General features: G+C 42.8%; 3 protein-coding genes and 1 long non-coding RNA gene across 20 annotated transcripts; 2 read left to right on the top strand and 2 right to left on the bottom strand.

Annotated features, from left to right (window-relative positions):
* Positions 1-1,113: 1,113 nt before the first annotated feature.
* Positions 1,114-13,102, bottom strand: TUBGCP4 (tubulin gamma complex component 4). 2 transcript variants are annotated; one of them, XM_005140610.4, is made up of 18 exons: positions 13,002-13,102; positions 12,794-12,922; positions 12,122-12,244; positions 11,560-11,613; positions 11,057-11,113; positions 10,414-10,493; positions 9,548-9,749; positions 8,634-8,799; positions 7,294-7,418; positions 6,573-6,623; positions 6,255-6,360; positions 5,860-5,967; positions 5,481-5,619; positions 4,841-5,018; positions 3,750-3,884; positions 2,464-2,580; positions 1,914-2,053; positions 1,114-1,595 (listed from the first exon to the last, which is right to left on the bottom strand). In XM_005140610.4, exons 1-18 carry the CDS (start codon positions 13,077-13,079, stop codon positions 1,583-1,585), a joined length of 2,001 nt encoding a protein of 666 aa, XP_005140667.1. In that variant the 5' UTR covers positions 13,080-13,102; the 3' UTR covers positions 1,114-1,582. The 2 variants fall into 2 exon arrangements, with proteins under 2 accessions (XP_005140667.1, XP_030909754.1); XM_031053894.2 differs by lacking the exon at positions 2,464-2,580.
* A 4,924-nt stretch (positions 13,103-18,026) lies between these two features.
* On the top strand, positions 18,027-78,266 carry LOC101881109 (ras GTPase-activating-like protein IQGAP1). Its single transcript, XM_005140611.3, has 38 exons — positions 18,027-18,128; positions 19,690-19,789; positions 34,154-34,310; positions 34,680-34,757; positions 37,587-37,663; positions 39,991-40,058; positions 41,016-41,129; positions 42,129-42,307; positions 42,953-43,043; positions 43,510-43,673; positions 44,012-44,096; positions 45,208-45,371; positions 45,740-45,900; positions 46,429-46,553; positions 49,971-50,134; positions 53,793-53,883; positions 56,182-56,349; positions 56,700-56,842; positions 57,254-57,424; positions 58,321-58,404; positions 58,503-58,574; positions 58,669-58,738; positions 59,148-59,356; positions 60,375-60,530; positions 60,690-60,853; positions 62,025-62,249; positions 63,542-63,682; positions 63,783-63,867; positions 66,120-66,352; positions 67,095-67,227; positions 67,577-67,679; positions 69,148-69,283; positions 71,031-71,118; positions 71,543-71,755; positions 72,801-72,967; positions 73,778-73,900; positions 74,829-74,937; positions 76,821-78,266. Exons 1-38 carry the CDS (start codon positions 18,071-18,073, stop codon positions 76,932-76,934), a joined length of 4,983 nt encoding a protein of 1,660 aa, XP_005140668.1. The 5' UTR covers positions 18,027-18,070; the 3' UTR covers positions 76,935-78,266.
* Positions 78,267-85,339: 7,073 nt separating this feature from the next.
* LOC117436683 (translation initiation factor IF-2-like) lies at positions 85,340-96,493 on the bottom strand. Of its 15 annotated transcripts, none has more exons than XR_004550018.1 (5): positions 96,429-96,490; positions 91,320-91,625; positions 88,355-88,502; positions 86,239-86,353; positions 85,340-85,401 (listed from the first exon to the last, which is right to left on the bottom strand). XR_004550018.1 is itself a non-coding variant. In XM_034066272.1 (4 exons), the coding sequence occupies exons 1-4, from the start codon at positions 90,005-90,007 to the stop codon at positions 87,186-87,188; spliced, it is 753 nt and encodes a 250-aa protein (XP_033922163.1). In that variant the 5' UTR covers positions 90,008-90,488; the 3' UTR covers positions 87,150-87,185. The 15 variants fall into 15 exon arrangements, 5 of the variants coding, with proteins under 5 accessions (XP_033922163.1, XP_033922162.1, XP_033922166.1 ...); XR_004550019.1 differs by having other exon boundaries at positions 88,355-88,497; XR_004550013.1 differs by lacking the exons at positions 91,320-91,625; positions 96,429-96,490 and adding exons at positions 89,521-89,611; positions 89,692-90,488.
* A 2,591-nt stretch (positions 96,494-99,084) lies between these two features.
* On the top strand, positions 99,085-105,509 carry LOC117436670 (uncharacterized). 2 transcript variants are annotated; one of them, XR_004549998.1, is made up of 5 exons: positions 99,085-100,301; positions 103,273-103,349; positions 104,524-104,639; positions 105,288-105,348; positions 105,474-105,509. It is a non-coding gene; the product is annotated as an uncharacterized lncRNA (long non-coding RNA). The 2 variants fall into 2 exon arrangements; XR_004549997.1 differs by lacking the exon at positions 105,474-105,509 and having other exon boundaries at positions 99,087-100,301; positions 105,288-105,398.
* The last annotated feature ends 1,497 nt before the right edge of the window (positions 105,510-107,006 follow it).

Here is a 107,006-nt window from a genome sequence, read left to right as displayed (position 1 = left end):
CCTAGGACAACAGAACTGCTGAGAGATTGAGGTGTAAAGAGTAAGTGTCGGGTAGCTTTGTTTATATGGTAATGGAGTAAGTCTACTTCTAAGCTGCTGCATTCACAGCCAGGCACTTTATCTTAATGATCAACCTGCATAAAGATAAAAGCAAGAGTTCAACAGTTCTTCACTCTTTACAACCTTTTATGTTTACCCAGGCCTCCATCCAGCCTCCTTCAGTCTTCAATCTCCTGCTTCAAAAATGTAAGTTTTTCTTGAGGTGTTTTTTTACTCTATCGGTTCCTAGCTCAGTCACTTTCTGACTGTTGGTCTGTAAATCCCACATCCAGACTTAACCCTTCCTTAGTTTTCTAATTTTTTTTCCACAGCCACAGGCTTCTAAACTCTGCATCAGGCACAGTCCAGCCACAAGTAGCTGTAATGTACTGAAAATGACAGGCATTCTATTTGGCTGGCTGTTGTTACTGTATCTGAGAGTGCATAAAGCATCCTTTTTCCCCCTCAGGCACACATAACTCTCTCAAGAGCTGCAGCTTTAGATAGTGTGAAAGTACCAGCACCTTGAGGACAAGGGTGGTTTCCTGATAGCCTCTGTGTTCAAACTGATACTACAGTGACAGAGTAGAGGGCTCTCTTCTGCCATTCATCCAACTGGACTTTTACTGCAAGATAGTCTGTTTTAGCAAGACTAGGAAATCTTGGTAACGTGCAAGAAGTTCCTGCCAAACACTGCTTTTCATGGACCAGAATGCTGTTCCACTCTAAGCCCTCTGCACTTGCATGCAGACACAATATTCTTCATAATTGCGTGACAAGATAGTTTTATTTTGGTTCAGTAGGACAGTCACTAGTAGCATTTAGAGCTGGCATCCTGAGTGTTTCTCCCAGTTTTAGTTCTAGCTCTTACACCAGCAGAGGGAGGTTTGTGTTTTGAACAGGGCAAAGCTCCTACTTCGGTCTTGATGGGCATAACATTAGCACACAAAAACATGTGACACCACTAGTGGCTCCTTTACCTATACAGATATGCTAGAACAATGCACTGTATGAGAAGAGATTCCTAAAAATCCTTCTTTCCTCCCCTTTTCCCTCAGGCTTTTATTGCAATTGTTTCATTTACCTGCAAGTCTGTATTTTATTAGCAGACATTGTGTACTATAAAGCAGTGGCACTATGAATGAAGCTATGGCTCTATTCAGAAGTCAAGAACAGTAGACCACTTCCTCCATACTCCAGCTTGCAAAAGATCATAGTCCAGCTGAAGAGTCAAGGCATTGTAATTCTTGTTGCTTTTTCACTTTCTGAAGAGGTACAGACTGCCTCCCTAAAAACATTTATACATACATGCAGGGCTGTAGAAAGCATGTTCTTAGTAGCTTCGAAAACATGGAGTGGCTTTCTGCAGTCACAGGGCAGCCTCACAGTAAGTGGCAATTCCTTGCCAATTCCTTCTGAAACAGGGCTTCACCAGCAAGAGCCAGCCACAAATTAACACTCAGTTCAGGGCAAGCTCTCCAAGGGCACAGTGTCCACTGCTTAACATGGCATTGGTCATGGCCTGAAGAAAAGGTCTTAGTGCTTAAACCCCAAAACTGCAAGAGAAGGGTAAATATTAAAAATACATGCTGAAAGGCACTCTCTTTATCAACCCACATTAGCATTTTTCAACCTGTATGAACTAGCAACTAGTTCAACGTCATGCTAAAACAAACTTGATGGGGAGAAAGCATAAAAAACCCAAAAGTTAACTCATGCTGGTTTGTTACTTTTCTGTCATAGTGTTTATCAAAACTTTGCTCTTAATTATTTTGGCTTCTGCAATTAATAAAAATTACTTACGATCATTTAGATCACTTTGTACTTCAAGTACCTCAGGACAATGCCCCAGACAACAATGAAGATATTTGTACCTGCCCAAGGTTCCTCCAGCCTGGGTGTAATATTTGTTATAATCCAAGCGTAGCAGCAGTTGAGCTAAGTCAGAGTTTATCTGATGGTTCCGAACACTAGAGAGAATCTTGAAGAGAAGCGATGACTGACGACTGAATCCCTACAGATGAGAAGAAGTGAGTTCTCACGAAAGAAAACAAGCTTTTCTTTTCTGTTCCTGCTTAAAAAACCCTTTAACATCCTGAAGAGAGGTATCAGTGTAAGAGAATTGATGTTTGTGTTCCAGTATAAGGTAAGCTGTCAGCCACTATAATTATTAGTGGATAGGTATCCAAAAGGAGGAGCAGAATCACCAACTTACAACCACCTCCTTTTCTATTCCAGTAGGTTAATTTCTGTGTATTTTTTTCTGTGTATAATTAAGTGATGATTAATTAAAATCATTGCAAGTACTCATACAGAAGGTTTCAGCTTAAACTCGGTCCTGTTCTACAGCTGTTAAAGCCAATATGACTACTTAGGCAAATGTTTGCATGGGAGAAGAACAGGTCCAGATAACTGCAGATTCACCTTCACCAAAATACTGAGTTGTGCAGCTCCCCGTTCATCCAGTGGGCCCAGATTCTGACTGACCAGAGAACAAAAACTATGACAAAGATCCAGAATTTCATTTAAGCAGTGGAAAACCTGCATGGGATAAAAGTACAACAGAAGCTGTAATGTAAGTTTAAATAGAGGTCAAACCCAGAAAAAGCTGTTCTTAGTATCTGAAAAGTCACAGCATTCATAGTTAAATTATTGCTGATACCATGTTTTCCAATCAGTAAGGAAGATGTTAGAGCAGCTGTAACATTTTTGGAAGGTTTTCTATAGAGAAGGACTTATATATGATGCTGCGTCTTCCTCTCCTACCCCCAACCTTTTGCAGACATTACCAGGATAACAGTGGCATAAGCACTAAGATTATAATAAGATTTAATGTCTATATAAGATACAGACACAGAAGTTGAACACTGGCTTCCCTATCCAGCCAGCAGGCCTTCACTGCAGCTTCAGGACTGAGAAGGAAGAATAAAGCATAGCCAGAGCTGTGGGTCAAGGCTTTGGTTTCACTTTCACAAAACTTTCTTTTTTTTATCACTTGATCCAGCTAACTTACATTCAAGAGTGTAAGAAAGCCCAAATGGCTCACAGATCTAACTACTGAAACACTTCAAAGTTTCAGACTCGTTAATGAGTATTCTGCCACCTTCATGCCACAGCCTGAGAGCAAAATAAATGAACCAGACAAGATCTCTGGTGTTGTTGTGTTTCACTGATAACCTTCTCTGGGAATATGTTTGTGAGGCTACATGTTTAATAGAAGTACTAGCACCACTGTAACATATTTTTACTAAAAGAACAATAAAGAAATACCCTTAAAGTCCACTCAGGAACATCTCAACTATTTTATTCTCTAATGTGTAAGAGCATATTTTTCCTAATCTAATGCATTTCAGAATGAGTCCCTCGGGAATACAGTTCTCAGCTTTATGCTTGGAACTTCTTCAATGAAATTGCTTGTAAGAAAAACAGAGCAACAGAAGTTCAAGTTATTAAGGTTAACTGAATACTGGGAAATCTTGATTTAAAATGCCTAGGAATGCATCCACATTCAGCAACTGTAAATTAAAGTATTGCAATTCAATTATCTGTTCTAGCTTATACCTGCTTTATTTCTAAATGCTTTATTTCTCTGCAGGAGGCTATCAACGATCTGTTCGGAAAAAAGATGGTTTGTTATTCCTGTTCAAAAGGCATGTTTCTTATGGCAGTTGGAAAATTTGCAGAAAAAGGTGGAATCAAGACCTACTTACAGGTTTTAGGAGGATGAAAGACTGAGCCAACAGGTTACTTAAGAAATGATCATGAGCCAATCGTATACTCTCAAAATCTCGTGTGGCATTTATCTGCTGCAACAGCTGTGAGAACTGAGATTCCAGTACATCCACCTGGTATGTAAAAAAATCTCATTAGTATCTTGAGGAATGGGAGTACTTCAGATCAGATAGTAGTTTTGTGTAAGAAACTTGGGTTTCCTTATTGGAAATTTCTTTATTGCTGCTCTTACGCTAGAGGCTGAGGATCACCTTCTCTCTGTGTCCTGAATGGGGTATTATATACAACAGTAGTACATTAAAGGGGGGCCCAAACAATTTTTGATGCCTAAGTATTATCTAAGTAGAAAGAGGTCACATTCTTTAAGATAAAGTATTGAAAAAATATGTAGCTACCATGTAAACAAAGGTACTTGATGGTAGTAATCTCTGAATTTTACACTGAGAGATACCATCTGGAATCTCTGGACAAAGGCTGCAGTGCAATAGCTCAGTGGGATTGCTCTGCATAATATAGCAAGCTGGGCCCCTCAATTCAGCTGTTATGGCTGTTAACAAAATGATACCTAATTCTCACAAAATCATGCTACTATTAATAGCTGTTTACATTTGAAAAGTCTTATTTTTTCTTTTACTTCAAATAGTCAGAATGTGGCTTTTTAATTCTTAAAACCAAACAACCAAAAAACCCCCACAACATTTGTTAGTTAACTCAAACTGGAGTTCACTTAATGGGGCAAGGAAAGAAGCCAGGATGGTATCTTAATTGGTATCGTAATGATGTTACTTCAGAGATGACTGGCTTTTCACAAATGTTTAGTAGCAGCAGTAGAGGACCCAAAACTCCCACACTTCCAGTAGAACTCAGTGATTCACAAATCCGAAGACTATAATTGCAGCACTAAATCTGGGAACTCAGAGAAAGTTCTCGAGTTGTTCCAAGGGAAATCTCGATTTCTTTAAGGTACAAAGAATCTGAAATCTGAAAGACAGGGCTTTAATGCTCACTCCATGCATTTCTGACTGTTCCTGATTAATTGATACAGTTTTCCTTTCTCTATAATCCTGACCTGCAGATAATACTGAAGATTGTCCACAAGGAAAGCCATGTGATCCCTCAGACGCCATTTGATGGCATCAGTTCTGTTAGATTTCAGGTGTTTGCGCTGCATCTGGAGAGCCCAGCAATGCTGTAGCTCAGCCTGGACTCGTCGCACACTCAGCAGGTATTTGAATACAACGTTGTACCTACAGCCAAAAAATACAAAGTTGTTTAAGATTAAAATCTTCCTTGGGTGCAGATACTGGAGCAGGTAACAATGCAAGACTAGAAAAAGAAACAAGGTGGCTGCCAGCCAACAGGCAGGATATATCAGGTCATGGCCCATCTCAGAGTAACAGATTTCTATTGATTACTGACCCCAAAACCACGAAGTTAATTTCACCATGAGGAGGGAAGAGCTGACACTGTTTTGTCAAAGCAGCACTGTTCACAAAATCTGTTAGCATCTTGGAGGTCTCTCTGTCATTACAAGTACTCTTGATATGTATAAGTAGAAAGAATCATCTTAAAGTTTCAAAGAGCAAGATAAAAGTACTGTTGCTCTACCTTTCTCTCCATAGACAGGAAGAAAACCCGCAACACATTATTAAGTGCCTGAGATCAGGAAACCTGTAGCTGAAAATATAAAGACCATACCTAGTACTTACTTCTCTAGAACAGCAGGAGTAAAGAGAATGTGCAGTGGCCATTGAACTTTGTAAGAAAGGCCCAGAGCTGCCCATCCGGATGGAGGGGCTTCACGTGGAGATAACTCCCGGGAAGGCCCTTCGCGAGTCTGAGAAGTATCTGAAAACAAATGAGGTGCTCAATTAAGTCATCTTCTTAGTCAAGACAACCATAGCAAAGAAGAAAAGGAGAAAGAACAAAATTTCTTCTGAAGAGCCAAAGCAAGCTAGGCCATCACGTGTAACTGCAAAAAGAACAAAATTAATATTTCTTTAACTTCAGAGAAAGATAAGTAATAGGACTTGAAAACAAGGTCATCATCTCCCCACTTAAATCACCACTAAAAAAGCAAGCAGATACCTTTATGTTCCTTTCCATGATACTCAATGGTTAAGTGAAGCAGAGGAAGAAGGTTGTCATCATCTAACAGCACTTTATGAGCAGACTGCTGAAATGCAACGTTGACATCTAACAAAGAAAGAGCAGATACCACACAAGATGATGCAGCTAGTGCTAATTTTGCATAGATTATTTATGCTCAACTATAAAAGGCAACACTGACATACTATTTTCACTATTTTCAAGTATGGAGAGAAACCTGACATCTGGAAGTTTCTGAGATGTTTACAGGTGCTCTCTTCTTTCAAAACTAATGACAACATCTAGAGGATAAGATAGAGCTTTTCTGTACTAATGGCTAACCATTTTCCTGCTATACCACAGCAAAGACAGCTCAGTAAACAAGTAACACTCACCATGTTCAGTTACAGCTGTAGGTGGTGTTTTTAACATGTGCTGTGCAGTGTCAATGAATGCCTGAAATAGCTCGCCTCTTCCCAAAAGGTAAAAATCTTTTATAATCTGTGGAGATAATTTTTTGTATATAAGCATATAAAAAAAACCTGAACAGAAATATTAAGCACCCTAGCTGATAGCATCTATTTTCACTATTGCTTGGACAACTCCTGTCATTTCAAAGCACAGCTGGAGAGCTCTGAATTTCATCCAGTACTCAAAAAGAAAGAAAGAAAGGATAAGCTGCTTTAGCAAAAACAAGCTAGCAGTTACATTACCTTTAGCTGTCCTAGTAGATCTGATTCTTCCACCATCAGTTTCCAAAGATGCTAATGAAGAAACAAAAAACAAACAGAACAAAAGAAACCTCACCTCAGATTTATCTAAACCCATTCAGTGAGAGCAGTAGCTGTCTTAAAATACTTGAGATGCATACAAAACAGCAGCTATGTAATGCACAAGAGAACACACTAAGAATCCTGTGCATAAGCAGTCCATACTAGCAGTTAGAATACTCTTGATGTATTCCAGCAAGAAACCCTGCCTAAGAAACATGAAGGCCTGTGACAAAAGAAAATAACCAAATTCTGATGAAATCAGTTTCACCCCAGCTTTGTTCCCACTTCTCTTGCCTCCGTACCTTCTCAGGCTCCTATCCCAAATGAAAAAAAGACTAAAAATTGCCAAAGCAAAGAATTTGACCAGTGAGATAGCATCTATCATGCTGAAAGCATGATGAAAAGTTCTGAAGTCATTTCACTTCTTTACCCCATAAAAGCACACAGTGTTTGTTAATGTCCTTTAGTCATTAGAAGTTGGGGAAACACGAAGCTCTAAGCCTGATAAGAATATGAGATCTACCTGCAGCTTTCACACGCTTGTTCAGTCACTCTTTCTAAAGACCCCCCCCCCCCCCCCCCCCGATCATTCACAAATCTGAACTGCTTCTCAGCTTGTGTAGTACTTATCTTCCTACTACTGTAGCAGTGGGAACCTCACCTCAGCAACAGTGCTCCGTATCCAGTCAACCACTGATTCAAAGTCCACCAAACTGAAGAGCGGTTGCTGCTTGAGTCGATGTAGCTCTGCTGCAAAAGTGTCTTCCTGGTTTTTTAGGATGGAGCCTGTGCAGCAATGAGAAAAGTGTTTTGAACAATGAAAAGGAATACCATTTGGAGAAGTGCAGACCCCTTCTACCACTGTGGTCAGAAAGACTGTTCAGGCAGCATCATCTCAGGTCTGGTGGGAAATGTGAAGTTGAGGAGGCTTCAAAGTACAAGTATCAAGCTACAAGGTTACTACTGCAAGTACAGTTACAGTATAGACATTTGCCATGGTAGTGCTGTGGCATTGGTAAAAACCCAAATATTATCTATGTAAATGATTTCCACTTTTTTTCTGGAACTGAGCTAGTTCTTTGAACCACAACTTTTTTGCCACATTAAGCACTTATTTTGGTTCTGAACCTACCCCCACACCTCTGAAATCTATCTACTGCTTGAACTTAGGGATTTATTAATTTTTTTAAACCAGCTAATTTAGAAGATTCTTTTCAACTCACTTCTTTGCAAGAAAACCTTTCGTAAGGTTTTCTATGGAGGACTTATATGTGATGCTGCATCTTTCTCTCCCACCCCCAACCTTTTGCAGACATTACTAGGAAATCAGTGATCGGCATAGGCACTAAGATTATAATAAGGCTTTTATGTCTATACAAGATACAGATACAGGCAAAGAAAGGGCTTAACAGTCTAACTTAATTGGTCCATTGTTCTCTGCAATGTCACTCAACTCCCCACAGCAGTACTCCCCAAATGGTATAGGAATATATTTGAAGACCATCTCCAATGTAAACTTCACAGGCATCAGCTGGAACTGCCTCTCTCTTTCTGTCTTAAAGAAGAATCTTACTCATTTGTTTTCCACAGCAACCTCTGGAACCACCTTGCAATGAATCTCATACGTTTGTGGATACATTTTAATCCTATGACACCATTTTGCAACTTACACACTCAGAGCAAGATGTGCCCTTTTGTCTGTCTGCACCCATCAGGGATGAGGATGCAAGCTGAAAAGAAAACATGACTTTATTTATCCAAAGCAAATCACACTGTGACTCACTGCTGTGAACTTATTTACTCATCCTGTTCTTATACTGCTCCCTTGGAATCAGTCAGAATACTGGGACTGCTGCCTGTCCAGGCACAACGATCTGTATGTTCCAAAGAGTATCAGCCAATAGTCAGTGACTGTTGAGAAATTTGCTAATACAGCATTTTGGAATGTACTTGCCAGTCACTCATAACTGAGCAAAGGACACAAAAATAGATGTTCCTTACCTTTTCTGGTCAGGTTAACATTTTGGTTCTCAAACATCTGTACAGATTCTCCCACAAAAAGGATTTTCTCAGCAACCCGCACAGGAATGTATGAGGGCAGCATTTCTACTCGCAGAGAAAACTGTTTTAGAGATGGAGCTAACATGTTCTCCTCCTCAATCAAGCGCTGTCAGAGACCCCAGGGAAAAAAAACAAACAACCAAAACCAAATAAACAAAAACCCAAGCAAACAAAACAACAACAAAACAACACCACAAACCAAGAAACAAAAAGGTTACTCAATCAAGCTGCTTTGCACAAGGACATTTTAATGATATGCCATTTATGTGAGGAGCTACTGCATTTCCCCACTAGTTGCAGGTTGCTCCCTAAATTCACACTGTGGACATATTCTTAGCAGCCTCTCAACTCTCACAAAGCACATTTTTTCTCAGTAGCGTCATGACCGTGTTAGGCAACATACGCACAACAAACGCTTGTGCAAGAAAGGTACCTGACCCAGCTGCCAGTAGGGTGCAAAACAAGTCAACACCCAAACTCTCCACAACCTTTCCCTTGCAATTGCTCACACTACCACCTCTGCCTGTTTTGAGCAGATCAGAGTATTTGCTGTAAGGAATCAGAAAAGTCAGTCAAGAGCAGGGTGAATACAGCAGTTCCAGTTAATAGATAGCAGTATCACAGATTCCACCCATAGGGCTTCCTGTCCAAGATTATGCAATGGTGCCAAATGGTATGTCTCTGTCCTATATGCCTAAATGTGACTTGTTACAATATTCTGTTGATTTCTCACCCTACCAGCTCTCAATATATGTCCAGTCCACCATAGCTCACACTGAAGCAGAAGGCAATGTATTTTTCTTCTTTTGTGCCCTAGGAACCAAAGGATGCCAAGATACAACTTGCGGTCTTACCAAGTCCTGCAGTTCTCGTAGCTGTTTTCCTGTAAGGCCCCCAATTCCTAGGTCATCATCATCTTCTTCAGGTTGGCTAGGGACATTCCCAGAAGAGGGGCCCTGTTTGATAAAAAACTCTTCATGCTGATCTAGTAGCAATCCATGCAGCATCCAGGCAGAGAGCTGCTTATACATGACTCCATGACACACAGCCAGAATCCTGAAGTCAAAAGCAGCACAAGTGAGATTTTTCCACACAGAAATAAATCATTGTACATCATTGTGGAAAGTCCAGTCAGGCATTATGGCAAGTGCTAAATGGCTAATATGGATTTTTTTTTTTTGGAGGAATGTGGACCAATCACTTGCAAAACTAAACTAACATATGCTCTGAATATGTGGCTTTTCCACAGAGGTCTGCTAGTACAACAGATGACTAAGCTTGCAGTGGCTTTCCAGTCCTGCAGTTTCTATTCAATTACCATTTCAGCATGAAAACAGATTACCTTTTAAGTAGTCCAGCTTTCTCCCCAAAGACATACAAACCTAGCAAAACTCAGTTTTTTGAAGGATCAAAACACAGTAACAAGTCTACCATATGCAAAACAGTTCATGTAGACCTCCAAAGAAGAAAAAAACATAGGGTCCTAACCTTCCTCAGCTCTATGTCCAAAGTACGGAGAAAGCCTTAATTCCTGTCAGGAGTCTGCTTTAGATAAAAAATAGGGACTATGACAGTTTTCACTGCATGTTACTCCTACTTTTATATCGGGCAAGCCTGTTTGCATGTATCTTACTGTATCTTAAATTATCTTACTATTTTTACAAGATAAAACACTGTTACTACAGAAGAATGAAGTAAGAGCTTTATTGTATCTACATACTTTTCAAGAGCACTGCGAACAGGAGGCAGCCCCCCACAGCTGTGTTTGTGGACTGTCTCCAATATCTGACATCCATGAATCTGCAGAAAGAAAACATGGTTAGACTAGGTCTGTTATTTCAATTTGTACTGACCTTTTCAGACATTTAAACACTATGCTTTCTGCTAACAGCAAAATGCCATAACAAGCTGCACAAGCCTTACAGAAAGAAAAAGGTCACACACTCCATGTAGTGAAGAATGAGGCTTTCTATGTGTCGTTCTACGCCCAAGCTTTTCTCAAGAATTTCCTTTTAACAAAAACTGATTATCTGTGGATTGGAAACATCACCTCTGCCTTTTTTTTTCCCCAAATGACAATGGGAGAAAACACTCGGAGAAGAAATTGTATCCAGCAGCATCTTGTGCTATGAACTGTACTGTGATTCAAGTCATCAAAGACCATGCTGATAATAAAGTCAAATCCAGGACAAATGGATTTGCGAAATAGTTATTCAGTACTTTTACAACAGTACTGGGAATGTGGCATCCATTACTGAAACCACATTCTTTCCTAGTATTAAAGGTCTGTAGTGGGGGCAGAAAGAACTTTATCCACTAAAGAAGAAACTCATCAAGAGAAACTAGCTACAGTTTTACTGTACCTTCTGAGTCTTGATCTGTTCCACCATGACCATCACAGAGGGGAAGAGTAACTGAAACTGCAGAACACAGAACAAAATACTGAATTAGGTTGCTATGCAAGGGAGAGAGAAAAACTACACTTGAGTAAGTGTGGACAGCAGCTAATTACAATGATTTAATGAAACTATTATCTGTCTTTCTCCACAAATTAGAAACATGGCATGAGAATCTTTAGGAAGTAAATTCTCCCTTCACTGGACTGAGATTCATGAAGTTACTACATTTCAGCTGAGGTTCAGGGTAAACACAGGCTGTGAGAAATACGTGAGGGTCAAGGTGGAAGACCTAAGCTTTGTATCGAAGTGCAGGTGATCCTCTGAGCACTATTAAGGGACTACAAATGTAGATATGTTAAAAATAAATAGCACAGCATGACAGACTAACCTTTATTCTACCCACTTATTAGACTCCAGGAGTGATAAGAGTAACTGGAGAGCACTATCTGTTTGTTAATATGACGTACCTGGTCCAAGGAGTAATTAACATGTGAGACAGAAAGATGAGGGTCTGCAAGAAACTGCAAGAACAACAAAGCTATCAATGAAAATCAAATCAGGTATGGATAAGTAAAAAAAGCATGTTTGCCTCTATTCCAAATCTTCCATTCCCACAGCTCCCTGCTCTTCCCTCCCTCCCCCCCCCCCAAATTCTGGGCTATGTCCTATTTTAGTGTATAACAACCACCGCGTGGTAACTGTACCCAAGATACTACAGCTACTAATCTAGTGGAAATTAATCTAAACCTTTACAACAGACAACAGAAGTCACAGTAGTCTGAGGCAGCACTGGGCTCTGAGGCGGATGGGGCACTTACTGAATTGAAGCTAGAGGGAGCTTAACATTCATTACAGTGAAGAATCATTTATAATAGCATCACACAGGAATAATTTGGAAGACATTCCTGATTAGGAAAGGAAAAGACTGTCTCTTTAGCTGCTACTAATTAGCATGTTAATTGCAGAAATGACAACTTCCCACAACCTGTCAGCAGCAGGGCAGCATTTTGTTCCAAATCTCTCCTTTACCTCTTGTTCTAGGTCAAGTAGTGCCTGTCGATAAGGCTGCAGCACTGAATCAAGACCTGTGCAGAAGGCTCGCAAATAAATGCCATGTAACCCACTCTGGTTTTGCTGAGATGGATGATGGTCCTGAAACCAAACAATAACATCTACATCAGCTCCCCAATGCAGGTTTAAAGAGTAATGGTGTTGCTGTACAACAGCAGCAGCCAGTGGTCTAAATACACTGGAATGCACCCTAGCCCACCAGAAAGTGCCCAGAAAAACAAAACAGAAGTTTGCCAGAAAGACAGCTTGAGCAGAATTATTTTGGGTTCTTCTACGGGCAGATGCAAGTGCTGGGAACCACTGGTAACTTCTTTGTACCCAAGCATGCTTCTTGGATCTCAAACCTCCGCACAAACCATGAAGAGGCCTCACTACAACACAGGGATGAGCATTCTGTGCAGTTCACAAACACCTGTGACTACAGTTTATGCACTGGTCACTGCAGATTTCTGCACTGACCAGAAACCGCTAAGAGTTTGCGTCCCTAAGGACGAAATCTTGCATCTGGGACGCTCTCCGCCGCTCTGCGGCCCCCCCTTAGTCACACCGCGGGACACCCGAGTGCCGGGGGCAGCCCGGCCGGACCGGCGGCTGCCCGGGCAACACAGCTGAGCGCTGCGGCCGTCCCACCTGCTGTTGTACGTGCCCCGTGTACTGCTCCACGAACTCGGCGAAGCGGATGTAGTCGGTGCCGAGGCGGCAGAGTCGGTTCAGGACGCTGGTCTCGCTGGGGTGCAGGAATGGCAGCTCCTGGGACACCTGAGCAGGGAAACATCGATGAGGGCAGGGGAACGGAGAGGTGGGGTCAGGGTCCGGCTGTCGGCTGCTGTGCCCATACCTGCAGGCCACTGCGCTTGCTCCAGGTGAAGGCCGCACCCGGGTACCCGCTCAGCGCCAGTAGCAGCTCGTGGATCATCCTGCCGCGCCGCGCAGACCGCTGGGAAATGCGCAAGGGCCGTCGGGAAAGGCAGAGCCAGGGAAGCAGATCCTGACCTTCCGGGGGCAGCCGCACTGCGGGGCGCGCTCCGCTCCGGGGGCTGCGGCTTCACCTTCGCTGCTCCTGGGGTGTGTTGGTGTTTGCTCGCTGTGGGAGGACGGTTTGGTAACGTGTGTGGTCATGACGGTAAGTGCTGGGCTGGAAGGTCCCTTCCAAAAGCAGCGAGTCCGTAGCTGTCTTGGGGGCGATTTTAGCACTGGTATTCCTGAGAGGGTTTCTTTATCAGTTTCATATTATTTGTCAGTGTTGTAGGGGGAAGGTCCCTTCCAACTGAAACTATTCTATGATTTATCCGTGCCAGTCTTGCCTTTTGCCATTTATGTTGCTTTCCTTCATTTTTTTCTCAGTATTCTTTTAGTCAAAACTGTCTGCTTTCAAAATTGTTATCTAATAAGCCAGCTTAAAAAAAAAAGTTGTCTAATAAACCGGCTTTTAGCAATCTCGTGTTAGTTTTCCTAATTTTGGCAGTGTTTTTCTTCATGTGCATATTTACTCTTCTTCAATTGGAAGAAATTAGTGTTAAGTGTCGTAAAGTGTCAACTCTTCATTTTAAATGTGTATTTGGCAGCTGCACTTGAGGTTTAGCACTGTTGGCTTCAGTCTTGTAGCACTGAATTTCATGGCAGTCCTTGCCTTGTTTGTAAAAGGCTTTGGTTCAATCCCATGCTGCTGGCCAAAAGTTTTGTGCTAACAGATGGGCTTTGATTAATGCTGAATTTAAATAGCCTTTCAGATGAAGCTAAGCATGCTACAGGTATCTTATAGGTAGTTAAATATTTAGTAATGGCTCAATAATTAAAAAAACGTTTACTCTGTAAACACTATGCATAATTTAATGGTGTCTGTACAGTACTGTTAATGTAATGCTTTTATTAGCATAAATACATACTACATACTAAACTGTTAGAGAAATCTTGAATCTAAACACATTTGTCTTCTACAGCTAGAAACTAAGTTTACAGCAGCATTCCTTCATGAAAAGTGGAAAATCCCAAGAGTCTTCTCTGAGAACAGGGCAAGAGTAAGCAGTGTGTAAAATTTATTAGAGCAGAAGGAACTTCCCTTTATCAAAGGTGGGGGTTATGGGGGAGCTAGTTTTTTTTGGAAGGTAGTAAATTGTGGGAAGTGAATCCTACTAGGAATAAGATTAAAATTAACCATGAAAGCAATTTAAATAAAGATACAACAGCCTTTTCATCATTGAAGCCCTGCTTTAGTGGTGAAAGTTATGGGTTTTATGTAGAGTATTTGGTATGTGGCTGCTATTGCAAAATTGGTCAGATGTGTCTTTGCTGTACAGTCTGTAAATCTGGCTCATCCCCACTTGCTTGCTTCCAGCTAAATACTGTAGTCTGCTCAGGACTTAAATCACTTTACTGGTTCTGCAAGTGCCTCTTTAGGTAGCCTACAAGGAAACAAATGGAGAAAACAAAACAGCATTACAAAGTGGGTGAAATGACAGGGAGTAAGTGTCAGAGACAGAATGAATCTTCAATTGCACATTCTTTTTTTTGTTTTGTTCTGTTTTTCTAGGTGGCTGTGGGGCTTCCTTGGACCTTACAGATCCTTCAGGAGAAATTGTATCTGGTGTGTGGTGAAGCCTTTTGGACAGTACAGAGCTTGCCTATGTCATGAGGCAGGAAGAAGAGGATTTTATCATGGGCACACTGCATGTGGAGATGCGAAGTGACCTTCAGAGAGTAAGTTAATTTGAACAGGCTGTTCCAACAGCCTGTTTCTGTGCCCTAGGATCATGTCATGACTATCAGCAGAACCAGGTAGGACTGGGATCAGGGCTGTGGGAGTACTCTGGGCTAGCTCTGAGAGTGCAGTCGTGCTCTGGCACCAAGGCAGTTGTGACTGTGTTTGTGTGCATACCTCTGTGCGTTTCTTGTAAGATCACATCAGTAACTTATCTCATTTGACCACTATGATTTTGATCTAATACTTGTAGCCGAAAGGCAACTTTTGTTGTTGGCAGTCCATTGCCTAATGTGCAACCAATACACAAAACAGTATAGTCTAGTATATGAAGGATTAGACTATTTTTTTATATATGCACACATATATTTTCAATATATTTAATGTATTTTTCAATCTGGATTACTACAGGATGTTCTCACTCTTTAGGCACAGAACATGTAATTAAACCAGGTAATTGGAGAATTAGAGAAGATTGAAAATTAATAGGGGTCTAAAATTTATTACAGACACAGAGGATAAGAGTTAAACTTATCTGGGATAAATGGGGTATAAAGGGAAAGGTCATAACTGACTGTACATGATTTAGGTTCAAAAAACAGTATTAGGGAAAAAATTATTAATAAGAATGAGGTAGATCATCAGAATGAAAGATGCTCAGACGTAGAGTTGCAATGGACATGTTATTACAGCTCCCCAAGAGTTTCATTTGTGCTACAGAGAGAATAAGTGACAGCTTGGAATTCTTAGTGTTAAAGGGGACGTAGAGAAGATCCTACTCCATCTTCAGGCTTTGTTTTCCAGAAATGAGGACTCATATAAACAATTATTCAGTGAAATGTTATTTGAATATGCTTTTATTTCCCAATCTTTTTTGAACTGCAAGACTTATACTCTGGAAAGGCACTTGTGAAGCTGCATATATTACCCTGCTTGGAGGGGGATTTAAAGAGGTTACATTTCAGTGGTAGCTTGCAGCTAGGTTATCTGCAAGTTACTATAGAATCACAGCCTCGGAGTCTTCAGGTGTTCTAAAAATTTATTTTTTTCAGCATATTGACAGAAAGGATCTTTCTCATAAAGGAAGTGGCCTGCAAAAGAATAGATAAAAGTAGTTTAAATAAAAGACTGAATTTTGGAGCTCTTGTTTCCCCTAGGAAGCCTAGTGGTTAAGTATTAAGGCCAAGTACTCAATTTATTTTTTTTTTGACAGAATTAATTGCTCAAATTTTGAAATTAAGAGGAAAAATAGGTACCTCTGTAATGCTCTTTGTAAGGCTGACTAGTGCCTGTTTAACAGTAAAAAGAAAAAAGACAAGAAACGAGCAATAAATTAAGCACACAGATACACAAACAACAGTTAGCAGAGACAGTAACAGAGATCAGACATCTTAAATTAGGGGAGCTGTTACAGGAACCACTGAAATATAACCTTGAAGAGGTTCAGACAGGTTCTTTGATGTGTGATAATCGTGTTTTACATTTCTTACCAGAATTAGCATGTAGGAAGAAGTAAGTTTATGAGAGGTTTGTTGCTGCTGTTTGGTTTTGGTTTTGTTTTTGTGTTTTTAGGGTGATTGTGGGATTGGGCAAAAAATCTTACGGGATTTTTTTGGGGAACAAAGTTTTGCACTCCACAGTCAACATATAAACATTACTGTAAACGTCTTCTGTTTATATAACTGCAAAGTGGCCACACATGAAGTAATGCAAATAAATATTAATAATTAGAAAAATAAATGACTGTTAAAAACTCTTTTGTTTTGTAATTTATGTCTGGCATTCACCTCTGTATTTTCTGTCACTCTCCCTTTCATACAGACCCTTTACAAAAATTCTGTAAATGTACTTTTCCAGGGACTCATATAATCACTGAGGTTGGAAGGAACCTTTGGAAGCATCTAGTCTAGCCTCACTTCCTTAATGCAGGGTCAACTAGAGTGGGTTGTCCAGGACTATGTCTAATTAGGTTTGAAGTACCTTCAAGGATGGAGACTCTACAACTTCTCTGTGCAACTTGTTCCAGTGTTTTATCATGTTCAGAGTAAAAATGTTTCTTCTTATGTTTAAGTGGGCTTCCCTTAATTTCAGTCTGCTGCCCTGTGCTTCTTGTCCTGTCCTCTCTGAGCCTCTGCTCATATGTTCGACGCTCCAAGCCCTTAAACAGTTGCTCAGTGCTTCCCTGAACTTGTTCCATTATCTCAGTGTCTTCCTTGTACTAGGTAACTGAAGCCAGTACTCTAGATGGTTTCACCAGCACTGGGAAGAGTGGAAGGATCATTCCCCCCCCCCTCGTGAGTGATGTTTTTCCTAATAGAGGCTGTTGGTCTACCTAATTGCTTACATTTGTGCTTAAGTAGTAAACTTAAGCCATGGCAGTGAAATTCATGGGACACCTGGTGACATCTTCAGTACTCTCTGACTCTTGAATAAGAGTTAGATGAAGCAACACTGACACTTTAAGCACTGAGGGAAAGGGAACTTTTACAGCACAATTATTTCCTGTGGCAGTGCTGCTGAATGTTGCTGTTATTGCATGTTGATGTTTTGAGGCACCCTGCTTCAAGCAGTGGCTAGCATTTCAGGTGAGTTACTATGCTGTGGTCAGCAGAGCTGTTTAGGTGGAAGGGCACAGCTGTGTCCAGCAAGGCTGGGTTTTGCTACTGGGGAGGGTTGGTGCAGCTGGAAGCCTGGCAAGAGAAGGGGGCACCCCAGGCCCAGCCCAGCAGGCTGTGGGCCAGGGACAAGCTGCTGAGGCTGAGTTGACGTGTCTGTGTTGTGCACTATGGCTGTGCTGCTGGGGCTGTGTGTGTCAGGAGCCTGGAAGGGTTGAGAGAGTGGATGTAGGGTCATGACGGGGTTGACCTGGGCTGTATCCTATGTAGCAGGGCTGGTAGAGCTGAGGTCAGAGCTTAGCTAGGTGTTATGAATGGGTCTGACAGGAAACGTCGGAGCTAAGGGTGGCCAGGGCCTTGGGGCCAGAGAAGGTACATCGGGATGTAGTGTGAGGCACGGCGGGGCTAAGGCCTGTGGGACGGAGCCGAACTAGGCCTGGGGCTGAGACCGGCCCGCACCGGCCGCGGACAGAGGCGGCTGGGGCGGGGAGAGGGAGAGAGCGTGAGCGGCGACTCCTCCCCCGCCACACCCGGTGCGGCAGGAAGAGGAACAGCCGCGCCCAGTTCCCGTCCACCCGGGCTCAAAGTAGCACCATGGCGGCTGCGGCGGAGGAGGTGGATGGGCTGGCCATGGCCCGGCCTCATTATGGCTGTGAGTATTAGGGCGCGTGGGGTCTGCCGAGCAGCCACTTGTCTGGCCCGCGCTGTCAGTCCCTTCCAGGAGCCGGTGCTGGGAACTGAGCCCAGGGCGCGGCAGGCGCCGGGGGCAGCCGCGGGGCCTCGGCTCTGGGGTGCGGGCCGCGGGGCCTCCCGCGGGGTGGGCTCCCCTCCCGCGTGTTGGAGACGGGCGATGGAAGAAGGCGGAGGGGGGAGAGGAGAGGAGAGGAGAGCAGGGCAGTGAGGGGCGTCCTCTTGCGGTCCCGCCGTCGCTTCCCGCGGGCGGGCCCCGAGCCTCGCCCAAGATGTCCGCCGCGGGCGGTGGCTCCGCGGGGCCGCCGCGGTCCGTGCCTGCCGCGGCGCCTGATGCCCGTTGTGAGCGGAGCCCTCCGCTCCCTCGTGTGCTCTGTGCGGAGGGGGATGCCTCAGAGCGAGCTGTGCCAGAGGGATGCTCGCTTGTGTTGCGACATCATGTCAGCAATGAGCGAAGGCGGGGAAGCCGTGGCGCTGCTGGTGAGACGTGAGCGCCGGTCGGCCTGGCCGGGCTGGGCTGCGCCAGGGGCCCTCGTCTTAACGTTAGAAGGGAGATTGAGCTGGGAGGGATTTTTTTCCTTCATGGTAGGCGGTTTGAGTCCGTTTTCAGCTCTTAGAGCTTTGGGGGCGGGCTGGAATAATCGGAAAAATACTTTGTGGTACTTCAGTCTGGTTTGTAAGAGACCCTTTACAGTTTGAAGCAAAATCTTGTTTGATCCTAAATGCTGTAGTTGATGCCTCATCTCTTGCATGTATTTGTTGAAGGCATTTTAAGCTAAGCTTTGATTAATAATGGCATGGGACACTTCCTGTTTGGCAAGCTGATCCATAAAATGTAAAAAAGTTGGTTTGGCCTTTTCTTTTTTTCTTTTTTTTTTTTTCTATGAGAAAATGCATGAGGTATTTAGCTGTAAGAGTGGGGAGAGCAGACTATCAGTGAGGCCTTAAACACAGCACCTGCAGGTTTAGGCACATACACCTAGGTGAATCCTTAGCTTGATCTGAAGATGACACAGGTTGTGGATCTGAGTGAGGCTGTCCCAGATGAGGATTGTGAGTAGCATTTACACATTTTCTAGAAATGGACTATAAAGATATAGAAGGGGTTATATGATGTGAATATACAGTCAACCTTCCTTAATCTTTGACTGCCAAATTTGGAGGACAGATGGAGGAATATGAGGTCACTGATGCGCTTTTGGGGAAGAGAAAGGCAAAGCTAGAAGAAAATAAAAAAATAAAGGACTGTTTCTAAGCAGTTGGAAGATGGAAGAAATTGCATCACAGTCAAATTGAGAAATCAGAAAGAGGGAAGATAGCAAGTTTATGTGACAAGGAAGGATAGGGAAACTGGGGCTTTCCTGCTGCTTCTAAAGAACAGATACATTTGGTCCTTAATTTCCCTGAAAAGAAATAGAACTTGCGCTGAATTTCTGTGGGAAAGGTTGTATCTGATTTTTGGTGTGCCTGTTCAGTTATGTTCAGTCTTCAACCACTTGAGGATGTCTTTTGGCTATTTGCAGCTGTCTTGGATAATGAGAGATTGACAGCAGAGGAAATGGATGAAAGGCGACGCCAGAATGTAGCCTATGAGTACCTTTGTCACCTGGAGGAAGCAAAGAGGTAAGAATAAGTGGCTTGGAACTGCTCATGCTTTAAAAGAAATTGTGGTATTTGGTAAGGGGAATAATTTGGATACAGTTTACCTCTTGTCTGTGTTTCTTAGTGGCTGTATAGGTTCATTTTAACAAATGAGCAAACTCCAAAACAACCAACCCCCAATATACTTATTTCACATGTGCTTTGTGACAAGGACTCCATAGCTTTAGTGCTCCAGTGTTCCTAGCACTGGATGGGTTCTCCCTGTGTCTGACTTCTGTAAGTCTTGGTGCAGTATTACCTCACCTACTTATCAGTGGACATGGAGAAAAGGTTATTCTCCTCCTCTTAACTGCAGCTTTTTACAAATTGAAATTGTAACAGTGTCTTTCCTTTACACTTATCTTTCAGACTTAAAACACAATTCTTGTGTATTTGTCTGTGGGTCCTATTCAATGGGTCTGTAGTACTTTTCCCTGGATTGTTCTGACTTTACTCAGTCAGTGTCTTTCTGGAAGTGCATTGCTGAAATGGAGTTTTCCATCAAGAATATTAATATGCATACTTATAAGAGTACAAGGATTTGTACCCTGAGAGATATGTTACTACTGTACATTATGGCATGGTATCTACATTTTCATAATGGTATGATGTTGCTGCTTTGTTACCTGTTACCCTTTTACTTGAAGGTGCCTTACTTGAAATGTGTTCCTCATCTTGTGTTTATACCATCTATCATCTTTTTCTAGGTTCTTTTATGTGATCCAGTGAAATTTTGTTTTTCTTGATCTTTGCTTTAGATGTTGAAGTAATTTTGATCTTATTCCTGTCCTGCAGCATGTGTGCAACTTTTGTGTTATCTCTATGTATAATAAGAGTGTAAGCACGCTGTATTTCTTCATTCAGACAGTTAAGGAAAGTATGATCAGAACACAGCTATTAAAGGAAAAAGAGCTAATATTAAAAATGAATGCATGAAATCTTACTGTTGGTATTTTTTAAATCTTTCTGCAAACATTCAATCCTTTAAGCTGTACCTGAATAATAAGCATGAGACAGATCAGTTTGTTGGCTGCTTTTCTTCATGACAGTTGGGTCTTTTCAGGCCTTTGTATTTTTTTCAATTTAAATTTAATAAGACTTATTTTTCTTTTTTTTTCTTAAGCTGCGATTGAGACGAAAGTCAGGTTTTCAAGAATGAGATTAAAGAGAAGGAGATGAGGTAATGCTTGTACTGGTGACTGCCCCTGCCCCCTCCATTTTTGGAAGTAAGGCTGGTGTTGGCAAACTAGCCAGTGTGTATGCCACAGAAAATAAGTTCTGGATCAGCAGGAAAGTAGAGCATGCATAAAACCATGTTCTGAACAGTTGACAGCATGTTTCGTCATGGGTCACTGAATAATTCAGTCTGCCTCTTTCCTTCAGATGATGATAGGAAGAGCCAGAAAACTTCCTCTTCCACTGGCTGGGTGGTGAACTTTGCATAAATATGTATAAGTTTTCCCCAGGAAGACGGATGTGTTACACTGTAGTGATTTTGTTGGGGAGGAAGTTCTGGGTTTCTGCAAGTTTACTACTGGCAGAGTATAATGAAAGACTTCATTCCAAGGTTTGAATAGTTTATGCTGCCTTACCAAAAGTGTTCATTATATTTTTGAAGGGGCAGGGAGCACTTGGTTTATGTTGTAGTATTTTTAGGTGCTTCATAACAATTGTCACTACTTTAGGTTCACAGAGACTGTGTAGTTACTAGCAGATAATAATTTTCTGTCTGTGAGGATTTGGATGAAGATTGGCGTAGTGAGAGAGGTTTGACTATATGTTAAAATAGCTCCTTCCGTTTGAATCAGAGATTTTCAGGAGCAAATGCTGCATGACAGGGAGAGATGAGTTTTGCTGCAGTCACTGACAATGCTTGAAGAAACCCCAGATCCATCAAATGTGGACTCTTTGAATCGTTGGCCTCACAGAAAATATTTTCCAAGGTGCTTGTTATCTATTCAATTTCATGTCCAGATTTGGAAAAAAATCAGGCAAAAGCCACTTAATGCAGTGACAGCTTTAATACTTTCATTAAGCTCTTGTTTAATCATGAGGACTTAGTCTTTAGATAAATTGTTTTTGACTCTAAAGTTTCTTAGCCATCTTGTCTCTGCTTCTGAGTATTGCCTTGGTATTATTGAGGCTGAGCAGCTGTGCATTTGATTTTGCTGCACCTTGTCAGAAACAAGATGTTTTTACTATTTTGTCTGAGGACAAGCCTTCAGATGCTTCAAATAATGCCTAGGAGTTGCCGGTATGTTTTGTGAAGAACAAAGTAACAGCTGTGTCACTCAAAATGCAAACAGTGGTGTTACAGCCTTCCTCCAATCCACCTTGGTAGTCAGAGAACTTGTTAACCTTTGGAGAGCTTCAAGTACCCATTTTTCAACCCTCAACCCATGGTGGGGGTTGCTTAGGGGCCTATAGGATGCTTATACCTATGTGATTGGGAATTCCCGACTCTGTAGCTGAAGCCAAGGCACTTCACGTAAGAGTTAAAGATTAAATGGCCAGAAGAAGGGGAGCAGAATCTGTAGTTTAGCAATTAAGAAATACAAGTGAGAGCATAAAGACTTGGGTTCATGGTCTTGAGTTCATGGTCTACTCCCAATGATTTGTTTTTTTTTCCACTGACCTGTCTTTTTGTAAAATGTCCTTTGATTCTTCCCCACCCCCATTATGATTATTATTACTAATGCATTCTAAAAGAGGGCTCAGCTGCGTTCTTGCAAAGGAGCTTATTTAACAAAAACGACTTAGCCGGAACTGCAGGAGATCATTATATTTGCAATTTATGTCCTTTGTCTGACATTTTCTGTACTTGATTTCCCTGCCAGCAACGTGAGCCATAATGTGTGAGTTAGTTAAGTTTGCTTGTGTTATTAATTACAGTGCCTCAGAGGTATGGGTATGGATAAAGAGAGTTTATAATCTTTCTTCACAGTGAGAGATTTTCAGATTGGAAGATGTGTTTGTAAGGAGAAGACCTAACATAGAATCATAGAATATAATAATGTGAATAATAAAATGCTGATTTGCATTGTATCAGCATTATCAGAGGCATGCTGTTGCTTCAATCAAGAAACAGATAAAGGATCTAGAAGCAGAATTTTGTTGATATTTTATATATTTTTATTTTTTTATAAATGTTAAAAGAAGGCAGCAAGATGAACATTGGCTACCACTTTGTTTTGTACTGAAATGAAAAATCCAGAAGAGTCTGGATTTCTGAACTGGAACAGCACATGGGTATTTCATGAAGTTATTTGGAGTATGTGTCTGCTAAGGAGCATACATCAAAGGGGTAACAATAACTTATTTAATGGCATTCCAGCTTGTCTTCTATGCTTTTATTTTTTTTTCCTTTGGCTGACACTGCTGTACTGTTGTTATTTAGCGGTGTTTGACTTTGGTGACCAATGTGCAACAGTCTTGTGAAACAGGGTTTTCTTGCTTAGTTGGAGAAAGGGAGGCAGAGTGCAACTAAGTTGCTCAAGATTATGAATGACATTGACCTGAATATTTGAGCTAAATTGAAAATTGGTAATAAGAGGATTCCTGTACTATGCTTGAACCAGATGCGTCTTTCTTGAATAGAAATGGCTTTATGAGTTGATGTTTTTTAATACTTCAAGTTTGGTGTTTTGTGTTTGGTTGTTTGATTTTGGTGGGTTTTGTTTGTTTGGGTTTTTTTTTCCTGTCTCCAAATCACAGTAGTCTATACAGAAAAGATATGGCAGCTCAGATAAAACTGTAAGAACTACTTAGCTGTTATCTATAGCTTGGGCTGATACTCTTCATCTGTGTTTTGTGATGGCTTTTTTCCTATGTGGGAAATGCCCCTTGTTGTGGCATTGTGGCATTTTTTGTGATGAAATTAGCACCAGTTTGGCAAAGGCTTTTTTAAAGCTTTGTTTTTCACTATGGAGTATTTTAGGTTCCTCCATTTTGGAAACTAAAATATTATTGGCTCTCGTTTCCTTATCTGGCTTGCTGGGTGATGATACCGTGCTTTTCCCCTGGGATAGTAGAAAAAAATTTCATTCTAGGTTATTCCTGAGCATGGTTTAAGCATTTTAGTGCCCAGATTATGTGGCTTCCAATAACTAACTTCCATTGTGCCTGAGCAATGTGTCATTTCCTGTATGCATCAGGATGGAATGTTTTTGTTTTCTCCTTTTTGGGGTTTCTTGTAGAAGATATTAACCTGATGAGCAAGAAAAGGATGATGCTTGCTCTTTATTGCTGTTTTAATATGTTCAGGATTGAAGTGTACTGCCTGTGGTTTAGTGGTAATCCCTTTCTGGCAGATCGGAAGATGGCTTAGTGTAAACTGATACCACTAAGCGGAATTAATACTTTTTGCCTCTGCGGTAAAGCCTGAAGGGTCTTTCTCATTCATTGCTTTTCTGTAAGAATTATATTCCCCTCTCCCTCATGCATGCTTCTCTCTTTAAAGTGGGGAGCAATTTTTTTTTTTTACTGGGGTGATTTGTGTGTTTCTCAGTTAAACTTTGTTTTCTTGAAGAGTTCTAATGTTTAAAGAAAAAAATCTGGTCTTCATCTTTTTGGGTTTCCCATTTTTAGTTTGAAAGTGTTTGGGTATTATTGTCTCTTGGAATCTGACATAGTCACCCAAGATCTGCTTAAACAGGTTTCTTTATCTTCAGAAGTGTAGGGTACCCAGAAGAATGAAGAGGAAGAATTATAAAGGACACCACTTTTTGGACAGATGAGCACATCTAAAGTTAGAGCTAGATGGGAAGCTCTATAAAGCTTATTATGTGAGTAACTTTGTAATGCTGGTTCCCTGCTGTTTTTGTAAAGGTATAGGTATCAGTTGCTGAAGGAGCTGTAATTTGAAGATTAAGTATTTTAAATAGTACACTACAGCTTAAATATGTTTATGAAGGAAACATAACTGTTACTCTTTCACTCAGATTTACTCTTAATACAGAGATTTTTCAGAAAGGTGATCAATAGAGTTGGTTCCATTCTCTTAACTCCACTTGAGAAAAGTGAGATAGTTTAGTTAAAATGTGTCTTACAAGCCTCTGTTTAAGAACAGGGCTGTGATTAGAGGTAGGTAGCAGTAATGTGGTTTGAGAAAAGCAGCAATAGGCTTTCTCACTTTTTTGGTAGTTTTCAGTGTGCTGCAGGTAAATAAGTAATGTGCAGAGTATCTTATTTAGGTCCTGCTTAGATTCATCTGCTAATTAGATACAGGCAAATTTCGTATGGGTTTGGAAACTGTCGAGTTAGTATGCTGCCTCTTGCAGGATTCTGAGGATGAAGCAGTCTGTGAATGGAGCTCAGAGTGCAATAGTTCTGGTGGTGTGAATCTCAGGGTAGCAAGAACAGCAGTGTAACTCTGGAGTCCCTCAGAGAAAAAGTGAGGATTATTTTGAATTTATCTCTGAGCTCATTCTTTTTTCCCTTCCTTCCCCTCCTTAGGTTAAGGCAAACTTGACTTCGTGGGATAGGGTTCCTTTTAGCTTTTAAAGATGCTTCTGTTTGCATTCCCATTTTAATGTCTGGAGTGCATGTGCCCCAGCTACAAGGCAGTGTCTTTCAGTAATTATGAGCAATTAATTGTATTACCTCAGAAGCACAGGAAATTGTTGCAACTGTGCAAACAACAGCACAAGAAAAGATAGTAGATCTTGAACTATTTACAGATTAGGCATGAAACACATTCTGAAGTTATGATACATGAAAGCTATTTTGCTTTATGCAGGTCAGACTGCATATATTTATATTTAATCTGTAGTCTGTGTTTAATACTTCAGATCATAAATGGTCCCTTCTTTAAGAATTGCTGGAAAAGATTTAATGATGGAATTGGTTATTTTTAGAAAACACCTGTGATAATTTAGCCTGTAATTCAGAACCTATGTTCCTCTTCTTGATGAGGTCTTCAGGCTTAGTTGGGAGGCAGTTTGAGACTTCTGAATGATGTCTGTCTGGTTTGCCCATGTTTCATTTCAAATATATGACTCCTTTTTGGAAATACTGTTTTTATTTCCCAACTTAATTTCTGATGCTTCTTGTCAGCTTCTACCCAAAGTGACCATTCCAGATTAGGTCAGTGGGTCAGAAGGTCACTAGTTGACATAGCAGAATTTATGTGGCATAAGCAGGGTTCCTCTTTTTATTACAGGCTAATCCAGGCTTTTTTCTTATTTCTGTGGTGGTTTTTTTTGTTTGTTTTGTTTGTGTGTGTGTGTTTAGTTGTTGTTTGGTTTCTTCTTGTCAGATACAATGCAAGTCCCATGTTAGATTGTAATCAATGAATATTTCAGATATATATATTTTTTTTTATCAATAGCTGTCTTGTTTTAGTGTCAACAACTGTAAGTTGCAGTAGTTCCTGTTTAACTCTCCCCACTTCATAGAGAGCTTCCTGTTAGCTCCTGTTTGGACTTGAGGAGGTGCTTCTTCACAGTCCCTCTGTTGTTCCATTGATGACTTCATGCTGCTGGCAGGGAGTGGCTGTCTGGGCTGGAAGTGTCTTGGAATGCACATTCAGAACTCTATTTTCCTGAGAAGTGGGTTGACAGAGGATGGAGGACGGTGGGGGATACCACCATCTTTTCCTTGCTCTGAATGCTTTTTCTATGAGTCACTGCAAATAGTAATGAAAGACAGGCTATGAGGAGAGATGTAGCTATTTGCACAGAGTACGATTCAGAGACCAGGTTTTTGCTGTGTGGTTGGTGGTTTCTGAAGGATTATTGTATGTAATGCAAAAAGACAGCAGCCCAAAATAACCAAAGCAAGTAGCTGTCACATAGCAGTTCTTGACTATCTGGTACTGTGGAGTGTTTCTTACAACCCTTATTTGCAAGAAATCAATTTAGTTTTGAGGTATGATAACTTCAGTGATGCTATACCTTCCAGGTATTTAAGCTTATTTAGTTACTAACGGTAAGTGATCAAGGCAATTAGCTTGGGCAACAGAATGGTACACTGTGCCTTGAAAAAGATTGCTGCATATGTGATAATTAAGTTCCACACTTCAGTGTCAAAATATTAGTATGGTCTTTGGTTCAGCCGCATCTTGCCAGGGGGGGTACATCAGTCTTTGGGAAAAATTTGGCCTGTGTTACCTACTAATCCTTTGCTTTTTGGTAATTTTGAAATAACCAAATATGTTCTTCGAAGAGTGGAATTCTAAGTAAGTATTGTTGGTGTCTTCCTTTAGTCTGGACACCTATTAGTGTTTCTTGGTCTACTTTTGTGAGTCGTGTTTCTGTAGGATGAGTTGTCAGGCAACGACATCAATGTTTGAAATTCTTGGTGTCAGTACAAGGCACTAGACAAGATGGGGGAAAGCCAGTGGTATGTTACACAGTTATTTAGTGACCCTGAGCATGAGCAAATCTGGTGGGGAATTAGGGAAAGGGAAACTTTGTTTTCTTTCTTGAGGTTGTCTTGTTCTGGGTGCTTGGCATCCTGAAAGTCTTTTCATGATGCGCTACAAAAATGACCAGTTAGGAGTTGAGTGTCAGCAGTGTTCCCTGTCTGTCAGCAGTGTTCCCTGTCCTGTTGCCAGCTTCTGACTGGTGCTTACACTGTGATCACTGAAACTCAGTTTGACAGAGTTTCTGCCCTCTCCTTCTTACAGTTTTTCTATTGTCTACCAGATACTCGTCACGTGTTCCTGTTGCAGCAGCTGCACAAATAGCATGTTATTACAGCCTCTACTGCTTGAGGAAGATGATGTTGTTTATTGCATGTCAGAAATCCTTTGAAACAAGCTACTCTCTGCTAAAATAAAAGCCCTTTTCAACACAGGGGCAGGTACATGATGTCCTTGTAGACATCCAGGAATTGTGAAGTTAGCCGATTAACTGACAGAATCTGAAACATAGGAACATTTTTGTGTCTTTACTGGTGCAGGTTTTTTTTGTTTTTTTTTTTTGTTTTTTTTTTTTTTGCTTTTGTAGGTCAGGTGCAAATTTTCTATTTATTTTCATGTGGACAAAACTGTCACTTGTCTTCCAGACTACTGAAAGAACAGAGAAACTTTTTTAGTCTTTCCTCAGACACAAGTATTAAAAAAAGTCTACAGCAGCAGCACATGCAGTGACAGCTTTTTTTTTTAATGTTTCCTTCTTTTTAATTGTTTTGAACCCAGACTAGACAACTTCTCTTTGTGACTTTTGAATCAGCGCTGACATCTGATGGAGTTAGACCATAAAGGTATCTGATGTTGAGGGTTTTTTTTTGGTGTTTTTTTAGGCTCCAGGTAGTGAGGGGACAGGCAATAGCTAGATGTATCATCCCAGCAGATTAAAATTTATCTGCATTTCCCAGTAAGCGTTTTTCCTGCTTCAGCTTCTAGCTGTTGATTCTTATTCTCTTTGTCTAGCTGAGACTCCTGCTCTTGCAAATAGTCTGTATTTATATTGGTACTGTATAAGAGTGATTAAATATTCGCTTATAGCCAGTTTGCAGACCTGGTAAAAACCATGTGTTTGTGTCCTTGGGATGGAGGCTGGGGACATTTTTTAGTAAGAGTATGTGAGCTTTTAAACATAAAAGGTACTGTGTGATGCTTTTTGGAAGCATTGCTTTCTCCTCTGGCCTAACAAATGATTAGGCAATACCTCACTAAGAGGGAGTGTTATTGTATGTAAATTGCCCTAGCTTTGAAGTTATATTAGCACCCATTTAGGAACCTGTTGAAACAGGTATGAGTACATTGAGACAACTTGTGTTCTAACTATGAGATATGTATCTTATTTTATGGAGATGCTTAAACAGAGCTCAGTGCCTCTATGTCCTTCCATAAGGCAGGAAATATTTGTTTACATGTCCCTTCTACTTTCATCTTAGGTCTTCTGAGATTGAACAAAGTGGGTGGTTTTTTTTTTATTGGCTCAGTAAGGCTCTTGGGAGGATATTCTGAACCCTGTTGCTGCATTTGGACTCATCATGGTTTGAGTAGCTCTGTATCCCCTCAAGGGTCTTTGCTTGTAATGATCTAAGGTATGCAAGTGACATTACAGAGGGCTCTTGTCTCACTTGGAATAGGAAAAAGGTTTGATCATGGAGGTAGGGGACCAGCTTGATTTTTAATCCCTTTAGGAGAGTATTTTCATTCCTAGTTGTAAAAAATAACCTGAGGAAATATGTTAGTCTAAGTCACAAAACACTGTATGTATCTCATATTAGACAGGAAAGTGTGGTACAAAGTCTCTTAATATTGGAGTCTGTTGAAAAGCTGGTGCTTTCCAGGCTAAACTAGGCGCCAATTAGCAACTTCCTTTGTATAATTTTACCACTTCAAAAGCATTACTTACACCAGATCTGAAGTGCACTAGATCTGAAGTACTAAATATGAGGTCCATGAGAGTGTCTGAAGTTTTCATGTGGAGTAGGAGGGCTTGAGCAACCTTTGCCTTGTAGAAGCGAAGTATGGGGTGTTTTGATTTATATCTTACTTGGGAACTCTTATGCCATGTTGCCCCTGCCATCTGTGACGTGTGTCCTGAGTTGATGCCTTTTATGCTCCTGTTCCTTCATGACATAAAATTTGTAAATTGTTTATATCAAACTCCTGTCAAAACTTGAACTAGTTTGTTTTCTGTACTTTGACTCAGTTCCTTACTCCCTTAACGTGTTCTTCTGGTTGTATTTATTTTCTGTACCTTATAGTCTTTTCATAAACAGTATTCCTATTTTCCCAAGTTAGATGACCAGGAGCTCAAAGACAAGGTAGGAGAAAACATGGGTGTGAATCATCTGGTGCTTGGTGGTTAACTGTGACTTACTCAAATGTGAACAGAGGGTCCAAAGAAGGGCCGTGAAGATGATCAAACTGCTGGAGAACCTGCCCTTGTGAGGAAAACACTGAGGGAGTTGGGTCATTTCTCACTCGAGAAGGCCCATGGGGATGTCAGCAGTTTTCCAGTGCTTAAAGGGTGGTTACAAAGAGGACAGAGGCTCTCTCTCCACAAGGGTCCCTATGGAGAGGACAAGGGGCAACCAGAGCAAGTTGCACTGGGAGAAGCTTCATCTTGATACAATAACAAACTTTTTTCAGTGAGAACAATCAACCACTGTAACAACCTTCACAGGGATGTGGTAGGGTCCCTGTTACTGGAGGTTTTCAAGTCACGACTGGACAAGTCTCTCTTTTCCACAGAACATTAGACCAGATCTTTGAAGATCCCTCTCAACTTGGGCTGTTCTGTGATTCTGTGGATAAACCAGGCAGTCAGACCAGCTATCATGTCCACTTAGTCAGTGACTGTAGTGATAGGACAAGGGGTAATGGGTTGAAACTTAAACAGCAGAGGTTTAGACTGGATATAAGGAAGAAATTCTTTCCTGTGAGGGTGCTGAGGTACTGGAATGGGTTGCCCAGGGAGGTAGTGAATGCTCCATCCCTGGCAGTGTTCAAGACCAGGTTGGATGAAGCCTTGGGTGGTATGGTCTAGTGTGAGGTGTCCCTGCCCATGGCAGGGGGGTTGGAACCAGATGATCTTGAGGTCCTTTCCAGCCCTAACTATTCTATGATTCTATTCTATGATTCTATGAATCAGTCTTCTGACTTCTCACAGCTTTTTAGGATAGCGAATAGAACCCACAAAGAGTATGTTAAACTTTAGGCTTGGAAATGTAATTTTTATATACCTTTCCAAATAGTGTTTTAGGTGCTTCCCTGGAATATGAAAGGATCATTCTTGATTTCTGCAGGGTGTCTACTCTTTGTGTGTGTGCATGTTTTTCTCCCTCTGCAGTCCTGCCATGTAGTGTTGCAGTGTCCCATTTCAAGGAGCTACTTTATTCAGTAGTGCTGTGGTCCAGTTCTTTCTGTGTAAAGTTTGTTTCAGCCATTCCAACAAAATACTCATTTGCTGATTGAAAGTTTCTGCACACAGAGCCTTTGTAATGTGGCCATTCAGGGCAGCAGCTACAATTGTCATGTACATTTTCTGAAACACTCTGTGAGATGGTATTTTGTAAATTTATTCTAGTTTTGGGGTTGGGAAAGACTAGAGAACGAGAAGTCAGCAGAAGCTGGAAGAACCTTGTGTGTTGCCTGTTTGCTGCAGAAAACAGTCCCTGTTCTTGGAGGGCTGTCAGCAGGAGCATACAACTGTTGTTTTGTGAGTGCTAGTTTGAGAAATGCGTAGTTGCCCTTCTTTCCTCCTGCTCCTTCCAGGCTGTTCTGAAGCATCCCCTGCTTAGTCTGTTGGAGGCATCTGGTTGCTGACCTGTTTCTGTGATTAGTTACTGTTGCAACCTCTTTGAGAAGCTTCCTGGCACATTTTTCTTGCTTTTTTTAGCTTTTCAAAGGTACCACCTCTGATGCTTGGAGCTGTAGAGAAGCCAAGTGTGAGGAAAAGGCTTTTCTGGGTGAAGAGGATGGGTCTTAAAGCTGAGTAGTTGTTTGCATTTCCATGGAAAAAATGAGTAAAACTGAGATCTGGGAACTGTAATGGTGGCTGATTGTAGGTACTTTCTGATAAGTTATGGCATGTAACTGAGGATTTTCCCTTCTGAAATAAACTTCACGTTTTCCTGCTATCCAGAGAGGAATGCATATACTGAAAGCAATCTGAGTGACCAATGCAACAGCCATGAAATCAAGCTTTTTGTTAAACATCTGTTGAATTGTGAGTATTCTTTCAACAATGAGGCTGTAAGCATAACTGCTACAGAGTCCAAAAATAGGAGAACAGCATCAGGGAGTCTTTGGATAAAACATCAAACAGAAATTCAAGATGAATTAACAATTTGAGGACTTTATGCTATATTTGTTCTGCACTCATTTTCTAGATGATCTTGGGTGTAGACATGGGAATTGTTACAGCTGATTTCAACTTCTGTTACTAGAAAAGGTTATTTGAGGATTAGTGGCAGTTGAGCTAAATTTTTACTAACAACTACCTGTCTCTATAATTAGAAATGTAGTTTACTGCCTTCTCAGGAGAGATGAAACACTAGCTGTGGTGAATTTGATTGCATCTGGTATGTTGTGTACTTCTACGGTGTTACGTATTTGAGATACGAGTAAGCTGTGCAAAAGTATCCCCAAAATGCAAATTAAATTTTATCTGTATAATACTGCTTTTCTAAATTACTGTGAAGAAATAATCATTTATTATTGCCCCATTAAGGTCAGAGAGAATCATAGAATAGAATCATAGAATAGAATCATAGAATAGAATCATAGAATAGAATCATAGAATAGAATCATAGAATAGAATCATAGAATAGAATCATAGAATAGAATCATAGAATAGAATCATAGAATAGAATCATAGAATAGTTAGCTGTTTGTCAGAAAAGGTGAAGCAGGCTGATGCTGATGATGACAGTTTCAGTCATCTGGTTGCAGTCTGCTGCCAAAGGAGCACCAAGCTACCTCTCAGACTTTTTTTCGACAAACTGATTGTGCTGCATTGCTCATGCTTCTCATTGTGAAGTATTATCTTAGCTAATAAAAAACTTCTTTCCTATCCTGTTGCTGCTCTCCAGTTTGAAAAAATGCAGAAGACAGTGACAAGGTTAGTCTCATCAGTGTCCTAATATATGAATAATTGTAGTGCCTGGCTGTACTGTTCCCCTTTGTATACATCCCACAATAACATTAGGTCTTACAGTTTTCAACTTTGAATTAATTGTGTCTGCTGTACTCATCACACATTTTTCAGTGTTGCAGTTATCTTTTAGGATACAATCCCCAGTCTGTAGATCAGCCAGATCAGTGACCTAATATTTAACCTTATCTAAAGCTTTGGATGTTTGAACAGTCCTGTTCTTACTCAGGCTGTGACCACCTGTGTGCTAATTATAGGTTACAGTGATGGTAGTACTGCTTTTATAATTTAATTCTCTAATTTTGTCAGCCTCAATTTTCATGTTTACGTGAAAAACTAAAGGAGGGGGTGTAGCATGCATCTGTGCCAAAATACGTTGGAAAAGGAACCATTTCATGAATCCCCGTGAAAACACTGGTTGGAGATGTCTCTTCTCAGTATATGTGAGCTATTCTTTGTATGCATGATTTTAATCAGAATATTATGAGGCATGAAGCCTCACATCTCGCAGATGTGAAGTGTCTGCAGTTTTAGTTAGTCAACAGAGCCACATTGGGTTTTACAGAACTGATTTCTATGAAATTGTTTTAATTTACTACAGTTATTAATTGAATCTGTTATCACTTGCATCTAGTATGGTGTTTGCCGTTACTTTGCCTGGATTAATATGGAGCTAAATAGTTTATAGTTATGTATCCATCTGAAAGAGCATTTAGAATATTAAAATTCTGTTCATTGGGTTCAAGCAGGTTCCTCTTACTTGTCTGCATTTAAGATCAGTTCCAGTAATGTGGAATTATCATCCCTGCAAGCCAAATTATTAACCTTGCTTATGTTATACTATCAGCTCTGTTTTATAATATGGGCTACTGCTATTCTGAATTGCTGTTTTCTTTATTGATCCAAGTCTTATCCGTCCTGTAAGAGCTTTACAGTTTAGCTACAAATGAGGCATGATCTAAAGAAAATGCTTTAGAATGTGGCCCATGCCTCTGCAGAGAACAGAACAGCCAGGGAGCATGTCATCTTTGAAAGAAACTGTAGTTGAGCTTGCAGTATATAGCCTCTGGGAGTCCTGTAGGGAACAAATATCAAGGTGCACCTCCATTTTGAGAACAGTGACCTCTCAGATTATTTGTAGTCTTTGTTTTTTGTCATGATGATCTGTGATACCATTAAATGAGATGGAAGGAAATAAGGGAGAATCATGAGGAGAGGAATGCCTATTCCATTCCCATCTCTGCCTGCCCCTGTTTTTGAAATGCATAGTAGTGTGGGAGAAAATGTATAGGTTGGGAAGACACACTTAGTGTCAACATTGTAGGGCCTCTCTATGAGATAAGCTAAAAGAGCTTGACTAAGTGGTACAAAGTCATGAAATAACTAGTGAATACTTAATGAGAGTAAGGAAATGCTTGTGAGAGAAGCCTATACTCAAGAAGGATTTAAGTTAGTTAAAAGGACAGGTTGGCCACTATGTCTAGAACAGTACCACCTAAATCATGGACTGAAGGAGAAATGTGGTAGTGAGGTGGTATCTTAACCACTTGTGGAAGTCTGGCTGTTTGGACTTCATACTTGTTAATATTTTGTCTGAAGTGTTGCTGACTAGCATTTTAATGACGCAGGTTGTCTGGTAGTGCTATGCCCACTTGCAATCCCTAATGCTAAGTAAATAGTATGCTAGAGTATGACAGCAGTAGCAGCATAAAACTTGCTTAGCATGGGGTTGTGTTCACAAATTGGAAATACACTCAAGTGACCAACTTTGTTGTTCTTGCACTTCCAGATGGATGGAGGCCTGTCTGAATGAGGAGCTGCCTCCAACAACAGAGCTGGAAGAAGGACTGAGAAACGGAGTCTACCTGGCCAAACTTGGAAACTTCTTCTCCCCTAAAGTGGTTTCTGTGAAGAAAATCTATGATAGGGAGCAGACCCGATATAAGGTGAGAGCTATAAGCCATAGGTCCTACTTTAGGCAGACATCTGAAACAGGAAAATGTGCACATGGAGGTACTTTGAGCAAATAAACAGAAAGTTAGTTTGTTATTGTTGCCTGAGAAACTTCATCTTAGCTCTAGTTAAGGGGTGTATGTGTGTGTGTATGTGTCTGAATGGACTCAGCTGTATATCTGGGTCTGTATTCATGTGAAAGAGTTTGTCATAAATAATCAATATAATCATGTACAGAAGACTTCCCATTTCTGTCAGAGTACTGTTTTAACTATCCATCCTAATAAACGTCCCTGCTCTTCCTGGCAGCTGTGATGCCTTGTTTCTTACTGCCCTCTTGTTCCTGTCCATTCTTATTTCAGGCAACTGGTCTCCATTTCCGGCACACAGATAATGTAATCCAGTGGCTGAATGCCATGGCTGAGATTGGTCTCCCCAAGGTAATTTCTGTGTTTTACATGCAGATAAAGAAATAATATCAGAAAAGCTTTACATTCTGTGGAAGCATTTGCTGTGATATGGAAATCAGCAGACTTCATCCAGTTAATTCTTAATTTTCTAGATTTACATCCCTATAGAAATTCTCTCCTAAAAGTTGTTGAAAGATTTCATTCTGTTACGTGTGTGAGAATGATTAGGAGCAAAATCACTGACCTTCTGTACTATATCCTTACTATCACTATTTTTGCATAACATTTGTTGAATCATAGAATAGAATCATTGAATAGTTAGGGTTGGAAAGGACCTTAAGATCATCTGGTTCCAACCCCCCTGCACGTTGCACTAAACTATGTTGCCCAAGGCTCTGTCCAGCCTGGCCTTGAACACTGCCAGAGATGGAGCATTCACAACTTCCTTGGGCAACCCACTCCAGTGCCTCACCACCCTCACAGTAAAGAACTTCTTTTTTGTATCTAGCCTAACTTCCCCTATTTAAGTTTGAACCCATTACCCCTTGTCCTGCCACTACAGTCCCTAATGAAGGGTCTCTCTCCTGCATCCTTCAGAATACTGGAAGGCTGTTATGAGGTCTCTACACAGTCTTCTCTTTCCCAGGCCGAACAGCCCCCACTTCCTCAGCCCGTCTTCATATGGGAGGTGCTCTGGTCCCTGATCATCCTCGTGGCCTCCTCTGGACTTGTTCCAACAGTTCCATGTCTTTTTTTATGTTGAGTACACCAGAACTATACACAATACTCCAAGTGAGGTCTCACGAGAGCAGAGCAGAGGGGCAGGATCACCTCCTTTGACCTGCTGGTCACGCTTCTTTTGATGCAGCCCAGGATACAGTTGCTTTCTGGGCTGCGAGCACACACTGAAGCTCATGTTCATTTTCTCATTGACCAGCACCCCAGAGTCCTTCTCCACAGGGCTGCTCTGAATCTTTTCTCTGCCCAACCTGTAGCTGTGCCTGGAATTGCCCCAATCCAGATATAGGACCTTGCACTTGGTTTTGTTGAACTTCATAAGGTTGGCATTGGCCCACCTCACAAGTGTGTCAGGGTCCCTCTGGATGGCATTCCTTCCCTCAAGTGTATCACCTGAACTACACAGCTTGGTGTTATCAGCAAACTTGCTGAGGGCGCACTCAATCCCACTGTCCATGTTACTGACAAAGATGTTGAACAAGACTGGTCCCAGCACTGATCCCTTAGGTATGCCACTCTTTACTGTTTTCCAATTGAACATTGAGCCATTGACCACAACTCTTTGTGTGTGGCCATCCAGCCAGTTCTTTATCTACCGAATGGTCCCTCTATCAAACTGATGTCTCTCCAATTTAGGGACAAGAATGTTGTGTGGGACGGTGACGAATGCTTTGCACAAGTCCAGGTAGATGACGTCAGCTGCTCTGCCTCTGTCCATCAGTTCTGTAGCCCCATCATAGAAGGCCAACAAATTGGTCAGGCAGGATTTCCCCTAGTAAAGTCACGCTGGCTGTCATCAAGCACCTGGTTGTTTTTCATGTGCATTAGCATGCTTTCCAGGAGAATCTGCTCTAAGATTTTTCCAGGAACAGAGATGAGATTGACTGGTCTGTGTTACATTGTTCTTCCCATGCTTTCTGTTGAGCAGTTGTCTGAGCTACAGTTTGATTGTGAAAGTCTTGGACTTTTTTTTGTTTTTTTATAGGACATTTTTTTAGGGTTTATAATAAAAGAAGCAGTGCAACAGCAAATACTGTGCTCATTTCTTCAGGTTTTCCTATGAAATTTTCACATCAAGTTGAAATGTTCCTGGTGTAGCTTAGTCAATTCCTTAGGGGAATGGCTAGATAGACTGTTCAGCATGGGTTGTTCGGGGTTTTTTGGTTGGTTTTTTTTTTGTAAGCCATGTTATGCTTAGTCTCACCAAAACCAGCATTGTGTAGTTTAATCTGATATATGTTTTGTTTTCATACATGCTTGCACACTTGGCAAAGTTTTTCAAACTTGCCTGGTAGTCTTGTAACTTGCTCAGATTTACTAGTTGAACCTTGCTGGGGTTTGTGATGAGCAGCTTGACAAAGAGAAGAGCCAGGTATGAGGTAAGGTTTTCAGATGTACCTGGGTTTGTGGGGCAGGAATCAATATATTATGAGATACTGAATAAACTGGGTCCTTTGTATTGACAAAGGGATATTGCTGCTCTAAGTATTTTCCCATGCAGAAGACCCAGGGAACTAATGCTGTGGAACTGTGAGTATCCTTCAGTTGCTCTTGCCTTTACAGAAAGAGCAATGCTACTTTGTGCTCATAGGCAACAGCAGGGAGCCTTCCAGTAACTAGAAAGTAATGTACCTTGTCAACACTTCCGAATTGACACTTTGAGTATTAGCTGCTTGCGTTAAACTTTGAAGAGCTTTGGATTTGAGACTGTCTGAAAGCTTTTGTGTCTGGCTAACTGAAAATTTATGCAGAGCATCTCAGTGCTGATCTCAGTTTCCCTTTGTCACAAAATCTTTTTCTCCCTTGCAAGTGTTTTTTTAATCTCTTGGTTTTCACTAAACTCATTAATACGTTATGATCTAGTATCTTGGTGGGCACCAAAAGAAAGAGTGTACTCATCCATGTATATACAATGCAGGCAGAAAAAGGGGAACCTTGTTTTGGGTGATAGAATTGGTGCTTCAGGTAGGAGGAATGTTGGACCAGGGCTAAGAAGCAAAAAGAATTTTGTTCTGCGGACTGTTTCATTAGTATACTGCAGAATTATTCAGCTTATCAGTTATGTGATTTGGCTATGTAGCGTGAGTATAATTCAGGCTGCTAACTTTCTTTTATCTTTAGATATTCTACCCAGAAACTACAGATATCTATGATCGCAAGAACATGCCACGCTGTATCTATTGTATTCATGCGCTCAGGTAAGGCATGCTAGGTAGAAAACTAACTGCTTCTGTAATCTTGATGAAAGGCAAGAGGGGAGAGAGCTGAACTGAAGGCTGGATGAGGCTGAATTTTCTAACAGAACAATCTTACTGGGTCAGAGCAAAGATCCACAAAGCCAGTATTTTGCCTTGGGCAGTGGCCAAATGAGATGTTGAAGGAAAAAGAACTAGTCAAGTATGTTGATTTCTACCTTCCCACCTCAGTTCTCACCCTCCCTCTCTACTGACTTCAGGCAGAGCTAAACTTTCTGGGGCTTAAAGGGAAAGCCTGAACCCCTAAAAAGTGTTTGTGAGAAGGGAAAATACTAGTTTATCTAGGGATCAGCCGAATCTCTGAATGAAAGCCAGTGTGGTCGCAGCATTGTGCTGTGTCATGATGACCACAGTAACTGATCAAGCAGGAGCTGCTGTAGGAAAGTCTCCTAAATTTCAAAATCTTGCCTAGACTGAGTAGGATAATTCAGTTTTTGAGAAAAACTGGAGGATTAATTTGTTGAATGTGCCCTCTTCCCTCTTGGCTAGCTGGTTTGAATGCAGGTGTAGCTTTTGGAACATGTTGAGATTTTTATTTAAAACGGGTACCTTTTGTAGCATTTACTACGTGATTGCATGCTGGACTGTGTACATTTAGGCCTTTACCTGTCACTTGTTCAGTTTCAGTTCTCAAGAATAGCTTGTTCTGCTCCCTGATCTGTTGCCAGTGTGACATCCAGAGAGATATAGATTGTGTTTATCTGAGTGTTATATTTCAGATTTCTGTAAATGAACTTATTTATAGAAGTGAGTTGGATCCCAACTTTAGATCTAAAATGAGTTATCCCTGCCGAGTAAGTAATTTGGTGTTTATAGAGCAGTGATGAGTATACCTATGGTGGGGTACACTGTCACTATCAAGACCAGTGCTCCTTTCTGTTTAGGTTATGGAAAAGTTTCTCCCTCACTGGCAACTTTGTCATAGTTACTGTAGCTACTTTATGCCAGGGGTTGGTGGGCATGTAGTCTTGTTACATGTTCATTGTTGCTTCGTGGCTGTTCCCAGTCCTTGTCCCCCAGAGCAGTATGAATTATGGACAATTACCAGGCTTCACAAGAACATGGAGTTTACTTCAGTCTTTGTAGACCATATATTAGGAAAAGGAAATTAATTCAGGGAGCTAAATTAATAGTTGTAAACAGTCCCAGTATTTAGGTCTGTAGAAGTTATAATCTTTTGTCTATTAATGCTGAGTTGATAGTATGTGAGTTTTTTCAGTTGTTAACCATTTTGGCCAAAATGCTCAGTAGCAGGTATTTCTGCAAAGGCAGCTCTAAGTTTTTATCTTTAAAATAATTTTACTTATCAAGGTAAGAAGAATAATTCTGTCATGTAGATGTAAATATGGAAAAGGATATTTTTAGAAGAATTTGTTCTTTTTCAGGCTTAGTGCCAAAGTATATTTCAGTTAAGAAAAGATCTAGAATGCGGTTTGGTTGATGATCCATAGGTCAGAAATGTTCCTGCCTTGTCTTTCTGTTTCGGTTTTGGTTTTTTTTGGGGTGGGGGAATCCGCTTAGATTTATAATGATTTGAGATGTAGATTTGATATGTTGAAGTCATGTGAAAAAGTGGAATTGCTTATGTGCTATTTTCTAATCACATTAAAACTGAGTTTACTGGAGGAACAGGTATTGACTTTATTAATAGTTTCTTTTTAGTGTTCCTGTATAGTGAGATATTCTAATAAAGGGTGTATTTCTGTGATCTTTGCTGATCTGGCACAACAGGCCAAAAGGAGAGGAATTGCTTCTCTTTCCCCAGGGCCATTTGTCGTTAACTGTATGGATTCATCCCTCGTTTGTAGCAGGCTCCAAGTAAATACATTAACACCCTTTTAGTGAGCTAAATAGCTTAGTGAGTATTTTTGCTCCTACTCAGCATGGTCAGGCCACACTGCACAAGTTGCCCAGAGAAGTTGTGGAGTCTTCATGCATGGAGGTCTTCCAAAAACATGTAGACGTGATGCTGGGGAAGCTGGTTCTACGTGATCTTGCTTGAGGAGGGAGCTTGAACAAGACAAATGAGAGCACTCTTCTAGCCTTGACCATTCTGTAGTTCTTAAGACTTCAGACTTGTGGACTAGTTATGTGCCACTGGGGGGGGGGGGAAGAGAGGAGTCAGCTCACCCTCTTCGTGATTATGAGTTTTTATGCTCACTCAGGTAATCCTGAGTGGCTGCTTGAATCTATATCTACTGAAATTAGCCATCATTGTCAGAACCACAATGAAAAATTACTAGTTCTAATTTGTCTGTTTTCTTTTCTAGCCTGTATCTGTTCAAATTGGGTCTTGCCCCCCAGATTCAGGATTTATATGGGAAGGTGGACTTCACAGGTAAAAGTGCTGATACATGTGCCAACTTTATCTCCTCCTCTACTAGATGTGTTATAGATCAGTTAAAGGATTGTAACTGTTGATATTGTAAATGTAAATTAAATTCAAAATCAGTGGTTGTGAGGAATTCTAGTAATTTAAGGAAAAGTTTTGATTAGGGCACTTTTAAAGTCTAAATAGCCATCAGTTTGCTAATCATTACTTTGGCAAATAATAGCCCCTTTAACTTTTTTGGCACTATTGTGAATTGCTTAAGCCGTACCTTCATCTGTTTGGGAGAGGCTTTAATCTGGAACTTGGTACATGGTTCTGACATCCCTTGACAGTTTAAAGTAGAGCTGCTAGCTGAAGAAGAGTTTGCCAGCTGATCAGCTGCAGGAGATACCAGCATGAAGTCTCATGTCCATATGCTTCCTCAAGGTTTCAGTTCCTTATTTTTGCTAAAGTGTCAAATTCTGTATTTTGTGAGGCTCCTACCTGAGGGCACACGTCTGAGTTAAAAGGAATATAAACTATGAACTATTTTTGAGTTGTAAGGTATTTAGCAACATTCGTTTTTCCCAGCATAGTCTCTGGAAAGGGGGAGGGGGGGGGAAGAATGCTTAGTATTACCTATGCATTTTCCTGGACTGTTGGCAGCTGTAGCTGAGACACCTCAGAATGATGGAGTCTGTTTCCAGCTCCTCATGAGACTCATGTGTTGCTTTCTAGTGAGAGAGACTACAGAATATTCCTGTATGAGTTTCTGGGAGAATTGTAGCTTTTAGGAAAGTGTGCAAAATGTCTGTCAGTTTTCATTTATTTTTCACGTACTGAGTTACAGTCAAAGTATTATTTAAACAGTAATTGTAATTTATTGTAGTTATCCTACATTTTTTTTGTAGCAGTAGTTGGTATAGAAATGTTGATTCCTAATGTGTTTGAGCCTGCTTAACGTTGATTTAATGTATGTTGCAGAGGAGGAAATCAGTAATATGAGACTTGAACTGGAGAAGTATGGCATTCAGATGCCTGCCTTCAGCAAGATTGGAGGAATTCTTGCAAATGAACTTTCTGTGGATGAAGCAGCGTGTAAGGAAAAACGGAGTTTTGTTTTATGTGATTATTCAAATAGGCATGTTTTTTTAAAGCATTGGTTTTAATGCCCCCTGTTGTGAAATACTCCTTTTGACAGGCCTTTTAGAAGACTGGGAAGAGGATTTTTTCTTTCCCTTGTGTGTTTTTTTTGGTTTTTTTTTTTTCTTTCTGGAACACAATGATTTGAGTAGCTAGAATATTGTACTAGGGAGTAAGCTGGCATTTTTTTGTCAGGAATCTGTGGTGGAATGAGAGGTACTCAGATAGTGCTTTTGCTTTCTGGTTAATTTCATAGAATCATAGAGTAGTTAGGGCTGGAAAGGACCTTAAGATCATCCAGTTCCAACCCCCCTGAGGTGAGCAGGGACACCTCACACTAAACCAGGTCACTCGAGGCTTCATCCAACCTGGTCTTGAACACTGCCAGGGATGGAGCATTCACAACCTCCCTGGGCAACCCATTCCAGCACCTCACCACCCTAACAGTGAAGAATTTCTTCCTTATATCCAGTCTAAACCTCTGCTGTTTAAGTTTTAACCCATTACCCCTTGTCCTATCACTACAGTCCCTAATGAAGAGTCCCTCACCAGCATCCCTGTAGGCCCCCTTCAGATACTGGAAGGCTGCTCTGAGGTCTCCACGCAGCCTTCTCTTCTCCAGGCTGAACAGCCACAACTTTCTCAGCCTGTCTTCATACAGGAGGTGCTCCAGTTCCTGATCTTCCTTGTGGCCTCCTCTGGACTTTTTCCAACAGTTCCATGTCCTTTTTATGCTGAGGACACCAGAACTGCACACAATACTCCAAGTGAGGTCTCACGAGAGCAGAGTAGAGGGGCAGGGTCACCTCCTTCAACCTGCTGGTCACGCTTCTTTTGATGTATCCCAGAATGCGGTTGGCTTTCTAGTTCTTCTACCTTTCCCAGTTAATTTCTTAATTCTTAACAGATCTGTTGTGTTTGGGACTAACTGACAGACTGTGATTTGTTTTTCAGTACATGCTGCTGTCATTGCCATTAATGAAGCAATTGACCATCAGGTTCCAGCTGACACTCTTATGGCAATGAAGAACCCTAATGCAATGCTAATAAATCTTGATGATCAACTGGAATCCACTTACCAAAACACACTCTACAAAGCAAAGCAAGACAAGATGATGAATGCTAAAAATAGGGTGATCAGTTATTCTTTCAAACCATATAGTTGCATGAGTTGCAATTTTGATTGCATTGTAAACAGTAATACACAATGTGTATTACAGTCCTGTATGTATAGTGTTATAAGGTGGATTTACTCCTGGTGGTGTTCTGATATGTTCTCCAGTAGCTTGTCTTTCTATTGTAGAAGACAGACAGCAGTTAGCTGTGCTACTCTGTTTAGTTTTCTGAAAGATGATCCAGCCTTTATATGTTGGGAATGATATCTGTGTATTTTCATACAATGTATATATGTTTTCCTAACAATGAAATGATGAGCAAAACTGCTTGGTACTCTCTGAAGGAGTCAGTGTTGGTTTGGAACACTGTACATCAAATGCTTAGCTATGTGTACTGTTTTCTATGTTCTGGACCTCTACTGTGAGTTTGTAGAGAGCCAGTACATTGAAATAAGATGTTTCTGAACTCTCTGTATCAATGAGTATACTTACTTAATACTTATTTACTTTTAGAGCTTCTTTTTTGCATGTGTAGAGATAGTCTATGACCTGTCACAGCTCTATATAGATAATCAGTTATCCCCCCTGACCTTCTCAGTGAGAAGATCTGTGAGATCAAAGAAAACTTGTAGAAACACTGATTAGTTTGTATTTCATCTTCAGATGGCCTCAGAAAACTCAGAGAGAGAGAGAGATGTGTATGAAGAACTCCTGACTCAAGCTGAGATACAGGGAAACATCAATAAAGTAAATAGTAAGTATCATGCTAAAGTAACAGTATAAATTAAGAGAGTACTTAAAACTGATACCTGTGCTTGTCCTTGCTTTCTGTAATGCTGACAGAAGTGGAAGGCAGCTCCCTTGCTTTTGTGGGGGTTTGGGTGGTGGTTTTTGTCTTTTTTCCTTTTTCTTTCTTTTTTGCCGAGTATGTAGCTGAAGGGTGCGTTAATTTTGACTTCTGTTGCCCTTCCTTTTAGTTAATGGACAGTCCATGACACTGGGCCCTTGTTTGTTATCTTGAGTAATGCATGCTATTTCCAGCTTTAAACCTCTTCTTCAAGTACTACTTTGCAATCAACTTTGGAAGTCTTCTATTTGGATTCCATACATAACTTGCTATGTATCAGGTCTAGAGTATTTCTTCCTGAGCAGTAGGTTATATAAAACATGGGACTTCCTTATTTACTGTTTCTCTGAAAACTCTGCTTTACTGTTGCTAGCACATGCAGCAATATCAAAGATTGACCTAGCTTTGGAACGAGGAGATGCATTGGCGCTGTATGAAGCTTTGGCAACACCAGCCCTTGGGCTTCAAGGATTGCTACGAGAATATTGTGACTGGTATTTCAAGCAGTTTTTGAATGATAGACAACAGAAACAGGAGGTATGCAAATCATATACAGGGAGTCTTTTCCCATTAACTTATTCCCTTTGTCCTAAATATTTTATGATTTTGGATGCTGGGTCTTGCTGTTAATCACTGTGTTCATGGAACTGCACTTCTAAAGTTGTAAAGGGGATCAGGTTGTACATGTGCTATTTCAGCATATGAACTGAGAATCTGGTGGGTAGTTTCCATCTTCCTGACGTGGCACTGTTTCCAGAAGCTATGTGTATTAGAGTGTTTTAAGGATAAACTTTTTTTTTTTCTGGAGCCAGTTGAGGTGAATAAGCTGAGAGCGTTACACCCTCCCACTTTCTGTTTTGTTTTGTTTTTCTCAGGCTGGCCTTACAGGTCTTATGCAGAAGGAAGAGTTGCAGTTGGGAGTGGATGCTGCTAACATGGCAGCACAACGGTATCAGCAAAGTAAGGATAAGCAGAAATTCTTGCAGCAAAGTGACCATGAATGTGATTAAAAGGATGAGACAGCACAGTATGTGGGTCTGTGTGGGCATATGTGAGGTCTGCTTCAAACACTTATGTTCTTTAAACATTCTAACAGCTGCTAAGAACGCTGGGGAGAGATAGTTGCCCTGATTATTTGTAGTGTGTTTTATCCAGCTCTTACAGTACAGCTGGAGATAACAGCACATAATTTGTAATATCAAGAAACATGGAACTTTTGCATCCACTTTGAATAATCTCTTTTTCTAGAATGCTTACATGAGGTTTTTTTGCTATGTATCTCTGAAGAACATCTGGAATGTTCCGCAGGGTGTGAAAGCTGATCATTGACATAAGTCTTCCTTGGTTTGAGCTACAGAACATTTAACTGTTTCTAAATATCAGGTAGTAAACAAAATGCAGATCATGATGGCTGGATGTTTTTTGGTGAATGCTTCTGACAGCATGCAGAGCTCTTCCCTGGAGAAGTGGTCAGTTCTGGCTGTGCAGGAGCAATTAGTTCCATTTGCAATAGGTAGAAAGGAGACTGCTAGGGATATGAGGAGAGGGAGCTTAAAATACAAGAGGAAAATAGTGAATGCTTAATAACTAGAAGGCTATCTTTGTTCCCTACTTTTTCAGCATGGAAAGTCAGCATTTGTTTACCTGCTTGCACTATTTTAAAGTTAGCCAGTGTGTATCTGCTAAAGAGGGCCTGTTACTGCCTTGAGAAAGATAGATACAGGGTAGATGTAGATAGGAAGAAAAAGTTGGTACTATCCATCCATCCAATAATTTGCAGTTATGAGGCTTCTTACTATCAGAAGACTGAAATGGTGACACAGTCTTTTGGTTACCAGGCAAAAAGATGAGCTGGTTTCAAACATGAGTGTTACCTTAAAGAAGGCATGTATTTCAGTTGTTTGCAGTAATGGAAGACTAACTGGGGAAGTATGGATCAGAAAGCTTCACTCATTTCCTTCAGCTAAGCGAATTATTCTTGTTAGGTATCTGATTATTGAGTAGAATGAAAGTGCTGGGGACTAAACTGTTGGTCTTCCTCATTCTTTTTTCTACCTCTTTGAATTTCTAGGGCTGGCAGTGGTAGCCAGAATTAATTCTGCAATTCGAATGGGTGATGCGGAGAAGACTGTGGCAGAAATGATGAATCCAGATGCCCAGTTACCAGAGGTTTATACGTTTGCTGCAGATCTTTACCAAAGGGAGCTGGCCACCTTGCAGCAACAGAGCCCTCAGGTAAGTACCACTTTCTCTCTTCCTTCTGGAAACTGATATGGATCATTGCATCTACCTTGTCTGTCTTGTAAAATGTGTTCTCTGGAGCAAACCTCTCTTGAGTCTTCACAGAGCTGCTTTGGTGTTCAGTCTGTTCTGATATGAAGCTTAATGCCTAAATCTTTAACTAATTACTTGGCCCTATAAGTTTCTGCTTTAATCCCTTCCTTGTTGTTCTAGCCTTGTGCATGAAATTCATCTTTCTACTTCTGTGTCATAAAGGTTGTGCCTTTGCTTTGTTGTTTATTCTGACAACCATTAAGTGTCCATGTGCAGCAATAGTTTGAAAAAAGTGAGTGGAATTAATTTCTTGTCCTCTTTGTATGCAGGGTAACCTCACCCACCCAGAATTATCTGTTGCTGTAGAGATGCTGTCTTCTGTGGCCCTGATTAATAGGGCTTTGGACTCAGGGGATGTGAATACAGTGTGGAAACAACTGAGCAGTCCTGTCACAGGACTTACAAACATTGAAGATGAGAACTTTCAGAGGTGGATATTTCAAAGAATCATGTCTGTCCGTGATGATGCTTATTTTGTGACTTCTTGTTTTTTGGTTGTTTTTTTCTTTTTTTTTTTAAACTTTATGTTCTTTCTGTGTTATTTATTCCAGTATTAATTTAATCTCCATTGTCTCTTGGATCTTGTTTTTGCAATTACTGTTTCTTATTGGTCTGATTTCTGTGCTCTCTCAACACTTTGTCATGGATTTCACCCTAAAGCCATATTGTGGTACCATTGAGTTGTCACTAATACTACACCAGCTTACCCCACAGGATCCTCATTTTTTTTTCTAGTGCTTTTGTCAGTTTGTCTGTTTGGACCTGTTTCACATTTGGATTGACCATCCTGCACACAGCCTTTCTTCTTTCTCTTCTTCCTCCTTTTTCTATTTGTTTCGCTTTCAACCCCCACATTACCTCTTCCGCTTTGTGTGCAATTCTCATGCTCCGTTATGTGTTCCCTGGACAGCTTGTTGCAGTGTCATGTTTGTTGGGTTTGGGTTTTGTTCTTTGACAGATACATTGATGATTTGATGAAGCTGAAAGCTCAAACACGTGCAGAAGGAAATGAATTTATCACATGGAATGATATCCAGTCATGTATTGATCGTGTGAACATAGTTGTGCATGAAGAACATGAAAGTAAGTTTTTCTGCTCAGTTCATGCTAGACTGATCCTGGCTCATAACGAGTGCTAAAATTAGGTGTGTGTCAGTTCAAAAGGATATTGATTGACCTGTAATTGTGCCATATATTAGACGTCTAGGAAGTTCTTAGTTGTGAGCAAGAAGGCCTGATGGCAAGACCCTTGATGGAGAGATCAGGCAATCCAGGAGTATTTGTGCAGTATCTCCAAACAGTTTATTAATTCTTCCAATGCACATTTCAGCCTTGTTTGCATAACAAAATGTGTTGTCTGCCATGCCTAGAATATTTTGTAATTTTGCTTCAAACCCTCAAATTTAACAAAACTCAGTATTACCAAAATCTCCTGAGATAACTGTAGCCCAGTCTTGGAGTACTGCATCCTCCTTCCAAATCTACTTCAGTAGAAGTTACTTTTTCTCGAAGTCTTGTTTGCTCTTTGGCTGCAGTCTCTGCCCTGTCCAGGTTTTCCTTTTCTCCTTTTTAATCCTTTTGAATGTGCTTTGGCCTTTTTACCTTTCCAGTATTTAGTGGGAGTTCCACAAACTCAGTCCAGGATATACCTCTAGTCTTACCTGTGCATCATCTGATTTGCAGATGTACAATAAGTCTTTGTGTTGACATCTCTCATATGTAATGGTGTGTCAGATGCATTTCTGCAGAGAGATGAGTTTATTTACAGGTGTCGTTCTCAGTCCTTTTAACTCCTGGTTCTAACTGGAATTAAGGTAGTTAACACTGCTTTCAAATTAAAGCTTCTTTGAAGATCAGTAGTGCAATTATTGCATCAAAGAAATAGCCTTTTGCAATTGTTTTGATTCAGTGATAAATCAACAGAGATGCACAAAAAAGTTTCTTTTGAAATGCTGTCTATTCAACAGTTCTGTATTCGAATGTTTTTGCTTAAGGCATTTAATACAGATTTTTCTCTTTTCAAAGAACATTTAATTATCAGTTTGATGCCATTCAGATTCTAAATTCTAGATACTGGGATCCTGCTGTGAAATTATAGTTGAAATGGATAGGTCTGATCTTTTAATAGGGTAATTACTTTGCTTAAAGTTAGTTACATCAGGAAACTGGAAGCTTTTATTCTGTTTTTAGCACTGTGTATGACATCTGGTTGTTAAACCTGGTATCTATGAAAGCTGAAGTGACTGATAATTGATTTTATGACCAGTAGAAGAAGAATATGCCTGCATAGCTCTTGTCTTCTAATACAAAATATGGCTAAAGTGCAAAAAAAAGTAAATCTCTGATTGGAAAACATGCAAAACCCCATAGAAGTGAATACAGCAGGTGTGAGTACCAAAATTTATATACTCACAGAGCCTTATGCAAGGTGAGAAATGTGAATGGATGTTATGTTCTGTGCTGCTTCTAGTTATGTTGTGGTGTGTTTTTTTTTTAGTATTTTTGTTACTAACTGTCTTTAGCAGTGGTAAAAGACTGGGATTGAGCATAACGATGAAAATTTCAGCAAAATGGAAAACTGGAGTAAATCTCCTTTCTCAAAGATGGTATTAGTTGACTTAAAATCCAGAGTGGAGGTAGTGGAGTCCTTGAAAATAGCAGTTAAGCAAACTTATTCTTAGGTAGATTCTTGTGAGATTCTGTATCAGGTGATTTAATTTTCCATTAGGTTTTTTTTCAGTTTCATTAAGGGATCATAATTTTTGGTTTTGAACAGTACTGAAAACTTCCTTCATATCCATGTAGCATGACATTTACTTTTAAGTTATCTTTGTCATATCTAGCTCAAAGCCTTGCATCCTTCGAGGGGATAGATTATCAGTTCCACATTTGTGACAAAGGTCATGTTTACACTGAGACAGACAGGTGTCTTTTCCTTTTTGTTGGGCGTAGTTGGTGAGTTGTGTTTCACCTTGAAAAAAGCTTATGCTGTAGTGGCAGTTAAGTTTTGAGTCAAGAGCCTGGTGTCTTGATTAAGCTGGTTCCTGGATCTCAGGATAGACACCAGGTTTCCTGTTTGGGTCACGTGAGCAGATTTGTGGAAACCACACAAACACAGACCCACACCAGTGTGTGCACACACACCAAGATGCCAGCTTCATAGTCTTTTCTATATAAGAGATCACAGCAGAAGCCTGAAAGTTCACATAGACCCAACACCTTATTCTTTATACATATATACATATAACACTATATTCTTTATATATAGACCCAACTCCTTATTCTGTTTAAAAAAATGCTTAAAATCTGTAATAAGATCATCTGTTCTTACAGGGAATTTATTAATTCTTTAGTCTGCTTCCTTATGCACATTCTATCTTTTGTTTGTAAGTTAAATTAGTCTGAGAAGGTCCTCAAGGCACACAAGCATATATTTTCATTTCCCCTGTCCTTGTTAGTAGTTTAAAATTTAAAAATGCTTTCTAGTGAGGAGCTGTAAGATATTGTTGTTCCATGGAAAAGACTTGTTTGCCCCATTTATGTAACCAGTCAGAGAGAATTACTACTTAAATTCTGTGCCCCTTCCTATATCAGTTATCGTATCTGCTCTTTGACAGAAGCTGTGCTATCACTTCAATGATTTTGTTTCTTACAGTGTCTTCAACATATTTTTCCCTAATCTCTATCCAAATATCATCTCTGTTGAGATGCTCCTTCTTTTGTATAAACTTTTGTGATTCCTTCCTGTGTAGAAGAAAAAGTCACAGTCTTCGGGTACATTAACTTAGCTTCTTCCTTTCTTCTCTCTAAAAGATCTCTTTGTTCTATGCTGATCCATGATGATTTAAATTGATGCTTCTTTTAAGCAGGGAATTGAATCAGATTACCTCTAGCATCCATCTCAACCCAAGTTATTTTGTAATTTGAAGGAGATGGTTGATGTAGGTAGGACATGTATGATGTAGACTGTTTGCATTTAGCTAGGTAAAAGATACTTTTATTTATTTAACTAAATGATAATTTTATTGTACTTGAATAGTATTCACATCTCTGATAATACAGCTAATACTGCATATGTTTAATAGGAGTTTTCCAAAATATGGAGTTACTGTATTTTTAAATGGTATTTCATGCAGATCTTTAGCTTCATGCAGAGATTCTTTCTAGGGAAGCCACAACCTTGGAAAACTGTAACTTATGATCTCTGTCCATTTGGGTTTGGGTAATTCTCTTCTACCATCTCTCAGCTGGATGTCTGAGAGCTCAATTCTGTCCCTGCATGTGGTATTTTCTTTTTTTTTTTCCCTCCAGTTGTAGTGCTCAGGCATTGTTAAGTACTTCAAGATGAAGAAATAGTCTTGCTTTGTTTACTAGTAAATAATATTTTCTGCTAAAAATACTGTGGTTCTCAGCTGCATTTTTCTTCCAAAGCAATGCTTATTATTATTGTTGCCCAAAACGAGAACTTTGTATTTTTTTTCCATACACCTTCTTTCCTAGGGATTTTGGCCATTAGTCGTATCAATGAAGCTCTGGATGAAGGGGACACCAGAAAGACTATTCAGGCATTACAAATTCCTGCAGCAAAATTGGAGGGTGTAACCCCAAAGGTTGCACAGCATTACCAGGATACGCTGCTTCGAGCAAAGAGAGAGAAAGCACAGGTGAGCTCAATGAAATACCCCTCTCAGAAAAACTTTACATCTGTGTAATGGGCTTATTACTGATTCTGAAAGCCAGGAATCAAAACTGAAAGTGGAGAGCTGGGCATTCTGCATATCATCGACTGATCTTACGCAGTCACTTTGGGTCTTTCTGTACTAGAGCAGGAGATTTGCAGCCAGACTTACGAATCTTCATGAACTACAGAGAATAGGTATAAGGATATTAAATGCGTGAGATGGCTTACTACAGCTAATTTCTGGTCCAGAATGGTCTATAGTATTTCTTCACAAACACGATGCGTATCTCATCTGTTTTTGCAAGTAGACCATGTTTGTTCCAGGAGTTCTGAACTTATGAATGTAAGTTTCCTGCAAGCTTAAGTTGTTTTGTATTTTTTTCCTTTTCTTTGCTGTATATAACTATGACAACATTTAACAAAGAGAAAATTTCTGAAAACGGAAAAAGCTGGTAAGTGAAAAATTAGAAAAAAGAAATTGAACAAAATATATGCTACTAGCAAAATTAATACTGATGTCTGCTTGAGTGTTGGATTGGGGTTTTTTTTGTTGTTTTTTTAGGGTTTTTTTCCTCCCTGCTGTGGAGTCCATTGCTCTGTACCAATATAGAATTTCACATATAGACTAAGATTTAGACTGTATTGAAGAAAGATTTGTTAGGGGCTTGTTTTGTGACTAAAGGTAAGCCCATGTGATGGCAGTAGCTGAAAAAACCATGCACATTTCTGATTAAAATCATTAAGCAACTTCCCCAGGGGCCCTGAAAGGATTAATGTTCTTCAGGAACTCATTGTGTACTGAAGTGTTTCCTCCCACTGAGTCAGAAGCAAATAATGAATTCCTTTCAGGGTGCATGTAAGCTTGTGCCAGGCATGATGATAACCTCTCAGTTGGTGTGAAATTACCTTATTTAGGCATATGTTCAGTTTACAGCTTCTCCCAGCAGCATAGTGGTAATTCCAGAAATGGGAAGATCTTATTATAAGTAATCCTGTGGCAGAAATAGTTGGCTATCTGAAGCCAACTGTTACTAACTGGTGATTTCTGTACCTTGGGGCTGAGAGGGATTGTAGTTCACCACATGGATGTTATTCAGTTGCTTATGTGAATGGGGAGTGCTGTGATGCGTGTTTCTCATATCATGGAGAGGGAGAAAACATAGACACTGTAGTATGTTACATTGTGTACTTTCTGGGAAGCCTTCACCAGTAAATCTGTAGAGAAAGCACAGTATGGTTTTCATAGTCTTTGGGTTGAATTCTGCTGGTAGAGGTGATAATACATTAAGTTGTTTCTTTGATTATTCTCCTCCCCTACCTGGACAGAGATATAGCTGTTGCTGGTACTTTAGTGAGACAGTCTGGGCTTTCAGATGAAATCTGCCTGTGAAAGACATGTTAGTCCCTTGACTGAAATATCATTAAACATGTTGGTTTTGGACTTGCCAAACCAGTGGTGAAAACACTGAGGGCCTGTAAGAAATTTTCATTTTCAGTCTGGCCCTAAAGTTCTTGAATGCTGTAAATATTGTCTCTTTTTTTGCAGTGTGATTGTTCTTCTATACCAGAAGTAAATGTTTCCTGTGTTCTGTTTGTATTATGAGAGTTATTAGAGGGGTAGCAGTTTTGTTTTAGAGTTTCTTTCAGTAGTTAACTACAGGAAGCAGTAGTGGGTGGGGAGAAGCTATGTTTGGCAACTGCTGAATCATTGTTCTTCATGTATATTTTGGGACTTGATAAATACTTGTCTCTTTCCTCTTCTTAACTTTCTGGATGTAACATCTGGTGAATTAACAAATGGTTTCGGGACTGGTGCCACAGGCAGGGGTTTGGCTACTTAAACTGTGGGACTTGCTTTGAGAAACCTGGGGGCTGGATGGGGTCTGCCTGTCAGAGAAAGGGAAGAGTGTCGTTGGTCCAGGCTTGCCAAACCAATGAAGAAGGCTTTAAACTATATTTGCTGTGGTACAGGAATCTCAATCCATCCTGCTCTTACCAGTTTAATGCTAGTGCCAGCAGGAGATGCCTGGAGGGAGATCACAGCAAAGGGGTCAGCAAAGTTGCACTTAAAGAGCAGCAAAAAGGACTTCCAGCCAGTAAGCTAACATCATCAGGGGCATGACTGAAATGCTTCCATGCCAGTGCATATAGAAAAACCAAGAGGAGTTGGAGATGTGTTCGCACTGGAGGAGCTGTGATATTGTTGGTGTCATGGAGATGTGGTGGGAAGCCTCCTATGATTGGAATGTTGAAATGGAAAGATACAGGGTCTTCAAGAAACACAGGCTGTGGAGACAAGGAGGGGGTGTTGCACTGTATGTCAGTGCCCCCCTGGAGTGTGCAGAGCTTTGCCTGGAGATGGATGAGGAGCCAACTGAGAGCTTATGGATCAGTGCCTGGCAGAATCATGCAGCAGATCCTCCTGGAAACTATGCTAATGCACATGGACAATAAGGGAGTGATTGGCAACGGCCAGCATGGCTTAATGAAGGGCTAAGGGTGCCTGACAAATTTGGCAGCCTTCTACAGTGGGGCCACAGCATTGCAATGATGGATAAAGGAAGAGTTGATTGTGTCACCTACTTGGGCTTCTTGCAAGGCATTTGACACTGTCGTGCGTGGTATCCTTGTCTCTAAACCTGAAAGGCATGGATTTGATGAGTGGACATTTCAGTGGATAAAGAATCGGCTGAACAATGGTAGTCAGAGTTGTGGTCAATGGCTCAAGTGGACTGCTGTGATGAGTGGTGTTCTTTAGGAGTCATTGTTGGGACTGGCTGATGTTTAACGTCTTTGTCAGTGACATGGATGGTGGGATTGAGCATCCTCAGAAAGTTTGCTGATGACACCAAGCTGTGTGGTGCAGTCAAGGTTCAAGGCCAGGGTGATGAGCCTTTGAACAATCTGGTCTAGTGGAAGGTGTACCTGCCCATGGAAAGGGGTTGGAACTGGATGAGCTTTAAGGTCCATTCCAGCCAAACCCATTCCTTGATTCTATGATTTCTTCAAATCCCAGCCAAAATACAGTGTACTGTGTGATCACTGCTCCTTGATGAACAATCTTAACACAAAGGCTTAAAACATGGCTTTGACTGTTGTGCGTGTAAATGCAGGCATCATATGTACAGTGCTTTTTGGCTGTAAGATTCTACAGGGCTTGTGAACTTCAGTGGACAGGGACAAGAACAGCCTGATGTGTCATAAGTTATCTATGGGTTTTTAGCTTCTGTGCACAGGCGTGCATCAGCAGGTTTTGTTCCAAGAACTCTTTGTAGCCTTGTTCTGCTGAAGGCCTAACTTGTGTTCAAGGAAAGCCATATCCTCTCAGCATCTAGGGCTTTAGGACTAACTGGTACAGTGTCCTGATCTTGTGTTCTTTATGCTTGTCACAGTCGTTCTTGTTGGCAGAATTTGTTCTTTGTCCTGTCTCCTGAAAGGGAAACATAGTAGTCTCTGCTAGTCACAAATAAACATGCGTCCTGGTGCTGGAGCCAACTAGAAACACTGAAATGTTTCTTCCTTCCTTTAATATGGAAAACTACTATAGTGGTTATTGTTGAGTATGGGTTATTTTGCTTTGTAAAAATAACAATACCTTTTTCTTCATGCTGTGTATATTTTTCTCATCATATTCTCTTCAGGACACACAGGATGAAACAGCTGTACTTTGGCTAGATGAAATTCAGGAGGGGATTCACAGGGCTAACAAGGACACGGAGGAGTCTGAGAGATGTAAGTGTTGTTGCACAATATTGCAGTTAATCCCCATTATCAACCAAATGCTGGTTACTTAAGGAAAGGTTGGGAGCTAGAAATGTCATGTAAACCTGTCAAAGGAGATCAAAGGCACTTAGGTTCTCCTGGTGTAGCAATTCTTGTTTGAAGAGTGAATGTCACATTCTTCAAATACTAAATATCTTTTGGGGGGAGGGATATGCAATTTTTCTAGCTTTGCGTATGACAGTGTTATCAGACAAATCTCTGTCAAATTGTTGGTCATTTGCAAATAATTGTATGTGACTGTGGGTGGATAGTTATGAGAAAGTTCACCATTTAAATAGTGTTTTCTGGTGTAAATTATATTTTGCTTGTGTGGCATCCTTTTATTTTGGTTCTACTAAATATTTCTAGACTACCTCACATCTTCTTGAATACAGACAATATCAAACATCAGTGATATCCACCTTTGCTTCCTAGCACAGTTTGCATGTGGACTGGCCCACCCATTGTTACATCCCAGTCTTTGTAATGTAATTTCTTTTTCTCGAATCAGTGAAGTAGTTACTACTCTGCTTAACTTGTGGCTGTTGGGGTTTGTTTGCTGTTTTGTTTTCCTGGCAGAAGTTTTCTCTTTAACAAAACATGAGAGTTTATAGTCATTTTATAATGCTCTAATGGCCTGTTGTCTGCACATGCTGTGCATTTTGCTGGGTCACGTGTTTCAGAGAGCTTGTTTTAATACTTTTTTAAAATATTGCATTGTTCTTTTCACATTTGCTCTAAATGTCTTAATTTTCCATTATATTCAACATTGGTACCTGTCTGCTTGTTTTGCTTTAATACAGTGTTAGTAGTCTGACTGTTTTCTCTCTTTATAATTGCTTTAGTTTTTTTTGGTTCTGGGTTTTTTTTTCTTTTTTTTTCCATTGCTGATGTGCTGATAAAATGTTTTATTTTCCACTTCCAGAACTTCTAATTTGATGTTAGGCTGATACTGAAAGTTATCTAAAGATGAACAGTCAGTCCCTTCTGATTTTTGTTTTGAGTACGCAATTGCACTGGAAACTGAAAAGTTTAAGCTGAGTCTGGAATCTCTCTGGTACCTTCTGAAGTGGGTTGTCTAATGACAACGTGGAATTTATCTTTGAGATTTTCCAAACATGGCAGCACAGGGTCCTCAGTTTAGCCAGCTTTGAAGATGGGATTGGACTAGATTGCCCTCCAGCATGAATTCTCAGTATGTAGAGTTTCTGGCACAGCTGATTCCTCAAGTCCTTGCTCTGCTGGTGCAGAAATAAGCTTGCTTTTATATTTGTGCCTTGTCCATTTGTACTTGTTATTTGTCAATGTTTGAGAACCAAGAAAAATCAATAGGCGCACAAAAAGCTTTGTAAGGAAAGACAGTGAGGTTGTTCAGCTGGCCTAGTTCAGCTATTTATAATGATGTGATTTGGTCAGTGAATTACTCTCTCAGCTGCCTTAAAAAAAAAAATGCAGGGGTGTCAGGCAGAGTTTTACCTGTTTGTTTCACTGTGCCCAGCAGCACCACTGCAGTTTTTTCACCATTTTCCCATCCACCAAGCAGTTTGACAAGGCAGCAGCTTGAATGTCATGCCAGGGAGTGTTTGGTCAAAAGCAGGATTAAAGAATGTGCCCTTAAGCCTGAATGAGATCTTCAAATACCCTTACCTACCTGCTACCTATGAACAGACTTTTTATTGCAGCCTTACCTAGTGCTGAAAATTACTGTATTTTGTGTTCATTGCATCAGTGCAATTCCTGTGCTCTTGTGAATATGTATTTGACTTGTAGTTCTGAAGTGGCACCATAGTGATGCTTTATGATTTTTCTGCTCCTCTCTGCCGTCTACTCTTGATCAGGGTTTTGACTTGCTTATAAACGGCTCCATATTTTTTCAGATAGTACTACTTGTTGAAAAGGCCCCTTTTGAGTTGTGACTTGTTCTGCCTTAACTAAATCAGTTGTGAGAGTAGAGCAAAAACATTGTATGTTGCTGAGAAATAGTGGTGGTTAATCAGCACTGTACCTGGACTCAGGTTATGTGCTGTCATTTGCAGTACCGCATATGGTTGGATGCTCTTACTGAAGATGCCTTTTTCTGTACTACTGCAAGTTGCCCAATTGTATTTATATTTTGTATTTGTATACATTTAAAATATTTCTGTATATACTTACAGTTGATGCATGTGTATGTGTTCATGTTGCCTTACTCAGTATTGTTGTTATGTTTTGCTATGCATCACTGAGCCCCTGAATGCCAGGTTAACCTGCTTCCTTGTGTTATCAAAGTCTCCTTAGGAATTCTGGCCATTAATGAAGCAGTAGGCTATGGTGATGTTAGCCAGACTCTCAGTGCCTTGCGTTCCCTGGATGTTGGGCTATATGGAGTCACTCCAGAATGTGCTGAGACATATCAGCGAGAGCTGTCAGAAGTCAAGAGAAGAAAAATGGTAGAAGGTAAACCACAAGTAGCTGTGAGTGAAATAATTTCAAAATTGTTGCATGTGGAATCAGAAACAGGGGTAAAAAAGCCTCTGAGAAGAAGTCGGGTGTTACGGGTTGCAATTGTAGATGCTTTGTGAACTAAGGTTAAAAGGCCAAAAAAGGTGAATAGTAGAACATTCTCCACTTGTGTAGAATTATGTTTCGATAATTCTCATATGAGGGAGATCATTAGGGACTCTGAAACCTTCCTTCTCTTGCATGGAGGAAGGAGCATCTGTGTATGTGGATTTCCTAGTTATAATGTGTGTATGCAGGAAAGACATGCCTGATTTTGAGACTTAAACTGCAGTTTCTGCTCTTAGGGGGCAATGGCAGTGAATGGGTGAAACACTGGGTGAGAGGAGGCTATCATTATTATCATAACCTGCGGACCAAAGAGGGAGGATGGGATGAACCGGCAGAATTTGTGCAAAATGACACACAGCTGTCACGGGAGGAGATACAGGTAGGTTAGATAATATATACTCTTTTTCTGAAAAGTTGATGTCCCTACCATTCCCATCCTTAATGCACTTCTAAGAGAGAATGCTTCAACACCGTAGTCATGTTAACAAGCTTAGTAATTCTTTTATTTTACTGAGCATTATCAGATTATGTGTGGTAAAACTCATTGTCCCATTTCAGAAAAATTTCTCCTGCTGTTAAAAGGGTACAGGACCATGGTGGTGCTGCTTATTGTAAGGCAGCCTTGAAGTTTCTCTTAAGCACAATATGGAAAGCTGATGGTAACATCTTGTTTCTTGTATCTCCATTGGATGACATGTGAGGTGTTCCTCATGGCAGGGGAGTTGGAACTAGATGATCTTAAGGTCCTTTCCAACCCTAACAATTTTATGATTCTATAACATTAATCCAGAGCACCATATCTGGAGTAACTGCAGCATATAACCGAGAGCAGTTGTGGCTGGCCAATGAGAACCTGATAACAAAACTTCAGGCTTGCTGCCGAGGATACCTTGTTCGCCAGGAATTCAACTCAAGAATGAATTTTTTGAAGAAGCAGGTCCCAGCAATCACTTGCATTCAGGTAGTGATATCCTTTAATTATATTTGAAGCTTGCTCTCTGCAGTTGTTTCCTACACGCAAGTGTATTGACAGTTTTTGTTCAAACAGTTAAAGCACACGATTGTTTTGCCTCAATTTGCAAATTATCTAAAGGCATTTCCTTCTACCAAGGAGTTTTTGTATATTATTTACTTTTCAATGTAATACTTAATCAGTCTTCTGAGGCAGATTTAGAGAAAAAAAACATCCTTGAAGATTTACTTGTGTGTTTTGGGAATAAGGCAATATGAAATGTGTTGTATGTCGTTATGTGATAATACTGTGTGATAAGTTACTACTGTGATTCCTCATGAATTGAAGAGAAACAACATGGTTTTCTGTATTCCTGAGTAAGATTATTCTTCTCTTCAAATTTGTCCAGGGATTTGGAGGATTGAGTACCTAAAAGAAAGGGTGGGAAAATGCAGCATGAGGTTAGGTGCATTTACAGGAGAGCAATTGAAAAAGTCTTTCTCTGGTGTTGTAAATGAAACGTGTGCAAGTGAAATCCATGCTTTGCACTCTATTACCCTTTATCATTTGAATAGTATATGTGTGTTTGTTTCTGCCTAAGTAGCATTCCTCTGCATATATATTTAGGGGAAAAAACAACCAAACCATAACAAAACCCCCAAAACCACTCCTGGCTCATTAACTGTAGTCCAGCCCCTTGCCTGACTGCTTTTGCAAGTATTGGTAGCAGTGAGTCTGTTCCCAAGGCTTATAATGATACAACGCTCTTTTCACCAGCAGCAGCACCAAACTCATGATCCCCATGTACAACAGTCAGAAGCTGAGGAGCAAAAAGAAGCTCAGATTTGTAATTACTTCTCTTTAATTACAAAAGTAAAGTCAGTGCACTGATTTTCTGTTTTCAGTCCCAGTGGCGTGGCTACAAGCAGAGGAGGGCATATCAGATCCGTTTGGATTACTTGCAATCACAAACAGACCAAGTAGTGAAGGTAGTGAAACCTCCCTGTCGACCTTTTTGGTAAGTCTTTTGGGAGCTGATCTTTTGTAGGAGAAGGTTTTATTGAGTATCTTGGTTACCGTTCTACAGATTCAGTCAATGACCAGGATGTATCAAGCCAGAAGACGTTACAGAGATCGTCTGCAGTATTTCAGAAACCACGTAAGAGGCTCTCTTGTGAGGTACTGAATTCATTTAACATTTGTATGATTTCCAGAATGAAGTCAAGTGCTTTTTCTTTTCTTTATAATCCTAGATAAATGATGTTATAAAAATTCAAGCCTTTATCCGAGCAAATAAAGCACGAGAAGACTACAAAACCCTCAGTGAGTATTGCCTAGAGGATAAAACTTACGTCCCTCAAATCTCTATATGCAAGGGATGTTGCTAGTGTGACCTGTAGTATCAAGACAGCTTTAAGGAGTGATTGGGATGAGGTTGATAGGGCAGTGTGGAGTGTAGGTGTTTCTGGAGGGTGATGGAAAACCTGATTCCACCTGCTGCTTTTGCTGCTGAAAAATAGAACCATAGTTTTGGAGTTCACTTTGGCTGTGTGGACAATAGCCTGATAACTGGCTTAATTCTTTACTGTTTGCTTCTCTTGTGTTTTACGCAAAAATTCAAAATGTCAGAATCTGTTTAGACATGGTGATGCTTATTTGCTCCTTAATGTGCTGTTTAAACATATATTTACTCATATTTCCTGCCTCCTGATGTTTTCTTGTCTATTTTTAGTTAATGCTGAAAACCCACCTATGGCTGTGGTTCGGAAATTTGTCCACTTGCTTGATCAGAGTGATCAAGATTTTCAGGAGGAGCTTGAGCTAATGAAACTACGTGAGGAAGTAGTAACCTTGATCCGATCCAATCAGCAACAGGAAAATGACCTCAATCTCATGGACATCAAAATTGGGCTGCTAGTGAAAAACAAAATTACACTGCAGGTAGGATATGTGCTGACGGGAGGCTGTCTACAGATTGAACTGAGCCTAGTGGTAAATACAGCATGGAGAGCTCCTGGCCTTGAATGTAGTTGCTCAGGCCCAGTGGAAAACATTGCCCTAGACTTGAAGATATTACTCCCAGTATGTTCACTCCATTCTGCTGATTTAGTATGTATCCCTAGGAGGAAGACTGTAGGAGAAGAAGCAAGACCTGAAGCTAAAAAAGGCAAACGCACACCAGACTGTCTTGACCTAATGTGAATACAACAGATTGTGTGTCTCCATGCTTTTGAGAACTATTTCATTGCTTCTTTGTAGTTCATTAGGTGACATGGTGCAAGCTTGCAGTGAGGGGGTTATTTTGAAGGCAGGGGATGTGATCATGCCGCTTGGTGTTTATTGTTTAAAGGAAGTTCCCTGTATTACTTGGCTGATGTGATGAATTTCACAAAAAAAACCCCAAACTATTGCTGATACAGCATTGCCTTTTATTCAAGCTGAAGTGTTCTGGTCAACTTTTATTTTTCATCCTGGGTGGCATGGCACTAGGGTCCTTTCAGTATAAAATCTCAATTTGTATAGTGAAATTAATCTTGGAAGGAGGCTGCTTTTGGGCTGGTGCCATAGGCGAAAAGTGGCATTGCTGTTGGAGTATGTAGAGGGAGCAAGCTAGCTGAGTATGAAATGGGATTTTTAGGTTTTAAGCCAAGTTTAAAGGGAAAACATTTTCAAGCATCTTCAGAATGCTACCAGCTCTGATAGTCACTTGGCAGCAAATAACAACCCTTCAAGGGTTTCAGATAAATCCAGTAAGTTAGGGACAAAGCAGAACATGTACCTAGAGTCATCAGAGAAATTGCTGCTATAATAAATAATGCTTCATTTTAATAACCTCACCCATTGCTTGACCCTGCCTCTCCATGTCCAAAACAAGTGTGTTCTCAGATACAACTATTTTCCAGTGTTGCCTGTTAAAAAATACATAAGGGTGGAATCTGTCCATGTTCTTTCTTCCCAGGATGTTGTTTCTCATAGTAAAAAACTTACCAAGAAGAACAAGGAACAGCTCTCTGACATGATGATGCTGAACAAACAAAGGGGAGGTTTGAAAGCTTTAAGCAAAGAGAAGCGAGAAAAGCTGGAAGCTTATCAGCATCTGTTCTACTTACTTCAGGTAAGCAGCTTCTAATGCTGCTTGGTAACCTCTTGTCATAGTGGGTTATATGTCTTGGCACAGTCTTTGCTTGCATACTATAGTTTTGAGCCACTGTAGTTCTTGGTGACACTGGCCTGTGTGGGCATGCACACTAAGCAATTTTTCTTGTTGTTGTAGACTAACCCTACCTACTTGGCCAAGCTGATTTTTCAGATGCCTCAAAATAAATCCACAAAGTTCATGGATTCTGTCATCTTCACACTGTATAACTATGCATCCAATCAAAGAGAGGAATACCTGTTGTTGCGGCTTTTCCAAACAGCATTGCAGGAAGAGATCAAGTACGTGGTAGCATACAGCACATTCTTGCTGTTGAATCAGTTTTGGCAATTTCTCAAATTGAGGCAGTTTTCGCATTATCTATCATGCTAATATGCAGATAATGCTAATTTGTCCCTTCATTGTCCTGTTCCCATTTTATATTTGTTCTTAACATAGTCTGTGAAAGAAGAGTCTAGTATGTCCATTGAGGATGAGGGCTTTTTACTTCAGTTAAGATTTCACTGCTCAATACAGCAGCTACTTTGATGCAAAATCATCCTAAAATCCAGTCTAATCTAAATTCCCCAATGTCTTTTTGTGCATACCTCCAGCAAACTGCAGACTTAGCCTTTACAGGACAGGGAGAAAGTTAACACTAAGCTTTCTGGATTTCTGAGGAGGCTGAAACTGAGAAGCTTTATTGTATGGCTTTGTTCTGTCTACTGTCAGTGTTAGTACTCTGGATATCCTTGGGCATGTTTCATTTGATAGGTTGGGCCTTAGGAGTCCAGTGTTCCTTATGATGCAGAGCTGCACAGCTTGCTGTGAAGAAGAATGTGCAGTAAATTTTTTGAGGAACTAGTCCTGAAGCATTCTTTGGAATGCTTTTTAAGCATGAAGATGGTGTATGCCCTGAAACAGATAACTTCTAAATGATTTTTTTTCCCCCTAAAATACTTTTTTTCCCTTTAAATTCATGCTTGGACTACTGGTCCAGGAGAATGTAAGCACTTTGTCACTGCTGCTGTATTCCACATAGTGGTATACTGGGTGTGGCTTTTGTTGTTGATTGCTTTTTTTTTTTTTTAAATACTGGAAGAAACCTACTGGATTTTTTTTCTCTTCTCTAAATAAAACATGCCGTGTTTCCTTTGTATTTTTGAGCAGTGCATTCAATTAGAGTGTACAGTTCCATTTGCAGCAGCTGTCATCATGATGACTATTGGCAGATGATACTGGAATTCCCAAACAGAGGTCATAAGTTTCTTGCCTTATCTGTCTTAAGAAGTGTTCCAGTATTGTTCTTATACAGTGTTGTAATTCATTGCTGTATTGAGATTTTTAGTACAGATGCATCATCTGTTTTGTGAGGGTGATGCTCTTTAACAGTTTGATATATGCCTAAGAATGTATCTAAAGCTGACAGAATTTTGTGTAACTTATACTTCATACAGACTCTTTCTTCTTCAGATCAAAAGTAGACCAAATACATGAAATTGTGACTGGGAATCCTACTGTTATTAAAATGGTGGTAAGCTTTAACCGTGGTGCCCGTGGTCAGAATGCCCTGAGGCAGATCCTGGCACCGGTTGTGAAGGAAATCATCGATGACAAATCACTCAATATAAAAACTGATCCGGTGGATATTTACAAGTCTTGGGTTAACCAAATGGAGTCCCAAACTGGCGAGGCCAGGTATAAGAACTGTTACTACTGTGTTTTTCTTAACAGTGCTTGGCTGCTTTGCACTACTTGGTTAATAATTTCAAATCATCCTTGGCTTTGCTGCTTGTATCTGTCCCAACTGACACTGTCTTTTCCATCTCCTCAAAATGGCTTTCATCCTAGAGTTCTAAAGATCATTTTGTGGAGATGGTGCTGAGGGTATTGAAAGAGCATCTCATTAGGAGATGGAAGGAAATGCTCTCTGGTATTTATTTGTGTTGACTTGATAGTTATATATCAGATGCCCTCTAACGTAAAAGAAATCATGGTAGGAAAAGGTGTTTGGGAACTCGGTGCTTGGCAGTCTCTGTTCATGTCACATATGTCCTCTGCAAACTTAGATACTGTTTACAAGCCAACAAAACTTACTCTGCTGGAGGAGAAGAAGCATGACAGTGCAGTTCTTTTAATTCTAATGCCTTTAAAGTTAGTATCAGCCACTGCTGACAACTGGATTGTGTCAGATGATTTTGTATCATTCTGGTTTCTTTTTCCACACATATCCAGCACATATGATTTTTGAGAACTTGAGTTTTCTATTGTGTTCTGTTGTGGTGGTCATTTTAAGCATACTTAAAAAAAAAAACCCAAACAAAACCAGATGAACCAGCCAACCAAAATGGGTTTCCCTCTTCAAGGCAGTTTGCAGTCGTGTCTAGTTATACACCTCGTTCAGAATTCTGAATATGTTAAAAATGCAGGCGAATATATGTGTTCAGGCCTTTCTCTTTATATGAGATCTAAGACATGCTTTTATTGAGTTACCTGCTTAACTTGTCTGTCTTCACTGGAACACTATGGAGTAATTTTAGCTGATGAAGAACACGTCACTACTCATTTGGAACTGCTTCTTGCCAGTAGCATTTTAAATTGGTTTTCATGGATACTGTTCTAGCTTCTAGCTTGTATTCAAGCTTTTATTATCTTTTTGTTCAAATGTGTAGCTTGCTTTTTCACTAGTTTATTTGCAGCCTGAAGTACAGCTGCAGCCTGATGCACAACTTTGGCTGTTGTGCATGTGTACATGCTGTAAAAAGTACAGTTTTGAGTTAGCTGGGCCTCTTCTCTCAGTGACCTTTGCAAGGGGGAGTAGAAGTAAAAGCAAGAAGCCTTCAGCTCTTCCAGTGAACTAAAAGGTTGACTGGAGGCAGTGCACAGCTCTTGGCACCCATGTGAATACAAGCTTGTTTCCACGTTGAGCTAGAAATTCTTGAAGTGTGCTGAGGAATACTTGCCTTCACATGTTTAACTTTTTCAAATAGCAAACTGCCATATGATGTTACACCTGAACAAGCTCTAAATCACGAAGAGGTGAGGAAGCGCCTGGATGTCTCAATCAGAAACATGAGGACAGTGACAGACAAATTCCTGTCTGCCATTGTTACTTCAGTGGACAAAATCCCGTGAGTCTGATGTACCACAGTATTATGTCTGAGAAGTTGGTGGTGGGTTCATGCTTTTAGCAGTCATATTTGACCTTCTCTTTGCCCTTTTCTCTCAAAGTTACGGAATGCGTTTCATTGCCAAGGTACTAAAAGACTCCCTGCATGAGAAGTTTCCTGATGCTGGCGAGGATGAGCTTCTGAAGGTGAGGCTCTGAACACCTTTGTAATTGTCAGGCAGATTGGCTGTGATGAGCATATTAGGTTTATGTTTGGAGAGGAGTGCATGTAAACTTATATAAAGTTTATCTGCAGATAGAAAATGTTTCCCTTTAGGCTTTTGATTTTTAGCTTCATATATGTCATCTGAGACATAATACATTGTTAGGAAGATGTATCCTATTGTTGTTTCTTTGCTTTCAATATCTTGGGCATTTGGTCATTCAGGTTTCTAGACTTGGGGTACTCTTGCTCCTAGAAAGTAAACCTTGGTTTTGCTGGTATGGTCACAGCCAGCTGTTCATTTCTTAAAGAGACAGTGTCAAGTTAAAAAGGCTGTATGCAAAATTCTGATATTCCAAATTCCCTTGTCTGTAATACTCTAGGATATTTTGACAGCAACATGTAAAGAGGTATTTCCCATGATGTCTAGTCAGTTTTGTATTTTGCATTCCATTTAGGTTTGCAGACCTAGAGGGTCTCTAACTATTCTATGATCCTAATAGTAGGCACTCTCAGATGAGTAAAATTAGGGGTTTTCATTGAAATTTCTTTGGTTTTATGGCTTTTGGTAATTGTGAAGGTCGTTATATTAATGAATGCTTTGTTAATAAAATTTTGGATTTCAGAATACTTGGCATTGTCTCTTTAAACTTCTCTGCCTCAGCTTCATTGCAAAATAATTACCAATCTGAATGCTGTTTTCTTCTCTCTTCTAGTTCTGTGCTTTCCCATTCTGAGACATCGATTCTTTCTATGCAGGTGAATTAATTTCTTCCATCTGTAAATTTAGGTGGAAAGCTGCAGTTTTTGCTAATCCTCATGGAAACAGTGTGTAACTGTCCACCTGAAAGTCAAAGCTGCAGTTGTATGCAATGACTACTTTAGATTTTGATCTTTTTTTCTTTTCTTTTTTTTTCAGTCAAAGCTGTCCATGTGGGTACCCATTTACTGCTGTTCTCCCCTGAACTTTTGAAAGCTTTGAATAGTTTCATGCGCAAATGTATTTTCTTATTACTGGTAGTAAACAGATTTGACTGTAGTGCCATGACATAATCTGTGAGAGTAGAGCAGGGGCTTGCATGAAACAAAACATGACCTCAGTGACAGCAGTTAATAACTTCTGGGGCTGCTCAGCAATGGCTAGATTTTCTCGCTCTGTTTTCACATATTTGTTCAGACCCTGATCTCTTCTGTGCATTTAAGTTGTGTGGCAAGCAGGCAAAGCAGAGATTCAGTGACCAGGCCCTCTGCAAATTTCTGTGAACCACCAGAAAATACTAGAGCATGTGATCTGAGAGCTGTCGTCTCTTTACATCAGCGTGTTGGGTTAATTCCTTTTCATTGCTGAAATTACTGTTGGCAGAATATCAAGTACAGGTCAGAAGTATACTTGTGAGCATAGGGATAATGTAACATCTTTATTTTTGGTTCCTTGAAGTTTATTGCTACTCACATTTGGCTAGGTAAATTGGGTTTTGAAGCATCAGATTCTGTTTGTCTTCTGTACTTCTGATTTTCTTACCTCTGGATTATATGGTTTCTGAGTTACTTATGCCTGAAAATGTTCCTGGCTTGTCAAAGAGTTATTCTGAAAGAGAAAAGGACTTTGGAGAAGGAATGGAAAGTATTTTCCTTAGTTCAGCTCTGGTGTGCCATGCTTCCTCACTGTTTTTGCTTTGTCAGAGTTGGCAGCCAATTCTGCATGCTTCTCTAAGAATCAGCTCTTGTTCTTGAACCAACTATTGTTCTGGTTCTTCTATCCCATGATTGTTCAGCTCTTTGTTAGAATAACTCAGTTATGTTTAATTCCCTGATAGTTTCATGCTCACACGAACAGTCGCATTGGTAGGCTTGTAATGTCTTGTGTCCATACTTTTTTTTTTTTTAATAACTTGAAGTTTTAAATCTCTATGCATAGGATTTACACGCAGGAGTATCTGCTGCTGTGTTGTCCTGCAACTGGTAGTGCTCAGTCTTCCCTCTTGGTGTTGACCATTTATTTGACCACCCTTTTGGGTCTCAATGATTTTTTTTTTAATTTTATTTGTTCATTTATTTTGACACTAGATTCTTTGGGATAGTGTGTGCTTGTACACAGCAACACAGCAGAACCTTTACCCTGGAAGGGGTCTCTGGCTTTCAAGAAAACAGTTTATCGGAGTAGTTTAAATAAAATTCAGCTGGGTCCTATACCATTGTTTCTTAATGTGTTTCTTCTCTACTCAACTTTTCCCAGATTGTTGGCAACTTACTCTATTACCGCTATATGAATCCAGCCATTGTCGCACCAGATGCATTTGACATCATTGATCTTTCAGCTGGAGGTCAGCTGACTACGGATCAACGCAGAAACCTTGGTTCCATTGCAAAGATGTTGCAGCATGCTGCATCCAATAAGATGTTCATGGGAGATAATGCACACCTCAGCATTATTAATGAATACCTGTTACAATCATATCAAAAATTCAGGTAGAAGACCTTAGCTAATTAAGTTGAGAAGTTTGGCAGAGGGAAACATTGCAAGTAAAAACGGATTGGCATATATTTTAAATATTATAAATTTTAAGAGATTGCCCTCCAAAGTGGCATAAGCATCAGTGACAAAGAGAGATAAAATGTGCCTGGAATTTATGAATGATACATTGTATGTTAGTGAGATTGAGAAGTCAAGTATTTTGACTTGGGAGTTTCAAGAGTAAAGGTTGTTTTTGCACATGCTTATTGTGATATTTAAATGTGGGTAGCTAGGCTGGACGTAGACTATTCTGTCCCATATGAATCCTGGCTTCTCATGAAAACCTAGTGTTGCTGAAGCAGTTGGGCATTTAGGTGTTCATATAGCTGAAGTAAGCTTTTGTTCAAGAATTGTCATCATATGCCTCATGTTTTGGAAGAAAAGTAGAGATTGCTGGAAGCAAGGGGTGGTACTGCACTGGAGGCAGGAGGATGTGTGAACAAACTCACCAGAGCCATAGACCAGTTCTGTGAATGCTGAAAATGAGCCAGCGTCAAGGTAGCCAGTATCAGTAATTTAATTTACTAGGTTATTTCTGATGTGGTAGACTAGAGCTGACAAATTGTAGTACGCGGTAATGTGCCATAGTTTAAACAAAGAGAGACTACACTTGGGATTATCAGAGGGAGTTAATGTTCTTGATGCATCACATGACACTCAGGCTCATACTGATTCTTCTTTTCCTTTTTTCTGAAGACGTTTTTTTCAGTCTGCCTGTGAGGTTCCTGAATTGCAGGATAAATTTAATATTGATGAATATTCTGACTTGGTGACTCTCACTAAACCAGTTATTTACATTTCTATTGGTGAAATCATCAATACGCACACTGTAAGTATACAGTTGGTCCTTATATAAGTGATCACAGTTGCTCTGAAAATGCTGCTTCTGGTTGAAATGCTAAGTTACCAAATACAAGGCAAAAAGTTATCTTTTGAGCATAATGTGCAAAAGCTTGTTGGTTCATAGAATTAAGTAATTTGCTTGTGGCTTCTCTTAAGTTTCTTTTTAAAGTATTTGAGTATGTGATAATGGCATAGCTTTGAATGTTGATATTGCTGCTTTGAAGTTTAGTGAAAAAAGATCTTTTCTAAAAGATACCAGCTCAAAGTAATGTTATTTTACTGTGTAGAAAAGGATGTACAATTAACAATGTAAATGTTCTTTTATGTTCATTTAGTTGCTCTTAGACCATCAAGATGCGATTGCTCCTGAGCACAATGATCCAATTCATGAGCTGCTGGATGATCTTGGAGAGGTTCCTACAATTGAGTCCTTAATAGGTGGCCTAGTTTATTGTACTTCAGCATATGTAATATTGCCTTAAATGATTTGAAGTGCAGTAAAGAAAATTTGTAAGGGATCATCACAGGTCATTGGGAGGATGTGCTCTGAAAAGCAGCAGTAGATTTGTTGTAGTGTATTCCCTCTGACTGCAGAATTCGTTACCCTGAAAAACATGGGGATTCTTTCTCTTCTCCCCAAGCCCCTCACCTCACCCCACTCCAGAATTTTCTTAAAGATGGATGGATATTTTGACATGTTTTCTTCATTCTGGCATGCTGGGGCCTTTTCTGCTTGTGTATGTGTCCCAGCTTGTTCGAAAAGATCTGTCCTCCTGTTGTGGAGATCCGTATGCATTCTTTTGTAGTGGTAATAAGTGTATTAAATGGTGTGTGTCCCTAGAGGGATTGTTGGTATATGGACAAATACCTTTTTCCCCCTCCTTCAAAGTTTTGTTTTTCTATACATTAAGAATTTTATCCTCGTATAGCTGGGGGAGGAAGGAATTGATTTCACTAATCTCTGGAAGTTTTCTAAACACCTGAGCCACTGTCTGCTACTTCAGGATTCAGCAGATACTGGAAAGTTGCACAAGCCTTTATCACTTTTTGGTTTCTATGTTGCAGCTATTTAAAGTGCAGAATCTGGGGGGGGGGGTGGTGGTAAGAGTTTTTTGAGAGGATGCTTTGACAGCAAAGTATTTATCTTGAAATTGCTTGATAAGAAAGATTGGAAGCTTTTAAAGGAGTGATTGCTAGCATGCTTTCTTCAAAGTACTGGCAAAGAACAGAACATAAGAAGTGCTATCTGATTGAACCTAGATCTTGAGTTTAACTAGTACTTACCTTTGTTCCCCATTTCCTTTCTCCTGTGTGTATGGTGTTGATGTGGTTAATACATCAGAGTTTAATCTTCCTGCAGCCCTTTAAAAAAGAGGCAGGAGGGAAAGCGTCCTAACAACTGTTCTGTTGAAAGTTCAGAACAATTAGGGGAAGAAAATTTCCTTTTGACTAGATAGCTTACTTTGTTTAATAGAAGATGACAAGCTTAGTTGCCAACAAGGGCTTCACTCTTAGCTTGGAAAATTAATTCTAATGAGGACATGGTCATAAGGCATGGTCATGTTTTTATTTATGAAGTATTTTTGACAGGTCAGCTACTTTTTTCAGTAGAGAGTGAAATGCTGAGATACAGTGTGGAATATACAAGTGTCTTTAAGGCATACAAGCTAGTGATTTTGTTGTGCCTTTCTGGCCACTGCATTCTTTCAGGTTTGTGAAGAAAAAGTTTGTAAGATACTCAAGATGATGATTTTCAAATTTGGTGTTGGCTTTTAAAGCATCCTTTTGAAAGTGAGAAACAGTGTAGTTCTCCTGTGATCTGTTATCATGGGAAAAATTACAAATCTCTTGTAGTCAGTGATGTAAAAAAATACGATTTAATCTATAAACTCTTTCTGCTTGGCAGGAGAAGGGTCTGGCAACATTAATGACCCCAACAGGGAAATGCTAGCAAAGACTGAGGTTTCTCTTACACTCACTAATAAATTTGATGTTCCTGGTGATGAGAATGCAGAGATGGATGTGAGGACTATTCTGTTGAAGTAAGTAAGGGGTAACTGGTTTCTCAAGAGAATGAGGAACCTGAATTTTCAGTTAATCTGTGAAAACAAGCAACTGTAATTTAAACGAATGTGGGACTTTTACTCCTAGCACACTGAGCTTTCAATGCTGTGGCTGTCAAATTTGTTCCTGTTAGTTCTTCATCACTGTTGAATTTGTCATTCTTTAAAAGTCTATTTTGGATGGTTCTGAAGGGAGAAACTTCATAGATGTGAGAGAGTGACAGCAGCAGTTAGATTTGCCTGCTTGTGAATAATTTGTAAAGACCATTTTAAATAATCCATATTGATCCTCACAATGGAGTTTTAACTCTCAGGTCTGTTAATGTAAAACTTAGATAATTCAGTCTTTGTGTTGCTTATATAATGCCCTGTGCAATGTTTTCAATATAATACATGGAATATATGGAAATGTGAATAACACTCTGCTGCTAAGTTTGCTAGCTCCTGCGGTATTAGTTTCTTTATGCTGTTGCTGCTCTCCTCTTGGTTTGTGATGTGGTCCCTTTCACTCTGCATTTCCTGTCCTTCAAACCTGACTCTTAATAGATAAAAATAACATTTTTGAAAATAGGTGTGTTATTAGACTAATACCTATTAGCCCTGACAAAACTCAGTCTAAGAAAGGACATTAAGGACAACAGGAAAAACTTCTGTAGATACACTGGGGATAAAAGAAGGATGAGGGAAATTGTGAGCACCTGACATAAGGAAACAGGAGACTTGGTTACCTGGGACATGGAGAAGGCCAAGGTACTTGGTGACTTCTTTTGCATTGGTCTTCACCAGCAGAAGTGCCGGCCACTGCCCAAGTTGCAGAAGGCATGGCAGGGACTGGGAGAATGAAGAACTGCCTGCAGTAGGAGAAGATCAGGTGAGAGACCATCTGAGCAGCCTGAAGGTGCTCAAGTCCCTGGGACCTGATGAGATGCATTTGCGGGTCCTGAGGGAGGTGGTGGATGAAGTTGCCAAGCCATTATCCACCATATTTGAGAAGCTGGGGCTGTCTGAAGTTGCTGCTGACTGGAAAAGGGGAAATATAACCAGCTCTTTTTGAGAGAAACGAGGAAGACCCAGGGAACTACAGGCCAGTCAGTTTCATCTCAGTGCCTGGCAGAATCATGGAGCAGATCCTTCTGGAAACTATGCTAATGCACATGGACAATAAGGGAGTGATTGGCAACAGCCAGCATGGCTTCATGAAGGGCAAAGGGTGCCTGACAAATTTGACAGCCTTCTACAGTGGGGCCACAGCATTGCAATGATGGATAAGGGAAGAGTTGATTGTGTCACCTACTTGGGCTTCTTGCAAGGCATTTGACACTGTCATGCGTGGTATCCTTGTCTCTAAACTGGAAAGGCATTGATTTGATGGACGGATGGACCTGCTTTACCTTTCACCTTGGAACTGCTGCTTCTGTGGGTCCACATAGCAGTACTGGGGCTGCCTTGGAATATATGGAGTAACATACTTGTTGTTTGACAGGGCACTGGGGAGCAAATCCTGTGTATTACATAGACAAACCTTTTAGGGAACCTGTTTCTGATAAACTGTCAAAGTGCTTCTCGGGGATCTGGTTTGGTCTAGCCTATGGCACCTAAGTGTGCATCCAGTGATAATCTGACTTTAGGTAAATCGGTAACGTTAAGTATTATTGCAGAACAGAAGAGTATTTAAAGTCTTTTAGTTTAAAGGGTTTTTTCCCCATTCTCCTTGATTTCTTTGCAGCACAAAACGTTTAATTGTTGACGTAATCCGCTTCCAACCAGGGGAGACACTGACTGAAATCTTGGGAACTCCAGCTACCTCAGAGCAAGTATGAAGTTGTTTACCTGCATTTTCTTTAGATTAGGAGATTGTCATCTTTCCAGATACATGTGGATGTTAAGAATCTGCATTTATGTATTGCAGTGAAGATGTCTCCACTGACGTTGAAGCAAAGTGTAGCAATAATGAGGGAATACAATGGACATAAATTGTATGTGTGAACCTTACCTCACTGGCAGTTGCTAGAAACTATTTATCTAGATAGCTGTTTTAAATGGCAGGTAGGCTTCTGCTGCTTCCTGTACATGGAATGTGCTCGTCAAACATGGATTCAGTGAAGTTTTAATGGAAATGACCAAGCAAAATTCCTGTTATATATTGTGCTGGAGATCAGAAAAATCTGTTTCTGGTTCTTTGTCACCTTAAAATTGATCTGCTTATGAACTTGTAGTTTCTTTGCTCTCTTTTTCTAGGAATCAGAGCATCAGAGGGCGATGCAGAAACGGGCCATTCGTGATGCTAAAACTCCTGATAAGATGAAAAAGCCTGTGTCTGTGAAGGAAGATGGCAACTTAAATCTTCAAGGAAAGAAAGATAAAATTAAGACAGGCCTGAAGAAATTGACAGAGCTGGGGACAGTGAATGCTAAAAATAAATACCAGGAACTAATCAATGACATTGCAAAGGTATGCCCATTTAGTGGTCACAGTGAAGTTTTCATGCAGCTTGCAGTGTTGCGAAACTGGCATTGAGTTTTCAGGAGAAGTTTTGTAGTAGTAATTTAGAGGCATGAAGCCTCTCCTTTTTTCCACATTGTTCCCACTTCTTGGCATTTGGAAGTCCTTTATATTTATAGGATGTTTTCTAGAGTTTTCTAGGCTGTGTTGTCAGAATCTCAGGTACCTTAAGAAAAAGCTTCTTAGCTTGGAGGGGAAGTCCTGATATGACTTTTTTGTTGTTGTTGTTCCGTTCAAATAATTTAAACAGGGTCTCTGCATACTTCTTTACACAAGGAAGTTTTGCCTAAAAAGATGCTCTGTCACCATAGCAGCATACAACAGTATTAGATCACTTTTGCGAGTTTTTATCAGATCCCTCTTTTATCTTTTAGGTATTTAAATAAAAATAACAGCGTGTTTTATATCACATATTTACCAAAAAGCTATTTGGAAAATGTATTATATGTAAAGTGAGTAAATAATCACCTTTACGGATCCACTTATAATTAACTGTATTGTCATTAACTTTTTGTTTTTGATACATACTGACTTCAGCACATGATATATTTGTTCCAGCATTAAGGTAATGTACATCTACAAGTGGCTGACTAATAAAGAAAGATAAGAAAGTCTGTGTGCTTCTATGGTTTTAGTGCTTGATTTATAAGATACTTTTCCTACCCAGAGATGGCAAAAATTGCTTCCTTCCTTTAAATCATGTACTGTCAGTGCCCACACTAGTCATTGTAACTGGGACAGCATTGGAGTTTGAGAAAGCAACAAAAGGTTCAAATGAATTGCTGTGTATACTTGGTTAGTTCCAAAAATAGTCAACGCAGAGAAGTGGTGACACTTAAACTGAGGCAAATGCAACTGAGAGCTCCAGCTTGTAGCATGAAGCAAGAGTAAGCGAAATCAAACGGTGTATTTCAGATAGTCTGTCTTCTGGGCTTGAGCAACTGGAGAGCTCAAATGACTGTTAAGTCTCTGCTTGTTTTTCTCTGTGGTGTAGGATATCAGAAATCAGCGTAGATACCGTCAGAGAAGAAAAGCAGAGCTGGTGAAACTGCAGCAGACGTACAGTGCCTTGAACTCCAAAGCTACTTTTTATGGGGAGCAAGTGGATTATTACAAAAGCTACATCAAAACCTGCTTGGATAACCTGGCCAGCAAGGGCAAGTAAGTGTCTTGGAAACCATGCCTGTGGTTATAGAAGTGCTTTATGCAGGAAACACCTGTAGGTTGTTTCTAGGAAGAATTATAATGCCATCTGCTCAAAGGACCTTGGCCAAGCTCTTTACTGCAGCAGCAGTTACAGGGAAAGGGTCTTGGTGGTGCTGGGCAAATACAGGTGGAGGGCAATGCCTGAATGGGGTCAGAAAGATGTACTTGCAAGCAGTTTGATCCCTCTGGAAGAGGGGAGTATAGAGTGCCCAGAGGGAATGAAGCAGGTGGTTCAGATAATGTATGTGCTGCTCAGTCTGTCTGTCCTGTCATCATGTAGGAACAGAGAATAAAAATGACAGTTACCTACAAGGAAATAATTGGTCAGCAATTTTTTTTGTTTGTTTGTTTTTATCCCAAAAAGGTGGGGGAGGAGGTGAGGGGGAAGTACAGGTGCAGAAGGGAAGAAGCATCCTCCTCCCCAGGGAGATCTGGGAAGAGCAGCTGCCAGTGGAAACTAAGGCAAGAAAGCTGTAAGCTCAGACTTCTCCATGGCAGTTGTCACCAGATCCCCTTTTGCCTAGTGATAGGTGGTACTGCTTTTTGTGAAGTACCATGTGGTTGTATCTGGGGGGTGAGGAAGGGTGCTGGTGTTTTTATCAGCTCTGTTAGTCACTGTTGATTGACTGTACTGGTTCTATCCCATCATCCAGACAGGATTAAATGTTTGCTGTCTAAAATATCTTCACTCGTTTGACTGATAGTCTTGGGGTTTTTGGTTTCTTTTGGTTTTGTTTGTTTTTTTTTCTGGTTTGTTTTTTCCAGAATTTCTAAGAAGCCTCGAGAGATGAAAGGCAAAAACAGTAAAAAGATTTCTCTAAAATATACAGCAGCTCGACTTCATGAGAAGGGAGTGCTTTTAGAGATTGAGGACCTGCAAAGTAACCAGTGAGTATCTGTTTAAAACTCTTTAAAGCTGAGTAAGCTTCTCAGAGGAAAATGGGTACACTGAATTCTTGTCTCTTTGAACTGGTTTAGGTGCTGGCCACTGAGAACAGAAGCTCTGAAATATGTTTGAAATTGTGACAGATTATCTTGTGGTTTTGTTCTTGGAATTTAGCATTGTTGTAGACTTAGTTATTAAAGCTGAAGAAATTGTTTTCTGCAGTATAGGCTGGCATCCCTTGGACCAAATACCCTTTGCTCAGTGGTTGCTTTATAACTTCCCAGTTCTCCTTCCCCCACCAACTTTTTGGTTTGGTTGGTGTTTTGTTTTTTCCTCTTCAGTGGTGGAAGCAAAGTGGGGCTTTGGTTGAGAAGTATGGGATTTAAATGTGACATCTTCTCACCTGCCACTTTTCTGCCACCCCCCAGTCATGAAAGGGCACCTCCTTAGGTGAATTGCTACTATAGTTAATAGCACTTACTGTTGAAAAAGCAATTTGACGGTAGCTATAGTTATATATAGCTATTTAGTTTGTCCAGCTATAGCTTGCTAACCTTGAGAACTAGGTGTATCTTCTGTGGAATATAAGGAAGTTGCCCGTTACTAGGATCGTATTTTTGTACTTTGCGCGCTAAATGAGGCATGGATGTACAGCATTGAAGTAGGCTGTTTAGACCGCATGGGCTAAATTTCCAGCTATGCTTGTGTGAAGGTGTGATCCACTGGACACAGAATCTGGAAGGCTTCCATTCATTGTTATGTTGAGTCTGGTCAGCTTTTAGAGTCTCATTCACAATGGGAATATAGAATATAAGAACATAATTCTTAAAAATCTGTTTTCACATTTCATCTCATATATTCTCTCCCCATTTCAGTAGGAAGTACATGTTCAGTAACCAACTGTGGGTTTTAATTTCTCAAATTTCATAGGTTTAAAAATGTGATATTTGAAATCAGTCCAACAGAAGAAGTAGGAGATTTCGAGATAAAAGCAAAATTCATGGGCGTACAGATGGAAACCTTTATGTTACATTATCAGGTAAGAACTGTCCTATTAGTGGCATCTAAACTTCGCTTGCCAGGCTCTTCATCAAAATAAAAATCACGTTTTCTGCCTGAACAGTCCGAAAACTGCTCTCAAAACCAACTCATCTGTTGCAGGTGAAACAAACAGATGCAACACAGATGTGTGGGATTCAGGCTACTCTTGTTTCTTTACTAATGAAAGCCTGATGTCAGTCTGTGCTCCTAGTTACATTTGCACACAAAACTAACGCATGCATTTTCAACAGCTTTATGCTACAGCAGAGAGATCAGCTGGGCATGGGTGCGGTGGGTTCAGCCACATCTTCCTGCCACACTGCACTGAACAGTTTCTTCAACTGTGCAGTTCTTGGGAGTCCTCAGCCTTTACTGAGGCCAGGCTACCAAAACAGGCACTGACTGACCTCCCAGATGGTTCCCTGATCCTCTCCCACGCTGTTATGTCTGGTGTCTCTGTTCTCTTAATCTACTTTTGCCTTGCATATCCCCTGTCCAACTTAGGCATTGTTGGGTTTGTTAATTGTGGATGCCACAGAGATCTTGAAACAGGCTGTGTGTAGGAGCACCTTGAATTGTTGTTAAACCTGTGCCACCTAACTGGCTGCTGTGAGGGACAGTTGTCACACATGCCATTTGTGTGCTCTCAGGACTCCCCTAGTTCATTCTGGTCCCTGTCTGGTCATGAGTTTCTTGGTTCAAGGGGCTACCTGAGGTCACTTGCCCTTTGGGCACAGGTGTTTCTATACCACTATGCCTTTTTAGCACTGTTTTTCAGAAAAAGCAGGCTTACACTGGATATTAGGAACAATTTCTTCAATGAGAGGGTGCTAAGACATTGGAACAGGCTGCCCAGGGTAGTGGTGGAATCACCATTCCTGGAAGTGTTAAAAAACCCCAACATGTAGATGAGACCCTCAGTGCCCTGGTTTAGTGGTGGCCTTGACAGTGCTGGGGTGATGGTTGGACTTGAGCTTAAATGTTCTTTCAACCCAGTCAATTTTATGATTGAGAGGCCAGCAACAAGGAAACTGCCATTGGTCGTCCAAGTGCAGCATTAATGGTGGCATCAATAAAAAAACTTGTATTGCCATTACCAGAATTTTTACAGAAAGCAGCAGAAATGGCTTTGATTGTATACTCTGGTGTCACCCAGGCTGGACAACTGCAGGAGCCAGATTTGGATTTTGGATTGCATGTAAAGTTTCTCTGCACAACCTGAACGCCGCCTTCAGTGTACATTGTTTAGTTAGGGGGCTTACTGAGAGAAATTCATTGCTGAGATAATCAGTGTAAGGAGTCCTATTGCTCTGTCAAGTGCATTGCTAACAAGAACAAAGTAACTAGAAATACTCCCTACTGAAACACCCAAGAGACCGAATTGGCATCGTGTATGTAATGCTAACAGATGCTGTGACTTTCTCTGCCCTAGATTGCAGTGCTCCAAACCACCTTGCTGAGACCAGACACAGCTAAGTTTTTTAGAAAGCAACACTGTGGAGTGTTGTAATGTTTCATGGGTAGATAATGACAGACATATACGAGACCCTTTCTAAATGTTACGACTTTATGGGTACTGTGGAAATGAAAAGCATGGAGATGGATAGATCTGAAACTGGCCTTTCTTAGAATGATCTTCTCTTTCTGCCCTTTTTTTTTTTTTTTTTATAAAACAGATTTAAAAATTCAGATCTTGGATGTCTTAGAACTACTTTATTTTTCATGCAATATCAGTGGATCTTTAATATATCTCTTGGTTTTTTATCTTATGGCATATACTTTGTGATAGATGTGCCTCAAAAAGCTACTGTTACCAGAGAGTCTCATATTCTCTATAAGCTCTTGAGGATTCCTTGCTCACAAAGGTACTCTGTTTGGCAGGACCTTTTGCAGCTACAGTATGAAGGCGTTGCAGTCATGAAGTTGTTTGACAGAGCGAAAGTGAATGTCAACCTTCTGATCTTTCTTCTGAATAAGAAATTCTATGGGAAGTAACTGTCCTCTGCCAGCAAGTCTCTGAAAGCGGAGATGAATAGAAATCTGCATGCACAGTTATAGTGTGACGTAGCTATGTATCAGTATACGCAGATGCCATGCTCAAATATATCAGATGTATCACGAAGGAGGACTAAGAACCTCTTGCAAATTAACGACTCTCACTGAGTCTGCAGAGAGTTGGTGTCTTGTTTATTTATAATCTTTAAAGGTCCCCTGAAAAGTAGTTAATTTAGAATGTATTTTTATGTGGTGCTGGGGATTAAACTAATATAAGAGTATACTTAGGGCATATGGATGCTTTATTTGCCTAATAATGTGCTTTGTGAGGCTTGAATTTTTGTTGCCTGTGTGAAGAGAAAGACAGAACTGTACAGCTGTTGGTTTGCCTCTTCCTGAAAGCAAAAAAAGGTTCTGGATTGTATTTGGACATTATTCTCAACAGTAATAACCAGATTAAGAAATAACCAAGGCCATTTTACCCACTGGTTTGTAGCTTGCACTGGTGGTGGTGGCCAGTCTGCTAGATGGAACCACTGTGGTCTTCATTAATGGTCATAAATTGTCACTGAACTATTCGTGACTATTTATTATAGCCACATAGAATAACTTTAGCATGTCTTTTTTTTTCTTGATTTGTTTCTGTTTTATCACACTCTAATATACATATGGCCCCTTAAATAGAGGGATTGTGGAATGTATTTACTCATACTTACAGATGAAAAGAAGCCTTCTGGGGAAGGAAATCTAAAAATTTTAATTTTTTTGAGACATGTTAACTTTTAATGTTGCTTGCAAAGTATTTGAAATGTAAAAATAACTTTTTTCCAGTTTACAGCAATGGTGTGTGTATCTGTATCTGATGCAATATGTTGGGCTCTACTGCAGGCTTGTCTAAGGAAGAAGACTATTTTAAATAGGTTAGCTTTTATAAAGTTAAATATTTCTAGCTATGCACAAGTTCCCATTGCTTTTACTCCTTTGGTTTTGTGAGGGGTTTTTGTTGGGTTTCCTTCCCCGCCATGGGGGTGGTGCTGCCTGTTCAGCTGTGTCTAGTAAAAATGGGTACTTTGTTGGAAGAAACCACCAAAACAAAACTTGACCTTTAACTTCAGTGGCTATTCCAGCTCTCCACTGATTTTTTCTGAAGAGTTTTTTTTTTAAAGAAGGGACATATCTCTTAATTGCAGATTTCAAGTTATCACAGGTCGCTAGTGTTGGTTGTTCAGATTACTGAGTTTAATTGAACTGTTTTATCTCTGCTGTACCCTGTGCTATTTCAGCTTAGCTTTTTTTTCCCATTAAAGACACTTGTAGTATTTGAAATTATGACATGCTTTAGGATAACTTTTCTGTAGTTCTCTCAGAAGCAAATACTTTCTTCAACCTGCAGGTGTCAAAACTGTATTTAAACACTTTAAGGTTAGTGCATGTGCACCTCTCTTCATAAGGGGGTGTTCCACTCCCTCCATCATCTTTGTGGCTCTGTGCTGGACTCTTTCAAGCAATTCCCTGTCCTTCTTGAACTGAGGGGCCCAGAACTGGACAGAATATTCCAGATGCGGCCTCACCAAGCCAGAGTAGAGGGGGAGGAGAACCTCTCTTCCTTGTTACCAGCAGAGAACAGTAACAGATTGAAACTAGTCCTCCAAGTGCCCAAAGAAGTAGCAACCTAAAACTTAAAAGACCTGATCTCCCTCACAGCCTACTTCCTTCACTACCCTAGCAGACCACAAGTTGCAACCAAGCTTCTCCATAGGTTCTTCGTATGGTTAAATGCTAGGAAAACAGGAGCTGAAGCACAGCTTCTCTGAGTTTGAGCCCTGAACTGCACCATAATACCCAGTCTGCTGCTCCACTTCTGCATGAGATGAGCGAATTTTACTGTTAAAGTCTGGTGTTCTGTCTGGCAATTGCAATGTCCGCTCACCCTCACATGTCACAGCAGTAGATTTTCATTTCAAATCCATCACAGGGATTACAAATTCCTATGTTTGTGGGGCTGTGTACACAAATTAAACTGAGCCAGTTTCACCCAGATTCACCAATTGACTTCTCTACAGCATGTCAGCACTGACTCCCTCAACTGACCAAAAAAAAAAACCCCAAAAAAAGAAAAACATTCCAGCAAGTGCATAGAGCTCAATCAAAGCAGGTCATCTGCTCAGTTCTGATTCACTCATAAACCCTCTTTCATGTTTCTTCAAATCTGGTTAACTTCCCACATTATTAATTGCTGGTTGGCACCTCATCTACATAAAATAAAAATGGGATGCATTATATTCTACAAATACCTCTGCCTACCTGTTTCCCTCCTTGCAACACAAAAGCCAGCAGTCCTAGCTTTATTTTCCAAACACATCAGGGGGAAGGCAAACACATGTAGGGGAAGGCAAAAACCCAAACCAGGTTCTTATCTCACTGCCAATGGAAAAGGTGGTACCTTCAAAGGTCACCCAGGCTGTCTGATGACATTTTGTAGCACCCCATGGAGCTGTTCCCCGTGTCACAACACAACCAAAACCACAGACAGAGGCAATGGGCAGGAAACGAAACACAGGGCAGGAAAGTTCATTTAAACATTAAGAGAAAAGGTTTACTCTCAATCAAACCAATCACTGGAACACGTTGCCCAAAGAACTTGTAGAGATCTCCTTGGAGATGTTCAGAGAGGACAAGGCACCAGAGGCTGAGCAAGGGCTTGGAGTAAACAGCAGGAAATCCCTTCCAACCTCACCCACTCTGTACTATCCATCCTAACACCAATGGCTCCCAAAGGGCCACCAGCAGTATCCAACCTGACCCCTGTAAGACCCAAACCGACACTGACACCACCCAACCTAAGGCTTCCCTTATACAAACTAACACCTATGCCTGCCAAATTTTCCTTCCACCACAAGCATTCAAGTCCCAGTAAAGGTTAACAAAGCCCTTTACACCTCCCATTATATTCCCAGTACGCTGGTGTGCTTCTTCAGAAGCCTTTCCAGCCAATAAAACAGGCCCAAACTAATAATACTTGTTATTTAGACAGAGCCACTATTGCTTGGTATCTCTTCCAAACAGACTTCAGCAGGACCATAAGGAACAACATCTTCTCCAGAGAGATTTGAGTCTGATCTAAATGTAGGTATTTTTTACAGACAGACACGCTTCAGATGCCTCATCTGTATCTATATACAAAGCTAACCCCAAATGTCTCAGTTGCTTTTGGGTAATACACAATGGTAACTTGGAAGCACAGCACTTTGGCAGGCTGCATACCGTGTACAAAAGCACACAGGTATTACTCACCGTCAGATGACAGAGTTCCTGGTACGCAGGAAGAAGACGGAAGGCATCCCAAGCAGTCTTCCTAGTATGTCCCCTGGTCTCACCCTGGATGATCGCACGCAGACGAGAGCAGCAACGAGGCTGAGGGAAAACAAAGGAGAATTGACAACATCAGCCCAGCAAAAGCACGACTGCGGGGCTCTGAGCCTATCGGTTCATACAACCCAGCATCATTAAAGCTCTTCGAAACAGTGGGGAGTGCCAAAAAGAAGCAACCAATTTGGGGAAGGGGCTGGAACCCTGAAAAATGGCTTTAGACTTTTCTGTTTCCCCCTCTTTTCCTTTGAGCCCTTTACTTACTGTCCATGCAGGACCCGTGTCGCCCGCACGCTCTGTTCCCTGCAGCACAGAATGCCCCATGCCCGGGGAGCTGACTCAGACCCGAGGCTGAGGAGGACTCTTTGGTGCTTACGGGTGGGAGCTGCCTTTCAAAGGAACAGAGAAGAGAATAAATAAAACCGGCAAACTGGGAAGCGCAGGGAAGCAGGGGAGAATTGCTGTTGTTCCTGGCTTATAGATAAGAAAACTGAGGCATGGACGACTGAAATCTGTCCGGAAAAGCTGTCGCTGGCCATCCCCTACCCAGGCTTGCTCGGCATACTGGTGGCACCGCTCCGGGTGCCTCCGTGTGTAGGGGATGCCCAGCACCAGCTTTCGGTAGCGGCTCCCCAACTGTGGGAGCCGGGCTGGATGCTCGCGCTCCGTGTGCTGTGACTGACAAGTATAATAAAATTATAACAATATAAATATAACAGCCCTGAAAAGAAAGCCGTACAGAGACACTTGTTAATGCACTCACTGGGAAGCCTTGAGAGGTCCTGATGCTCCGCACTCAGGTGATTCCATTACGGCAAACATCCCAGCACAACAGCACAAAACGCCGCAAGACTCCAAAGCTACAAAACACAAAGCACAGCACAGAGAACTCAACCCGCTGAAGCCCGAGAGCTGAATGAGCCTCTCCCGGCAACACTGCGCCTTTATACCCCAGGCAGCAGCCACAACTCCTCCCTCAATGATCTGGGGGCAAAGCAGCACCTGGGGTAAAAGAGGTAGGATGAGCAGTGCTTTCCGTTTTGGCTGATGGCTGCAGCCCAGGAGGAGATCCAGGGAGAAAAGGGCTCTTCAACAGAGCAAACCCCGGCGTGCTTTATCCAGAGAACAGCCCCATCTCTTAGAGAGAGATCCAGAGATCGGGCACCGGAGAGGCCGTGTGCAGAGCTCCCTCTGAATTTCAGGTGGCCAAGCGAGGGCAGGAGCTCTGTGTGTGCAGGTGATGCCTGCGGCGTTTGCAAAACCAAAAGCACCGCTCCGAGGAGCATTCCACGGAGGACTGAAGCCGGGCGCGGAGCAGCAGCTCCGGAGCCCGTTTCCCCTGCGGCACCGAAAAAGGGAGCGTGTGCTGCCACCGTGCGTCCGAACCGCGGTACTGCAGGTGGTGGAGGTGGGGGGGGCGGAGCGGCTCCGGAAGCCGCTCGCTGCTGCCGTCATGTGTCGGTGAAGACGGGAGGGGGGGAGCCGCTCTGTCGAAAATTCAGCATTGAAATGGGGGGCGACGGGGGAGAAAGCGGCTGGGGGCCGCTGTCCGGTACTACCGTGTGTCCTTCGGGCGCCAATCAGCGGCAAACCGGGTCGGGAAAGCGGAGGTGCAGCGCCGAGAGACGACTGGTGCTGCCATCATGTGGCCAAAGTTCGGTACTGCACACGGTGAAGAAAAGCGACTGCGCGAGTGGAGCCTCAGCCAATCAGAGGAGTGGGGGGGCGATGACCGAAAGGGGCGTGGCTACGAGCGGGTGACGTGAGCATCAGCCAATCAGAGGAGGGGGGGCGGAGCCGGAGAGGGGCGTGGCTACGAACGGGTCACGTGCGCAGCAGCCAATAACAGGAGTGGGGGGGCGCCGCCGGAGAGGGGCGGGGCTAGGAGCGGGTCACGTGCGCCGTAGCCAATCAGAAGAGCAGGAGGGCGGAGCCGGCGCCGGGCGGGACTAGGCGTGACTGACAAGCGCCGCAGCCAATCAGAGGAGTGGGGGGGCCAGTGTAGAAGCCGAACGGAAGCGGGGCGGGAGTAAGAGTGACTGACAGGCGTCTCAGCCAGTCGGGGTGCGGGTTGTGCCGCCGAACCGGGCCCGGACCGTACCGTACCGAACCGAGGCGAATCATGGGGGTAACGGGACTCGGCGGAGGCAAACGGGGGGGGCAATGGCAGCTGTCGGCTCCCCTGGGACCCCATGGAAGCCACTCCGGTCCCTCCGGGCGGCTCCGTCCCCCTCAGGCGGCTTCGGCTCCGCTCGGTTCCCTTCGGGCGGCTCCGTCCCCCTCAGGCGGCTTCGGCTCCGCTCGGTTCCCTTCGGGCGGCTCCGTCCCCCTCAGGCGGCTTCGGCTCCGCTCGGTTCTCTTCGGCCGGTTCCGCCGCTTAGGGAGGGTTCGGCTTCGCCTCAGCCAATCAGAAGAGTGGGGGGGCGCTGCCGGAGAGGGGCGTGGCTACGAGCGGGTGACGTGCTCATCAGCCAATCAGAGGAGGGGGGGCGGAGCCGGAGAGGGGCGTGGCTACGAGCGGGTGACGTACTCATCAGCCAATCAGAGGAGTGGGGGGGCGGAGCCGGAGAGGGGCGTGGCTAGGAGCGGGTCACGTGCGCCGCAGCCAATCAGAAGAGCGGGGGGGGCGGAGCCGGCGCCGGGCGGGACTGAGCGTGATTGACAAGCGCCGCAGCCAATCAGAGGCGTGGGGGGGCGCCGCCGGCGCCGGGCGGGACTAAGCGTGATTGACAAGCGCCGCAGCCAATCAGAGGCGTGGGGGGGCGCCGTGGGCGCCGGGCGGGACTAAGCGTGATTGACAACCGCCGCAGCCAATCAGAGGCGTGGGGGGGCGCCGCCGGCGCCGGGCGGGACTAAGCGTGATTGACAAGCGCCGCAGCCAATCAGAGGCGTGGGGGGGCGCCGTGGGCGCCGGGCGGGACTAAGCGTGATTGACAAGCGCCGCAGCCAATCAGAGGCGTGGGGGGGCGCCGTCGGCACCGGGCGGGACTAAGCGTGATTGACAAGCGCCGCAGCCAATCAGAGGCGTGGGGGGGCGCCGTGGGCGCCGGGCGGGACTAAGCGTGATTGACAACCGCCGCAGCCAATCAGAGGAGTGGGGGGGCGCCGCCGGCGCCGGGCGGGACTAAGCGTGATTGACAACCGCCGCAGCCAATCAGAGCAGTGATCCGGCGCCGCCGGAGCCGGGCGGGACTAGGCGTGACTGACAAGCGCCGCAGCCAATCAGAGGAGTGGGGGGGCCAGTGTAGAAGCCGAACGGAAGCGGGGCGGGAGTAAGAGTGACTGACAGGCGTCTCAGCCAGTCGGGGTGCGGGTTGTGCCGCCGAACCGGGCCCGGACCGTACCGTACCGAACCGAGGCGAATCATGGGGGTAACGGGACTCGGCGGAGGCAAACGGGGGGGGCAATGGCAGCTGTCGGCTCCCCTGGGACCCCATGGAAGCCACTCCGGTCCCTCCGGGCGGCTCCGTCCCCCTCAGGCGGCTTCGGCTCCGCTCGGTTCCCTTCGGGCGGCTCCGTCCCCCTCAGGCGGCTTCGGCTCCGCTCGGTTCTCTTCGGCCGGTTCCGCCGCTTCGGGAGGGTTCGGCTTCGCCTCAGCCAATCAGAGGAGTGGGGGGGCGGTGTCGGAGAGGGGCGTGGCTAGGAGCGGGTGACGTGCTCATCATCCAATCAGAAGAGTGAGGGGGCGGAGCCGGCGAGGGGCGTGGCTACGAGCGGGTGACGTACTCATCAGCCAATCAGAGGAGAGGGGGGGCGGAGTCGGAGAGGGGCGTGGCTAGGAGCGGGTCACGTGCGCATCAGCCAATCAGAGGAGTGGGGGGCGGAGCCGGCGCCGGGCGGGACTAAGCGTGATTGACAACCGCCGCAGCCAATCAGAGGCGTGGGGGGGGCGCCGCCGGCGCCGGGCGGGACTAAGCGTGATTGACAAGCGCCGCAGCCAATCAGAGGCGTGGGGGGGCGCCGTGGGCGCCGGGCGGGACTAAGCGTGATTGACAACCGCCGCAGCCAATCAGAGGCGTGGGGGGGCGCCGTCGGCGCCGGGCGGGACTAAGCGTGATTGACAAGCGCCGCAGCCAATCAGAGGCGTGGGGGGGCGCCGCCGGCGCCGGGCGGAACTAAGCGTGATTGACAACCGCCGCAGCCAATCAGAGGAGTGGGGGGGCGCCGCCGGCGCCGGGCGGGACTAAGCGTGATTGACAACCGCCGCAGCCAATCAGAGCAGTGATCCGGCGCCGCCGGAGCCGGGCGGGACTAGGCGTGACTGACAAGCGCCGCAGCCAATCAGAGGAGTGGGGGGGCCAGTGTAGAAGCCGAACGGAAGCGGGGCGGGAGTAAGAGTGACTGACAGGCGTCTCAGCCAGTCGGGGTGCGGCTTGTGCCGCCGAACCGGGTCCGGACCGTACCGTACCGAGCCGAGGCGAATCATGGGGGTAACGGGACTTGGCGGAGGCAAACGGGGGGGGCAATGGCAGCTGTCGGCTCCCCTGGGACCCCATGGAAGCCACTCCGGTCCCTCCGGGCGGCTCCGTCCCCCTCAGGCGGCTTCGGCTCCGCTCGGTTCCCTTCGGGCGGCTCCGGCCTCTTGGGGTGCAGTTCGTACTTTTGGCCACAGGAGGGCAGCACCTCCCTTTGCTCTGAGCCACCCCTTTGCTTCCCCTCCCGCATCTCCGGCACCTGCAGTACCGAGCTTTGGACACAGGATGGCAGCAGCGAGCAGTGCCCCGAGCTACGCCGTGCCCCCCCACCTCCAGCACCTGCAGTACCGACGCTTGGACACGAGGTGGCAGCACACGCTGCAGAAGCAACGGCCTTAGAGCAACGGCGGCTCCCCTCCCCGTTGACAGCCTCCGGGGACCCCAGCTGCTGAGTGGGGACAGTTTGCAATATTGGGGCTGGGGCAAAGTTGCTTAAGGAACTTCTATTCAAGATTCTTTCAGACTTTTATTGCTTTGTGTTTGCTTTGTGGGGATTTATAATCACATTCTTCTCTTTTGCTTTTTATTTTCTTTACACATTTTATTTCCTTTTTCATTCATGTTTTTTCCAGCTGTCCTTGTCTTTTAGTCTCTTTCAGTAACTATTTTTAGGCGTCCCATACCTAAAATGAGATAAGAAATGGGCAAACATGGGTTAGAAAATGAAAAAAATGGTTCAAAACACCTTACAAATGGTCCAAAGTGGAACACAAGTGGCCCAAAATGGATTAAAACAATCAAGAAATGGGTAAAAATGGGTTAGAAGTGGGCAAAAATGGCCTACAATGCGGAAGATGTGGATAAATATGGGACAGAAACAGCCACAGACAGGTCAGAAATAGCCCCCAAAAAAGCTTTAAAGGGGTTAGAAATGGGAAAGATGGGTTAGAAATTGCCAAAAACGGCTTAAAACTGGTAAGAAATGGGCAAAACTGGGATAGAAATGGCCATGAATTGTTTTGAAATAGACTAAAATGGCTTAAAATAGGGTAGAAATGGGGAAAAATGGCTTAAACCAGGCTCAGAAATGGGCAAAAATGTGTTTGAAGTGGCAAAAAAAAATGGTTAGAAGAAAAAATAGTTTAGAAATGGACAAAATGGCTTAAACCAGGTTAGAATTGGACATATAAGGGTTGCAAATGGCTAAAAATGGGTTTAAATCTAGTTAGAAGTGGCCACAATTGTGTTAGAAATCGTCAAAAAAAGGCTTAAAGCTGCTGACAAATGGGAAAAAATGGGTTAGAGAAATAAAAAAGTGGCTTAAACAGAGTGAGAAAAGGGCCAAAAAAAGAGGGAAATTTTAAGAAATGGCTTTAAAAGGGTTAGAAGTGACCAAACACGGGTTAGAAATGGCAGAAAGAATTTAGAAATAGCAAATAAAACAGTTTAGAAGTGGGCATAAATGAGTTAGAAACAGCCATGTTACGGCATCTTCTTGGAATCAGGGGCTAAGTACACACCTCTGTCCCTGCAAGTGCTGCCCGGGGCTGCCAGGAAAGCCGATCTGTGCAATAGGCTGTGTGTGTTCTGGTCTGTGAGCCCACCATCAGCTACGGTACAGGTGAAGTCTTGTCACTGGAAAATGTTGAGCAGATAATACCCTTTAGTGAGCTAGAAAGCGGCACTAACGCTGCCTGCCTGGCAGGCTAGGAAAGGCAGATACATTTGGGGTTATGCACACGAAAGCTCTACGTCCTGCCGTGGTTCCAATGTCATTGCTCTTAGAGGTAAATGGAAAAGCAGCCTCAGGCCTCCTGCTGGGCTCAGGGATCCATCAGCTGCACCTGAGCAGCTTTGCCTGCAGGATGTGATACTTGCTATGCTGGTAAGTGACCAGTTCAAATAGGTTGAAATCAAGGTGCATTTGCCCAGAGCTGGGTGTTACTCGCACTGGTACTGGTACTTGTGGCAGCAAACATTTACCGTGACCCACCTGCTGAACAGAGCTCAGTACTGCAAATAATAAGCCAGTTTCCCCTCCCTGGCTGCATTAAAACAGGCTCCTCCAGATGAATTTAACCTCATGTCAGTGAAGCACTTTAGCTCAAGGTGCCAAAGACAAGCTTCGGCATGGGCACAATGCCACCAGACACACCAAAGAGCGTGAGGACGGGAAGCCCTTCCCTAAGAAAGAAGGGTAACTGTGGCCTTGGGCTTCTAAAGAGACCCTCAGCAGCTGTAGGGAAATGCCTGCATTCCCTGGGGTTCTAATCATATGAGCACAGGATGGTTTTGGTTGGAAGGAACCTTTAAAGGTCATCTGGTCTAACCTCCCCTGCCATGAGCAGGGACATCTTCAACTCCATCAGGGTGCTCAGAACCACATCCAGCCTGGCCTTGAATGTCCCCAGGGATGGGGCATCCACCACCTCTCTGGCCAACCTCTGCCAGTGCTTTACCACCCTCATTACAGAAAAATACTGGGGCTGACCTGTTCCTGGTTCTCCCTCCCTCCCTCCAGGCCTTGCCTTCTCCTCAGCAGTGCAGGTCCTAATTCAACAAAGACAACACCAAGGGCTGCAAACTCTGCTGGCAGTACCCAAATGTCAAGAGGAAACCGGGGACCTGCATTGTCACAACATCCAACAGGATGATTAGAAAAACACTGGTAATTCCCCATAGCCATAGAGCTGCTGCAAAACAGCCTGCAAGCAAAGCAATTGCTGTTTAAGCAAAAAGCAGCGCAATGGTCTCCGAGCAGGAAAGCAAACCAAGCTGAGATTTCCTGGGACAATGTTTTCAATTACGTGAATGTAATTGACTGGAAGGGAAAAAACTTCTTGAATTAAGCACGTAAACAAGGTGAACAAAATAATTTCTTCCTTGTTCAAGCAGAGGATGTGGTTTTGCTCTCATTTACTGGCCCCAGGTAGGAGAATCTACATCTGTCCAGCTGTTAAAGTGTCACTCTGCATTATGCCAATGTAAGAGGAAACAAAGTCCTGCATCCACATCTTCAGCCCCAGCTCAAGAGGGACGTGGAGCTGCTCAAGCGAGCCAGAGGAAACCATGGAGCTGCTGCGAGGGCTGGAGCAGCTATGCTCTGGAGCCAGGCTGAGAGAGCTGGGCTGGGGCAGCCTGGACAAGAGAAGGCTCCTGAAGGGGAGACCTGAGAGCAGCTCCAGTGCCTAAAGGGGCTGCAGGAAACCTGGAGAGGGGCTTGGGACAAGGGCCTGTAGGGACAGGCCAAGGGGAATGGCTTGAACCTGCCCGAGGGGAAACTGAGCTGAGCTCTTAGGCAGAAGCTGTTCCCCGTGAGGGTGCTGAGGCGCTGGCACAGGGTGCACAGAGAAGCTGTGGCTGCCCCATCCCTGGCAGTGTTCAAGTCCAGGTTGGACACAGGGGCTTGGAGCAACCTGCTCTAGTGTGAGGTGTCCCTGCCTGCCTGTGGCAGGGGTTGGAGCTGGATGAGCTTTAAGGTCCCTTCCAACATGAACCATTCCATGATTCTGTAAAATGTAGAAATGGGGAGGATAACTACAGGCAAATTACAGACCAATCGATGAAAGCAGAGAGTAAATGGATTTCCTCTCTCGGCAAGGTCAGAGAAGCATGTGCTACGATTACCAGACATACCTCCGCTCTCTTCTCCTGCTTCCCAGTTGCAGAAACCTCTCTTTCCTTTTTGGTCTTGCAGATGAAAGAAAGAGGCTAAAAAAGTCTTCTGGAGCTCTTGAAAGGGTCTGTTCTGGCACACACAGTGTGCACATGGCTGCACGCTGCTCTGAAACAGAAGGGTTCTTGTATTTATCTAAGAACAAGAACTGGGTTTTTCTCAAAGCTCAAGAAACCACTGATGTGGGTCCACAGCATCAACGCTGATGAGGCTGATAGGCGGGTGTGCAGCCTAAAAAGAACGCATGATCAGGGTGCAGGTCACGTGTAAAACTCGCTCAAAACAGACACTCATATAGGGCATCGTGCAAGCAGGGTATTGCTGCAGCAGCCGTCCCTTGAAGAAATGGCTGGTTTTACAAACCTGTCTATCCTTACATCATCTTTATGTTCCTCCTCCTCGTACATATGAACATAAATTGTTAACAAGTTAAGCATAGATGCATAGATGGCATAGATGGCCACTAAAAAACAAGAAAAAAAAACCCATGTACTACTATGCCAAACCTAATACATCGGTGCTGCTCACACCAAACCATACACTGGGAGCTTCCTGCCAGCCTGTACCACTTCAGAGCTTGCAGCTTTTACCATGATATTATGATATTAACTTGAATTTTTGCACTGACTGCTAAGAAAGCAAAAAAGGAAGCATTTTTAGCAAGGGATAATAAAGCTATTTCATAGTATCATATCTATAAATAAAGATGCATTCATTACCATCGTACATCACAGTCCTCTATGATAGGCAGGAAAGTGCCAAGTCCCCAGCTCCCCATGCCTCCCTGGGCACGGGCCCTCACTGCAGGGGCACCTCTCCAGCTCACAGGGCAATTCTGCTTTCGGAGGCAGCCTCCCGGAAGGATGCAGCCATTTCATCCTGTTTCAGGGCAGCACCACTCCAGGTGCTATCATTGCAACCGGCCACAAACTTCCCCTTTCTTGGGGGAAGAGAGGGAAACCGATGCGTTTGACTCCTGGAAAAGCTTTGGGGTGTGATGAGAAACATCCTGCACACAGAACAAAACAATCGAGCACCTTGGGGAAGCCCTGGCAAACTTTTTCTGCGGCTCTCCATGGGTCGCAGCACCCCCAGTGTCTCTCCCCCCCCCCCCGTTTGTCCGTACCCCAAAGACCACGGTGGTGGCGCCGTGCAGGAGGTGGATGCCGAGTCCGTGCAGCAGCGGCGGCAGCAGCTGTTGCCGTGGAGACCGTGACCCGGAGCGGCGGCAGCAGCTGTTGCCGTGGAGACCGTGACCCGGAGCGGCGGCAGCAGCTGTTGCCGTGGAGACCGTGACCCGGAGCGGCCGCGGGGAACACGAGTGCCTCCGGCAGGAGGGATGGGAAGGGGGACACGGTCCCCGCTGCAGGCCGGGACAGCAGCGCCGCCCCCCCGCGACTGCCCCCCTCCGGCTGCCGGCCTGCCCCAGACCCCCTCGGTGCCCCGGTTCTACCCTGGGCCGAGCCGAGCCGTGCCGTGCCGATCCGGGCTGAGCCGTGCCCGGCGGGGGGGGCAATGGGAGGTGTCGGCTCCTCCCGGAACCACTCGGTTCCCTTCCTCCTCCTGCCCCCTCCCGCCCCTCCCCGCCCCGCCCGCCGCCATAGGGCGGCCATGGAGGAGGTGCAGAGAGAGGTGCGGGAGCAGGAGCCGTGAGGAGAGGGGAGGGAGGCGGCTGGGGGGGAGCGCGGCTCTGCGCCGCCATGGGGAGAGGGGAGACAGGGGCGGGCACGGGGGGGGGGTGCACTGATGCCACTTGATAGGCGCCATCTTGAGTACGGGCGCCGGGACAGGCCAAATTAGTGAGACGCCATTTTGACGTACGGCACTACGGGGCGGCCATCTTGGTGAGGTGCTAGCCTGAGTACGGCACCTCACCCCTCATGGCGTCCGCGTTGCCGTGGTAACGGCCGCACCGCGCCTGCGCTGCCGCCATTTTTTGTTCCAAGATGGCCCTGACGAGCGCGGCGCGGCCGGAAGCTCCGTTCCCGTCCCGTTCCCTCCTCTCGGGGCTCGCAGGGCCCCCACAGAACCCCATAATGGGAATGCAGAACTCCAGATACCCCTCATAAAGCCCCACAGAACCCCGTATCCCCCCCCTATTGCCCCACACGTCATCTAGGGACTCCAGAACCCCATATCCCCCCGTATTCCCCCATACACCCCATAAGGGGTCTCCACACCCCTACAAAACACCACGGAGAGACTCCAGACCCCCAAATCCCTCCATAGACCCCCATACAGGGACTCCAAATCCCCCCACAGACCCCCATACTGGGACTTCAGACCCCCAAATCCCCCCAGACCCCCATGTAGGGACTCCAGACCCCCAAATACACCCATAGACCCCCATGCAGGGACTCCAGACCCCCAAATCCCCCCACAGACCCCCATGTAGGGACTCCATATCCCCAAAACCCCAGTATTGTCCTCCCATATACCCCGCCCTATGATAGGGTAGGCTAACCCCATCTAATCCAGGCTCATCTAACCCAGGCTAACTGAGGATAGGCTAATCCAGGTTAACCAAGACTAACTCGAGGTAACTCAGACTAAACTAAGTTAAGGAGGCTAGGATAATCTCACCCGTCTAATCTCACCTGTCTCTTATCTGAGCTAAATGACCCGGGATGATCCAAACCGGGTCACCCAAGCTAATCTGACCCGGGATAATCCGACCTGGGCTAATCTGACCGGGCTAATCTGACCCGGACTAACCTGACTCGAGCTAATCTGACCCCTGGGGTAATCTGACCAGGGACAAATCTGACCCAGGACAAATCTGACTAGGGTCAGTCTCCCCCCAGTCAATCTCACCCAGGTCTAATCTCACTCATCTTAATCTCACGCTGGATGGAGGCTATGCTATGCTTCCCCAGGCTAGGCCAAACCACACAGCCGTGGTAAACTAACGCAGGCTATGCTAACCCGAAGTGAGCCGAGCAGAGCTGAAGCCACCCGGGGGGGCGGGGCGGAGGGTCAGCGCCGTCCAATCCCGGGCCTCACGGCTGAGGGACCGTTTTCCCGCCTAGAGACCGGTGGCCAATCAGCGGTGTCCTTTTCTGTGAGGGAGCGATGGCAGTGCCCGGGAAGGAGCAGACAGCGGTGAGGGCTGGAACGCAGCTTTGTTTTCTGTACGTGCACGGTTACGGAGCTCAGCAGGGTTTAGCTCGGCGCGGTAAAGATCGAGACTTGCTGGACGAAGGTTAGTTCGGGCTTTGGTGGGCGGGAAGACTGTTGTGATGATGGAGGAAAGGGGTTTAAATGGGAGAGATAGTGGGGAAGGGGGGGAGAATGGCTGTTAGGGGGGACAGATGGTAGAGAAGGGGGGTGGGGGTGTGGGAATAATGGCGGTTAAAAGGGATAGATGATGAGAAAGGGGTGAAGAGTGGGATACGGGATAGAAGAACAGGGGGGAGTGGCGGGGGGGAAGACAAATTGGCGTGGTGGGGAAAAGCAGATGCCGTATTGGGGGGGGACAACACATGACAAGAAATGGACCAAAAGGGCTTGGAAACAGCCAGAATGGCTTCAAAAGAGAAACAAGTGGGCATCAATAGGTTAGAAATAGCCTAAAGAAGATTACAAATAACCAAGAGCAGCTTAAAACAGGACAGAAATTACCACAAATAGAAGTAACAAAGAAACAGTTTAAAACTAGTAAGGAATGGGCAGAACAAGATGGAAAAGCCTCTCCATTGTTTACAATGTGACAAAAGAATCTAAAAAAGGTTTAGAAATGGAGAAGAGTAAGATAAAAATGACCATACAGGAGTTAAACCAAGCTAGGAAACGGCAAAACCAGGCTAGAAATGGGTAGGAAATGGACCAAAATGGTTTGGAAACTGCCAGAATGGCTTCAGAAGAATTAGAAATGGGCATCAAGAGGTTAGAAATAGCCTGAAGCACATTAGAAATAGGCAAGAGCAGCTTAAAACAGGCCAGAAATGACCACAAATACTAAAGAAGTAGCCAAAACCAGCTTAAAACTAGTAAGGAATGGGCAGAATAAGATGGAAAAGCCTCTCCATTGTTTACAATGTGCCAAAAGAATCTAAAAAAGGTTTAGAAACGGAGAAGAGTAAGATAAAAATGACCATACAGGAGTTAAACCAAGCTAGGAAACGGCAAAACCAGGCTAGAAATGGGTAGGAAATGGACCAAAATGGTTTGGAAACTGCCAGAATGGCTTCAGAAGAATTAGAAATGGGCATCAAGAGGTTAGAAATAGCCTGAAGCACATTAGAAAAAGGCAAGAGCAGCTTAAAACAGCCCAGAAATGACCACAAATATTGAAGAAGGAGCCAAAACCAGCTTAAAACTAGTAAGGATTGGGCAGAATAAGATGGAAAAGCCTCTCCATTGTTTACAATGTGCCAAAAGAATCTAAAAAAGGTTTAGAAATGCAGAAGAGTAAGATAAAAATGACCATACAGGAGTTAAACCAAGCTAGGAAGGGGAAGACCAGGCTAGAAATGGGTAGGAAATGAACCAAAATGGTTTGGAAACTGCCAGAATGGCTTCAGAAGAATTAGAAATGGGCATCAAGAGGTTAGAAATAGCCTGAAGCACATTAGAAAAAGGCAAGAGCAGCTTAAAACAGCCCAGAAATGACCACAAATATTGAAGAAGGAGCCAAAACCAGCTTAAAACTAGTAAGGATTGGGCAGAATAAGATGGAAAAGCCTCTCCATTGTTTACAATGTGCCAAAAGAATCTAAAAAAGGTTTAGAAACGGAGAAGAGTAAAATAAAAATGACCATACAGGAGTTAAACCAAGCTAGGAAACGGCAAAACCAGGCTAGAAATGGGTAGGAAATGGACCAAAATGGTTTGGAAACTGCCAGAATGGCTTCAGAAGAATTAGAAATGGGCATCAAGAGGTTAGAAATAGCCTGAAGCACATTAGAAATAGGCAAGAGCAGCTTAAAACAGGCCAAAAATGACCACAAATACTAAAGAAGGAGCCAAAACCAGCTTAAATCTAGTAAGGATTGGGCAGAATAAGATGGAAAAGCCTCTCCATTGTTTACAATGTGCCAAAAGAATCTAAAAAAGGTTTAGAAATGCAGAACAGTAAGATAAAAATGACCATATAGGAGTTAAACCAAGCTAGGAAGGGCAAGACCAGGCTAGAAATGGGTAGGAAATGGACCAAAATGGTTTGGAAACTGCCAGAATGGCTTCAGAAGAATTAGAAATGGGCATCAAGAGGTTAGAAATAGCCTGAAGCACATTAGAAATAGGCAAGAGCAGCTTAAAACAGGCCAAAACTGACCACAAATACTAAAGAAGTAGCCAAAACCAGCTTAAAACTAGTAAGGAATGGGCAGAATAAGATGGAAAAGCCTCTCCATTGTTTACAATGTGCCAAAAGAATCTAAAACTGGTTTAGAAATGCAGAACAGTAAGATAAAAATGACCATACAGGAGTTAAACCAAGCTAGGAAGGGCAAGACCAGGCTAGAAATGGGTAGGAAATGGACCAAAATGGTTTGGAAACTGCCAGAATGGCTTCAGAAGAATTAGAAATGGGCATCAAGAGGTTAGAAATAGCCTGAAGCACATTAGAAAAAGGCAAGAGCAGCTTAAAACAGCCCAGAAATGACCACAAATATTGAAGAAGGAGCCAAAACCAGCTTAAAACTAGTAAGGATTGGGCAGAATAAGATGGAAAAGCCTCTCCATTGTTTACAATGTGCCAAAAGAATCTAAAAAAGGTTTAGAAACGGAGAAGAGTAAAATAAAAATGACCATACAGGAGTTAAACCAAGCTAGGAAACGGCAAAACCAGGCTAGAAATGGGTAGGAAATGGACCAAAATGGTTTGGAAACTGCCAGAATGGCTTCAGAAGAATTAGAAATGGGCATCAAGAGGTTAGAAATAGCCTGAAGCACATTAGAAATAGGCAAGAGCAGCTTAAAAACAGGCCAAAAATGACCACAAATACTAAAGAAGGAGCCAAAACCAGCTTAAATCTAGTAAGGATTGGGCAGAATAAGATGGAAAAGCCTCTCCATTGTTTACAATGTGCCAAAAGAATCTAAAAAAGGTTTAGAAACGGAGAAGAGTAAAATAAAAATGACCATACAGGAGTTAAACCAAGCTAGGAAACGGCAAAACCAGGCTAGAAATGGGTAGGAAATGGACCAAAATGGTTTGGAAACTGCCAGAATGGCTTCAGAAGAATTAGAAATGGGCATCAAGAGGTTAGAAATAGCCTGAAGCACATTAGAAATAGGCAAGAGCAGCTTAAAACAGGCCAAAAATGACCACAAATACTAAAGAAGGAGCCAAAACCAGCTTAAATCTAGTAAGGATTGGGCAGAATAAGATGGAAAAGCCTCTCCATTGTTTACAATGTGCCAAAAGAATCTAAAAAAGGTTTAGAAATGCAGAACAGTAAGATAAAAATGACCATATAGGAGTTAAACCAAGCTAGGAAGGGCAAGACCAGGCTAGAAATGGGTAGGAAATGGACCAAAATGGTTTGGAAACTGCCAGAATGGCTTCAGAAGAATTAGAAATGGGCATCAAGAGGTTAGAAATAGCCTGAAGCACATTAGAAATAGGCAAGAGCAGCTTAAAACAGGCCAAAACTGACCACAAATACTAAAGAAGTAGCCAAAACCAGCTTAAAACTAGTAAGGAATGGGCAGAATAAGATGGAAAAGCCTCTCCATTGTTTACAATGTGCCAAAAGAATCTAAAACTGGTTTAGAAATGCAGAACAGTAAGATAAAAATGACCATACAGGAGTTAAACCAAGCTAGGAAGGGCAAGACCAGGCTAGAAATGGGTAGGAAATGGCCCAAAATGGTTTGGAAACTGCCAGAATGGCTTCAGAAGAATTATAAATGGGCATCAAGAGGTTAGAAATAGCCTGAAGCACATTAGAAAAAGGCAAGAGCAGCTTAAAACAGCCCAGAAATGACCACAAATATTGAAGAAGGAGCCAAAACCAGCTTAAAACTAGTAAGGATTGGGCAGAATAAGATGGAAAAGCCTCTCCATTGTTTACAATGTGCCAAAAGAATCTAAAAAAGGTTTAGAAACGGAGAAGAGTAAAATAAAAATGACCATACAGGAGTTAAACCAAGCTAGGAAACGGCAAAACCAGGCTAGAAATGGGTAGGAAATGGACCAAAATGGTTTGGAAACTGCCAGAATGGCTTCAGAAGAATTAGAAATGGGCATCAAGAGGTTAGAAATAGCCTGAAGCACATTAGAAATAGGCAAGAGCAGCTTAAAACAGGCCAAAAATGACCACAAATACTAAAGAAGGAGCCAAAACCAGCTTAAAACTAGTAAGGATTGGGCAGAATAAGATGGAAAAGCCTCTCCATTGTTTACAATGTGCCAAAAGAATCTAAAAAAGGTTTAGAAACTGAGAAGAGTAAGATAAAAATGACCATACAGGAGTTAAACCAAGCTAGGAAACGGCAAAACCAGGCTAGAAATGGGTAGGAAATGGACCAAAATGGTTTGGAAACTGCCAGAATGGCTTCAGAAGAATTAGAAATGGGCATCAAGAGGTTAGAAATAGCCTGAAGCACATTAGAAATAGGCAAGAGCAGCTTAAAACAGGCCAGAAATGACCACAAATACTAAAGAAGTAGCCAAAACCAGCTTAAAACTAGTAAGGACTGGGCAGAATAAGATGGAAAAGCCTCTCCATTGTTTACAATGTGCCAAAAGAATCTAAAAAAGGTTTAGAAATGCAGAAGAGTAAGATAAAAATGACCATACAGGAGTTAAACCAAGCTATGAAGGGGAAGACCAGGCTAGAAATGGGTAGGAAATGGACCAAAATGGTTTGGAAACTGCCAGAATGGCTTCAGAAGAATTAGAAATGGGCATCAAGAGGTTAGAAATAGCCTGAAGCACATTAGAAATAGGCAAGAGCAGCTTAAAACAGGCCAGAAATGACCATAAATACTTAAGTAACCAAAAATAGCTTAGAACTAGTCAGGAATGGGATGAAGTAAAATGGAAATGCCTGTTAATTGTTTAGAATTAGTCTTACTGAGGCTTACCTGAACCTAGCGACCGTTTCTCACTGTGCAGCTTCTCAGACAGCCAACATGCAAGATCCATTCCCTGGGCATGATGCTCCAGCTTCTCAGCTGTTGGGACTCTGCTCTGGGAGGGGCAGTTTCTGCCTGACCTGGATACTGCTGGTTCTCTTTCTCCCTGCCATCTGGGCTTGCTTCTTCCCCGTGCTCTTCTTTATCTATCTCTGCCACGGATTCTGCTGCTTCCTGCTCTCACAGCCAAGCAGTGGAGAAAAGAGAACAGTGAGGGATTTTTTTATGGACAAATCCCATCCAAGCATTTCACAGGAGAGACAATCCCCTACAAAAATTCTTACCTATGAAACCCAACAGCCGCAGCCACTGCAGCCATTAGCGAGGGCCTGTGCTTGAGCTGCCTCTGCATCTGGAATAAGAAGCATTTATGAAGAAGCCTGATGGCTTTACTGGAGCTAAGCAGTTGTCCAAAGACGGGCGAAAGCAGGAGAGCAACAGCAGCAACTGAAGTCCTTAACAGAAAGGCTGGGATGAGCTGGCCTCCCCCAGGGCTCAGCCCAGCAAGGTCTGTGTGCAGAACAAAAGGAGGGCAATGCACCCTTCCCCCTTCTCATTTCTCCGAGAATCCCAGTCTCCAGATCCTTCAGCACCTTAAAGCTACAGTCAACAGTCTAATTTCCCAACTAAGCACAAGATTAGATCAGAGAAAACAAGCAGGGAACGCCTTGGCTGCTTTAGAAACAGCTATTTCAACCCTGGCCCCTTTCCCTCCCAGTGCAGGTACAGTGTGAATTACGGACCTCCAGGTACCCCCCCCCCCCCCCCCCCCCCCCCCCCCCCCCCCCCCCCCCCCCCCCCGCCTTCACTCCCCTCAGTACCGAGCACCGAGAGGCTTCCCGTGCCGAGCGGCCAGCAGGCAGGAGAGGCCCCTCTGCGCACGTCCAAGGCACGGCCGGGCGGCCGGGCCCGCTCCCCTCCCCGGTAAGCCCGGCCCCGCGGTGGGCTCGGCTCTCACCTGCTGCTGCCGGGACCCGGACCTGGACCCGGACCCTGCCCGCCGCCATGCTGCTCCCGGGGGCTGCGCCTGCCACACCGAAACGGCGCGGAGGGACCGGAGCCGGCGGGCGGCCACCAGACTGCGGCCGCATGGAGCCGCGCTTGCTACAGCCCGCCGGAAACCGGCGGGCACCACGTGACACCAGCCACTTCCGGGGACAGGGAGCACCACGGCTCATGCGCGGAGGCAGGGCTGCAGTACCTAACCTGGACACAAGATGGCAACAGCGAGCGGCGCCAGCCGCCGAAACGCCCGCCACCCCCCCCCCCTTCCAGCCCTGCCGATCATTGTCATGTCATCCTTATGGGATCACTGTCGGGGCTGCAAGAGTGTCTGCCGGCTGCTCTGCATCTCTGCCACAGAGCCTTGCTTCAAGCCTGCTTTCATCACGTTGACAACTGCTTCAGAGCAGAGATCTGAACAAAAACACTGGCCAAATTATCACCGAGTTGCTAAACAACTACTATGTTAATACCCACACAGCTTTTATGTCTAGAGACCATTGCTGAGCCCAGAACCTGTAACCTCCATCCCAAGGAAATGCTCAAGATCTGCCTCTGATCATAATACACACAGACTTGCACTACAGATGCTGCACCTGGCCCAAATACACACCATGAGTAGAGCAGCTCCAAGGCAAACACACACACACAAAACACTACACATGCTGTGACACCAACAAACAGAGAATAACCTACACAGGCACAGTACCTCCCGGACGGAGCAGCACATCTGCCCGGATCACATGCACAGACCCAAGAGCAAAGCAACCGGGCTCCTGAGGAGCCTGAGAACCAGGTCTGACAAAACCAAATCATTCCAAACACAAACACAAATAAGATAAAAATGACCATACAGGAGTTAAACCAAGTTAGGAAAGGGCAAGACCAGGCTAGAAATGGGTAGGAAATGGCCCAAAATGGTTTGGAAACTGCCAGAATGGCTTCAGAAGAATTATAAATGGGCATCAAGAGGTTAGAAATAGCCTGAAGCACATTAGAAGTAGGCAAGAGCAGCTTAAAACAGGCCAGAAATGACCACAAATATTGAAGAAGGAGCCAAAACCAGCTTAAAACTAGTAAGGAATGGGCAGAATAAGATGGAAAAGCCTCTCCATTGTTTACAATTTGCCAAAAGAATCTAAAAAAGGTTTAGAAACGGAGAAGAGTAAGATAAAAATGACCATACAGGAGTTAAACCAAGCTATGAAGGGCAAGACCAGGTTAGAAATGGGTAGCCTGAAGCAGATTAGAAATAGGCAAGAGCAGCTTAAAACAGGACAGAAAAGACCATAAATATCTAAGAGGTAACCAAAAACAGTTTAAAACTAGTAAGGAATGGGTAGAATAAAAATTCTGTCTTAAATTTCTATTCAGATCTGAATGGAAAGTGAACACCTTACTTCATTGTAGGGTGAAATTAATGTGAAATAAACAGTACAGGGGCTATTAGGAACTGCCCATTCAGAATGGTGTGTGCCTTCCTGAGGGTTGTGTTTATGTACCCACTCTTCCAAAGTCTCCCAGAACTGAACAGAATCATAAAGTCTCCAAGAGGATTTACTGAATCACACACAAATGAAGTGGTTGCGTCTTCTCATGCACAGAACATTCATTTGATAGAATGTCTCTGGGGCTAGGTGAGGAAGAAGACCAACCAGCTAACAGATGGAACAAAACCCCATCACAACACTGCAATCACACCTCACTCTGTGGGCCCTGTGGATAGAACTAGAATTTTCCATTGCTCTCAGGTGCCTCGTTAAGGCACTGAGGGCATTAGTAAGCCTTAATGACCCTAAACAGCCTCACCTGTGCACCAGACCACACCCAGGAGCCCTATTTAAACCGAGCTCTGTACCTCAGTTTTCTTTAGAACTCTGTTGGAGGAATGCTGCTCTTCAGCTCTGTCCCTGCCTGTGAAGATTGTTAGTCTGGACTTCAGACTGACTGCCCGGCTTGATCTTCTATATGATTATAGAGCAGCTTGGCAATTGCTGGACCTGATGGTGATTTGTGGACTGGATTGCTGCTTGTTCACAAGCCTGATAGACTCCTGGCTGGACTTGGCTGCTGCTGGACCTTCTCTTCTTGGGTACCTTGAAATTGGGCCTAGGCTGGCAGAGGTCTCTTCTCCTGCTGTGGGAGCCCAGAGGTGGCCTGGTCTGCTCTTGTTTCCTGAGGGCTGTGGAGATCCCTGCAAGGTTTGTGGGCAGTGTGGAGGATATGGCTCTGAGGGTGAGCCTGTGCTGCGGCACCAGAGGGGCCTCTTGCCAGGGAGCCGGGAGTGCTGTGTGCTCTGCCTCACCAACTGCCTCATCCACAGAGAACAGCTGGGCTTCTCTGGGCCTTTTGCATGGATTTCTTTGCCTTGAGCAAAATATTTGGCTGCTGAGTTATGAACTAACTCCTTAGACCTGTTTGAGGCACTACAGTGAAGAGCTGCAGGTAAAGGCCTGCAGTCTAAGGAGCAAATTATGTTTGTTTTCCAAGTGCCATGAAGTGCTGCCCCAGAAGTACCACTGCAAGGCAAAGTATGTGGGGCTGGTGTGCCCTTTCTCTGCTATATGTGTGATTGGACTTGGAAATGGCTTTTAATTGCAATGTTTCATATCAAGCTTGTGGGGAGAGTCTTGCTGAGGCTGACACAACTCCCAGTTTGACTGAGTTAACTGGCTAATTGGAGAGACATGGGAAGATGTACATCGAAAGAGAGTAAGAGGCTTCTGAAACAGGAGGTGGAGAAAGCGAACTCCATTCAAAATCCATTACCAGGAGCTTCAGCCAGCCTCAAGCAGTCATCTGTAATGCAGCTAAACCAAGGTAAGTGTTGAGCCTTACTACTTTTACTGATAAGACTTTACTTTTTAAAGCAGTGTGCTGAACATGTTTAAGTGTTTCTATGTATATTTGCAAACATAACTTCTATTGATGTGTCTCAAATGCATTTGGAAGCTAGTTTGTGTGTTTGTGTGCTCTAGTGCTCCTCAGAGTTGCTACAACTACCAGGTGCTAAAAGCCCTTCAGAATAAGACTAAGCAGGAGCTGCAAGGATATTAAAAGCAAACATTCAGATACTAATCAAACTTCCTACATGTCTCAATAACTGAACAAGTTCTATTGTGTGTGCACAGCTACGCAATAGTGCACTTTCTGGGTTTGGCTAGGAAAAGATGTCTTAGCATGGTGTTTGCTCTCTCAGGTGAGTTCAAGGCCTGACAGAGCTGGTTGAACCAGTGATGCAGGTGTTGGTCCATCTTATTCAGCCTGGTGAGGTTTCTGTTACTTTGCTTCAGGGCAGTGAGTGAATCATTTTGTTTGGGAGGCTGCAGCTGTGTCTAACCCTGTTTCTATGCTGGTTGGGGAAGGAATGCCTTATGGAAAGGAAGTATACCTGTGTGGTGGTAATGATTACATTGCTGAAGAGATGTTTAAGGCTATACAGCAGTGGTGCTAGATTTAATGCATTGAGACCCTTTGTTATATGTATATGATGTAGTTAAAAAGTATGTCTTGTGATTATTTGTATATGTACAGTTGTATAAAGTTAGTCCTTGTTACAATAGCCTATTTTGTGCTTCTGCATTGGCTCTAGATAACTTGGACCTTCTATCGAATTGATTTTGGCCCAGGTTCACAGGGTTAGTCATAAAACTGAGTTCTTCATAGGACTGGGGCTCCTGAGATATTTTTGAGTCTTTGTGCCCTCTAAGTGAGCATAACCTGCACACAGCATGGTATTCTCAGCTTCTAGAAACAAGTGCTAGAGGATTAGCCTATTAAGTTATGGGGAGAGAGAGGAAAACAGTACCAAGTACTAGCTCTTGTTACATTTGGTTCTAACTGTGCATGTCATTAGAAATTAGAAATAACAAAAAGCTTTTTTTTTTTTTTTTTTTTTCCCCTGCCAAGATGGTCAGAAGCAGAGAGCAATTTTCTTGGATTTAGTACTTGTCAGACTTTTACCCAATTCGGTATTTGATCCTTTCTTAACCCATGGAGGGGAGCTGAGCAGTTTTGTTGGCATTCAGCTTCTGAGCTGCTCTTTTCTTCATCAGGAGAAAACCTTTAAAATCACTCACAGACTAATAGAAAATAAACAAACACAGGGTTTAATTTTTATACTTAACTGCTCCACATCTCACTTGAAAAGTTCATGATCATGTTTTAAGAGACTTGCTCATCTCTGGGGGGTGGGCATTTTCCTCCCTGCATGGAGAAGTTCCCTTAGGGTGAAAAGAGGGGAAATTTTAATGGGTTACAGAATGATCTTTCTAAATTCTTGATTACTTTCAATTTTGGGTATGTAATATCTACTGGAGTTCTTAATCAATTGGTGTTTCTAGGTCTTTATTGAAGCTAGAGAGCTGAGTTAGTTTTTTTGTGCGATGTCATGCTAACTGTTGGGTGATGGCTTTTCATAGACATGTTTGAGTCAGCTGTCTGCATAGTGGCTGCCTAGTTTCTCCCATAGGGCAATGCAATGAAGTGTAGTATGTTCTAGAAAGCCTACATGTAGGATGTATGGATTTTGATGGCTGCTGCAGGAGAGGAGTATTTGTTGTTATTGTGGAAATTTGTTGCTGGGTTTTATACTTGCTTGAGTTTGGTGTGTTTTCATCTGGAAAAAGCAGGTTGTATGCTTGGAACAAGAATTTAGCAAAGCTGGAGAGACAGAAGTGCAAATGCTAAATGAAAAAAGCAGAACCTGATGGGTGGTACCTGTTAAATAATGTTCTGTACTGGTGCCAATCAGGGCAGTGTAATGATCAGGGCTTCTATGCATGAGCTTCCTAGGATGTAACATGCTCTATCTGTGCTCTCCTGGCAATATGCTCTACTTTGCTCTTAAAGTCTTCAATTTTTTACATGAGTACTTTTTTGACTTTTTTTACCCCATTGAAGTGGATGATTAAATAAAAGCTGTTGTCACTTATCACCAGTCTTAACCTCTCAACACCCTTGTGGTAATAGCACTACTATAAGACTTAATCCTCTTGTTTCATGCCAGCTTTGTGTTGGAGGAGTTACTGTCCCAGAGTCTGTACTCAGTTTATACCAGAGCACAGAGCTCTAAGCTACTAGTAGTAGTCACAGAAACTGAAATCATGAACACTTCCCAGTGATGCTTAATCAAATCTGTGTTAAGGAAGCTGTGGTAGAAAAATGTTTGAGAGCAAAATTTAACAGTGATGGTTTCTGAGGTGTATGGGTAGGTTTAAGTTTTGGTTACTGTAAAATGAAATACATAAACCCATGTATCTATCAGCCTTTCTATAAGGAGTGTAATTAGATCCTTGCCTAGTTAATTGAAGTACTTGTGTGCCAAAGCTTTGTTGTGAAACTGGGAGAAGGTTCTTCCTGTGTGTCAGGCAGTGGCCTTTAACATGGAACTTGCCATTTTAGTATGGAAATTGGAGGCAGCAATCTTAAATTGCTTTCAGATGACATTTATGAGCTAAACTCAATCATTTATTTGTGGTAAGCTGACACTGAGAGAACTTGTCTTTAGACTAGAGTGGATACTTGGGAAAACTTTTTTTCCATTAGAATACCTCTATTTATCGGATGGGTTTACATGGGGAACCTGGAAAATTGCTTCAGAAGTACAAATCACTGGAATTATGGTCATTTTGTGCATATCTTCTCACTTGAACATCATATCTAGAAGATATTGATTATAATTAGGGGACCTGGTTATTTATAAATGTATAGCCACATTTTAAGGGATTTTAAGGTTTATTTCTTTCTTGAAGAAGCAAAGAACTTTATTTTTGTGTAATTTTGCATGTAGCCTGACCTTGGAAGATCAAAAAAAGAAGAGGCTGCATGTCAAGAGAAGAGAGAAGAGGTGGCGTGTGTAACGGCGAGGTGAGGAGCGGCGTCGGGCAGAAGAGGGGGCATGAGAAAGGCACCCTGGGCAAAGGGGAATCCCTGTGGGCACAGGGCGAGGTCACGTAAGAGCATGATGGCACCTTTGGGGGCCCTGAGGAGCGTTGTGTGCTGGGCGACCTCCCTGTAAGCAGGGCTCAGGTCTTTGCTACTCTTGGTTTTGGCCTTTGGCCGTCTTGCTCCTTTGGCTGCCCGGAGAGCGTGCAACCCTGTAAGGAGGGTGAGAGCCAGCGTCTCCGCACCCGAGGGGGAAATAGAGCTCTCTTGGACCCCCAGGCCACCCTGTAAGCAGGGGAGGGCCATTTCCCTGTCCCTCTCCTCTGCCCCAGCAGCTTTCTGCCTGCTGGTGGCCTACCCAGCCTGACCCCCTGTTGTCAGGGCGTGTCACAGCATCTGGCCCTTGGCCTGTTGAAGCTCTCCGGCTTCCATGCAGCCCTGGGCATGGTCTGAGGCTCTCCTCTCTTGCTTGGTGAGTAGGGTGACTCCCCAGACAGTGGCTGCACAGAGACCGTCTCCCTTTTTGGGACGTTTTGGTTTGTGTTTGTCTTGTCCTTGTCTATCAATGTGAGGGAGTGAGTGAGCTTGTCCTTTAGGCACCTGTTAAAATTGCTGCAGCTTAGCTTAAGCCTCCCTGGAAGGAGAGCAGGTCTCTGTGCAGTAACAGGGGCGTCTTCCCTAAGTCCACGAGCGGAGGGATGGTCTGGACTCGCCCCTTCTTTCCAAAGACGGCGCCAAGCCACTTAGTCGTGGTGCAGGCAATGCGACCTGCCTGTAGTCAGGATCTGGGTCTCTGCCTGCATGGCTGCCTGTGCTGCTGGTGGCCTGGCAGCGTGACCCCCTGTTGTCAGGGCGTGTCACAGTATTTTCCCCTTTGTGCCTGGAAGCCGGAGAGCTTCAATACGCCGTCACCATAATGAGAACAAACCAGACCTTGTCAAGCCCCAGTCCCTTCCCTCTGTACCACTGACCGGGAGCTAGTGAGAATGCATGTACAGTTTAGAGTGAGCTACTGCGTGGGGCTGCAGAGTGGTAATGGAAGGGCTAAAGGCATGAAGCAGATTTGGGATTGGAGCACTGTGTTTCCAGCTTTGACATCAGTTTTTCTGTTTTACTTCAGTGCAACTATTTTAGTAATTATTTTTTTTCTTATTAGTTCCTGTCCTTCACCTCTTGGGAGTTTACTTACTGGATGCACTTCCTGGCCTTGTGTTTGACGCAGCAAAAGAAGATGTGGCACTGCGGACGAGCATACTGAGGAAGCTGCTTCTGGTAAGTAGGTGGAAGTAGAGAGAATAACAGTGCATTCAGCTGGAACTTCAGCACTGAGGCAAGCATGTATCTTGCTGATCTGCTTTGAAAGCTCAGGGCAAAGGCCACTACCTTGTCCAGCAGCATAATCACTTCTTTTGAAGTCATTGACTCTTCAGAGGTTTGCTCCATCTGAAGCATTGTCTGCTTTTTTGCACTGCCTTTCTTTGGTATCACAGTGTCCTTGGATAGGTTGCTTCCTTATAAATGTAATGGTGTTTGCTTTGGAACAGTCAGACAAGCTTAGCTCCTGTTGGGCCAAGCTCTTGAATCTTTAAAAGTCAGCTAAGCTGTAAATTGTTCTGCGATTTCCTTGCGATAGTCTGGTTGTGCTGCCGGTCAGCACACAGAAAGAACAGGTCCCTTTTTCAGCTACACTAGCAAGTCTTTTAGCACAGCAGGGAGCTGTGGAGCAGGAGAAAATGAACGTCGGGTTTGGTGTGTGAATAGTTCTTGGGGAATGGGTAGAAGAAAGGGTTGTGTTGGGAGTAAATGTTAGGCTCTGCAAAGCTGAGAAATGTCCAGGTTTTTGCTGCGATACTGAACCTCTTTCTCTTTAGGCTAATCTATTTAGCTTGAATTCATGTGGGTAACTCTGTGCATGTTTAGCAGGTGGATGTAGCTGACTCAAGGGGAAAGCTGAGCAACCTTGGATACTGAGCTCTAATTGGTGAGTCTAGAGGTTACTACTGTTTACAAAGGTAATGTTTATAACTTGTTTGTTCTTGTATTTGTAAAATTGCATTTGTGTATTTTGTAATACTGTATTTGTAAAAACACCGTGGGAAACTACAGCCTTGGCAGAGATCATTCTCTGCACGAAAACATGGGAAATTACAGAAGCATAACAAGACAATTGACCTTGCTTATGCCTGCCAAGAATCTTCTTGTCCAGCAACAAGGCTCAGGGTATTGGGATCGCTCACTGCGTGGCCTTGGCTCTGCAAGAATTGCACGAGTGCGGACTTGTAGAAATGCTTTTTGTTGTGTTAATAAAAAAATGGAGAGGGTGAGGGTGGATGAGAGGGACTATTGATTTTGTACTTGTATGGGTTGTTTCTGTACCCCTATGATGTTTCCTCCCTGACTGTAACTTGTTAGAATAGTTGCCTTAACTGAAAAAGGAGAGGGTGAGGCTGGATGGGAGGGACTATTGATCTTGTATGGTGCCGCGGCCAGGTGGAGGGGAGAAAACACCGATACGATGTAGGTTCACAAAATGCTCCGTTTATTGATTACAAAGCTGCTCTTAATATACTGTCTTACACGTGATCACGCATTACTTGATTGGCTGCTTCACTTTGCCCACGAGGGATACACGCTCCCCTTTACCTCTCCTGATTGGTTTCACGCCTTCGCTTCAGCTTAGCGTTACATCATGCTTCTGCAATTACTGGCATCCTGTTATTGCATTCCTGTTTTGCTGATCTTGACACTTCTTCTTCTTTTAACCTGGGGTCATAAGTTCACTTTCTCACAGCTTGCTGTAGGCCTCTTCAAGCGCCCATGCTCGACCCCCAACATCTCCCCCTCTTTTTTCAAATAAGGCGTTTGTCATCTGCTGCATGCGTTGCATAATACATTGTAACAAACAAGGTCCAAAAAACAAAATTAACAACATAATCATTATTGGTCCGCTAAACATCATGATTAAACCTCCTAACCAACTACTTATTCCTAACGATTTTAACCAAGAGTCTATAGGATTTGTTTCTACAGTAAGTTCTTTCATATTTTCTTTAAGTTCAAACAAATTCTTGTGAATAGATTCAGAATGATCAGAAAGATTCATACAACACATGCCCAGAAGCATTCTAATGCAAAGGGGATGTGAAGCAGCTGCAGAAGTAAACTGTACAGTGTTAACAGTCAAGGAGTTACACTCCCCCCCCCTTTTTTTTTTTTTTGATCAGACAAAAAGCCATTTATTGCAAAGCTTTAACTCCTTATATACTATTGCTTACACACACCTACAGCAATTTGGCATATCATGATTGGATACTTGTCGTGAAGACCCTTAGTGACTAACATATAATTGGTTAAACACAGGTGTGAGAACTTGACCTCGAATGCTTGCCAACAGTCCACAGTTCTCATAACTCAGTGAAATTACAGCTTCTTCTTATCTTGCTTGCTTAGGCTTCCTCGGGCCTCCCATGGCCTTGCTGTATCCCTCAGAGTTATTCAGAGCTCATGTACCAAATATTCATTTTCCTGTGAGAACACTGTCTCCACATCTCCCCCTTTTTAGTTTTACGAAAAGTTTTTGACATTTATTGTGTCTGCTCTATCACTGCTGTGACTTGTGTAATATAACAACCCACTACC

The sequence above is a fragment of the Melopsittacus undulatus genome, chromosome 9, assembly GCF_012275295.1.
Source record: "Melopsittacus undulatus isolate bMelUnd1 chromosome 9, bMelUnd1.mat.Z, whole genome shotgun sequence".
Taxonomy (NCBI): domain Eukaryota; kingdom Metazoa; phylum Chordata; class Aves; order Psittaciformes; family Psittaculidae; genus Melopsittacus; species Melopsittacus undulatus.
Note: the sequence above shows the minus strand (reverse complement) of the source record. Positions and strands in the feature narration are given on the sequence as shown.

Coding starts and splice junctions, on each gene's coding strand:
- TUBGCP4 (XM_005140610.4), bottom strand. CDS start 13,079: ATGATCCACGAGCTGCTACTGGCGCTGAGCGGGTACCCGGGTGCGGCC. Junction 5,968..6,254: donor TACAGCTGTAACTGAACATG/GTGAGTGTTACT, acceptor TTTCTTTGTTAG/ATGTCAACGTTGCATTTCAG. Junction 3,885..4,840: donor ATCTTCAGTATTATCTGCAG/GTCAGGATTATA, acceptor TTTACATACCAG/GTGGATGTACTGGAATCTCA.
- LOC101881109 (XM_005140611.3), top strand. CDS start 18,071: ATGGCGGCTGCGGCGGAGGAGGTGGATGGGCTGGCCATGGCCCGGCCT. Junction 45,901..46,428: donor GAAGATGAGAACTTTCAGAG/GTGGATATTTCA, acceptor GTTCTTTGACAG/ATACATTGATGATTTGATGA. Junction 74,938..76,820: donor CCTTTATGTTACATTATCAG/GTAAGAACTGTC, acceptor TCTGTTTGGCAG/GACCTTTTGCAGCTACAGTA.
- LOC117436683 (XM_034066270.1), bottom strand. CDS start 90,096: ATGGCGGCGCAGAGCCGCGCTCCCCCCCAGCCGCCTCCCTCCCCTCTC. Junction 88,503..89,520: donor CCACCACCGTGGTCTTTGGG/GTACGGACAAAC, acceptor CTTCTGTTTCAG/AGCAGCGTGCAGCCATGTGC. Junction 87,344..88,354: donor AGCAGGAGAAGAGAGCGGAG/GTATGTCTGGTA, acceptor GTGACAATGCAG/GTCCCCGGTTTCCTCTTGAC.